Here is a 136,974-nt window from a genome sequence, read left to right as displayed (position 1 = left end):
AGTTTTTTCATATAAAATAAACACATTTGTATTCAGTTTATAAGTTTTGGGGCTTTTTTTTTGGCTCCTGCGCTGCTGAAATCAGGGCGTCCCTTATTTCTATTTCTGAAAGGTGGCAACCCTACCTGCATTCCCAATTGATCAATCGGTAAATCCCCCCAACGCCCCAGTAACTTGTCAATAGATCAGTGTTGTTTAAAGTTTCTCAAATTTAAACAACACTGTCTCAACATGTTTTGCACACATTTTGGCCACAGAAAAAGCACCTTTCACTGAGGAGTATTGAAGTGGGACTTTAATATGCTATAGAGGGACATCTACACACTGCAAAAACTCAAATTCTTAAAAAGAATATTTGTCTTATTTCTAGTTAAAATGTCTCGTTTTTAGTCAAAAAAATCTCATTACACTTAAAACAAGACTCATCCCTGGAAAAAACAACAATTTTCACCTGTTTCAAGTAGATTTTCACTTAAAATAAGTAGAAAAATCTGCCAGTGGAACACGATTTTATAAGAGAAGTTTATAACACAAAGGGGGGGGGGGGGGGTCTTTTCAGTTATTTACTAATTTATAACATGTTTATAACACATTTATTACATGTTTATAACACAAAGGGGGGGGTCTTTTCAGTTATTTACAAATTTATAACATGTTTATAACACATTTATTACATGTTTATAACACAAAGGGGGGATCTTTTCAGTTATTTACTAATTTATAACATGTTATAAAAAATTATTACATGTTTATAACACAAAGGGGGGGTCTTTTCAGTTATTTACTAATTTATAACATGTTTATAAAAAAAATATTACATGTTTATAACACAAGGGGGGGGTCTTTTCAGTTATTTACTAATTTATAACATGTTTATAAAAAAAATATTACATGTTTATAACACAAAGGGGGGGTATTTTGAGTTATTTACTAATTTATAACACATTTATTACATGTTTATTACATGTTTATAACACACGGGGGGGTCTTTTCAGTTATTTAGTAATTTATAACACATTTATTACATGTTTATAACAAAGGGGGGGTCTTTTCAGTTTACTAATTTATAATATTTTCATAACATGTTTATAACACAAAGGGGGGTCTTTTCAGTTATTTACTAATTTATAACACATTTATTACATGTTTATAACACAAAGGGGGGTCTTTTCATCTATTTACTAATTTATAATATTTTCATAACTTGTTTATAACACAAAGGGGGGGGGTCTTTTCAGTTATTTACTAATTTATAATATTTTTATAACATGTTTATAACACAAAGGGGGGGTCTTTTCAGTTATTTACTAATTCTGTAACATGTTTATAACACATTTATTACATGTTTATAACACAAAGGGGGGGTCTTTTCAGTTATTTACTAATTTATAACACATTTATTACATGTTTATTACATGTTTATAACACAAGGGGGGGTCTTTTCAGTTATTTAGTAATTTATAACACATTTATTACATGTTTATAACACAAAGGGGGGGTCTTTTCAGTTATTTACTAATTTATAATATTACACACACATGTTATATGGTAATAATATATATGTATGTTATAATGTAAATATAAATATTACTAAGAATACTATAGAAATATTGATTTAATATAAATACCATGTCATGGCTATCTGTTTCTGGTTATTTTCATATAAAAGTACGTTTTTCAATGTTCATAATTATTCACAAGTATGCAGTGTCATAACTACATCTCTGACGTTCATAACAAACCAAACTGTTTGAAAATCTGTTGAGAATTGAGCAAGTTAAGGTTGTTTACAGTTTTTTTCGATTGCTTACACACTAATATTAAAAGTAGTACACTATTAGCAAAACCTTACACTCAAGAAGCAAAACATCAGCCCATATTTGCACAACTATAAGCACATTGTCAACCTCACACTTGTTGCAAAACTCTACACACAGTGATTTTCAAAACACTAAACACACTAAACGTACATTAGACACAAAAATCTATCATAAAGTAACTTCTTTGCAATACCAAAGCACTGACTGTCAAATTAGCACACCATACAACCAGTTGGTTCAACACAGTCATCAGGTGTGCAAACACTTGTTTGCTTAAATGTAGACACACCAATCAGGTGTATCTACACTATAGAAAGCAGCAGGTGAGCTCATTGGTCTCCAAGCACAAGAGTCAGAGAAAGACTACAGTTTTTCTCGATTGCTTTGACACATTTTGCACATCATGGGTCAACTTTATCTAATGCTCACACCTTCTTTGCACAGCAAGAGTCCTCTCTGGCGAATCGGTTAACTATTTCTCATTGCTTTCACACAATTTTCTTTGACTTTTACTGTAATACACTTTTCAAAACAGTTAACACACTTCTCACAAAGAGACACAAAACATAACTGATTTACCATGGCAACACATTGCAGACACTTTGTAGCAGCCAATTGGAACTGCTCTCTCAATTCTAAAAATTATCAGCACCTGTGTGAACTCTCTTTGCAAAACAAAGCAAGTAGTCCTCAACCTATCAAAGAGGTCAATAGCTTGAAGTTGACACCAAGCATGGATGGAGGAGGACGTGGATGAGGACATGTGGCCTGATCGTAAATCAATGGTGTTGACAGGAACTTCAGCAATACAAAAACAGATCTACAATATTTTACTGTATACACATTTTCTGATTTTACTGTAAATACTCTGTGACAGTATATTTATTTATATATATTTATATTAAGTTATATAACTAAGTTAGAGTGCTCAATACAAAACCCAAATTGTAGTTTGTTGTCAGTTGTAAAATAGTCAATACTATGAGGGTGTTGAACAAAAGTTGATATTGATAGCTGTGGTTTCAATTTTGTTATCCATCGTTACAGTAAATAAATGAGAAAACACACATGTTCAATTGAGAAAAAATTCTAGGTTTTAATGGAAAAGTTTGGTTTTGATGGATGTGTGACAAGTTTTGAGAAAGTGGTGTCATTCTGCAAACATCATAAAGTGTTTTGGTTATTTCAGCTTCTGTTAAGGGCTTTGTGTGAGCTGTTTTGAAAAAGTAAACTGTGAATGGAAAAATGGGCCAAAACGATCAAGGAAAACTGTATATTTGTACTTTGTTGATAGTAGCCTACTCTAATCATAGGGACGTAGAAGTGCTAAAAGTGTTTTAGGTTTATCACAGCAGAGTGTAACTCGTGCAAACAGAGTATAGTAATGTGAAACGTGTTTGTTTCATATGGTAACAAAGTGTGGTTTTTAAAAAGAAGTGTATAGTTTTTACAAGCGTGTTTAATTTTGCAAAGGATCTGTAGTGTTTTGCTAATTTGGTGTGTTGTTGTGCTAATTGTGTGTAGTGTTTTGAAACCACGGGCCCTGTTTTGAAAATCATGCTTAGGCAATCAAGAAAAACTGTAAGCAGTACATGCACCATTAAACACAATGTTATGAGTGAGCGAGTCTCCTGTGGCAAGACGACGTCGCTCTGAATTGGCAGCAGCGCGGACGAGTCATCTAGCCTTTATATATGTCTATGGTTACTCCTGAATATTTGTGTGCACCTCTAATTAAGGCCCCCCTATGCTACAGGTGACAGGGAAATATACAGAATTGTGTGCGCCCGGAATCATTCTCTATGAAATTGTCGTTTTTGTGATAGTAAATAATATTTTTTTTTTTTTTTTTTTTTTATCAGATTTTCAATGTCATCTGGCGGGCCAGATATTATTGGAGACGGGCCAATTTTGGCCCGCGGGCCGCCAGTTGCCGACCACTGCTTTACACCATATTCTAGTTGAATTATTGAAATAAATTCACTTTTACACCATATTCTAGTTGAATTATTGAAATAAATTAACTTTTACACTATATTATAGTAGAATTATTGAAATAAATTAACCTTTACACCATATTCTAGTTGAATTATTGAAATAAATTCACTTTTACACCATATTCTAGTTGAATTATTGAAATAAATTAACTTTTACACCATATTCTAGTTGAATTATTGAAATAAGTTAACATTTACACCATATTCTAGTTGAATTATTGAAATAATTTGACTTTTACACCGTATTCTAGTTGAATTATTGAAATAAGTTAACTTTTACACCATATTCTAGTTGAATTATTGAAGTAAATTAACTTTTAGACCATATTCTAGTTGAATTATTGAAATAAATTAACTTTTACACCATATTCTAGTTGAATTATTGAAATAAATTAACTTTTACACCATATTCTTCACCTGTAGGCTATATTATACATCTGGGCTGATGTGGACATACGTAGCATAGGAGGATATTTCAGTTGCTAGTATGGTTGTCTGTCTCTACAGTCATGAAAGTTCAATGCTATTAAAGCACTTTAAACTTTAAATCAAAGCATTTAGTTTTTTCATATAAAATAATTTTTTTTGGCTCCTGCGCTGCTGAAATCAGGGCGTCCCTTATTTCTATTTCTGAAAGGTGGCAACCCTACCTGCATTCCCAATTGATCAATCGGTAAATCCCCCCAACGCCCCAGTAACTTGTCAATAGATCAGTGTTGTTTAAAGTTTCTCAAATTTAAACAACACTGTCTCAACATGTTTTGCACACATTTTGGCCACAGAAAAAGCACCTTTCACTGAGGAGTATTGAAGTGGGACTTTAATATGCTATAGAGGGACATCTACACACTGCAAAAACTCAAAATCTTAACAAGAATATTTGTCTTATTTCTAGTTAAAATGTCTCGTTTTTAGTCAAAAAAATCTCATTACACTTAAAACAAGACTCATCCCTGGAAAAAACAACAATTTTCACCTGTTTCAAGTAGATTTTCACTTAAAATAAGTAGAAAAATCTGCCAGTGGAACACGATTTTATAAGAGAAGTTTATAACACAAAGGGGGGGGGGGGGTCTTTTCAGTTATTTACTAATTTATAACATGTTTATAACACATTTATTACATGTTTATAACACAAAGGGGGGGTCTTTTCAGTTATTTACAAATTTATAACATGTTTATAACACATTTATTACATGTTTATAACACAAAGGGGGGTCTTTTCAGTTATTTACTAATTTATAACACATTTATTACATGTTTATAACACAAAGGGGGGATCTTTTCAGTTATTTACTAATTTATAATATGTTATAAAAAATGATTACATGTTTATAACACAAAGGGGTGGTCTTTTCAGTTATTTACTAATTTATAACATGTTTATAAAAAAAATATTACATGCTTATAACACAAGGGGGGGGGGTCTTTTCAGTTATTTACTAATTTATAACATGTTTATAAAAAATATTACATGTTTATAACACAAAGGGGAGGGGGTATTTTGAGTTATTTACTAATTTATAACACATTTATTACATGTTTATTACATGTTTATTACATGTTTATAACACAAAGGGGGGTCTTTTCAGTTATTTACTGATTTATAACACATTTATTACATGTTTATAACACAGAAGGGGGTCTTTTCAGTTATTTACTAATTTATAATATTTTCATAACTTGTTTATAACACAAAGGGGGGTCTTTTCAGTTATTTACTAATTTATAACACATTTATTACATGTTTATAACACAAAGGGGGGTCTTTTCAGTTATTTACTAATTTATAATATTTTCATAACTTGTTTATAACACAAAGGGGGGGGGGGGGTCTTTTCAGTTATTTACTAATTTATAATATTTTTATAACATGTTTATAACACAAAGGGGGTTCTTTTCAGTTATTTACTAATTTATAACACATTTATTACATGTTTATAACACAAAGGGGGAATCTTTTCAGTTATTTACTTATTTATAATATTTTCATAACATGTTTATAACACAAAGGGTGGGGGGTCTTTTCAGTTATTTACTAATTTATAATATTTTTATAACATGTTTATAACACAAAGGGGGGGTCTTTTCAGTTATTTACTAATTCTGTAACATGTTTATAACACATTTATTACATGTTTATAACACAAAGGGGGGGTCTTTTCAGTTATTTACTAATTTATAACACATTTATTACATGTTTATAACACAAAGGGGGGTCTTTTCAGTTATTTACTAATTTATAATATTTTTATAACATGTTTATAACACAAAGGGGGGGTCTTTTCAGTTATTTACTAATTCTGTAACATGTTTATAACACATTTATTACATGTTTATAACACAAAGGGGGGTCTTTTCAGTTATTTACTAATTTATAACACATTTATTACATGTTTATAACACAAAGGGGGTCTTTTCAGTTATTTACTAATTTATAATATTTTCATAACTTGTTTATAACACAAAGGGGGGTCTTTTCAGTTATTTACTAATTCTGTAACATGTTTATAACACATTTATTACATGTTTATAACACAAAGCGGGGGTCTTTTCAGTTATTTACTAATTTCTAAAATTTTCACAACATGTTTATAACACTAGAGTTCTGTTCCTCAGAGTTCTGTTCTTCAGAGTTCTGTTTCTAGAGTTCTGTTCCTCAGAGTTCTGTTCCTCAGAGTTCTGTTTCTAGAGTTCTGTTTCTAGAGTTCTGTTCCTCAGAGTTCTGTTTCTAGAGTTCTGTTCTTCAGAGTTCTGCTTCTAGAGTTCTGTTTCTAGAGTTTTGTTCCTCAGAGTTCTGTTTCTAGAGTTCTGTTCTTCAGAGTTCTGTTTTTCAGAGTTCTGTTCTTCAGAGTTCTGTTTCTAGAGTTCTGTTTCTAGAGTTCTGTTCCTCAGAGTTCTGTTCCTAGAGTTCTGTTCTTCAGAGTTCTGTTCCTCAGAGTTCTGTTCTTCAGAGTTCTGTTTCTAGAGTTATGTTTCTCAGAGTTCTGTTCTTCAGAGTTCTGTTCTTCAGAGTTCTGTTTCTCAGAGTTCTGTTCTTCAGAGTTCTGTTTCTAGAGTTCTGTTTCTCAGAGTTCTGTTCTTCAGAGTTCCGTTCTTCAGAGTTCTGTTTCTCAGAGTTCTGTTCTTCAGAGTTCTGTTTCTAGAGTTCTGTTCCTCAGAGTTCTGTTCCTCAGAGTTCTGTTCCTCAGAGTTCTGTTCTTCAGAGTTCTGTTCCTCAGAGTTCTGTTCCTCAGAGTTCTGTTCTTCAGAGTTCTGTTCCTAGAGTTCTGTTCTTCAGAGTTCTGTTTCTAGAGTTCTGTTCCTCAGAGTTCTGTTTCTAGAGTTCTGTTCTTCAGAGTTCTGTTTCTAGAGTTCTGTTTCTAGAGTTCTGTTCTTCAGAGTTCTGTTTCTAGAGTTCTGTTTCTAAGAGTTCTGTTCCTCAGAGTTCTGTTCCTCAGAGTTCTGTTCCTCAGAGTTCTGTTCTTCAGAGTTCTGTTTCTCAGAGTTCTGTTCTTCAGAGTTCTGTTCCTCAGAGTTCTGTTTCTAGAGTTCTGTTTCTAGAGTTCTGTTCCTCAGAGTTCTGTTTCTAGAGTTCTGTTCTTCAGAGTTCTGTTTCTAGAGTTCTGTTTCTAGAGTTCTGTTTCTAGAGTTCTGTTTCTAGAGTTCTGTTTCTAGAGTTCTGTTCCTCAGAGTTCTGTTCCTCAGAGTTCTGTTCCTCAGAGTTCTGTTCTTCAGAGTTCTGTTTCTCAGAGTTCTGTTCTTCAGAGTTCTGTTCTTCAGAGTTCTGTTCTTCAGAGTTCTGTTCCTCAGAGTTCTGTTCCTCAGAGTTCTGTTCTTCAGAGTTCTGTTTCTAGAGTTCTGTTCCTCAGAGTTCTGTTCTTCAGAGTTCTGTTTCTAGAATTCTGTTCCTCAGAGTTCTGTTCTTTAGAGTTCTGTTCTTCAGAGTTCTGTTTCTAGAGTTCTGTTCCTCAGAGTTCTGTTCCTAGAGTTCTGTTCTTCAGAGTTCTGTTTCTAGAGTTCTGTTCCTCAGAGTTCTGTTCCTAGAGTTCTGTTCCTCAGAGTTCTGTTTCTAGAGTTCTGTTCTTCAGAGTTCTGTTTCTAGAGTTCTGTTCTTCAGAGTTCTGTTTCTAGAGTTCTGTTTCTAGAGTTCTGTTCCTCAGAGTTCTGTTCCTCAGAGTTCTGTTCTTCAGAGTTCTGTTCTTCAGAGTTCTGTTTCTAGAGTTCTGTTCTTCAGAGTTCTGTTCCTCAGAGTTCTGTTCCTCAGAGTTCTGTTCTTAAGAGTTCTGTTCTTAAGAGTTCTGTTCCTCAGAGTTCTGTTCTTCAGAGTTCTGTTCCTTAGAGTTCTGTTTCTAGAGTTCTGTTTCTAGAGTTCTGTTCTTCAGAGTTCTGTTTCTAGAGTTCTGTTCCTCAGAGTTCTGTTCTTCAGAGTTCTGTTCCTCAGAGTTCTGTTCCTCAGAGTTCTGTTCCTCAGAGTTCTGTTCCTCAGAGTTCTGTTTCTAGAGTTCTGTTCTTCAGAGTTCTGTTCTTCAGAGTTCTGTTCTTCAGAGTTCTGTTTCTAGAGTTCTGTTCCTCAGAGTTCTGTTCTTCACAGTTCTGTTTCTAGAGTTCTGTTCCTCAGAGTTCTGTTCCTCAGAGTTCTGTTCTTCAGAGTTCTGTTCTTCAGAGTTCTGTTCCTCAGAGTTCTGTTCCTCAGAGTTCTGTTCCTCAGAGTTCTGTTCCTCAGAGTTCTGTTCTTCAGAGTTCTGTTTCTAGAGTTCTGTTTCTAGAGTTCTGTTCTTCAGAGTTCTGTTCCTCAGAGTTCTGTTCTTCAGAGTTCTGTTCTTCAGAGTTCTGTTCCTCAGAGTTCTGTTTCTAGAGTTCTGTTCCTCAGAGTTCTGTTTCTAGAGTTCTGTTCTTCAGAGTTCTGTTCTTCAGAGTTCTGTTCCTCAGAGCTCTGTTCCTCAGTGTTCTGTTTCTAGAGTTCTGTTCCTCAGAGTTCTGTTCTTTAGAGTTCTGTTCTTCAGAGTTCTGTTTCTAGAGTTCTGGTCCTCAGAGTTCTGTTCCTAGAGTTCTGTTCTTCAGAGTCCTGTTTCTAGAGTTCTGTTCTTCAGAGTTCTGTTCTTCAGAGTTCTGTTTCTAGAGTTCTGTTCCTCAGAGTTCTGTTCCTCAGAGTTCTGTTTCTAGAGTTCTGTTCTTCAGAGTTCTGTTCTTCACAGTTCTGTTTCTAGAGTTCTGTTCCTCAGAGTTCTGTTCTTCAGAGTTCTGTTCCTCAGAGTTCTGTTCCTCAGAGTTCTGTTCCTCAGAGTTCTGTTCCTCAGAGTTCTGTTCTTCAGAGTTCTGTTTCTAGAGTTCTGTTCTTCAGAGTTCTGTTTCTAGAATTCTGTTCCTCAGAGTTCTGTTCTTTAGAGTTCTGTTCTTCAGAGTTCTGTTTCTAGAGTTCTGTTTCTAGAGTTCTGTTCTTCAGAGTTCTGTTTCTAGAGTTCTGTTCCTCAGAGTTCTGTTTCTAGAGTTCTGTTCTTCAGAGTTCTGTTTCTAGAGTTCTGTTCCTCAGAGTTCTGTTCCTCAGAGTTCTGTTCCTCAGAGTTCTGTTCTTCAGAGTTCTGTTTCTCAGAGTTCTGTTCTTCAGAGTTCTGTTTCTAGAGTTCTGTTCCTCAGAGTTCTGTTCTTCAGAGTTCTGTTTCTCAGAGTTCTGTTCTTCAGAGTTCTGTTTCTAGAGTTCTGTTCCTCAGAGTTCTGTTTCTCAGAGTTCTGTTCTTCAGAGTTCTGTTCCTCAGAGTTCTGTTCCTCAGAGTTCTGTTCTTAAGAGTTCTGTTCCTCAGAGTTCTGTTCCTCAGAGTTCTGTTCTTCAGAGTTCTGTTCCTTAGAGTTCTGTTTCTAGAGTTCTGTTTCTAGAGTTCTGTTCTTCAGAGTTCTGTTTCTAGAGTTCTGTTCCTCAGAGTTCTGTTCCTCAGAGTTCTGTTCTTCAGAGTTCTGTTCCTCAGAGTTCTGTTCCTCAGAGTTCTGTTCCTCAGAGTTCTGTTCCTCAGAGTTCTGTTCCTCAGAGTTCTGTTTCTAGAGTTCTGTTCCTCAGAGTTCTGTTCTTCAGAGTTCTGTTCTTCAGAGTTCTGTTTCTAGAGTTCTGTTCCTCAGAGTTCTGTTCTTCACAGTTCTGTTTCTAGAGTTCTGTTCCTCAGAGTTCTGTTCCTCAGAGTTCTGTTCCTCAGAGTTCTGTTTTTCAGAGTTCTGTTCTTCAGAGTTCTGTTCCTCAGAGTTCTGTTCCTCAGAGTTCTGTTCCTCAGAGTTCTGTTCTTCAGAGTTCTGTTTCTAGAGTTCTGTTCCTCAGAGTTCTGTTCCTCAGAGTTCTGTTCTTCAGAGTTCTGTTCTTCAGAGTTCTGTTCCTCAGAGTTCTGTTCCTCAGAGTTCTGTTCCTCAGAGTTCTGTTCCTCAGAGTTCTGTTCTTCAGAGTTCTGTTCTTCAGAGTTCTGTTCCTCAGAGTTCTGTTTCTAGAGTTCTGTTCCTCAGAGTTCTGTTTCTAGAGTTCTGTTCTTCAGAGTTCTGTTTCTAGAGTTCTGTTCCTCAGAGTTCTGTTCTTCAGAGTTCTGTTCTTCAGAGTTCTGTTCCTCAGAGCTCTGTTCCTCAGTGTTCTGTTTCTAGAGTTCTGTTTCTAGAGTTCTGTTCTTCAGAGTTCTGTTCTTCAGAGTTCTGTTCTTCAGAGTTCTGTTCCTCAGAGCTCTGTTCCTCAGTTTTCTGTTTCTAGAGTTCTGTTCCTAGATTTCTGTTCCTCAGAGTTCTGTTCCTCAGAGTTCTGTTCTTCAGAGTTCTGTTTTTCAGAGTTCTGTTGCTCAGAGTTCTGTTCTTCAGAGTTCTGTTCTTCAGAGTTCTGTTCCTCAGAGTTCTGTTCCTCAGAGTTCTGTTCTTCAGAGTTCTGTTCTTCAGAGTTCTGTTCCTCAGAGCTCTGTTTCTAGAGTTCTGTTTCTAGAGTTCTGTTCTTCAGAGTTCTGTTTCTAGAGTTCTGTTTCTAGAGTTCTGTTCCTCAGAGTTCTGTTTCTAGAGTTCTGTTTCTAGAGTTCTGTTTTTCAGAGTTCTGTTCCTCAGAGTTCTGTTCCTCAGAGTTCTGTTCCTCAGAGTTCTGTTCCTCAGAGTTCTGTTCCTCAGAGTTCTGTTCCTCAGAGTTCTGTTTCTAGAGTTCTGTTTCTAGAGTTCTGTTGCTAGAGTTCTGTTCTTCAGAGTTCTGTTTCTAGAGTTCTGTTTCTAGAGTTCTGTTTCTAGAGTTCTGTTCCTCAGAGTTCTGTTCTTCAGAGTTCTGTTTCTAGAGTTCTGTTCTTCAGAGTTCTGTTCCTCTGAGTTATGTTCCTCAGAGTTCTGTTCTTCAGAGTTCTGTTCCTCAGAGTTCTGTTCCTCAGAGTTCTGTTCTTCAGAGTTCTGTTTCTAGAGTTCTGTTCCTCAGAGTTCTGTTCTTCAGAGTCCTGTTCCTCAGAGTTCTGTTCTTTAGAGTTCTGTTCTTCAGAGTTCTGTTTCTAGAGTTCTGTTCCTAGAGTTCTGTTCTTCAGAGTTCTGTTTCTAGAGTTCTGTTCCTCAGAGTTCTGTTCCTAGAGTTCTGTTCCTCAGAGTTCTGTTTCTAGAGTTCTGTTCCTCAGAGTTCTGTTTCTAGAGTTCTGTTTCTAGAGTTCTGTTCCTCAGAGTTCTGTTTCTAGAGTTCTGTTTCTAGAGTTCTGTTCTTCAGAGTTCTGTTTCTAGAGTTCTGTTCCTCAGAGTTCTGTTCCTCAGAGTTCTGTTCCTCAGAGTTCTGTTCCTCAGAGTTCTGTTTCTAGAGTTCTGTTCCTCAGAGTTCTGTTCCTCAGAGTTCTGTTCCTCAGAGTTCTGTTCTTCAGAGTTCTGTTCTTCAGAGTTCTGTTCCTAGAGTTCTGTTCTTCAAAGTTCTGTTCCTCAGAGTTCTGTTCCTCAGAGTTCTGTTCTTCAGAGTTCTGTTCTTCAGAGTTCTGTTCCTCAGAGTTCTGTTTCTAGAGTTCTGTTCCTCAGAGTTCTGTTTCTAGAGTTCTGTTTCTAGAGTTCTGTTTCTAGAGTTCTGTTTCTAGAGTTCTGTTCTTCAGAGTTCTGTTCCTCAGAGTTCTGTTCTTCAGTGTTCTGTTCTTCAGAGTTCTGTTTCTCAGAGTTCTGTTCTTCAGAGTTCTGTTTCTAGAGTTCTGTTTCTAGAGTTCTGTTCCTCAGAGTTCTGTTTCTAGAGTTCTGTTCTTCAGAGTTCTGTTCTTCAGAGTTCTGTTTCTCAGAGTTCTGTTCCTCAGAGTTCTCTTCTTCAGAGTTCTGTTCCTCAGAGTTCTGTTTCTAGAGTTCTGTTCTTCAGAGTTCTGTTCCTCAGAGTTCTGTTTCTCAGAGTTCTGTTTCTAGAGTTCTGTTTCTAGAGTTCTGTTTCTAGAGTTCAGTTTCTAGAGTTCTGTTCCTCAGAGTTCTGTTTCTCAGAGTTCTGTTTCTAGAGTTCTGTTCCTCAGATTTCGGTTTCTAGGGTTCTGTTCTTCAGAGTTCTGTTCCTCAGAGTTCTGTTTCTAGAGTTCTGTTCCTCAGAGTTCTGTTCCTCAGAGTTCTGTTCCTCAGAGTTCTGTTTCTAGAGTTCTGTTCTTCAGAGTTCTGTTCCTCAGAGTTCTGTTCTTCAGAGTTCTGTTTCTAGAGTTCTGTTCCTCAGAGTTCTGTTCCTCAGAGTTCTGTTTCTAGAGTTCTGTTTCTAGAGTTCTGTTCCTCAGAGTTCTGTTTCTAGAGTTCTGTTCTTCAGAGTTCTGCTTCTAGAGTTCTGTTTCTAGAGTTCTGTTCCTCAGAGTTCTGTTTCTAGAGTTCTGTTCTTCAGAGTTCTTTTTTTCAGAGTTCTGTTCTTCAGAGTTCTGTTTCTAGAGTTCTGTTTCTAGAGTTCTGTTCCTCAGAGTTCTGTTCCTAGAGTTCTGTTCTTCAGAGTTCTGTTCCTCAGAGTTCTGTTCCTCAGAGTTCTGTTCTTCAGAGTTATGTTTCTCAGAGTTCTGTTCTTCAGAGTTCTGTTCTTCAGAGTTCTGTTTCTCAGAGTTCTGTTCTTCAGAGTTCTGTTTCTAGAGTTCTGTTTCTCAGAGTTCTGTTCTTCAGAGTTCTGTTCTTCAGAGTTCTGTTTCTCAGAGTTCTGTTCTTCAGAGTTCTGTTTCTATAGTTCTGTTCCTCAGAGTTCTGTTCCTCAGAGTTCTGTTCCTCAGAGTTCTGTTCTTCAGAGTTCTGTTCCTCAGAGTTCTGTTCCTCAGAGTTCTGTTCTTCAGAGTTCTGTTCCTAGAGTTCTGTTCTTCAGAGTTCTGTTTCTAGAGTTCTGTTCCTCAGAGTTCTGTTTCTAGAGTTCTGTTCTTCAGAGTTCTGTTTCTAGAGTTCTGTTTCTAGAGTTCTGTTCTTCAGAGTTCTGTTTCTAGAGTTCTGTTTCTAAGAGTTCTGTTCCTCAGAGTTCTGTTCCTCAGAGTTCTGTTCTTCAGAGTTCTGTTTCTCAGAGTTCTGTTCTTCAGAGTTCTGTTCCTCAGAGTTCTGTTTCTAGAGTTCTGTTCCTCAGAGTTCTGTTTCTAGAGTTCTGTTCTTCAGAGTTCTGTTTCTAGAGTTCTGTTTCTAGAGTTCTGTTTCTAGAGTTCTGTTTCTAGAGTTCTGTTTCTAGAGTTCTGTTTCTAGAGTTCTGTTCCTCAGAGTTCTGTTCCTCAGAGTTCTGTTCTTCAGAGTTCTGTTTCTCAGAGTTCTGTTCTTCAGAGTTCTGTTCCTCAGAGTTCTGTTCCTCAGAGTTCTGTTCTTCAGAGTTCTGTTTCTAGAGTTCTGTTCCTCAGAGTTCTGTTCTTCAGAGTTCTGTTTCTAGAATTCTGTTCCTCAGAGTTCTGTTCTTTAGAGTTCTGTTCTTCAGATTTCTGTTTCTAGAGTTCTGTTCCTCAGAGTTCTGTTCCTAGAGTTCTGTTCTTCAGAGTTCTGTTTCTAGAGTTCTGTTCCTCAGAGTTCTGTTCCTAGAGTTCTGTTCCTCAGAGTTCTGTTTCTAGAGTTCTGTTCTTCAGAGTTCTGTTTCTAGAGTTCTGTTCCTCAGAGTTCTGTTCTTCAGAGTTCTGTTTCTCAGAGTTCTGTTCTTCAGAGTTCTGTTTCTAGAGTTCTGTTCTTCAGAGTTCTGTTTCTAGAGTTCTGTTCCTCAGAGTTCTGTTCTTAAGAGTTCTGTTCCTCAGAGTTCTGTTCTTCAGAGTTCTGTTCCTTAGAGTTCTGTTTCTAGAGTTCTGTTTCTAGAGTTCTGTTCTTCAGAGTTCTGTTTCTAGAGTTCATTTCCTCAGAGTTCTGTTCTTCAGAGTTCTGTTCCTCAGAGTTCTGTTCCTCAGAGTTCTGTTCCTCAGAGTTCTGTTTCTAGAGTTCTGTTCCTCAGAGTTCTGTTCTTCAGAGTTCTGTTCTTCAGAGTTCTGTTTCTAGAGTTCTGTTCCTCAGAGTTCTGTTCTTCACAGTTCTGTTCCTCAGAGTTCTGTTCCTCAGAGTTCTGTTCCTCAGAGTTCTGTTCTTCAGAGTTCTGTTCTTCAGAGTTCTGTTCCTCAGAGTTCTGTTCCTCAGAGTTCTGTTCCTCAGAGTTCTGTTCCTCAGAGTTCTGTTCTTCAGAGTTCTGTTTCTAGAGTTCTGTTTCTAGAGTTCTGTTCTTCAGAGTTCTGTTCCTCAGAGTTCTGTTCTTCAGAGTTCTGTTCTTCAGAGTTCTGTTCCTCAGAGTTCTGTTTCTAGAGTTCTGTTCTTCAGAGTTCTGTTCTTCAGAGTTCTGTTCCTCAGAGCTCTGTTCCTCAGTGTTCTGTTTCTAGAGTTCTGTTCCTCAGAGTTCTGTTCTTTAGAGTTCTGTTCTTCAGAGTTCTGTTTCTAGAGTTCTGTTTCTAGAGTTCTGTTCCTCAGAGTTCTGTTCCTAGAGTTCTGTTCTTCAGAGTTCTGTTTCTAGAGTTCTGTTCTTCAGAGTTCTGTTTCTAGAGTTCTGTTCCTCAGAGTTCTGTTCCTCAGAGTTCTGTTTCTAGAGTTCTGTTCTTCAGAGTTCTGTTCTTCACAGTTCTGTTTCTAGAGTTCTGTTCCTCAGAGTTCTGTTCTTCAGAGTTCTGTTCCTCAGAGTTCTGTTCCTCAGAGTTCTGTTCCTCAGAGTTCTGTTCTTCAGAGTTCTGTTTCTAGAGTTCTGTTCTTCAGAGTTCTGTTTCTAGAATTCTGTTCCTCAGAGTTCTGTTCTTTAGAGTTCTGTTCCTTAGAGTTCTGTTCTTCAGAGTTCTGTTTCTAGAGTTCTGTTTCTAGAGTTCTGTTCTTCAGAGTTCTGTTTCTAGAGTTCTGTTCCTCAGAGTTCTGTTTCTAGAGTTCTGTTCTTCAGAGTTCTGTTTCTAGAGTTCTGTTCCTCAGAGTTCTGTTCCTCAGAGTTCTGTTCTTCAGAGTTCTGTTTCTCAGAGTTCTGTTCTTCAGAGTTCTGTTTCTAGAGTTCTGTTCCTCAGAGTTCTGTTCTTCAGAGTTCTGTTTCTCAGAGTTCTGTTCTTCAGAGTTCTGTTTCTAGAGTTCTGTTCCTCAGAGTTCTGTTTCTCAGAGTTCTGTTCTTCAGAGTTCTGTTTCTAGAGTTCTGTTCCTCAGAGTTCTGTTCTTAAGAGTTCTGTTTCTAGAGTTCTGTTCCTCAGAGTTCTGTTCTTCAGAGTTCTGTTCCTTAGAGTTCTGTTCCTTAGAGTTCTGTTTCTAGTGTTCTGTTTCTAGAGTTCTGTTCTTCAGAGTTCTGTTTCTAGAGTTCTGTTCCTCAGAGTTCTGTTCCTCAGAGTTCTGTTCTTCAGAGTTCTGTTCCTCAGAGTTCTGTTCCTCAGAGTTCTGTTCCTCAGAGTTCTGTTCCTCAGAGTTCTGTTCCTCAGAGTTCTGTTCCTCAGAGTTCTGTTCCTCAGAGTTCTGTTCCTCAGAGTTCTGTTCTTCAGAGTTCTGTTCTTCAGAGTTCTGTTTCTAGAGTTCTGTTCCTCAGAGTTCTGTTCTTCACAGTTCTGTTTCTAGAGTTCTGTTCCTCAGAGTTCTGTTCCTCAGAGTTCTGTTTTTCAGAGTTCTGTTCCTCAGAGTTCTGTTTTTCAGAGTTCTGTTCTTCAGAGTTCTGTTTCTAGAGTTCTGTTCCTCAGAGTTCTGTTTCTAGAGTTCTGTTTTTCAGAGTTCTGTTCCTCAGAGTTCTGTTCCTCAGAGTTCTGTTCCTCAGAGTTCTGTTCCTCAGAGTTCTGTTCCTCAGAGTTCTGTTCCTCAGAGTTCTGTTTCTAGAGTTCTGTTTCTAGAGTTCTGTTGCTAGAGTTCTGTTGCTAGAGTTCTGTTCTTCAGAGTTCTGTTCTTCAGAGTTCTGTTTCTAGAGTTCTGTTTCTAGAGTTCTGTTTCTAGAGTTCTGTTCCTCAGAGTTCTGTTCTTCAGAGTTCTGTTTCTAGAGTTCTGTTCTTCAGAGTTCTGTTCCTCTGAGTTATGTTCCTCAGAGTTCTGTTCCTCAGAGTTCTGTTCCTCAGAGTTCTGTTCCTCAGAGTTCTGTTCTTCAGAGTTCTGTTTCTAGAGTTCTGTTCCTCAGAGTTCTGTTCTTCAGAGTCCTGTTCCTCAGAGTTCTGTTCTTTAGAGTTCTGTTCTTCAGAGTTCTGTTTCTAGAGTTCTGTTCCTAGAGTTCTGTTCTTCAGAGTTCTGTTTCTAGAGTTCTGTTCCTCAGAGTTCTGTTCCTAGAGTTCTGTTCCTCAGAGTTCTGTTTCTAGAGTTCTGTTCCTCAGAGTTCTGTTTCTAGAGTTCTGTTCTTCAGAGTTCTTTTTTTCAGAGTTCTGTTCTTCAGAGTTCTGTTTCTAGAGTTCTGTTTCTAGAGTTCTGTTCCTCAGAGTTCTGTTCCTCAGAGCTCTGTTCCTCAGTGTTCTGTTTCTAGAGTTCTGTTCCTCAGAGTTCTGTTCTTTAGAGTTCTGTTCTTCAGAGTTCTGTTTCTAGAGTTCTGTTTCTAGAGTTCTGTTCCTCAGAGTTCTGTTCCTAGAGTTCTGTTCTTCAGAGTTCTGTTTCTAGAGTTCTGTTCTTCAGAGTTCTGTTCCTCAGAGTTCTGTTCCTCAGAGTTCTGTTCCTCAGAGTTCTGTTTCTAGAGTTCTGTTCTTCAGAGTTCTGTTCTTCACAGTTCTGTTTCTAGAGTTCTGTTCCTCAGAGTTCTGTTCTTCAGAGTTCTGTTCCTCAGAGTTCTGTTCCTCAGAGTTCTGTTCCTCAGAGTTCTGTTCTTCAGAGTTCTGTTTCTAGAGTTCTGTTCTTCAGAGTTCTGTTTCTAGAATTCTGTTCCTCAGAGTTCTGTTCTTTAGAGTTCTGTTCTTTAGAGTTCTGTTCTTCAGAGTTCTGTTTCTAGAGTTCTGTTTCTAGAGTTCTGTTCTTCAGAGTTCTGTTTCTAGAGTTCTGTTCCTCAGAGTTCTGTTTCTAGAGTTCTGTTCTTCAGAGTTCTGTTTCTAGAGTTCTGTTCCTCAGAGTTCTGTTCCTCAGAGTTCTGTTCTTCAGAGTTCTGTTTCTCAGAGTTCTGTTCTTCAGAGTTCTGTTTCTAGAGTTCTGTTCCTCAGAGTTCTGTTCTTCAGAGTTCTGTTTCTCAGAGTTCTGTTCTTCAGAGTTCTGTTTCTAGAGTTCTGTTCCTCAGAGTTCTGTTTCTCAGAGTTCTGTTCTTCAGAGTTCTGTTTCTAGAGTTCTGTTCCTCAGAGTTCTGTTCTTAAGAGTTCTGTTTCTAGAGTTCTGTTCCTCAGAGTTCTGTTCTTCAGAGTTCTGTTCCTTAGAGTTCTGTTCCTTAGAGTTCTGTTTCTAGAGTTCTGTTTCTAGAGTTCTGTTCTTCAGAGTTCTGTTCCTCAGAGTTCTGTTCCTCAGAGTTCTGTTCCTCAGAGTTCTGTTCTTCAGAGTTCTGTTCCTCAGAGTTCTGTTCCTCAGAGTTCTGTTCCTCAGAGTTCTGTTCCTCAGAGTTCTGTTCCTCAGAGTTCTGTTCCTCAGAGTTCTGTTCCTCAGAGTTCTGTTCCTCAGAGTTCTGTTCTTCAGAGTTCTGTTCTTCAGAGTTCTGTTTCTAGAGTTCTGTTCCTCAGAGTTCTGTTCTTCACAGTTCTGTTTCTAGAGTTCTGTTCCTCAGAGTTCTGTTCCTCAGAGTTCTGTTTTTCAGAGTTCTGTTCCTCAGAGTTCTGTTTTTCAGAGTTCTGTTCTTCAGAGTTCTGTTTCTAGAGTTCTGTTCCTCAGAGTTCTGTTTCTAGAGTTCTGTTTTTCAGAGTTCTGTTCCTCAGAGTTCTGTTCCTCAGAGTTCTGTTCCTCAGAGTTCTGTTCCTCAGAGTTCTGTTCCTCAGAGTTCTGTTCCTCAGAGTTCTGTTTCTAGAGTTCTGTTTCTAGAGTTCTGTTGCTAGAGTTCTGTTGCTAGAGTTCTGTTCTTCAGAGTTCTGTTCTTCAGAGTTCTGTTTCTAGAGTTCTGTTTCTAGAGTTCTGTTTCTAGAGTTCTGTTCCTCAGAGTTCTGTTCTTCAGAGTTCTGTTTCTAGAGTTCTGTTCTTCAGAGTTCTGTTCCTCTGAGTTATGTTCCTCAGAGTTCTGTTCCTCAGAGTTCTGTTCCTCAGAGTTCTGTTCCTCAGAGTTCTGTTCTTCAGAGTTCTGTTTCTAGAGTTCTGTTCCTCAGAGTTCTGTTCTTCAGAGTCCTGTTCCTCAGAGTTCTGTTCTTTAGAGTTCTGTTCTTCAGAGTTCTGTTTCTAGAGTTCTGTTCCTAGAGTTCTGTTCTTCAGAGTTCTGTTTCTAGAGTTCTGTTCCTCAGAGTTCTGTTCCTAGAGTTCTGTTCCTCAGAGTTCTGTTTCTAGAGTTCTGTTCCTCAGAGTTCTGTTTCTAGAGTTCTGTTTCTAGAGTTCTGTTCCTCAGAGTTCTGTTTCTAGAGTTCTGTTTCTAGAGTTCTGTTCTTCAGAGTTCTGTTTCTAGAGTTCTGTACTTCAGAGTTCTGTTTCTTGAGTTCTGTTCCTCTGAGTTCTGTTCCTCAGAGTTCTGTTCCTCAGAGTTCTGTTCCTCAGAGTTCTGTTCTTCAGAGTTCTGTTTCTAGAGTTCTGTTCCTCAGAGTTCTGTTCTTCAGAGTTCTGTTTCTAGAATTCTGTTCCTCAGAGTTCTGTTCTTCAGAGTTCTGTTCTTCAGAGTTCTGTTCCTAGAGTTCTGTTCTTCAGAGTTCTGTTTCTAGAGTTCTGTTTCTAGAGTTCTGTTTCTAGAGTTCTGTTTCTAGAGTTCTGTTTCTAGAGTTCTGTTTCTAGAGTTCTGTTTCTAGAGTTCTGTTCCTCAGAGTTCTGTTCCTCAGAGTTCTGTTCTTCAGAGTTCTGTTTCTAGAGTTCTGTTCCTAGAGTTCTGTTCTTCAGAGTTCTGTTTCTAGAGTTCTGTTTCTAGAGTTCTGTTTCTAGAGTTCTGTTTCTAGAGTTCTGTTTCTAGAGTTCTGTTTCTAGAGTTCTGTTTCTAGAGTTCTGTTCCTCAGAGTTCTGTTCCTCAGAGTTCTGTTCTTCAGAGTTCTGTTTCTAGAGTTCTGTTCCTAGAGTTCTGTTCTTCAGAGTTCTGTTTCTAGAGTTCTGTTCCTCAGAGTTCTGTTCCTAGAGTTCTGTTCCTCAGAGTTCTGTTTCTAGAGTTCTGTTCCTCAGAGTTCTGTTTCTAGAGTTCTGTTTCTAGAGTTCTGTTCCTCAGAGTTCTGTTTCTAGAGTTCTGTTTCTAGAGTTCTGTTCTTCAGAGTTCTGTTTCTAGAGTTCTGTACTTCAGAGTTCTGTTTCTTGAGTTCTGTTCCTCTGAGTTCTGTTCCTCAGAGTTCTGTTCCTCAGAGTTCTGTTCCTCAGAGTTCTGTTCTTCAGAGTTCTGTTTCTAGAGTTCTGTTCCTCAGAGTTCTGTTCTTCAGAGTTCTGTTTCTAGAATTCTGTTCCTCAGAGTTCTGTTCTTCAGAGTTCTGTTCTTCAGAGTTCTGTTCCTAGAGTTCTGTTCTTCAGAGTTCTGTTTCTAGAGTTCTGTTTCTAGAGTTCTGTTTCTAGAGTTCTGTTTCTAGAGTTCTGTTTCTAGAGTTCTGTTTCTAGAGTTCTGTTTCTAGAGTTCTGTTCCTCAGAGTTCTGTTCCTCAGAGTTCTGTTCCTCAGAGTTCTGTTCTTCAGAGTTCTGTTTCTCAGAGTTCTGTTCTTCAGAGTTCTGTTCCTCAGAGTTCTGTTCCTCAGAGTTCTGTTCTTCAGAGTTCTGTTTCTAGAGTTCTGTTCCTCAGAGTTCTGTTCTTCAGAGTTCTGTTTCTAGAATTCTGTTCCTCAGAGTTCTGTTCTTTAGAGTTCTGTTCTTCAGAGTTCTGTTTCTAGAGTTCTGTTCCTCAGAGTTCTGTTCCTAGAGTTCTGTTCTTCAGAGTTCTGTTTCTAGAGTTCTGTTCCTCAGAGTTCTGTTCCTAGAGTTCTGTTCCTCAGAGTTCTGTTTCTAGAGTTCTGTTCTTCAGAGTTCTGTTTCTAGAGTTCTGTTCTTCAGAGTTCTGTTTCTAGAGTTCTGTTTCTAGAGTTCTGTTCCTCAGAGTTCTGTTCTTCAGAGTTCTGTTTCTCAGAGTTCTGTTCTTCAGAGTTCTGTTTCTAGAGTTCTGTTCTTCAGAGTTCTGTTCCTCAGAGTTCTGTTCCTCAGAGTTCTGTTCTTAAGAGTTCTGTTCTTAAGAGTTCTGTTCCTCAGAGTTCTGTTCTTCAGAGTTCTGTTCCTTAGAGTTCTGTTTCTAGAGTTCTGTTTCTAGAGTTCTGTTCTTCATAGTTCTGTTTCTAGAGTTCTGTTCCTCAGAGTTCTGTTCTTCAGAGTTCTGTTCCTCAGAGTTCTGTTCCTCAGAGTTCTGTTCCTCAGAGTTCTGTTCCTCAGAGTTCTGTTTCTAGAGTTCTGTTCCTCAGAGTTCTGTTCTTCAGAGTTCTGTTCTTCAGAGTTCTGTTTCTAGAGTTCTGTTCCTCAGAGTTCTGTTCTTCACAGTTCTGTTTCTAGAGTTCTGTTCCTCAGAGTTCTGTTCCTCAGAGTTCTGTTCTTCAGAGTTCTGTTCTTCAGAGTTCTGTTCCTCAGAGTTCTGTTCCTCAGAGTTCTGTTCCTCAGAGTTCTGTTCCTCAGAGTTCTGTTTTTCAGAGTTCTGTTTCTAGAGTTCTGTTTCTAGAGTTCTGTTCTTCAGAGTTCTGTTCCTCAGAGTTCTGTTCTTCAGAGTTCTGTTCTTCAGAGTTCTGTTCCTCAGAGTTCTGTTTCTAGAGTTCTGTTCCTCAGAGTTCTGTTTCTAGAGTTCTGTTCTTCAGAGTTCTGTTCTTCAGAGTTCTGTTCCTCAGAGCTCTGTTCCTCAGTGTTCTGTTTCTAGAGTTCTGTTCCTCAGAGTTCTGTTCTTTAGAGTTCTGTTCTTCAGAGTTCTGTTTCTAGAGTTCTGGTCCTCAGAGTTCTGTTCCTAGAGTTCTGTTCTTCAGAGTTCTGTTTCTAGAGTTCTGTTCTTCAGAGTTCTGTTCTTCAGAGTTCTGTTTCTAGAGTTCTGTTCCTCAGAGTTCTGTTCCTCAGAGTTCTGTTTCTAGAGTTCTGTTCTTCAGAGTTCTGTTCTTCACAGTTCTGTTTCTAGAGTTCTGTTCCTCAGAGTTCTGTTCTTCAGAGTTCTGTTCCTCAGAGTTCTGTTCTTCAGAGTTCTGTTCTTCAGAGTTCTGTTCCTCAGAGTTCTGTTCCTCAGAGTTCTGTTCCTCAGAGTTCTGTTCCTCAGAGTTCTGTTCTTCAGAGTTCTGTTTCTAGAGTTCTGTTCTTCAGAGTTCTGTTTCTAGAATTCTGTTCCTCAGAGTTCTGTTCTTTAGAGTTCTGTTCTTCAGAGTTCTGTTTCTAGAGTTCTGTTTCTAGAGTTCTGTTCTTCAGAGTTCTGTTTCTAGAGTTCTGTTCCTCAGAGTTCTGTTTCTAGAGTTCTGTTCTTCAGAGTTCTGTTTCTAGAGTTCTGTTCCTCAGAGTTCTGTTCCTCAGAGTTCTGTTCCTCAGAGTTCTGTTCTTCAGAGTTCTGTTTCTCAGAGTTCTGTTCTTCAGAGTTCTGTTTCTAGAGTTCTGTTCCTCAGAGTTCTGTTTCTAGAGTTCTGTTCCTCAGAGTTCTGTTTCTAGAGTTCTGTTCTTCAGAGTTCTGTTCCTCAGAGTTCTGTTCTTCAGAGTTCTGTTTCTAGAGTTCTGTTCCTCAGAGTTCTGTTTCTCAGAGTTCTGTTCTTCAGAGTTCTGTTCCTCAGAGTTCTGTTCCTCAGAGTTCTGTTCTTAAGAGTTCTGTTTCTAGAGTTCTGTTCCTCAGAGTTCTGTTCTTCAGAGTTCTGTTCCTTAGAGTTCTGTTTCTAGAGTTCTGTTTCTAGAGTTCTGTTCTTCAGAGTTCTGTTTCTAGAGTTCTGTTTCTAGAGTTCTGTTCCTCAGAGTTCTGTTCTTCAGAGTTCTGTTCTTCAGAGTTCTGTTCCTCAGAGTTCTGTTCCTCAGAGTTCTGTTCCTCAGAGTTCTGTTCCTCAGAGTTCTGTTCCTCAGAGTTCTGTTTCTAGAGTTCTGTTCCTCAGAGTTCTGTTCTTCAGAGTTCTGTTCTTCAGAGTTCTGTTTCTAGAGTTCTGTTCCTCAGAGTTCTGTTCTTCACAGTTCTGTTTCTAGAGTTCTGTTCCTCAGAGTTCTGTTCCTCAGAGTTCTGTTCCTCAGAGTTCTGTTTTTCAGAGTTCTGTTCTTCAGAGTTCTGTTCCTCAGAGTTCTGTTCCTCAGAGTTCTGTTCCTCAGAGTTCTGTTCTTCAGAGTTCTGTTCCTCAGAGTTCTGTTCCTCAGAGTTCTGTTCCTCAGAGTTCTGTTCTTCAGAGTTCTGTTTCTAGAGTTCTGTTTCTAGAGTTCTGTTCCTCAGAGTTCTGTTCTTCAGAGTTCTGTTCCTCAGAGTTCTGTTCCTCAGAGTTCTGTTCCTCAGAGTTCTGTTCCTCAGAGTTCTGTTCTTCAGAGTTCTGTTCTTCAGAGTTCTGTTCCTCAGAGTTCTGTTTCTAGAGTTCTGTTCCTCAGAGTTCTGTTTCTAGAGTTCTGTTCTTCAGAGTTCTGTTCTTCAGAGTTCTGTTCCTCAGAGCTCTGTTCCTCAGTGTTCTGTTTCTAGAGTTCTGTTTCTAGAGTTCTGTTCTTCAGAGTTCTGTTCTTCAGAGTTCTGTTCTTCAGAGTTCTGTTCCTCAGAGCTCTGTTCCTCAGTTTTCTGTTTCTAGAGTTCTGTTCCTAGATTTCTGTTCCTCAGAGTTCTGTTCCTCAGAGTTCTGTTCTTCAGAGTTCTGTTTTTCAGAGTTCTGTTGCTCAGAGTTCTGTTCTTCAGAGTTCTGTTCTTCAGAGTTCTGTTCCTCAGAGTTCTGTTCCTCAGAGTTCTGTTCTTCAGAGTTCTGTTCTTCAGAGTTCTGTTCCTCAGAGCTCTGTTTCTAGAGTTCTGTTTCTAGAGTTCTGTTCTTCAGAGTTCTGTTTCTAGAGTTCTGTTTCTAGAGTTCTGTTCCTCAGAGTTCTGTTTCTAGAGTTCTGTTTCTAGAGTTCTGTTTTTCAGAGTTCTGTTCCTCAGAGTTCTGTTCCTCAGAGTTCTGTTCCTCAGAGTTCTGTTCCTCAGAGTTCTGTTCCTCAGAGTTCTGTTCCTCAGAGTTCTGTTTCTAGAGTTCTGTTTCTAGAGTTCTGTTTCTAGAGTTCTGTTGCTAGAGTTCTGTTCTTCAGAGTTCTGTTTCTAGAGTTCTGTTTCTAGAGTTCTGTTTCTAGAGTTCTGTTCCTCAGAGTTCTGTTCTTCAGAGTTCTGTTTCTAGAGTTCTGTTCTTCAGAGTTCTGTTCCTCTGAGTTATGTTCCTCAGAGTTCTGTTCTTCAGAGTTCTGTTCCTCAGAGTTCTGTTCCTCAGAGTTCTGTTCTTCAGAGTTCTGTTTCTAGAGTTCTGTTCCTCAGAGTTCTGTTCTTCAGAGTCCTGTTCCTCAGAGTTCTGTTCTTTAGAGTTCTGTTCTTCAGAGTTCTGTTTCTAGAGTTCTGTTCCTAGAGTTCTGTTCTTCAGAGTTCTGTTTCTAGAGTTCTGTTCCTCAGAGTTCTGTTCCTAGAGTTCTGTTCCTCAGAGTTCTGTTTCTAGAGTTCTGTTCCTCAGAGTTCTGTTTCTAGAGTTCTGTTTCTAGAGTTCTGTTCCTCAGAGTTCTGTTTCTAGAGTTCTGTTTCTAGAGTTCTGTTCCTCAGATTTCGGTTTCTAGGGTTCTGTTCTTCAGAGTTCTGTTCCTCAGAGTTCTGTTCCTCAGAGTTCTGTTCCTCAGAGTTCTGTTCCTCAGAGTTCTGTTCCTCAGAGTTCTGTTTCTAGAGTTCTGTTCTTCAGAGTTCTGTTCCTCAGAGTTCTGTTCTTCAGAGTTCTGTTTCTAGAGTTCTGTTCCTCAGAGTTCTGTTCCTCAGAGTTCTGTTTCTAGAGTTCTGTTTCTAGAGTTCTGTTCCTCAGAGTTCTGTTTCTAGAGTTCTGTTCTTCAGAGTTCTGCTTCTAGAGTTCTGTTTCTAGAGTTCTGTTCCTCAGAGTTCTGTTTCTAGAGTTCTGTTCTTCAGAGTTCTTTTTTTCAGAGTTCTGTTCTTCAGAGTTCTGTTTCTAGAGTTCTGTTTCTAGAGTTCTGTTCCTCAGAGTTCTGTTCCTAGAGTTCTGTTCTTCAGAGTTCTGTTCCTCAGAGTTCTGTTCTTCAGAGTTCTGTTTCTAGAGTTATGTTTCTCAGAGTTCTGTTCTTCAGAGTTCTGTTCTTCAGAGTTCTGTTTCTCAGAGTTCTGTTCTTCAGAGTTCTGTTTCTAGAGTTCTGTTTCTCAGAGTTCTGTTCTTCAGAGTTCTGTTCTTCAGAGTTCTGTTTCTCAGAGTTCTGTTCTTCAGAGTTCTGTTTCTATAGTTCTGTTCCTCAGAGTTCTGTTCCTCAGAGTTCTGTTCCTCAGAGTTCTGTTCTTCAGAGTTCTGTTCCTCAGAGTTCTGTTCCTCAGAGTTCTGTTCTTCAGAGTTCTGTTCCTAGAGTTCTGTTCCTAGAGTTCTGTTCTTCAGAGTTCTGTTTCTAGAGTTCTGTTCCTCAGAGTTCTGTTTCTAGAGTTCTGTTCTTCAGAGTTCTGTTTCTAGAGTTCTGTTTCTAGAGTTCTGTTCTTCAGAGTTCTGTTTCTAGAGTTCTGTTTCTAAGAGTTCTGTTCCTCAGAGTTCTGTTCCTCAGAGTTCTGTTCTTCAGAGTTCTGTTTCTCAGAGTTCTGTTCTTCAGAGTTCTGTTCCTCAGAGTTCTGTTTCTAGAGTTCTGTTCCTCAGAGTTCTGTTTCTAGAGTTCTGTTCTTCAGAGTTCTGTTTCTAGAGTTCTGTTTCTAGAGTTCTGTTTCTAGAGTTCTGTTTCTAGAGTTCTGTTTCTAGAGTTCTGTTTCTAGAGTTCTGTTCCTCAGAGTTCTGTTCCTCAGAGTTCTGTTCCTCAGAGTTCTGTTCTTCAGAGTTCTGTTTCTCAGAGTTCTGTTCTTCAGAGTTCTGTTCCTCAGAGTTCTGTTCCTCAGAGTTCTGTTCTTCAGAGTTCTGTTCCTCAGAGTTCTGTTCTTCAGAGTTCTGTTTCTAGAGTTCTGTTCTTCAGAGTTCTGTTTCTAGAATTCTGTTCCTCAGAGTTCTGTTCTTTAGAGTTCTGTTCTTCAGATTTCTGTTTCTAGAGTTCTGTTCCTCAGAGTTCTGTTCCTAGAGTTCTGTTCTTCAGAGTTCTGTTTCTAGAGTTCTGTTCCTCAGAGTTCTGTTCCTAGAGTTCTGTTCCTCAGAGTTCTGTTTCTAGAGTTCTGTTCTTCAGAGTTCTGTTTCTAGAGTTCTGTTCCTCAGAGTTCTGTTCTTCAGAGTTCTGTTTCTCAGAGTTCTGTTCTTCAGAGTTCTGTTTCTAGAGTTCTGTTCTTCAGAGTTCTGTTTCTAGAGTTCTGTTCCTCAGAGTTCTGTTCTTAAGAGTTCTGTTCTTAAGAGTTCTGTTCCTCAGAGTTCTGTTCTTCAGAGTTCTGTTCCTTAGAGTTCTGTTTCTAGAGTTCTGTTTCTAGAGTTCTGTTCTTCAGAGTTCTGTTTCTAGAGTTCATTTCCTCAGAGTTCTGTTCTTCAGAGTTCTGTTCCTCAGAGTTCTGTTCCTCAGAGTTCTGTTCCTCAGAGTTCTGTTCCTCAGAGTTCTGTTCCTCAGAGTTCTGTTTCTAGAGTTCTGTTCCTCAGAGTTCTGTTCCTCAGAGTTCTGTTCTTCAGAGTTCTGTTCTTCAGAGTTCTGTTTCTAGAGTTCTGTTCCTCAGAGTTCTGTTCTTCACAGTTCTGTTTCTAGAGTTCTGTTCCTCAGAGTTCTGTTCCTCAGAGTTCTGTTCTTCAGAGTTCTGTTCTTCAGAGTTCTGTTCCTCAGAGTTCTGTTCCTCAGAGTTCTGTTCCTCAGAGTTCTGTTCCTCAGAGTTCTGTTCTTCAGAGTTCTGTTTCTAGAGTTCTGTTTCTAGAGTTCTGTTCTTCAGAGTTCTGTTCCTCAGAGTTCTGTTCTTCAGAGTTCTGTTCTTCAGAGTTCTGTTCCTCAGAGTTCTGTTTCTAGAGTTCTGTTCTTCAGAGTTCTGTTCTTCAGAGTTCTGTTCCTCAGAGCTCTGTTCCTCAGTGTTCTGTTTCTAGAGTTCTGTTCCTCAGAGTTCTGTTCTTTAGAGTTCTGTTCTTCAGAGTTCTGTTTCTAGAGTTCTGTTTCTAGAGTTCTGTTCCTCAGAGTTCTGTTCCTAGAGTTCTGTTCTTCAGAGTTCTGTTTCTAGAGTTCTGTTCTTCAGAGTTCTGTTTCTAGAGTTCTGTTTCTAGAGTTCTGTTCCTCAGAGTTCTGTTCCTCAGAGTTCTGTTTCTAGAGTTCTGTTCTTCAGAGTTCTGTTCTTCACAGTTCTGTTTCTAGAGTTCTGTTCCTCAGAGTTCTGTTCTTCAGAGTTCTGTTCCTCAGAGTTCTGTTCCTCAGAGTTCTGTTCCTCAGAGTTCTGTTCCTCAGAGTTCTGTTCTTCAGAGTTCTGTTTCTAGAGTTCTGTTCTTCAGAGTTCTGTTTCTAGAATTCTGTTCCTCAGAGTTCTGTTCTTTAGAGTTCTGTTCTTTAGAGTTCTGTTCTTCAGAGTTCTGTTTCTAGAGTTCTGTTTCTAGAGTTCTGTTCTTCAGAGTTCTGTTTCTAGAGTTCTGTTCCTCAGAGTTCTGTTTCTAGAGTTCTGTTCTTCAGAGTTCTGTTTCTAGAGTTCTGTTCCTCAGAGTTCTGTTCCTCAGAGTTCTGTTCTTCAGAGTTCTGTTTCTCAGAGTTCTGTTCTTCAGAGTTCTGTTTCTAGAGTTCTGTTCCTCAGAGTTCTGTTCTTCAGAGTTCTGTTTCTCAGAGTTCTGTTCTTCAGAGTTCTGTTTCTAGAGTTCTGTTCCTCAGAGTTCTGTTTCTCAGAGTTCTGTTCTTCAGAGTTCTGTTTCTAGAGTTCTGTTCCTCAGAGTTCTGTTCTTAAGAGTTCTGTTTCTAGAGTTCTGTTCCTCAGAGTTCTGTTCTTCAGAGTTCTGTTCCTTAGAGTTCTGTTTCTAGAGTTCTGTTTCTAGAGTTCTGTTCTTCAGAGTTCTGTTTCTAGAGTTCTGTTCCTCAGAGTTCTGTTCCTCAGAGTTCTGTTCTTCAGAGTTCTGTTCCTCAGAGTTCTGTTCCTCAGAGTTCTGTTCCTCAGAGTTCTGTTCCTCAGAGTTCTGTTCCTCAGAGTTCTGTTCCTCAGAGTTCTGTTCCTCAGAGTTCTGTTCTTCAGAGTTCTGTTCTTCAGAGTTCTGTTTCTAGAGTTCTGTTCCTCAGAGTTCTGTTCTTCACAGTTCTGTTTCTAGAGTTCTGTTCCTCAGAGTTCTGTTCCTCAGAGTTCTGTTTTTCAGAGTTCTGTTCCTCAGAGTTCTGTTTTTCAGAGTTCTGTTCTTCAGAGTTCTGTTTCTAGAGTTCTGTTCCTCAGAGTTCTGTTTCTAGAGTTCTGTTTTTCAGAGTTCTGTTCCTCAGAGTTCTGTTCCTCAGAGTTCTGTTCCTCAGAGTTCTGTTCCTCAGAGTTCTGTTCCTCAGAGTTCTGTTCCTCAGAGTTCTGTTTCTAGAGTTCTGTTTCTAGAGTTCTGTTGCTAGAGTTCTGTTGCTAGAGTTCTGTTCTTCAGAGTTCTGTTCTTCAGAGTTCTGTTTCTAGAGTTCTGTTTCTAGAGTTCTGTTTCTAGAGTTCTGTTCCTCAGAGTTCTGTTCTTCAGAGTTCTGTTTCTAGAGTTCTGTTCTTCAGAGTTCTGTTCCTCTGAGTTATGTTCCTCAGAGTTCTGTTCCTCAGAGTTCTGTTCCTCAGAGTTCTGTTCCTCAGAGTTCTGTTCTTCAGAGTTCTGTTTCTAGAGTTCTGTTCCTCAGAGTTCTGTTCTTCAGAGTCCTGTTCCTCAGAGTTCTGTTCTTTAGAGTTCTGTTCTTCAGAGTTCTGTTTCTAGAGTTCTGTTCCTAGAGTTCTGTTCTTCAGAGTTCTGTTTCTAGAGTTCTGTTCCTCAGAGTTCTGTTCCTAGAGTTCTGTTCCTCAGAGTTCTGTTTCTAGAGTTCTGTTCCTCAGAGTTCTGTTTCTAGAGTTCTGTTTCTAGAGTTCTGTTCCTCAGAGTTCTGTTTCTAGAGTTCTGTTTCTAGAGTTCTGTTCTTCAGAGTTCTGTTTCTAGAGTTCTGTACTTCAGAGTTCTGTTTCTTGAGTTCTGTTCCTCTGAGTTCTGTTCCTCAGAGTTCTGTTCTTCAGAGTTCTGTTCCTCAGAGTTCTGTTCCTCAGAGTTCTGTTCTTCAGAGTTCTGTTTCTAGAGTTCTGTTCCTCAGAGTTCTGTTCTTCAGAGTTCTGTTTCTAGAATTCTGTTCCTCAGAGTTCTGTTCTTCAGAGTTCTGTTCTTCAGAGTTCTGTTCCTAGAGTTCTGTTCTTCAGAGTTCTGTTTCTAGAGTTCTGTTCCTCAGAGTTCTGTTCCTAGAGTTCTGTTCTTCAGAGTTCTGTTTCTAGAGTTCTGTTCCTCAGAGTTCTGTTTCTAGAGTTCTGTTTCTAGAGTTCTGTTTCTAAAGTTCTGTTTCTAGAGTTCTGTTCCTCAGAGTTCTGTTCCTCAGAGTTCTGTTCCTCAGAGTTCTGTTCCTCAGAGTTCTGTTCTTCAGAGTTCTGTTCTTCAGAGTTCTGTTTCTAGAGTTCTGTTCCTCAGAGTTCTGTTCCTCAGAGTTCTGTTCTTCAGAGTTCTGTTTCTAGAGTTCTGTTCCTCAGAGTTCTGTTCTTCAGAGTTCTGTTCTTCAGAGTTCTGTTTCTAGAGTTCTGTTCCTCAGAGTTCTGTTCCTCAGAGTTCTGTTCTTCAGAGTTCTGTTTCTAGAGTTCTGTTCCTCAGAGTTCTGTTCCTCAGAGTTCTGTTCCTCAGAGTTCTGTTTGTAGAGTTCTGTTCTTCAGAGTTCTGTTCTTCAGAGTTCTGTTTCTAGAGTTCTGTTCCTCAGAGTTCTGTTCCTCAGAGTTCTGTTCCTCAGAGTTCTGTTTCTCAGAGTTCTGTTCTTCAGAGTTCTGTTTCTAGAGTTCTGTTCCTCAGAGTTCTGTTCTTAAGAGTTCTGTTTCTAGAGTTCTGTTCCTCAGAGTTCTGTTCTTCAGAGTTCTGTTTCTCAGAGTTCTGTTCTTCAGAGTTCTGTTTCTAGAGTTCTGTTCCTCAGAGTTCTGTTTCTCAGAGTTCTGTTCTTCAGAGTTCTGTTTCTAGAGTTCTGTTCCTCAGAGTTCTGTTCTTAAGAGTTCTGTTTCTAGAGTTCTGTTCCTCAGAGTTCTGTTCTTCAGAGTTCTGTTCCTTAGAGTTCTGTTTCTAGAGTTCTGTTTCTAGAGTTCTGTTCTTCAGAGTTCTGTTTCTAGAGTTCTGTTCCTCAGAGTTCTGTTCCTCAGAGTTCTGTTCTTCAGAGTTCTGTTCCTCAGAGTTCTGTTCCTCAGAGTTCTGTTCCTCAGAGTTCTGTTCCTCAGAGTTCTGTTTCTAGAGTTCTGTTCCTCAGAGTTCTGTTCTTCAGAGTTCTGTTCTTCAGAGTTCTGTTTCTAGAGTTCTGTTCCTCAGAGTTCTGTTCTTCACAGTTCTGTTTCTAGAGTTCTGTTCCTCAGAGTTCTGTTCCTCAGAGTTCTGTTCCTCAGAGTTCTGTTTTTCAGAGTTCTGTTCCTCAGAGTTCTGTTTTTCAGAGTTCTGTTCTTCAGAGTTCTGTTTCTAGAGTTCTGTTCCTCAGAGTTCTGTTTCTAGAGTTCTGTTTTTCAGAGTTCTGTTCCTCAGAGTTCTGTTCCTCAGAGTTCTGTTCCTCAGAGTTCTGTTCCTCAGAGTTCTGTTCCTCAGAGTTCTGTTCCTCAGAGTTCTGTTCCTCAGAGTTCTGTTTCTAGAGTTCTGTTTCTAGAGTTCTGTTGCTTGAGTTCTGTTGCTAGAGTTCTGTTCTTCAGAGTTCTGTTCTTCAGAGTTCTGTTCTTCAGAGTTCTGTTTCTAGAGTTCTGTTTCTAGAGTTCTGTTCCTCAGAGTTCTGTTCTTCAGAGTTCTGTTTCTAGAGTTCTGTTCTTCAGAGTTCTGTTCCTCTGAGTTATGTTCCTCAGAGTTCTGTTCCTCAGAGTTCTGTTCCTCAGAGTTCTGTTCCTCAGAGTTCTGTTCTTCAGAGTTCTGTTTCTAGAGTTCTGTTCCTCAGAGTTCTGTTCTTCAGAGTCCTGTTCCTCAGAGTTCTGTTCTTTAGAGTTCTGTTCTTCAGAGTTCTGTTTCTAGAGTTCTGTTCCTAGAGTTCTGTTCTTCAGAGTTCTGTTTCTAGAGTTCTGTTCCTCAGAGTTCTGTTCCTAGAGTTCTGTTCCTCAGAGTTCTGTTTCTAGAGTTCTGTTCCTCAGAGTTCTGTTTCTAGAGTTCTGTTTCTAGAGTTCTGTTCCTCAGAGTTCTGTTTCTAGAGTTCTGTTTCTAGAGTTCTGTTCTTCAGAGTTCTGTTTCTAGAGTTCTGTACTTCAGAGTTCTGTTTCTTGAGTTCTGTTCCTCTGAGTTCTGTTCCTCAGAGTTCTGTTCTTCAGAGTTCTGTTCCTCAGAGTTCTGTTCCTCAGAGTTCTGTTCTTCAGAGTTCTGTTTCTAGAGTTCTGTTCCTCAGAGTTCTGTTCTTCAGAGTTCTGTTTCTAGAATTTTGTTCCTCAGAGTTCTGTTCTTCAGAGTTCTGTTCTTCAGAGTTCTGTTCTTCAGAGTTCTGTTCCTAGAGTTCTGTTCTTCAGAGTTCTGTTTCTAGAGTTCTGTTCCTCAGAGTTCTGTTCCTAGAGTTCTGTTCTTCAGAGTTCTGTTTCTAGAGTTCTGTTCCTCAGAGTTCTGTTTCTAGAGTTCTGTTTCTAAAGTTCTGTTTCTAGAGTTCTGTTCCTCAGAGTTCTGTTCCTCAGAGTTCTGTTCCTCAGAGTTCTGTTCCTCAGAGTTCTGTTCTTCAGAGTTCTGTTCCTCAGAGTTCTGTTCCTCAGAGTTCTGTTCCTCAGAGTTCTGTTTCTAGAGTTCTGTTCTTCAGAGTTCTGTTCTTCAGAGTTCTGTTTCTAGAGTTCTGTTCCTCAGAGTTCTGTTCCTCAGAGTTCTGTTTCTAGAGTTCTGTTCTTCAGAGTTCTGTTTCTAGAGTTCTGTTCTTCAGAGTTCTGTTCTTCAGAGTTCTGTTTCTAGAGTTCTGTTCCTCAGAGTTCTGTTCCTCAGAGTTCTGTTCCTCAGAGTTCTGTTTCTAGAGTTCTGTTCTTCAGAGTTCTGTTCTTCACAGTTCTGTTTCTAGAGTTCTGTTCCTCAGAGTTCTGTTCTTCAGAGTTCTGTTCCTAGAGTTCTGTTCTTCAAAGTTCTGTTCCTCAGAGTTCTGTTCCTCAGAGTTCTGTTCTTCAGAGTTCTGTTCTTCAGAGTTCTGTTCCTCAGAGTTCTGTTTCTAGAGTTCTGTTCCTCAGAGTTCTGTTTCTAGAGTTCTGTTTCTAGAGTTCTGTTTCTAGAGTTCTGTTTCTAGAGTTCTGTTTCTAGAGTTCTGTTTCTAGAGTTCTGTTCTTCAGAGTTCTGTTCCTCAGAGTTCTGTTCTTCAGTGTTCTGTTCTTCAGAGTTCTGTTTCTCAGAGTTCTGTTCTTCAGAGTTCTGTTTCTAGAGTTCTGTTTCTAGAGTTCTGTTCCTCAGAGTTCTGTTTCTAGAGTTCTGTTCTTCAGCGTTCTGTTCTTCAGAGTTCTGTTTCTCAGAGTTCTGTTCCTCAGAGTTCTCTTCTTCAGAGTTCTGTTCCTCAGAGTTCTGTTTCTAGAGTTCTGTTCTTCAGAGTTCTGTTCCTCAGAGTTCTGTTTCTAGAGTTCTGTTTCTAGAGTTCTGTTCTTCAGAGTTCTGTTCCTCAGAGTTCTGTTTCTCAGAGTTCTGTTTCTAGAGTTCTGTTTCTAGAGTTCTGTTTCTAGAGTTCTGTTTCTAGAGTTCTGTTCCTCAGAGTTCTGTTTCTCAGAGTTCTGTTTCTAGAGTTCTGTTCCTCAGATTTCGGTTTCTAGGGTTCTGTTCTTCAGAGTTCTGTTCCTCAGAGTTCTGTTTCTAGAGTTCTGTTCCTCAGAGTTCTGTTCCTCAGAGTTCTGTTCCTCAGAGTTCTGTTTCTAGAGTTCTGTTCCTCAGAGTTCTGTTCCTCAGAGTTCTGTTCCTCAGAGTTCTGTTTCTAGAGTTCTGTTCTTCAGAGTTCTGTTCCTCAGAGTTCTGTTCTTCAGAGTTCTGTTTCTAGAGTTCTGTTCTTCAGAGTTCTGTTACTAGAGTTCTGTTCCTCAGAGTTCTGTTCTTCAGTGTTCTGTTCTTCAGAGTTCTGTTCCTCAGAGTTCTGTTCTTCAGAGTTCTGTTCCTCAGAGTTCTGTTCTTCAGAGTTCTGTTCCTCAGAGTTCTGTTCTTCAGAGTTCTGTTTCTAGAGTTCTGTTCTTCAGAGTTCTGTTACTAGAGTTCTGTTCCTCAGAGTTCTGTTCTTCAGTGTTCTGTTCCTCAGAGTTCTGTCCTCAGAGTTCTGTTCCTCAGAGTTCTGTTCCTCAGAGTTCTGTTTCTAGAGTTCTGTTTCTAGAGTTCTGTTCCTCAGAGTTCTGTTTCTAGAGTTCTGTTCTTCAGAGTTCTGTTCCTCAGAGTTCTGTTTCTAGAGTTCTGTTCCTCAGAGTTCTGTTTCTAGAGTTCTGTTCCTCAGAGTTCTGTTTCTAGAGTTCTGTTCTTCAGAGTTCTGTTACTAGAGTTCTGTTCTTCAGAGTTCTGTTTCTAGAGTTCTGTTTCTAGAGTTCTGTTCTTCAGAGTCCTGTTTCTCAGAGTTCTGTTCCTCAGAGTTCTGTTCCTCAGAGTTCTGTTCCTCAGAGTTCTGTTTCTAGAGTTCTGTTCCACAGAGTTCTGTTCCTCAGAGTTCTGTTCTTCAGAGTTCTGTTCCTCAGAGTTCTGTTCCTCAGAGTTCTGTTCTTCAGAGTTCTGTTTCTAGAGTTCTGTTCCTCAGAGTTCTGTTCTTCAGAGTTCTGTTTCTAGAATTCTGTTCCTCAGAGTTCTGTTCTTCAGAGTTCTGTTCTTCAGAGTTCTGTTCTTCAGAGTTCTGTTCTTCAGAGTTCTGTTCCTAGAGTTCTGTTCTTCAGAGTTCTGTTTCTAGAGTTCTGTTCCTCAGAGTTCTGTTCCTAGAGTTCTGTTCTTCAGAGTTCTGTTTCTAGAGTTCTGTTCCTCAGAGTTCTGTTTCTAGAGTTCTGTTTCTAAAGTTCTGTTTCTAGAGTTCTGTTCCTCAGAGTTCTGTTCCTCAGAGTTCTGTTCCTCAGAGTTCTGTTCCTCAGAGTTCTGTTCCTCAGAGTTCTGTTCTTCAGAGTTCTGTTCCTCAGAGTTCTGTTCCTCAGAGTTCTGTTCCTCAGAGTTCTGTTTCTAGAGTTCTGTTCTTCAGAGTTCTGTTCTTCAGAGTTCTGTTTCTAGAGTTCTGTTCCTCAGAGTTCTGTTCCTCAGAGTTCTGTTTCTAGAGTTCTGTTCTTCAGAGTTCTGTTTCTAGAGTTCTGTTCTTCAGAGTTCTGTTCTTCAGAGTTCTGTTCCTCAGAGTTCTGTTCCTCAGAGTTCTGTTCCTCAGAGTTCTGTTCCTCAGAGTTCTGTTTCTAGAGTTCTGTTCTTCAGAGTTCTGTTCTTCACAGTTCTGTTTCTAGAGTTCTGTTCCTCAGAGTTCTGTTCTTCAGAGTTCTGTTCCTAGAGTTCTGTTCTTCAAAGTTCTGTTCCTCAGAGTTCTGTTCCTCAGAGTTCTGTTCTTCAGAGTTCTGTTCTTCAGAGTTCTGTTCCTCAGAGTTCTGTTTCTAGAGTTCTGTTCCTCAGAGTTCTGTTTCTAGAGTTCTGTTTCTAGAGTTCTGTTTCTAGAGTTCTGTTTCTAGAGTTCTGTTTCTAGAGTTCTGTTCTTCAGAGTTCTGTTCCTCAGAGTTCTGTTCTTCAGTGTTCTGTTCTTCAGAGTTCTGTTTCTCAGAGTTCTGTTCTTCAGAGTTCTGTTTCTAGAGTTCTGTTTCTAGAGTTCTGTTCCTCAGAGTTCTGTTTCTAGAGTTCTGTTCTTCAGCGTTCTGTTCTTCAGAGTTCTGTTTCTCAGAGTTCTGTTCCTCAGAGTTCTCTTCTTCAGAGTTCTGTTCCTCAGAGTTCTGTTTCTAGAGTTCTGTTCTTCAGAGTTCTGTTCTTCAGAGTTCTGTTTCTCAGAGTTCTGTTCCTCAGAGTTCTCTTCTTCAGAGTTCTGTTCCTCAGAGTTCTGTTTCTAGAGTTCTGTTCTTCAGAGTTCTGTTCCTCAGAGTTCTGTTTCTAGAGTTCTGTTTCTAGAGTTCTGTTCTTCAGAGTTCTGTTCCTCAGAGTTCTGTTTCTCAGAGTTCTGTTTCTAGAGTTCTGTTTCTAGAGTTCTGTTTCTAGAGTTCTGTTTCTAGAGTTCTGTTCCTCAGAGTTCTGTTTCTCAGAGTTCTGTTTCTAGAGTTCTGTTCCTCAGATTTCGGTTTCTAGGGTTCTGTTCTTCAGAGTTCTGTTCCTCAGAGTTCTGTTTCTAGAGTTCTGTTCCTCAGAGTTCTGTTCCTCAGAGTTCTGTTCCTCAGAGTTCTGTTTCTAGAGTTCTGTTCCTCAGAGTTCTGTTCCTCAGAGTTCTGTTCCTCAGAGTTCTGTTTCTAGAGTTCTGTTCTTCAGAGTTCTGTTCCTCAGAGTTCTGTTCTTCAGAGTTCTGTTTCTAGAGTTCTGTTCTTCAGAGTTCTGTTACTAGAGTTCTGTTCCTCAGAGTTCTGTTCTTCAGTGTTCTGTTCTTCAGAGTTCTGTTCCTCAGAGTTCTGTTCTTCAGAGTTCTGTTCCTCAGAGTTCTGTTCTTCAGAGTTCTGTTTCTAGAGTTCTGTTCTTCAGAGTTCTGTTCCTCAGAGTTCTGTCCTCAGAGTTCTGTTTCTAGAGTTCTGTTCCTCAGAGTTCTGTTTCTAGAGTTCTGTTTCTAGAGTTCTGTTCCTCAGAGTTCTGTTTCTAGAGTTCTGTTCTTCAGAGTTCTGTTCCTCAGAGTTCTGTTTCTAGAGTTCTGTTCCTCAGAGTTCTGTTTCTAGAGTTCTGTTCCTCAGAGTTCTGTTTCTAGAGTTCTGTTCTTCAGAGTTCTGTTACTAGAGTTCTGTTCTTCAGAGTTCTGTTTCTAGAGTTCTGTTTCTAGAGTTCTGTTCTTCAGAGTCCTGTTTCTCAGAGTTCTGTTCCTCAGAGTTCTGTTCCTCAGAGTTCTGTTCCTCAGAGTTCTGTTTCTAGAGTTCTGTTCCTCAGAGTTCTGTTTCTAGAGTTCTGTTCTTCAGAGTTCTGTTCCTCAGAGTTCTGTTTCTAGAGTTCTGTTCCTCAGAGTTCTGTTTCTAGAGTTCTGTTCCTCAGAGTTCTGTTTCTAGAGTTCTGTTCTTCAGAGTTCTGTTACTAGAGTTCTGTTCTTCAGAGTTCTGTTTCTAGAGTTCTGTTTCTAGAGTTCTGTTCTTCAGAGTCCTGTTTCTCAGAGTTCTGTTCCTCAGAGTTCTGTTCCTCAGAGTTCTGTTCCTCAGAGTTCTGTTTCTAGAGTTCTGTTCCACAGAGTTCTGTTCCTCAGAGTTCTGTTCTTCAGAGTTCTGTTCCTCAGAGTTCTGTTCCTCAGAGTTCTGTTCTTCAGAGTTCTGTTTCTAGAGTTCTGTTCCTCAGAGTTCTGTTCTTCAGAGTTCTGTTTCTAGAATTCTGTTCCTCAGAGTTCTGTTCTTCAGAGTTCTGTTCTTCAGAGTTCTGTTCTTCAGAGTTCTGTTCTTCAGAGTTCTGTTCCTAGAGTTCTGTTCTTCAGAGTTCTGTTTCTAGAGTTCTGTTCCTCAGAGTTCTGTTCCTAGAGTTCTGTTCTTCAGAGTTCTGTTTCTAGAGTTCTGTTCCTCAGAGTTCTGTTTCTAGAGTTCTGTTTCTAAAGTTCTGTTTCTAGAGTTCTGTTCCTCAGAGTTCTGTTCCTCAGAGTTCTGTTCCTCAGAGTTCTGTTCCTCAGAGTTCTGTTCCTCAGAGTTCTGTTCTTCAGAGTTCTGTTCCTCAGAGTTCTGTTCCTCAGAGTTCTGTTCCTCAGAGTTCTGTTCCTCAGAGTTCTGTTTCTAGAGTTCTGTTCTTCAGAGTTCTGTTCTTCAGAGTTCTGTTTCTAGAGTTCTGTTCCTCAGAGTTCTGTTCCTCAGAGTTCTGTTTCTAGAGTTCTGTTCTTCAGAGTTCTGTTTCTAGAGTTCTGTTCTTCAGAGTTCTGTTCTTCAGAGTTCTGTTTCTAGAGTTCTGTTCCTCAGAGTTCTGTTCCTCAGAGTTCTGTTCCTCAGAGTTCTGTTTCTAGAGTTCTGTTCTTCAGAGTTCTGTTCTTCACAGTTCTGTTTCTAGAGTTCTGTTCCTCAGAGTTCTGTTCTTCAGAGTTCTGTTCCTAGAGTTCTGTTCTTCAAAGTTCTGTTCCTCAGAGTTCTGTTCCTCAGAGTTCTGTTCTTCAGAGTTCTGTTCTTCAGAGTTCTGTTCCTCAGAGTTCTGTTTCTAGAGTTCTGTTCCTCAGAGTTCTGTTTCTAGAGTTCTGTTTCTAGAGTTCTGTTTCTAGAGTTCTGTTTCTAGAGTTCTGTTCTTCAGAGTTCTGTTCCTCAGAGTTCTGTTCTTCAGTGTTCTGTTCTTCAGAGTTCTGTTTCTCAGAGTTCTGTTCTTCAGAGTTCTGTTTCTAGAGTTCTGTTTCTAGAGTTCTGTTCCTCAGAGTTCTGTTTCTAGAGTTCTGTTCTTCAGCGTTCTGTTCTTCAGAGTTCTGTTTCTCAGAGTTCTGTTCCTCAGAGTTCTCTTCTTCAGAGTTCTGTTCCTCAGAGTTCTGTTTCTAGAGTTCTGTTCTTCAGAGTTCTGTTCTTCAGAGTTCTGTTTCTCAGAGTTCTGTTCCTCAGAGTTCTCTTCTTCAGAGTTCTGTTCCTCAGAGTTCTGTTTCTAGAGTTCTGTTCTTCAGAGTTCTGTTCCTCAGAGTTCTGTTTCTAGAGTTCTGTTTCTAGAGTTCTGTTCTTCAGAGTTCTGTTCCTCAGAGTTCTGTTTCTCAGAGTTCTGTTTCTAGAGTTCTGTTTCTAGAGTTCTGTTTCTAGAGTTCTGTTTCTAGAGTTCTGTTCCTCAGAGTTCTGTTTCTCAGAGTTCTGTTTCTAGAGTTCTGTTCCTCAGATTTCGGTTTCTAGGGTTCTGTTCTTCAGAGTTCTGTTCCTCAGAGTTCTGTTTCTAGAGTTCTGTTCCTCAGAGTTCTGTTCCTCAGAGTTCTGTTCCTCAGAGTTCTGTTTCTAGAGTTCTGTTCCTCAGAGTTCTGTTCCTCAGAGTTCTGTTCCTCAGAGTTCTGTTTCTAGAGTTCTGTTCTTCAGAGTTCTGTTCCTCAGAGTTCTGTTCTTCAGAGTTCTGTTTCTAGAGTTCTGTTCTTCAGAGTTCTGTTACTAGAGTTCTGTTCCTCAGAGTTCTGTTCTTCAGTGTTCTGTTCTTCAGAGTTCTGTTCCTCAGAGTTCTGTTCTTCAGAGTTCTGTTCCTCAGAGTTCTGTTCTTCAGAGTTCTGTTTCTAGAGTTCTGTTCTTCAGAGTTCTGTTCCTCAGAGTTCTGTCCTCAGAGTTCTGTTTCTAGAGTTCTGTTCCTCAGAGTTCTGTTTCTAGAGTTCTGTTTCTAGAGTTCTGTTCCTCAGAGTTCTGTTTCTAGAGTTCTGTTCTTCAGAGTTCTGTTCCTCAGAGTTCTGTTTCTAGAGTTCTGTTCCTCAGAGTTCTGTTTCTAGAGTTCTGTTCCTCAGAGTTCTGTTTCTAGAGTTCTGTTCTTCAGAGTTCTGTTACTAGAGTTCTGTTCTTCAGAGTTCTGTTTCTAGAGTTCTGTTTCTAGAGTTCTGTTCTTCAGAGTCCTGTTTCTCAGAGTTCTGTTCCTCAGAGTTCTGTTCCTCAGAGTTCTGTTCCTCAGAGTTCTGTTTCTAGAGTTCTGTTCCACAGAGTTCTGTTTCTAGAGTTCTGTTCTTCAGTGTTCTGTTCTTCAGAGTTCTGTTTCTCAGAGTTCTGTTCTTCAGAGTTCTGTTTCTAGAGTTCTGTTCCTCAGAGTTCTGTTTCTAGAGTTCTGTTCTTCAGAGTTCTGTTCTTCAGAGTTCTGTTTCTCAGAGTTCTCTTCTTCAGAGATCTGTTCCTCAGAGTTCTGTTTCTAGAGTTCTGTTCTTCAGAGTTCTGTTCCTCAGAGTTCTGTTCCTCAGAGTTCTGTTTCTCCGAGTTCTGTTTCTCAGAGTTCTGTTTCTAGAGTTCTGTTTCTAGAGTTCTGTTTCTAGAGTTCTGTTCCTCAGAGTTCTGTTCCTCAGAGTTCTGTTTCTCAGAGTTCTGTTTCTAGAGTTCTGTTTCTAGAGTTCTGTTCCTCAGAGTTCTGTTCCTCAGAGTTCTGTTCCTCAGAGTTCTGTTTCTAGAGTTCTGTTCCTCAGAGTTCTGTTTCTAGAGTTCTGTTCTTCAGAGTTCTGTTTCTAGAGTTCTGTTTCTAGAGTTCTGTTTCTAGAGTTCTGTTTCTAGAGTTCTGTTCCTAGAGTTCTGTTTCTAGAGTTCTGTTTCTAGAGTTCTGTTCTTCAGAGTTCTGTTTCTAGAGTTCCGTTCCTCAGAGTTCTGTTCCTCAGAGTTCTGTTCCTCAGAGTTCTGTTCTTCAGAGTTCTGTTTCTAGAGTTCTGTTTCTAGAGTTCTGTTCCTCAGAGTTCTGTTTCTAGAGTTCTGTTCTTCAGAGTTCTGTTCTTCAGAGTTCTGTTTCTAGAGTTCTGTTCGTCAGAGTTCTGTTTCTAGAGTTCTGTTCTTCAGAGTTCTGTTTCTAGAGTTCTGTTCTTCAGAGTTCTGTTCTTCAGAGTTCTGTTTCTAGAGTTCTGTTCTTCAGAGTTCTGTTTCTAGAGTTCTGTTCTTCAGAGTTCTGTGTCTAGAGTTCTGTTCTTCAGAGTTCTGTTTCTAGAGTTCTGTTCTTCAGAGTTCTGTTTCTAGAGTTCTGTTCTTCAGAGTTCTGTTCCTCAGAGTTCTGTTCCTCAGAGTTCTGTTTCTAGAGTTCTGTTCTTCAGAGTTCTGTTCCTCAGAGTTCTGTTTCTAGAGTTCTGTTCTTCAGAGTTCTGTTCCTCAGAGTTCTGTTCCTCAGAGTTCTGTTCCTCAGAGTTCTGTTCTTCAGAGTTCTGTTCCTCAGAGTTCTGTTCTTCAGAGTTCTGTTTCTAGAGTTCTGTTTCTAGAGTTCTGTTTCTAGAGTTCTGTTTCTAGAGTTCTCTTTCTAGAGTTCTGTTCCTAGAGTTCTGTTCTTCAGAGTTCTGTTTCTAGAGTTCTGTTCCTCAGAGTTCTGTTTCTAGAGTTCTGTTCTTCAGAGTTCTGTTCTTCAGAGTTCTGTTTCTAGAGTTCTGTTCTTCAGAGTTCTGTTCGTCAGAGTTCTGTTTCTAGAGTTCTGTTCTTCAGAGTTCTGTTTCTAGAGTTCTGTTCTTCAGAGTTCTGTGTCTAGAGTTCTGTTCTTCAGAGTTCTGTTTCTAGAGTTCTGTTCTTCAGAGTTCTGTTTCTAGAGTTCTGTTCTTCAGAGTTCTGTGTCTAGAGTTCTGTTCTTCAGAGTTCTGTTTCTAGAGTTCTGTTCTTCAGAGTTCTGTTTCTAGAGTTCTGTTCTTCAGAGTTCTGTTTCTAGAGTTCTGTTCCTCAGAGTTCTGTTTCTAGAGTTCTGTTCTTCAGAGTTCTGTTCCTCAGAGTTCTGTTCCTCAGAGTTCTGTTTCTAGAGTTCTGTTCTTCAGAGTTCTGTTCCTCAGAGTTCTGTTCCTCAGAGTTCTGTTCCTCAGAGTTCTGTTCCTCAGAGTTCTGTTCTTCAGAGTTCTGTTCCTCAGAGTTCTGTTCTTCAGAGTTCTGTTTCTAGAGTTCTGTTTCTAGAGTTCTGTTTCTAGAGTTCTCTTTCTAGAGTTCTGTTCCTAGAGTTCTGTTCTTCAGAGTTCTGTTTCTAGAGTTCTGTTCCTCAGAGTTCTGTTTCTAGAGTTCTGTTCTTCAGAGTTCTGTTCTTCAGAGTTCTGTTTCTAGAGTTCTGTTCTTCAGAGTTCTGTTCCTCAGAGTTCTGTTTCTAGAGTTCTGTTCTTCAGAGTTCTGTTTCTAGAGTTCTGTTCCTAGAGTTCTGTTCTTCAGAGTTCTGTTCTTCAGAGTTCTGTTCTTCAGAGTTCTGTTCTTCAGAGTTCTGTTTCTAGAGTTCTGTTCTTCAGAGTTCGGTTCTTCAGAGTTCGGTTCTTCAGAGTTCTGTTCTTCAGAGTTCTGTTTCTAGAGTTCTGTTCCTAGAGTTCTGTTCCTAGAGTTCTGTTCTTCAGAGTTCTGTTCCTAGAGTTCTGTTTCTCAGAGTTCTGTTTCTTTATTTTTATTTATTTTTTATTTAACCTTTATTTAACCAGGAGAGAGTCTCGTTGAGATTAATAATCTCTTTTACAAGAGAGTCCTGGCCAAGACAGGCAGCAACATGGTTACAAAAACAAATAACATAAGAACAATTAAAACAGTTTTAACAAAACAGTAAACAGATCGCAAAAATAGTCAAAATCAACAACAATCAAAGCACCTACAGCTAAATGTACTTGCTTCCAAGTCTTTCAGGAGAACTTTAAAAGCATCAAATGAGACCAGATCTCTTAATTTTAAAATTTTCTGCAACTCATTCCATGCATAAGGAGCAGCATAGCTGAAGGCCCTACTACCTAGTTTAGTGCGGACCCTAGGTACAGACAATAAAAATAAGTCCTGGGAGCGAAGGTTATGACTCCCAGTGCTTTTTTGAAAAACCTAATTTCCTAAGTAGAGTGGAAGTAGGCCAAGAATGGCCTTATAAACAAAGACATGCCAATGATAGAGTCTACGGGTGGACAGAGCAGACCATCCGACCCGAGTGTACAAAGAGCAGTGGTGAGTACGAGATCTAAAATTTGTTATAAATCTCAATGCTCCATGATAGACAGTATCCAATGAGTGAAGACATAGAGCAGATGCATGCATGTATAGGACATCGCCGTAGTCAAGCACAGACATAAAAGTGGTGGCAACAAGTCTCTTTTTGGCTTCGAAGGAAAAGCAAGCCTTATTTCTAAAATAAAAACCCAATTTTAGTTTCAACTTTCTTACAAGATGCTGAATATGAGGCTTAAATGAGAGCGAATCATCAATTATGAATCCAAGATACTTAAATTGCGATACAGATTCAATCTCAGAACCCTGAAAAGTAGTGATGGACGGGAGGTTTCTAGAGTTCTGTTCCTCAGAGTTCTGTTCCTCAGAGTTCTGTTCCTCAGAGTTCTGTTTCTAGAGTTCTGTTCCTAGAGTTCTGTTCCTAGAGTTCTGTTCCTAGAGTTCTGTTCCTCAGAGTTCTGTTCCTCAGAGTTCTGTTTCTAGAGTTCTGTTCTTCAGAGTTCTGTTCTTCAGAGTTCTGTTCTTCAGAGTTCTGTTTCTAGAGTTCTGTTTCTAGGGTTCTGTTCTTCAGAGTTCTGTTCTTCAGAGTTCTGTTCTTCAGAGTTCTGTTCTTCAGAGTTCTGTTCTTCAGAGTTCTGTTTCTTGAGTTCTGTTCTTCAGAGTTCTGTTTCTAGAGTTCTGTTTCTAGAGTTCTGTTTCTAGAGTTCTGTTTCTAGAGTTCTGTTCCTCAGAGTTCTGTTCCTCAGAGTTCTGTTTCTCAGAGTTCTGTTTCTAGAGTTCTGTTTCTAGAGTTCTGTTCCTCAGAGTTCTGTTCCTCAGAGTTCTGTTCCTCAGAGTTCTGTTTCTAGAGTTCTGTTCCTCAGAGTTCTGTTTCTAGAGTTCTGTTCTTCAGAGTTCTGTTTCTAGAGTTCTGTTTCTAGAGTTCTGTTTCTAGAGTTCTGTTTCTAGAGTTCTGTTCCTAGAGTTCTGTTTCTAGAGTTCTGTTTCTAGAGTTCTGTTCTTCAGAGTTCTGTTTCTAGAGTTCCGTTCCTCAGAGTTCTGTTCCTCAGAGTTCTGTTCCTCAGAGTTCTGTTCTTCAGAGTTCTGTTTCTAGAGTTCTGTTTCTAGAGTTCTGTTCCTCAGAGTTCTGTTTCTAGAGTTCTGTTCTTCAGAGTTCTGTTCTTCAGAGTTCTGTTTCTAGAGTTCTGTTCGTCAGAGTTCTGTTTCTAGAGTTCTGTTCTTCAGAGTTCTGTTTCTAGAGTTCTGTTCTTCAGAGTTCTGTTCTTCAGAGTTCTGTTTCTAGAGTTCTGTTCTTCAGAGTTCTGTTTCTAGAGTTCTGTTCTTCAGAGTTCTGTGTCTAGAGTTCTGTTCTTCAGAGTTCTGTTTCTAGAGTTCTGTTCTTCAGAGTTCTGTTTCTAGAGTTCTGTTCTTCAGAGTTCTGTTCCTCAGAGTTCTGTTCCTCAGAGTTCTGTTTCTAGAGTTCTGTTCTTCAGAGTTCTGTTCCTCAGAGTTCTGTTTCTAGAGTTCTGTTCTTCAGAGTTCTGTTCCTCAGAGTTCTGTTCCTCAGAGTTCTGTTCCTCAGAGTTCTGTTCTTCAGAGTTCTGTTCCTCAGAGTTCTGTTCTTCAGAGTTCTGTTTCTAGAGTTCTGTTTCTAGAGTTCTGTTTCTAGAGTTCTGTTTCTAGAGTTCTCTTTCTAGAGTTCTGTTCCTAGAGTTCTGTTCTTCAGAGTTCTGTTTCTAGAGTTCTGTTCCTCAGAGTTCTGTTTCTAGAGTTCTGTTCTTCAGAGTTCTGTTCTTCAGAGTTCTGTTTCTAGAGTTCTGTTCTTCAGAGTTCTGTTCGTCAGAGTTCTGTTTCTAGAGTTCTGTTCTTCAGAGTTCTGTTTCTAGAGTTCTGTTCTTCAGAGTTCTGTGTCTAGAGTTCTGTTCTTCAGAGTTCTGTTTCTAGAGTTCTGTTCTTCAGAGTTCTGTTTCTAGAGTTCTGTTCTTCAGAGTTCTGTGTCTAGAGTTCTGTTCTTCAGAGTTCTGTTTCTAGAGTTCTGTTCTTCAGAGTTCTGTTTCTAGAGTTCTGTTCTTCAGAGTTCTGTTTCTAGAGTTCTGTTCCTCAGAGTTCTGTTTCTAGAGTTCTGTTCTTCAGAGTTCTGTTCCTCAGAGTTCTGTTCCTCAGAGTTCTGTTTCTAGAGTTCTGTTCTTCAGAGTTCTGTTCCTCAGAGTTCTGTTCCTCAGAGTTCTGTTCCTCAGAGTTCTGTTCCTCAGAGTTCTGTTCTTCAGAGTTCTGTTCCTCAGAGTTCTGTTCTTCAGAGTTCTGTTTCTAGAGTTCTGTTTCTAGAGTTCTGTTTCTAGAGTTCTCTTTCTAGAGTTCTGTTCCTAGAGTTCTGTTCTTCAGAGTTCTGTTTCTAGAGTTCTGTTCCTCAGAGTTCTGTTTCTAGAGTTCTGTTCTTCAGAGTTCTGTTCTTCAGAGTTCTGTTTCTAGAGTTCTGTTCTTCAGAGTTCTGTTCCTCAGAGTTCTGTTTCTAGAGTTCTGTTCTTCAGAGTTCTGTTTCTAGAGTTCTGTTCCTAGAGTTCTGTTCTTCAGAGTTCTGTTCTTCAGAGTTCTGTTCTTCAGAGTTCTGTTCTTCAGAGTTCTGTTTCTAGAGTTCTGTTCTTCAGAGTTCGGTTCTTCAGAGTTCGGTTCTTCAGAGTTCTGTTCTTCAGAGTTCTGTTTCTAGAGTTCTGTTCCTAGAGTTCTGTTCCTAGAGTTCTGTTCTTCAGAGTTCTGTTCCTAGAGTTCTGTTTCTCAGAGTTCTGTTTCTTTATTTTTATTTATTTTTTATTTAACCTTTATTTAACCAGGAGAGAGTCTCGTTGAGATTAATAATCTCTTTTACAAGAGAGTCCTGGCCAAGACAGGCAGCAACATGGTTACAAAAACAAATAACATAAGAACAATTAAAACAGTTTTAACAAAACAGTAAACAGATCGCAAAAATAGTCAAAATCAACAACAATCAAAGCACCTACAGCTAAATGTACTTGCTTCCAAGTCTTTCAGGAGAACTTTAAAAGCATCAAATGAGACCAGATCTCTTAATTTTAAAATTTTCTGCAACTCATTCCATGCATAAGGAGCAGCATAGCTGAAGGCCCTACTACCTAGTTTAGTGCGGACCCTAGGTACAGACAATAAAAATAAGTCCTGGGAGCGAAGGTTATGACTCCCAGTGCTTTTTTGAAAAACCTAATTTCCTAAGTAGAGTGGAAGTAGGCCAAGAATGGCCTTATAAACAAAGACATGCCAATGATAGAGTCTACGGGTGGACAGAGCAGACCATCCGACCCGAGTGTACAAAGAGCAGTGGTGAGTACGAGATCTAAAATTTGTTATAAATCTCAATGCTCCATGATAGACAGTATCCAATGAGTGAAGACATAGAGCAGATGCATGCATGTATAGGACATCGCCGTAGTCAAGCACAGACATAAAAGTGGTGGCAACAAGTCTCTTTTTGGCTTCGAAGGAAAAGCAAGCCTTATTTCTAAAATAAAAACCCAATTTTAGTTTCAACTTTCTTACAAGATGCTGAATATGAGGCTTAAATGAGAGCGAATCATCAATTATGAATCCAAGATACTTAAATTGCGATACAGATTCAATCTCAGAACCCTGAAAAGTAGTGATGGACGGGAGGTTTCTAGAGTTCTGTTCCTCAGAGTTCTGTTCCTCAGAGTTCTGTTCCTCAGAGTTCTGTTTCTAGAGTTCTGTTCCTAGAGTTCTGTTCCTAGAGTTCTGTTCCTAGAGTTCTGTTCCTCAGAGTTCTGTTCCTCAGAGTTCTGTTTCTAGAGTTCTGTTCTTCAGAGTTCTGTTCTTCAGAGTTCTGTTCTTCAGAGTTCTGTTTCTAGAGTTCTGTTTCTAGGGTTCTGTTCTTCAGAGTTCTGTTCTTCAGAGTTCTGTTCTTCAGAGTTCTGTTCTTCAGAGTTCTGTTCTTCAGAGTTCTGTTTCTTGAGTTCTGTTCTTCAGAGTTCTGTTTCTAGAGTTCTGTTCCTCAGAGTTCTGTTCCTCAGAGTTCTGTTCTTCAGAGTTCTGTTTCTAGAGTTCTGTTTCTAGGGTTCTGTTCTTCAGAGTTCTGTTCTTCAGAGTTCTGTTCTTCAGAGTTCTGTTCTTCAGAGTTCTGTTTCTTGAGTTCTGTTCTTCAGAGTTCTGTTTCTAGAGTTCTGTTCCTCAGAGTTCTGTTCTTCAGAGTTCTGTTCTTCAGAGTTCTGTTCTTCAGAGTTCTGTTCTTCAGAGTTCTGTTCCTCAGAGTTCTGTTTCTAGAGTTCTGTTCTTCAGAGTTCTGTTCTTCAGAGTTCTGTTTCTAGAGTTCTGTTCTTCAGAGTTCTGTTCCTATGGGTTCTGTTCTTCAGAGTTCTGTTCCTCAGAGTTCTGTTTCTAGAGTTCTGTTCTTCAGAGTTCTGTTCCTCAGAGTTCTGTTTCTAGAGTTCTGTTCTTCAGAGTTCTGTTCCTCAGAGTTCTGTTTCTAGAGTTCTGTTCTTCAGAGTTCTGTTTCTAGAGTTCTGTTCTTCAGAGTTCTGTTCCTCAGAGTTCTGTTCTTCAGAGTTCTGTTCCTCAGAGTTCTGTTTCTAGAGTTCTGTTCTTCAGAGTTCTGTTTCTAGAGTTCTGTTCTTCAGAGTTCTGTTCCTCAGAGTTCTGTTTCTAGAGTTCTGTTCCTCAGAGTTCTGTTCCTAGAGTTCTGTTCTTCAGAGTTCTGTTTCTAGAGTTCTGTTCTTCAGAGTTCTGTTTCTAGAGTTCTGTTCTTCAGAGTTCTGTTTCTGGAGTTCTGTTTCTAGAGTTCTGTTCTTCAGAGTTCAGTTTCTAGAGTTCTGTTCCTAGAGTTCTGTTCTTCAGAGTTCTGTTTCTAGAGTTCTGTTCCTCAGAGTTCTGTTCCTAGAGTTCTGTTCTTCAGAGTTCTGTTTCTAGAGTTCTGTTCTTCAGAGTTCTGTTTCTAGAGTTCTGTTCCTCAGAGTTCTGTTTCTAGAGTTCTGTTCCTCAGAGTTCTGTTCTATAGAGTTCTGTTTCTAGAGTTCTGTTTCTAGAGTTCTGTTCCTCAGAGTTCTGTTCCTCAGAGTTCTGTTTCTAGAGTTCTGTTCCTCAGAGTTCTGTTTCTAGAGTTCTGTTTCTAGAGTTCTGTTCCTCAGAGTTCTGTTCCTCAGAGTTCTGTTCCTCAGAGTTCTGTTCTTCAGAGTTCTGTTCTTCAGAGTTCTGTTTCTAGAGTTCTGTTCTTCAGAGTTCTGTTCCTCAGAGTTCTGTTCCTCAGAGTTCTGTTCCTCAGAGTTCTGTTCCTCAGAGTTCTGTTTCTAGAGTTCTGTTCCTCAGAGTTCTGTTCCTCAGAGTTCTGTTCCTCAGAGTTCTGTTTCTAGAGTTCTGTTCCTCAGAGTTCTGTTCCTCAGAGTTCTGTTCTTCAGAGTTCTGTTTCTAGAGTTCTGTTCCTCAGAGTTCTGTTCTTCAGAGTTCTGTTCTTCAGATTTCTGTTTCTAGAGTTCTGTTCCTCAGAGTTCTGTTCTTCAGAGTTCTGTTCCTAGAGTTCTGTTCTTCAGAGTTCTGTTCTTCAGAGTTCTGTTCCTCAGAGTTCTGTTCTTCAGAGTTCTGTTTCTAGAGTTCTGTTTCTAGAGTTCTGTTCTTCAGAGTTCTGTTCTTCAGAGTTCTGTTCTTCAGAGTTCTGTTTCTAGAGTTCTGTTCTTCAGAGTTCTGTTTCTAGAGTTCTGTTCCTCAGAGTTCTGTTCTTCAGAGTTCTGTTCTTCAGAGTTCTGTTCCTCAGATTTCTGTTTCTAGAGTTCTGTTCCTCAGAGTTCTGTTCCTCAGAGTTCTGTTCTTCAGAGTTCTGTTTCTAGAGTTCTGTTCTTCAGAGTTCTGTTCCTCAGATTTCTGTTTCTAGAGTTCTGTTCCTCAGAGTTCTGTTCCTCAGAGTTCTGTTATTCAGAGTTCTGTTATTCAGAGTTCTGTTATTCAGAGTTCTGTTCCTCAGAGTTCTGTTCCTCAGAGTTCTGTTCCTCAGAGTTCTGTTCCTCAGAGTTCTGTTCCTCAGAGTTCTGTTCCTCAGAGTTCTGTTGCTCAGAGTTCTGTTCCTCAGAGTTCTGTTGCTCAGAGTTCTGTTCCTCAGAGTTCTGTTCCTCAGAGTTCTGTTGCTCAGAGTTCTGTTCCTCAGAGTTCTGTTCCTCAGAGTTCTGTTCCTCAGAGTTCTGTTCCTCAGAGTTCTGTTCCTCAGAGTTCTGTTCCTCAGAGTTCTGTTCCTCAGAGTTCTGTTGCTCAGAGTTCTGTTCCTCAGAGTTCTGTTTCTAGAGTTCTGTTCCTCAGAGTTCTGTTCTATAGAGTTCTGTTTCTAGAGTTCTGTTCCTCAGAGTTCTGTTCCTCAGAGTTCTGTTTCTAGAGTTCTGTTCCTCAGAGTTCTGTTTCTAGAGTTCTGTTTCTAGAGTTCTGTTCTTCAGAGTTCTGTTCCTCAGAGTTCTGTTCCTCAGAGTTCTGTTCCTCAGAGTTCTGTTCCTCAGAGTTCTGTTCTTCAGAGTTCTGTTCTTCAGAGTTCTGTTCTTCAGAGTTCTGTTTCTAGAGTTCTGTTCTTCAGAGTTCTGTTCCTCAGAGTTCTGTTCCTCAGAGTTCTGTTCCTCAGAGTTCTGTTCCTCAGAGTTCTGTTTCTAGAGTTCTGTTCCTCAGAGTTCTGTTCCTCAGAGTTCTGTTCCTCAGAGTTCTGTTTCTAGAGTTCTGTTCCTCAGAGTTCTGTTCCTCAGAGTTCTGTTCTTCAGAGTTCTGTTTCTAGAGTTCTGTTCCTCAGAGTTCTGTTCTTCAGAGTTCTGTTCTTCAGATTTCTGTTTCTAGAGTTCTGTTCCTCAGAGTTCTGTTCTTCAGAGTTCTGTTCCTAGAGTTCTGTTCTTCAGAGTTCTGTTCTTCAGAGTTCTGTTCCTCAGAGTTCTGTTCTTCAGAGTTCTGTTTCTAGAGTTCTGTTTCTAGAGTTCTGTTCTTCAGAGTTCTGTTCTTCAGAGTTCTGTTCTTCAGAGTTCTGTTTCTAGAGTTCTGTTCTTCAGAGTTCTGTTTCTAGAGTTCTGTTCCTCAGAGTTCTGTTCTTCAGAGTTCTGTTCTTCAGAGTTCTGTTCCTCAGATTTCTGTTTCTAGAGTTCTGTTCCTCAGAGTTCTGTTCCTCAGAGTTCTGTTCTTCAGAGTTCTGTTTCTAGAGTTCTGTTCTTCAGAGTTCTGTTCCTCAGATTTCTGTTTCTAGAGTTCTGTTCCTCAGAGTTCTGTTCCTCAGAGTTCTGTTATTCAGAGTTCTGTTATTCAGAGTTCTGTTCCTCAGAGTTCTGTTCCTCAGAGTTCTGTTCCTCAGAGTTCTGTTCCTCAGAGTTCTGTTCCTCAGAGTTCTGTTGCTCAGAGTTCTGTTCCTCAGAGTTCTGTTTCTAGAGTTCTGTTCTTCAGAGTTCTGTTTCTAGAGTTCTGTTCTTCAGAGTTCTGTTCCTCAGAGTTCTGTTCCTCAGAGTTCTGTTCCTCAGAGTTCTGTTTCTAGAGTTCTGTTCCTCAGAGTTCTGTTCTTCAGAGTTCTGTTCCTCAGAGTTTTGTTCTTCAGAGTTCTGTTTCTAGAATTCTGTTCTTCAGAGTTCTGTTTCTAGAGTTCTGTTCCTCAGAGTTCTGTTCTTCAGAGTTCTGTTCCTCAGAGTTCTGTTCCTCATAGTTCTGTTTCTAGAGTTCTGTTCCTCAGAGTTCTGTTCTTCAGAGTTCTGTTCTTCAGAGTTCTGTTCTTCAGAGTTCTGTTCTTCAGAGTTCTGTTCTTCAGAGTTCTGTTCCTCAGAGTTCTGTTCCTCAGAGTTCTGTTCCTCAGAGTTCTGTTCCTCAGAGTTCTGTTTCTAGAGTTCTGTTCTTCAGAGTTCTGTTTCCAGAGTTCTGTTCTTCAGAGTTCTGTTCTTCAGAGTTCTGTTCCTCAGAGTTCTGTTTCTAGAGTTCTGTTCCTCAGAGTTCTGTTTCTAGAGTTCTGTTCTTCAGAGTTCTGTTCCTCAGAGTTCTGTTCCTCAGAGTTCTGTTCCTCAGAGTTCTGTTCCTCAGAGTTCTGTTTCTAGAGTTCTGTTCTTCAGAGTTCTGTTTCCAGAGTTCTGTTCTTCAGAGTTCTGTTCTTCAGAGTTCTGTTCTTCAGAGTTCTGTTCCTCAGAGTTCTGTTTCTAGAGTTCTGTTCCTCAGAGTTCTGTTTCTAGAGTTCTGTTCTTCAGAGTTCTGTTCCTCAGAGTTCTGTTCTTCAGAGTTCTGTTCCTCAGAGTTCTGTTCCTCAGAGTTCTGTTCTTCAGAGTTCTGTTCTTCAGAGTTCTGTTCTTCAGAGTTCTGTTTCTAGAGTTCTGTTCCTCAGAGTTCTGTTCTTCAGAGTTCTGTTTCTAGAGTTCTGTTCTTCAGAGTTCTGTTCCTCAGATTTCTGTTTCTAGAGTTCTGTTCCTCAGAGTTCTGTTCCTCAGAGTTCTGTTCTTCAGAGTTCTGTTTCTAGAGTTCTGTTCTTCAGAGTTCTGTTCCTCAGATTTCTGTTTCTAGAGTTCTGTTCCTCAGAGTTCTGTTCCTCAGAGTTCTGTTCCTCAGAGTTCTGTTCCTCAGAGTTCTGTTCTTCAGAGTTCTGTTCCTCAGAGTTCTGTTCCTCAGAGTTCTGTTCCTCAGAGTTCTGTTCCTCAGAGTTCTGTTGCTCAGAGTTCTGTTCCTCAGAGTTCTGTTTCTAGAGTTCTGTTCTTCAGAGTTCTGTTTCTAGAGTTCTGTTCTTCAGAGTTCTGTTCCTCAGAGTTCTGTTTCTAGAGTTCTGTTCCTCAGAGTTCTGTTTCTAGAGTTCTGTTCTTCAGAGTTCTGTTTCTAGAGTTCTGTTCCTCAGAGTTCTGTTCTTCAGAGTTCTGTTCCTAGAGTTCTGTTCTTCAGAGTTCTGTTCTTCAGAGTTCTGTTTCTAGAGTTCTGTTCCTCAGAGTTCTGTTCCTCAGAGTTCTGTTTCTAGAGTTCTGTTCTTCAGAGTTCTGTTTCTAGAGTTCTGTTCCTCAGAGTTTTGTTCTTCAGAGTTCTGTTTCTAGAGTTCTGTTCTTCAGAGTTCTGTTTCTAGAGTTCTGTTCCTCAGAGTTCTGTTCTTCAGAGTTCTGTTCCTCAGAGTTCTGTTTCTAGAGTTCTGTTCCTCAGAGTTCTGTTCTTCAGAGTTCTGTTCTTCAGAGTTCTGTTCCTCAGAGTTCTGTTCCTCAGAGTTCTGTTCCTCAGAGTTCTGTTTCTAGAGTTCTGTTCTTCAGAGTTCTGTTTCTAGAGTTCTGTTCTTCAGAGTTCTGTTCTTCAGAGTTCTGTTCTTCAGAGTTCTGTTCCTCAGAGTTCTGTTTCTAGAGTTCTGTTCCTCAGAGTTCTGTTTCTAGAGTTCTGTTCTTCAGAATTCTGTTCCTCAGAGTTCTGTTCCTCAGAGTTCTGTTCCTCAGAGTTCTGTTTCTAGAGTTCTGTTCTTCAGAGTTCTGTTCTTCAGAGTTCTGTTTCTAGAGTTCTGTTCCTCAAAGTTCTGTTCTTCAGAGTTCTGTTCTTCAGAGTTCTGTTCCTCAGAGTTTTGTTCTTCAGAGTTCTGTTTCTAGAGTTCTGTTCTTCAGAGTTCTGTTTATAGAGTTCTGTTTCTAGAGTTCTGTTTCTAGAGTTCTGATCTTCAGAGTTCTGTTCCTCAGAGTTCTGTTCTTCAGAGTTCTGTTCTTCAGAGTTCTGTTCTTCAGAGTTCTGTTCTTCAGAGTTCTGTTCTTCAGAGTTCTGTTCCTAGAGTTCTGTTCCTCAGAGTTCTGTTCCTCAGAGTTCTGTTCCTCAGAGTTCTGTTCCTCAGAGTTCTGTTCCTCAGAGTTCTGTTCCTCAGAGTTCTGTTCCTCAGAGTTCTGTTCCTCAGAGTTCTGTTTCTAGAGTTCTGTTCTACAGAGTTCTGTTTCTAGAGTTCTGTTTCTAGAGTTCTGTTCTTCAGAGTTCTGTTTCTAGAGTTCTGTTCCTCAGAGTTCTGTTCCTCAGAGTTCTGTTCCTCAGAGTTCTGTTCCTCAGAGTTCTGTTCCTCAGAGTTCTGTTCCTCAGAGTTCTGTTCCTCAGAGTTCTGTTCCTCAGAGTTCTGTTTCTAGAGTTCTGTTCCTCAGAGTTCTGTTCCTCAGAGTTCTGTTCCTCAGAGTTCTGTTCCTCAGAGTTCTGTTCCTCAGAGTTCTGTTTCTAGAGTTCTGTTTCTAGAGTTCTGTTTCTAGAGTTCTGTTCTTCAGAGTTCTGTTCCTCAGAGTTCTGTTTCTAGAGTTCTGTTCTTCGGAGTTCTGTTCCTCAGAGTTCTGTTTCTAGAGTTCTGTTTCTAGAGTTCTGTTTCTAGAGTTCTGTTTCTAGAGTTCTGTTTCTAGAGTTCTGTTCCTCGGAGTTCTGTTCCTCAGAGTTCTGTTCTTCAGAGTTCTGTTCCTCAGAGTTCTGTTTCTAGAGTTCTGTTCTTCAGAGTTCTGTTTCTAGAGTTCTGTTCTTCAGAGTTCTGTTTCTAGAGTTCTGTTCCTCAGAGTTCTGTTCTTCAGAGTTCTGTTCCTCAGAGTTCTGTTCTTCAGAGTTCTGTTCCTAGAGTTCTGTTCTTCAGAGTTCTGTTTCTAGAGTTCTGTTCCTCAGAGTTCTGTTCTTCAGAGTTCTGTTTCTAGAGTTCTGTTTCTAGAGTTCTGTTCTTCAGAGTTCTGTTTCTAGAGTTCTGTTCTTCAGAGTTCTGTTTCTAGAGTTCTGTTCCTCAGAGTTCTGTTTCTAGAGTTCTGTTCTTCAGAGTTCTGTTCCTCAGAGTTCTGTTCCTCAGAGTTCTGTTCCTCAGAGTTCTGTTCCTCAGAGTTCTGTTTCTAGAGTTCTGTTCTTCAGAGTTCTGTTCCTCAGAGTTCTGTTCTTCAGAGTTCTGTTTCTAGAGTTCTGTTCCTCAGAGTTCTATTCTTCAGAGTTCTGTTTCTAGAGTTCTGTTTCTAGAGTTCTGTTTCTAGAGTTCTGTTCTTCAGAGATCTGTTTCTAGAGTTCTGTTCCTAGAGTTCTGTTCTTCAGAGTTCTGTTTCTAGAGTTCTGTTCCTCAGAGTTCTGTTTCTAGAGTTCTGTTCCTCAGAGTTCTGTTCCTCAGAGTTCTGTTGCTCAGAGTTCTGTTCCTCAGAGTTCTGTTTCTAGAGTTCTGTTCTTCAGAGTTCTGTTTCTAGAGTTCTGTTCTTCAGAGTTCTGTTCCTCAGAGTTCTGTTTCTAGAGTTCTGTTCCTCAGAGTTCTGTTTCTAGAGTTCTGTTCTTCAGAGTTCTGTTTCTAGAGTTCTGTTCCTCAGAGTTCTGTTCTTCAGAGTTCTGTTCCTAGAGTTCTGTTCTTCAGAGTTCTGTTCTTCAGAGTTCTGTTTCTAGAGTTCTGTTCCTCAGAGTTCTGTTCCTCAGAGTTCTGTTTCTAGAGTTCTGTTCTTCAGAGTTCTGTTTCTAGAGTTCTGTTCCTCAGAGTTTTGTTCTTCAGAGTTCTGTTTCTAGAGTTCTGTTCTTCAGAGTTCTGTTTCTAGAGTTCTGTTCCTCAGAGTTCTGTTCTTCAGAGTTCTGTTCCTCAGAGTTCTGTTTCTAGAGTTCTGTTCCTCAGAGTTCTGTTCTTCAGAGTTCTGTTCTTCAGAGTTCTGTTCTTCAGAGTTCTGTTCCTCAGAGTTCTGTTCCTCAGAGTTCTGTTCCTCAGAGTTCTGTTTCTAGAGTTCTGTTCTTCAGAGTTCTGTTTCTAGAGTTCTGTTCTTCAGAGTTCTGTTCTTCAGAGTTCTGTTCTTCAGAGTTCTGTTCCTCAGAGTTCTGTTTCTAGAGTTCTGTTCCTCAGAGTTCTGTTTCTAGAGTTCTGTTCTTCAGAATTCTGTTCCTCAGAGTTCTGTTCCTCAGAGTTCTGTTTCTAGAGTTCTGTTTCTAGAGTTCTGTTCCTCAGAGTTCTGTTTCTAGAGTTCTGTTCTTCAGAGTTCTGTTCCTCAGAGTTCTGTTTCTAGAGTTCTGTTCCTCAGAGTTCTGTTTCTAGAGTTCTGTTCCTCAGAGTTCTGTTTCTAGAGTTCTGTTCTTCAGAGTTCTGTTACTAGAGTTCTGTTCTTCAGAGTTCTGTTTCTAGAGTTCTGTTTCTAGAGTTCTGTTCTTCAGAGTCCTGTTTCTCAGAGTTCTGTTCCTCAGAGTTCTGTTCCTCAGAGTTCTGTTCCTCAGAGTTCTGTTTCTAGAGTTCTGTTCCACAGAGTTCTGTTTCTAGAGTTCTGTTTCTAGAGTTCTGTTCTTCAGTGTTCTGTTCTTCAGAGTTCTGTTCTTCAGAGTTCTGTTTCTAGAGTTCTGTTCCTCAGAGTTCTGTTTCTAGAGTTCTGTTCTTCAGAGTTCTGTTCTTCAGAGTTCTGTTTCTCAGAGTTCTCTTCTTCAGAGATCTGTTCCTCAGAGTTCTGTTTCTAGAGTTCTGTTCTTCAGAGTTCTGTTCCTCAGAGTTCTGTTCCTCAGAGTTCTGTTTCTCCGAGTTCTGTTTCTCAGAGTTCTGTTTCTAGAGTTCTGTTTCTAGAGTTCTGTTTCTAGAGTTCTGTTCCTCAGAGTTCTGTTCCTCAGAGTTCTGTTTCTCAGAGTTCTGTTTCTAGAGTTCTGTTTCTAGAGTTCTGTTCCTCAGAGTTCTGTTCCTCAGAGTTCTGTTCCTCAGAGTTCTGTTTCTAGAGTTCTGTTCCTCAGAGTTCTGTTTCTAGAGTTCTGTTCTTCAGAGTTCTGTTTCTAGAGTTCTGTTTCTAGAGTTCTGTTTCTAGAGTTCTGTTTCTAGAGTTCTGTTCCTAGAGTTCTGTTTCTAGAGTTCTGTTTCTAGAGTTCTGTTCTTCAGAGTTCTGTTTCTAGAGTTCCGTTCCTCAGAGTTCTGTTCCTCAGAGTTCTGTTCCTCAGAGTTCTGTTCTTCAGAGTTCTGTTTCTAGAGTTCTGTTTCTAGAGTTCTGTTCCTCAGAGTTCTGTTTCTAGAGTTCTGTTCTTCAGAGTTCTGTTCTTCAGAGTTCTGTTTCTAGAGTTCTGTTCGTCAGAGTTCTGTTTCTAGAGTTCTGTTCTTCAGAGTTCTGTTTCTAGAGTTCTGTTCTTCAGAGTTCTGTTCTTCAGAGTTCTGTTTCTAGAGTTCTGTTCTTCAGAGTTCTGTTTCTAGAGTTCTGTTCTTCAGAGTTCTGTGTCTAGAGTTCTGTTCTTCAGAGTTCTGTTTCTAGAGTTCTGTTCTTCAGAGTTCTGTTTCTAGAGTTCTGTTCTTCAGAGTTCTGTTCCTCAGAGTTCTGTTCCTCAGAGTTCTGTTTCTAGAGTTCTGTTCTTCAGAGTTCTGTTCCTCAGAGTTCTGTTTCTAGAGTTCTGTTCTTCAGAGTTCTGTTCCTCAGAGTTCTGTTCCTCAGAGTTCTGTTCCTCAGAGTTCTGTTCTTCAGAGTTCTGTTCCTCAGAGTTCTGTTCTTCAGAGTTCTGTTTCTAGAGTTCTGTTTCTAGAGTTCTGTTTCTAGAGTTCTGTTTCTAGAGTTCTCTTTCTAGAGTTCTGTTCCTAGAGTTCTGTTCTTCAGAGTTCTGTTTCTAGAGTTCTGTTCCTCAGAGTTCTGTTTCTAGAGTTCTGTTCTTCAGAGTTCTGTTCTTCAGAGTTCTGTTTCTAGAGTTCTGTTCTTCAGAGTTCTGTTCGTCAGAGTTCTGTTTCTAGAGTTCTGTTCTTCAGAGTTCTGTTTCTAGAGTTCTGTTCTTCAGAGTTCTGTGTCTAGAGTTCTGTTCTTCAGAGTTCTGTTTCTAGAGTTCTGTTCTTCAGAGTTCTGTTTCTAGAGTTCTGTTCTTCAGAGTTCTGTGTCTAGAGTTCTGTTCTTCAGAGTTCTGTTTCTAGAGTTCTGTTCTTCAGAGTTCTGTTTCTAGAGTTCTGTTCTTCAGAGTTCTGTTTCTAGAGTTCTGTTCCTCAGAGTTCTGTTTCTAGAGTTCTGTTCTTCAGAGTTCTGTTCCTCAGAGTTCTGTTCCTCAGAGTTCTGTTTCTAGAGTTCTGTTCTTCAGAGTTCTGTTCCTCAGAGTTCTGTTCCTCAGAGTTCTGTTCCTCAGAGTTCTGTTCCTCAGAGTTCTGTTCTTCAGAGTTCTGTTCCTCAGAGTTCTGTTCTTCAGAGTTCTGTTTCTAGAGTTCTGTTTCTAGAGTTCTGTTTCTAGAGTTCTCTTTCTAGAGTTCTGTTCCTAGAGTTCTGTTCTTCAGAGTTCTGTTTCTAGAGTTCTGTTCCTCAGAGTTCTGTTTCTAGAGTTCTGTTCTTCAGAGTTCTGTTCTTCAGAGTTCTGTTTCTAGAGTTCTGTTCTTCAGAGTTCTGTTCCTCAGAGTTCTGTTTCTAGAGTTCTGTTCTTCAGAGTTCTGTTTCTAGAGTTCTGTTCCTAGAGTTCTGTTCTTCAGAGTTCTGTTCTTCAGAGTTCTGTTCTTCAGAGTTCTGTTCTTCAGAGTTCTGTTCTTCAGAGTTCTGTTTCTAGAGTTCTGTTCTTCAGAGTTCGGTTCTTCAGAGTTCGGTTCTTCAGAGTTCGGTTCTTCAGAGTTCTGTTCTTCAGAGTTCTGTTCCTAGAGTTCTGTTCCTAGAGTTCTGTTCTTCAGAGTTCTGTTCCTAGAGTTCTGTTTCTCAGAGTTCTGTTTCTTTATTTTTATTTATTTTTTATTTAACCTTTATTTAACCAGGAGAGAGTCTCGTTGAGATTAATAATCTCTTTTACAAGAGAGTCCTGGCCAAGACAGGCAGCAACATGGTTACAAAAACAAATAACATAAGAACAATTAAAACAGTTTTAACAAAACAGTAAACAGATCGCAAAAATAGTCAAAATCAACAACAATCAAAGCACCTACAGCTAAATGTACTTGCTTCCAAGTCTTTCAGGAGAACTTTAAAAGCATCAAATGAGACCAGATCTCTTAATTTTAAAATTTTCTGCAACTCATTCCATGCATAAGGAGCAGCATAGCTGAAGGCCCTACTACCTAGTTTAGTGCGGACCCTAGGTACAGACAATAAAAATAAGTCCTGGGAGCGAAGGTTATGACTCCCAGTGCTTTTTTGAAAAACCTAATTTCCTAAGTAGAGTGGAAGTAGGCCAAGAATGGCCTTATAAACAAAGACATGCCAATGATAGAGTCTACGGGTGGACAGAGCAGACCATCCGACCCGAGTGTACAAAGAGCAGTGGTGAGTACGAGATCTAAAATTTGTTATAAATCTCAATGCTCCATGATAGACAGTATCCAATGAGTGAAGACATAGAGCAGATGCATGCATGTATAGGACATCGCCGTAGTCAAGCACAGACATAAAAGTGGTGGCAACAAGTCTCTTTTTGGCTTCGAAGGAAAAGCAAGCCTTATTTCTGAAATAAAAACCCAATTTTAGTTTCAACTTTCTTACAAGATGCTGAATATGAGGCTTAAATGAGAGCGAATCATCAATTATGAATCCAAGATACTTAAATTGCGATACAGATTCAATCTCAGAACCCTGAAAAGTAGTGATGGACGGGAGGTTTCTAGAGTTCTGTTCCTCAGAGTTCTGTTCCTCAGAGTTCTGTTCCTCAGAGTTCTGTTTCTAGAGTTCTGTTCCTAGAGTTCTGTTCCTAGAGTTCTGTTCCTAGAGTTCTGTTCCTCAGAGTTCTGTTCCTCAGAGTTCTGTTTCTAGAGTTCTGTTCTTCAGAGTTCTGTTCTTCAGAGTTCTGTTCTTCAGAGTTCTGTTTCTAGAGTTCTGTTTCTAGGGTTCTGTTCTTCAGAGTTCTGTTCTTCAGAGTTCTGTTCTTCAGAGTTCTGTTCTTCAGAGTTCTGTTCTTCAGAGTTCTGTTTCTTGAGTTCTGTTCTTCAGAGTTCTGTTTCTAGAGTTCTGTTCCTCAGAGTTCTGTTCCTCAGAGTTCTGTTCTTCAGAGTTCTGTTTCTAGAGTTCTGTTTCTAGGGTTCTGTTCTTCAGAGTTCTGTTCTTCAGAGTTCTGTTCTTCAGAGTTCTGTTCTTCAGAGTTCTGTTTCTTGAGTTCTGTTCTTCAGAGTTCTGTTTCTAGAGTTCTGTTCCTCAGAGTTCTGTTCTTCAGAGTTCTGTTCTTCAGAGTTCTGTTCTTCAGAGTTCTGTTCTTCAGAGTTCTGTTCCTCAGAGTTCTGTTTCTAGAGTTCTGTTCTTCAGAGTTCTGTTCTTCAGAGTTCTGTTTCTAGAGTTCTGTTCTTCAGAGTTCTGTTCCTATGGGTTCTGTTCTTCAGAGTTCTGTTCCTCAGAGTTCTGTTTCTAGAGTTCTGTTCTTCAGAGTTCTGTTCCTCAGAGTTCTGTTTCTAGAGTTCTGTTCTTCAGAGTTCTGTTCCTCAGAGTTCTGTTTCTAGAGTTCTGTTCTTCAGAGTTCTGTTTCTAGAGTTCTGTTCTTCAGAGTTCTGTTCCTCAGAGTTCTGTTTCTAGAGTTCTGTTCCTCAGAGTTCTGTTCCTAGAGTTCTGTTCTTCAGAGTTCTGTTTCTAGAGTTCTGTTCTTCAGAGTTCTGTTTCTAGAGTTCTGTTCTTCAGAGTTCTGTTTCTGGAGTTCTGTTTCTAGAGTTCTGTTCTTCAGAGTTCAGTTTCTAGAGTTCTGTTCCTAGAGTTCTGTTCTTCAGAGTTCTGTTTCTAGAGTTCTGTTCCTCAGAGTTCTGTTCCTAGAGTTCTGTTCTTCAGAGTTCTGTTTCTAGAGTTCTGTTCTTCAGAGTTCTGTTTCTAGAGTTCTGTTCCTCAGAGTTCTGTTTCTAGAGTTCTGTTCCTCAGAGTTCTGTTCTATAGAGTTCTGTTTCTAGAGTTCTGTTTCTAGAGTTCTGTTCCTCAGAGTTCTGTTCCTCAGAGTTCTGTTTCTAGAGTTCTGTTCCTCAGAGTTCTGTTTCTAGAGTTCTGTTTCTAGAGTTCTGTTCCTCAGAGTTCTGTTCCTCAGAGTTCTGTTCCTCAGAGTTCTGTTCTTCAGAGTTCTGTTCTTCAGAGTTCTGTTTCTAGAGTTCTGTTCTTCAGAGTTCTGTTCCTCAGAGTTCTGTTCCTCAGAGTTCTGTTCCTCAGAGTTCTGTTCCTCAGAGTTCTGTTTCTAGAGTTCTGTTCCTCAGAGTTCTGTTCCTCAGAGTTCTGTTCCTCAGAGTTCTGTTTCTAGAGTTCTGTTCCTCAGAGTTCTGTTCCTCAGAGTTCTGTTCTTCAGAGTTCTGTTTCTAGAGTTCTGTTCCTCAGAGTTCTGTTCTTCAGAGTTCTGTTCTTCAGATTTCTGTTTCTAGAGTTCTGTTCCTCAGAGTTCTGTTCTTCAGAGTTCTGTTCCTAGAGTTCTGTTCTTCAGAGTTCTGTTCTTCAGAGTTCTGTTCCTCAGAGTTCTGTTCTTCAGAGTTCTGTTTCTAGAGTTCTGTTTCTAGAGTTCTGTTCTTCAGAGTTCTGTTCTTCAGAGTTCTGTTCTTCAGAGTTCTGTTTCTAGAGTTCTGTTCTTCAGAGTTCTGTTTCTAGAGTTCTGTTCCTCAGAGTTCTGTTCTTCAGAGTTCTGTTCTTCAGAGTTCTGTTCCTCAGATTTCTGTTTCTAGAGTTCTGTTCCTCAGAGTTCTGTTCCTCAGAGTTCTGTTCTTCAGAGTTCTGTTTCTAGAGTTCTGTTCTTCAGAGTTCTGTTCCTCAGATTTCTGTTTCTAGAGTTCTGTTCCTCAGAGTTCTGTTCCTCAGAGTTCTGTTATTCAGAGTTCTGTTATTCAGAGTTCTGTTCCTCAGAGTTCTGTTCCTCAGAGTTCTGTTCCTCAGAGTTCTGTTCCTCAGAGTTCTGTTCCTCAGAGTTCTGTTGCTCAGAGTTCTGTTCCTCAGAGTTCTGTTTCTAGAGTTCTGTTCCTCAGAGTTCTGTTCTATAGAGTTCTGTTTCTAGAGTTCTGTTCCTCAGAGTTCTGTTCCTCAGAGTTCTGTTTCTAGAGTTCTGTTCCTCAGAGTTCTGTTTCTAGAGTTCTGTTTCTAGAGTTCTGTTCTTCAGAGTTCTGTTCCTCAGAGTTCTGTTCCTCAGAGTTCTGTTCCTCAGAGTTCTGTTCCTCAGAGTTCTGTTCTTCAGAGTTCTGTTCTTCAGAGTTCTGTTTCTAGAGTTCTGTTCTTCAGAGTTCTGTTCCTCAGAGTTCTGTTCCTCAGAGTTCTGTTCCTCAGAGTTCTGTTCCTCAGAGTTCTGTTTCTAGAGTTCTGTTCCTCAGAGTTCTGTTCCTCAGAGTTCTGTTCCTCAGAGTTCTGTTTCTAGAGTTCTGTTCCTCAGAGTTCTGTTCCTCAGAGTTCTGTTCTTCAGAGTTCTGTTTCTAGAGTTCTGTTCCTCAGAGTTCTGTTCTTCAGAGTTCTGTTCTTCAGATTTCTGTTTCTAGAGTTCTGTTCCTCAGAGTTCTGTTCTTCAGAGTTCTGTTCCTAGAGTTCTGTTCTTCAGAGTTCTGTTCTTCAGAGTTCTGTTCCTCAGAGTTCTGTTCTTCAGAGTTCTGTTTCTAGAGTTCTGTTTCTAGAGTTCTGTTCTTCAGAGTTCTGTTCTTCAGAGTTCTGTTCTTCAGAGTTCTGTTTCTAGTGTTCTGTTCTTCAGAGTTCTGTTTCTAGAGTTCTGTTCCTCAGAGTTCTGTTCTTCAGAGTTCTGTTCTTCAGAGTTCTGTTCCTCAGATTTCTGTTTCTAGAGTTCTGTTCCTCAGAGTTCTGTTCCTCAGAGTTCTGTTCTTCAGAGTTCTGTTTCTAGAGTTCTGTTCTTCAGAGTTCTGTTCCTCAGATTTCTGTTTCTAGAGTTCTGTTCCTCAGAGTTCTGTTCCTCAGAGTTCTGTTATTCAGAGTTCTGTTATTCAGAGTTCTGTTCCTCAGAGTTCTGTTCCTCAGAGTTCTGTTCCTCAGAGTTCTGTTCCTCAGAGTTCTGTTCCTCAGAGTTCTGTTGCTCAGAGTTCTGTTCCTCAGAGTTCTGTTTCTAGAGTTCTGTTCTTCAGAGTTCTGTTTCTAGAGTTCTGTTCTTCAGAGTTCTGTTCCTCAGAGTTCTGTTCCTCAGAGTTCTGTTCCTCAGAGTTCTGTTTCTAGAGTTCTGTTCCTCAGAGTTCTGTTCCTCAGAGTTCTGTTCTTCAGAGTTCTGTTTCTAGAGTTCTGTTCTTCAGAGTTCTGTTCTTCAGAGTTCTGTTCTTCAGAGTTCTGTTCTTCAGAGTTCTGTTCTTCAGAGTTCTGTTCCTCAGAGTTCTGTTCCTCAGAGTTCTGTTCCTCAGAGTTCTGTTCCTCAGAGTTCTGTTTCTAGAGTTCTGTTCTTCAGAGTTCTGTTTCCAGAGTTCTGTTCTTCAGAGTTCTGTTCTTCAGAGTTCTGTCCTCAGAGTTCTGTTTCTAGAGTTCTGTTCCTCAGAGTTCTGTTTCTAGAGTTCTGTTCTTCAGAGTTCTGTTCCTCAGAGTTCTGTTCCTCAGAGTTCTGTTCCTCAGAGTTCTGTTCCTCAGAGTTCTGTTTCTAGAGTTCTGTTCTTCAGAGTTCTGTTTCCAGAGTTCTGTTCTTCAGAGTTCTGTTCTTCAGAGTTCTGTTCTTCAGAGTTCTGTTCCTCAGAGTTCTGTTTCTAGAGTTCTGTTCCTCAGAGTTCTGTTTCTAGAGTTCTGTTCTTCAGAGTTCTGTTCCTCAGAGTTCTGTTCTTCAGAGTTCTGTTCCTCAGAGTTCTGTTCCTCAGAGTTCTGTTCTTCAGAGTTCTGTTCTTCAGAGTTCTGTTCTTCAGAGTTCTGTTTCTAGAGTTCTGTTCCTCAGAGTTCTGTTCTTCAGAGTTCTGTTTCTAGAGTTCTGTTCTTCAGAGTTCTGTTCCTCAGATTTCTGTTTCTAGAGTTCTGTTCCTCAGAGTTCTGTTCCTCAGAGTTCTGTTCTTCAGAGTTCTGTTTCTAGAGTTCTGTTCTTCAGAGTTCTGTTCCTCAGATTTCTGTTTCTAGAGTTCTGTTCCTCAGAGTTCTGTTCCTCAGAGTTCTGTTCCTCAGAGTTCTGTTCCTCAGAGTTCTGTTCTTCAGAGTTCTGTTCCTCAGAGTTCTGTTCCTCAGAGTTCTGTTCCTCAGAGTTCTGTTCCTCAGAGTTCTGTTCCTCAGAGTTCTGTTCCTCAGAGTTCTGTTTCTAGAGTTCTGTTCTTCAGAGTTCTGTTTCTAGAGTTCTGTTCTTCAGAGTTCTGTTCCTCAGAGTTCTGTTTCTAGAGTTCTGTTCCTCAGAGTTCTGTTTCTAGAGTTCTGTTCTTCAGAGTTCTGTTTCTAGAGTTCTGTTCCTCAGAGTTCTGTTCTTCAGAGTTCTGTTCCTAGAGTTCTGTTCTTCAGAGTTCTGTTCTTCAGAGTTCTGTTTCTAGAGTTCTGTTCCTCAGAGTTCTGTTCCTCAGAGTTCTGTTTCTAGAGTTCTGTTCTTCAGAGTTCTGTTTCTAGAGTTCTGTTCCTCAGAGTTCTGTTCCTCAGAGTTCTGTTCCTCAGAGTTCTGTTTCTAGAGTTCTGTTCTACAGAGTTCTGTTTCTAGAGTTCTGTTTCTAGAGTTCTGTTCTTCAGAGTTCTGTTTCTAGAGTTCTGTTCCTCAGAGTTCTGTTCCTCAGAGTTCTGTTTCTAGAGTTCTGTTTCTAGAGTTCTGTTCTTCAGAGTTCTGTTTCTAGAGTTCTGTTCTTCAGAGTTCTGTTTCTAGAGTTCTGTTCCTCAGAGTTCTGTTCTTCAGAGTTCTGTTTCTAGAGTTCTGTTTCTAGAGTTCTGTTCTTCAGAGTTCTGTTTCTAGAGTTCTGTTCTTCAGAGTTCTGTTTCTAGAGTTCTGTTCCTCAGAGTTCTGTTTCTAGAGTTCTGTTCTTCAGAGTTCTGTTCCTCAGAGTTCTGTTTCTAGAGTTCTGTTCCTCAGAGTTCTGTTCCTCAGAGTTCTGTTTCTAGAGTTCTGTTCTTCAGAGTTCTGTTCCTCAGAGTTCTGTTCTTCAGAGTTCTGTTTCTAGAGTTCTGTTCCTCAGAGTTCTATTCTTCAGAGTTCTGTTTCTAGAGTTCTGTTTCTAGAGTTCTGTTTCTAGAGTTCTGTTCTTCAGAGATCTGTTTCTAGAGTTCTGTTCCTAGAGTTCTGTTCTTCAGAGTTCTGTTTCTAGAGTTCTGTTCCTCAGAGTTCTGTTTCTAGAGTTCTGTTCCTCAGAGTTCTGTTCCTCAGAGTTCTGTTGCTCAGAGTTCTGTTCCTCAGAGTTCTGTTTCTAGAGTTCTGTTCTTCAGAGTTCTGTTTCTAGAGTTCTGTTCTTCAGAGTTCTGTTCCTCAGAGTTCTGTTTCTAGAGTTCTGTTCCTCAGAGTTCTGTTTCTAGAGTTCTGTTCTTCAGAGTTCTGTTTCTAGAGTTCTGTTCTTCAGAGTTCTGTTCCTCAGATTTCTGTTTCTAGAGTTCTGTTCCTCAGAGTTCTGTTCCTCAGAGTTCTGTTATTCAGAGTTCTGTTATTCAGAGTTCTGTTCCTCAGAGTTCTGTTCCTCAGAGTTCTGTTCCTCAGAGTTCTGTTCCTCAGAGTTCTGTTCCTCAGAGTTCTGTTGCTCAGAGTTCTGTTCCTCAGAGTTCTGTTTCTAGAGTTCTGTTCTTCAGAGTTCTGTTTCTAGAGTTCTGTTCTTCAGAGTTCTGTTCCTCAGAGTTCTGTTCCTCAGAGTTCTGTTCCTCAGAGTTCTGTTTCTAGAGTTCTGTTCCTCAGAGTTCTGTTCCTCAGAGTTTTGTTCTTCAGAGTTCTGTTTCTAGAATTCTGTTCTTCAGAGTTCTGTTTCTAGAGTTCTGTTCCTCAGAGTTCTGTTCTTCAGAGTTCTGTTCCTCAGAGTTCTGTTCCTCATAGTTCTGTTTCTAGAGTTCTGTTCCTCAGAGTTCTGTTCTTCAGAGTTCTGTTCTTCAGAGTTCTGTTCTTCAGAGTTCTGTTCTTCAGAGTTCTGTTCTTCAGAGTTCTGTTCCTCAGAGTTCTGTTCCTCAGAGTTCTGTTCCTCAGAGTTCTGTTCCTCAGAGTTCTGTTTCTAGAGTTCTGTTCTTCAGAGTTCTGTTTCCAGAGTTCTGTTCTTCAGAGTTCTGTTCTTCAGAGTTCTGTTCCTCAGAGTTCTGTTTCTAGAGTTCTGTTCCTCAGAGTTCTGTTTCTAGAGTTCTGTTCTTCAGAGTTCTGTTCCTCAGAGTTCTGTTCCTCAGAGTTCTGTTCCTCAGAGTTCTGTTCCTCAGAGTTCTGTTTCTAGAGTTCTGTTCTTCAGAGTTCTGTTTCCAGAGTTCTGTTCTTCAGAGTTCTGTTCTTCAGAGTTCTGTTCTTCAGAGTTCTGTTCCTCAGAGTTCTGTTTCTAGAGTTCTGTTCCTCAGAGTTCTGTTTCTAGAGTTCTGTTCTTCAGAGTTCTGTTCCTCAGAGTTCTGTTCTTCAGAGTTCTGTTCCTCAGAGTTCTGTTCCTCAGAGTTCTGTTCTTCAGAGTTCTGTTCTTCAGAGTTCTGTTCTTCAGAGTTCTGTTTCTAGAGTTCTGTTCCTCAGAGTTCTGTTCTTCAGAGTTCTGTTTCTAGAGTTCTGTTCTTCAGAGTTCTGTTCCTCAGATTTCTGTTTCTAGAGTTCTGTTCCTCAGAGTTCTGTTCCTCAGAGTTCTGTTCTTCAGAGTTCTGTTTCTAGAGTTCTGTTCTTCAGAGTTCTGTTCCTCAGATTTCTGTTTCTAGAGTTCTGTTCCTCAGAGTTCTGTTCCTCAGAGTTCTGTTCCTCAGAGTTCTGTTCCTCAGAGTTCTGTTCTTCAGAGTTCTGTTCCTCAGAGTTCTGTTCCTCAGAGTTCTGTTCCTCAGAGTTCTGTTCCTCAGAGTTCTGTTGCTCAGAGTTCTGTTCCTCAGAGTTCTGTTTCTAGAGTTCTGTTCTTCAGAGTTCTGTTTCTAGAGTTCTGTTCTTCAGAGTTCTGTTCCTCAGAGTTCTGTTTCTAGAGTTCTGTTCCTCAGAGTTCTGTTTCTAGAGTTCTGTTCTTCAGAGTTCTGTTTCTAGAGTTCTGTTCCTCAGAGTTCTGTTCTTCAGAGTTCTGTTCCTAGAGTTCTGTTCTTCAGAGTTCTGTTCTTCAGAGTTCTGTTTCTAGAGTTCTGTTCCTCAGAGTTCTGTTCCTCAGAGTTCTGTTTCTAGAGTTCTGTTCTTCAGAGTTCTGTTTCTAGAGTTCTGTTCCTCAGAGTTTTGTTCTTCAGAGTTCTGTTTCTAGAGTTCTGTTCTTCAGAGTTCTGTTTCTAGAGTTCTGTTCCTCAGAGTTCTGTTCTTCAGAGTTCTGTTCCTCAGAGTTCTGTTCTTCAGAGTTCTGTTCCTCAGAGTTCTGTTTCTAGAGTTCTGTTCCTCAGAGTTCTGTTTCTAGAGTTCTGTTCTTCAGAGTTCTGTTCCTCAGAGTTCTGTTCTTCAGAGTTCTGTTCTTCAGAGTTCTGTTCTTCAGAGTTCTGTTCCTCAGAGTTCTGTTTCTAGAGTTCTGTTCCTCAGAGTTCTGTTTCTAGAGTTCTGTTCTTCAGAGTTCTGTTCCTCAGAGTTCTGTTCTTCAGAGTTCTGTTCCTCAGAGTTCTGTTCCTCAGAGTTCTGTTCTTCAGAGTTCTGTTCTTCAGAGTTCTGTTCTTCAGAGTTCTGTTTCTAGAGTTCTGTTCCTCAGAGTTCTGTTCTTCAGAGTTCTGTTTCTAGAGTTCTGTTCTTCAGAGTTCTGTTCCTCAGATTTCTGTTTCTAGAGTTCTGTTCCTCAGAGTTCTGTTCCTCAGAGTTCTGTTCTTCAGAGTTCTGTTTCTAGAGTTCTGTTCTTCAGAGTTCTGTTCCTCAGATTTCTGTTTCTAGAGTTCTGTTCCTCAGAGTTCTGTTCCTCAGAGTTCTGTTCCTCAGAGTTCTGTTCCTCAGAGTTCTGTTCTTCAGAGTTCTGTTCCTCAGAGTTCTGTTCCTCAGAGTTCTGTTCCTCAGAGTTCTGTTCCTCAGAGTTCTGTTGCTCAGAGTTCTGTTCCTCAGAGTTCTGTTTCTAGAGTTCTGTTCTTCAGAGTTCTGTTTCTAGAGTTCTGTTCTTCAGAGTTCTGTTCCTCAGAGTTCTGTTTCTAGAGTTCTGTTCCTCAGAGTTCTGTTTCTAGAGTTCTGTTCTTCAGAGTTCTGTTTCTAGAGTTCTGTTCCTCAGAGTTCTGTTCTTCAGAGTTCTGTTCCTAGAGTTCTGTTCTTCAGAGTTCTGTTCTTCAGAGTTCTGTTTCTAGAGTTCTGTTCCTCAGAGTTCTGTTCCTCAGAGTTCTGTTTCTAGAGTTCTGTTCTTCAGAGTTCTGTTTCTAGAGTTCTGTTCCTCAGAGTTTTGTTCTTCAGAGTTCTGTTTCTAGAGTTCTGTTCTTCAGAGTTCTGTTTCTAGAGTTCTGTTCCTCAGAGTTCTGTTCTTCAGAGTTCTGTTCCTCAGAGTTCTGTTTCTAGAGTTCTGTTCCTCAGAGTTCTGTTCTTCAGAGTTCTGTTCTTCAGAGTTCTGTTCCTCAGAGTTCTGTTCCTCAGGTTCTGTTCCTCAGAGTTCTGTTTCTAGAGTTCTGTTCTTCAGAGTTCTGTTTCTAGAGTTCTGTTCTTCAGAGTTCTGTTCTTCAGAGTTCTGTTCTCAGAGTTCTGTTCCTCAGAGTTCTGTTTCTAGAGTTCTGTTCCTCAGAGTTCTGTTTCTAGAGTTCTGTTCTTCAGAATTCTGTTCCTCAGAGTTCTGTTCCTCAGAGTTCTGTTCCTCAGAGTTCTGTTTCTAGAGTTCTGTTCTTCAGAGTTCTGTTCTTCAGAGTTCTGTTTCTAGAGTTCTGTTCCTCAAAGTTCTGTTCTTCAGAGTTCTGTTCTTCAGAGTTCTGTTCCTCAGAGTTTTGTTCTTCAGAGTTCTGTTTCTAGAGTTCTGTTCTTCAGAGTTCTGTTTATAGAGTTCTGTTTCTAGAGTTCTGTTTCTAGAGTTCTGATCTTCAGAGTTCTGTTCCTCAGAGTTCTGTTCTTCAGAGTTCTGTTCTCAGAGTTCTGTTCTTCAGAGTTCTGTTCTTCAGAGTTCTGTTCTTCAGAGTTCTGTTCCTAGAGTTCTGTTCCTCAGAGTTCTGTTCCTCAGAGTTCTGTTCCTCAGAGTTCTGTTCCTCAGAGTTCTGTTCCTCAGAGTTCTGTTCCTCAGAGTTCTGTTCCTCAGAGTTCTGTTCCTCAGAGTTCTGTTTCTAGAGTTCTGTTCTACAGAGTTCTGTTTCTAGAGTTCTGTTTCTAGAGTTCTGTTCTTCAGAGTTCTGTTTCTAGAGTTCTGTTCCTCAGAGTTCTGTTCCTCAGAGTCTGTCTTTCCTCAGAGTTCTGTTCCTCAGAGTTCTGTTCCTCAGAGTTCTGTTCCTCAGAGTTCTGTTCCTCAGAGTTCTGTTCCTCAGAGTTCTGTTTCTAGAGTTCTGTTCCTCAGAGTTCTGTTCCTCAGAGTTCTGTTCCTCAGAGTTCTGTTCCTCAGAGTTCTGTTCCTCAGAGTTCTGTTTCCTAGAGTTCTGTTCTAGAGTTCTGTTTCTAGAGTTCTGTTCTTCAGAGTTCTGTTCCTCAGAGTTCTGTTTCTAGAGTTCTGTTCTTCGGAGTTCTGTTCCTCAGAGTTCTGTTTCTAGAGTTCTGTTTCTAGAGTTCTGTTTCTAGAGTTCTGTTTCTAGAGTTCTGTTTCTAGAGTTCTGTTCCTCGGAGTTCTGTTCCTCAGAGTTCTGTTCTTCAGAGTTCTGTTCCTCAGAGTTCTGTTTCTAGAGTTCTGTTCTTCAGAGTTCTGTTCTAGAGTTCTGTTCTTCAGAGTTCTGTTTCTAGAGTTCTGTTCCTCAGAGTTCTGTTCTTCAGAGTTCTGTTCCTAGAGTTCTGTTCTTCAGAGTTCTGTTCCTAGAGTTCTGTTCTTCAGAGTTCTGTTCTAGAGTTCTGTTTCTAGAGTTCTGTTCCTCAGAGTTCTGTTCTTCAGAGTTCTGTTTCTAGAGTTCTGTTTCCTAGAGTTCTGTTCTTCAGAGTTCTGTTTCTAGAGTTCTGTTCTTCAGAGTTCTGTTTCTAGAGTTCTGTTCCTCAGAGTTCTGTTTCTAGAGTTCTGTTCTCAGAGTTCTGTTCCTCAGAGTTCTGTTTCTAGAGTTCTGTTCCTCAGAGTTCTGTTCCTCAGAGTTCTGTTTCTAGAGTTCTGTTCTTCAGAGTTCTGTTCCTCAGAGTTCTGTTCTTCAGAGTTCTGTTTCTAGAGTTCTGTTCCTCAGAGTTCTATTCTTCAGAGTTCTGTTTCTAGAGTTCTGTTTCTAGAGTTCTGTTCTTCAGAGATCTGTTTCTAGAGTTCTGTTCCTAGAGTTCTGTTCTTCAGAGTTCTGTTTCTAGAGTTCTGTTCCTCAGAGTTCTGTTTCTAGAGTTCTGTTCCTCAGAGTTCTGTTCCTCAGAGTTCTGTTGCTCAGAGTTCTGTTCCTCAGAGTTCTGTTTCTAGAGTTCTGTTCTTCAGAGTTCTGTTCTAGAGTTCTGTTCTTCAGAGTTCTGTTCCTCAGAGTTCTGTTTCTAGAGTTCTGTTCCTCAGAGTTCTGTTCTTCAGAGTTCTGTTCTTCAGAGTTCTGTTTCTAGAGTTCTGTTCCTCAGAGTTCTGTTCTTCAGAGTTCTGTTCCTAGAGTTCTGTTCTTCAGAGTTCTGTTCTTCAGAGTTCTGTTTCTAGAGTTCTGTTCCTCAGAGTTCTGTTCCTCAGAGTTCTGTTTCTAGAGTTCTGTTCTTCAGAGTTCTGTTTCTAGAGTTCTGTTCCTCAGAGTTTTGTTCTTCAGAGTTCTGTTTCTAGAGTTCTGTTCTTCAGAGTTCTGTTTCTAGAGTTCTGTTCCTCAGAGTTCTGTTCTTCAGAGTTCTGTTCCTCAGAGTTCTGTTTCTAGAGTTCTGTTCCTCAGAGTTCTGTTCTTCAGAGTTCTGTTCTTCAGAGTTCTGTTCTTCAGAGTTCTGTTCCTCAGAGTTCTGTTCCTCAGAGTTCTGTTCCTCAGAGTTCTGTTTCTAGAGTTCTGTTCTTCAGAGTTCTGTTTCTAGAGTTCTGTTCTTCAGAGTTCTGTTCTTCAGAGTTCTGTTCTTCAGAGTTCTGTTCCTCAGAGTTCTGTTCTAGAGTTCTGTTCCTCAGAGTTCTGTTCTAGAGTTCTGTTCTTCAGAATTCTGTTCCTCAGAGTTCTGTTCCTCAGAGTTCTGTTCCTCAGAGTTCTGTTCCTCAGAGTTCTGTTTCTAGAGTTCTGTTCTTCAGAGTTCTGTTCTTCAGAGTTCTGTTTCTAGAGTTCTGTTCCTCAAAGTTCTGTTCTTCAGAGTTCTGTTCTTCAGAGTTCTGTTCCTCAGAGTTTTGTTCTTCAGAGTTCTGTTTCTAGAGTTCTGTTTCTAGAGTTCTGTTCTTCAGAGTTCTGTTTATAGAGTTCTGTTTCTAGAGTTCTGTTCTAGAGTTCTGTTCTTCAGAGTTCTGTTCCTCAGAGTTCTGTTCTTCAGAGTTCTGTTCTTCAGAGTTCTGTTCTCAGAGTTCTGTTCTTCAGAGTTCTGTTCTTCAGAGTTCTGTTCCTAGAGTTCTGTTCCTCAGAGTTCTGTTCCTCAGAGTTCTGTTCCTCAGAGTTCTGTTCCTCAGAGTTCTGTTCCTCAGAGTTCTGTTCCTCAGAGTTCTGTTCCTCAGAGTTCTGTTTCCTCAGAGTTCTGTTCTCAGAGTTCTGTTTCTAGAGTTCTGTTTCTAGAGTTCTGTTCTTCAGAGTTCTGTTCTAGAGTTCTGTTCTCAGAGTTCTGTTCTAGAGTTCTGTTTCTAGAGTTCTGTTCCTAGAGTTCTGTTCCTCAGAGTTCTGTTCCTCAGAGTTCTGTTCCTCAGAGTTCTGTTCTCAGAGTTCTGTTCCTCAGAGTTCTGTTTCTAGAGTTCTGTTCCTCAGAGTTCTGTTCTCAGAGTTCTGTTCTCAGAGTTCTGTTCTTCAGAGTTCTGTTTCTAGAGTTCTGTTCTAGAGTTCTGTTCTCAGAGTTCTGTTCTTCAGAGTTCTGTTCCTCAGAGTTCTGTTTCTAGAGTTCTGTTCTTCGAGTTCTGTTCCTCAGAGTTCTGTTTCTAGAGTTCTGTTCTTCAGAGTTCTGTTTCTAGAGTTCTGTTTCTAGAGTTCTGTTCTCTAGAGTTCTGTTTCTAGAGTTCTGTTCTTCAGAGTTCTGTTCTCAGAGTTCTGTTCTTCAGAGTTCTGTTCCTCAGAGTTCTGTTTCTAGAGTTCTGTTCTTCAGAGTTCTGTTTCTAGAGTTCTGTTCTTCAGAGTTCTGTTTCTAGAGTTCTGTTCCTCAGAGTTCTGTTCTTCAGAGTTCTGTTCCTCAGAGTTCTGTTCTTCAGAGTTCTGTTCCTAGAGTTCTGTTCTTCAGAGTTCTGTTTCTAGAGTTCTGTTCTCAGAGTTCTGTTCTTCAGAGTTCTGTTTCTAGAGTTCTGTTTCTAGAGTTCTGTTCTTCAGAGTTCTGTTTCTAGAGTTCTGTTCTCAGAGTTCTGTTCTAGAGTTCTGTTCTTCAGAGTTCTGTTTCTAGAGTTCTGTTCTCAGAGTTCTGTTCTCAGAGTTCTGTTTCTAGAGTTCTGTTCCTCAGAGTTCTGTTCTCAGAGTTCTGTTCTAGAGTTCTGTTCTCAGAGTTCTGTTCCTCAGAGTTCTGTTCTTCAGAGTTCTGTTTCTAGAGTTCTGTTCCTCAGAGTTCTGTTCTAGAGTTCTGTTTCTAGAGTTCTGTTCTCAGAGTTCTGTTTCTAGAGTTCTGTTTCTAGAGTTCTGTTTCTAGAGTTCTGTTCTTCAGAGTTCTGTTTCTAGAGTTCTGTTCCTAGAGTTCTGTTCTTCAGAGTTCTGTTTCTAGAGTTCTGTTCCTCAGAGTTCTGTTCTCTAGAGTTCTGTTCTTCAGAGTTCTGTTTCTAGAGTTCTGTTCCTCAGAGTTCTGTTCTAGAGTTCTGTTCTTCAGAGTTCTGTTCTAGAGTTCTGTTCTTCAGAGTTCTGTTTCTAGAGTTCTGTTCTTCAGAGTTCTGTTTCTAGAGTTCTGTTCTTCAGAGTTCTGTTCCTAGAGTTCTGTTCTTCAGAGTTCTGTTTCTAGAGTTCTGTTCTAGAGTTCTGTTCCTAGAGTTCTGTTCTTCAGAGTTCTGTTCCTCAGAGTTCTGTTCCTCAGAGTTCTGTTCCTCAGAGTTCTTTTCCTCAGAGTTCTGTTCCTCAGAGTTCTGTTTCTAGAGTTCTGTTCTTCAGAGTTCTGTTTCTAGAGTTCTGTTCCTTCAGAGTTCTGTTTCTAGAGTTCTGTTCTTCAGAGCTTCTGTTTCTAGAGTTCTTCCTCAGAGTTCTGTTTCTAGAGTTCTGTTCTTCAGAGTTCTGTTTCTAGAGTTCTGTTCCTCAGAGTTCGGTTTCTAGAGTTCTGTTCTTCAGAGTTCTGTTTCTAGAGTTCTGTTCTTCAGAGTTCTGTTTCTAGAGTTCTGTTCCTCAGAGTTCTGTTTCTAGAGTTCTGTTCTTCAGAGTTCTGTTCCTAGAGTTCTGTTCTTCAGAGTTCTGTTTCTAGAGTTCTGTTCCTAGAGTTCTGTTCTTCAGAGTTCTGTTTCTAGAGTTCTGTTCCTAGAGTTCTGTTCTTCAGAGTTCTGTTCCTCAGAGTTCTGTTCCTCAGAGTTCTGTTCCTCAGAGTTCTGTTCGTCAGAGTTCTGTTCCTCAGAGTTCTGTTTCTAGAGTTCTGTTCTTCAGAGTTCTGTTTCTAGAGTTCTGTTCTTCAGAGTTCTGTTCCTCAGAGTTCTGTTCCTCAGAGTTCTGTTTCTAGAGTTCTGTTCCTCAGAGTTCTGTTTCTAGAGTTCTGTTCTTCAGAGTTCTGTTTCTAGAGTTCTGTTCCTCAGAGTTCTGTTCTTCAGAGTTCTGTTCTTCAGAGTTCTGTTCTTCAGAGTTCTGTTCTTCAGAGTTCTGTTCTTCAGAGTTCTGTTTCTAGAGTTCTGTTTCTAGAGTTCTGTTCCTCAGAGTTCTGTTCCTCAGAGTTCTGTTCCTCAGAGTTTTGTTCTTCAGAGTTCTGTTTCTAGAGTTCTGTTCTTCAGAGTTCTGTTCGTCAGAGTTCTGTTCCTCAGAGTTCTGTTTCTAGAGTTCTGTTCCTCAGAGTTCTGTTTCTAGAGTTCTGTTTCTAGAGTTCTGTTCTTCAGAGTTCTGTTCTTCAGAGTTCTGTTTCTAGAGTTCTGTTCTTCAGAGTTCTGTTTCTAGAGTTCTGTTCTTCAGAGTTCTGTTTCTCAGAGTTCTGTTTCTAGAGTTCTGTTCTTCAGAGTTCTGTTTCTAGAGTTCTGTTCTTCAGAGTTCTGTTTCTAGAGTTCTGTTCCTCAGAGTTCTGTTTCTAGAGTTCTGTTCTTCAGAGTTCTGTTTCTAGAGTTCTGTTCCTCAGAGTTCTGTTTCTAGAGTTCTGTTCTTCAGAGTTCTGTTTCTAGAGTTCTGTTCTTCAGAGTTCTGTTCTTCAGAGTTCTGTTCTTCAGAGTTCTTTTCCTCAGAGTTCTGTTTCTCAGAGTTCTGTTCCTCAGAGTTCTGTTCTTCAGAGTTCTGTTTCTAGAGTTCTGTTCTTCAGAGTTCTGTTTCTAGAGTTCTGTTCCTCAGAGTTCTGTTTCTCAGAGTTCTGTTCCTCAGAGTTCTGTTTCTAGAGTTCTGTTCTTCAGAGTTCTGTTCCTCAGAGTTCTGTTTCTAGAGTTCTGTTCCTCAGAGTTCTGTTCTTCAGAGTTCTGTTTCTAGAGTTCTGTTCTTCAGAGTTCTGTTTCTAGAGTTCTGTTCTTCAGAGTTCTGTTTCTCAGAGTTCTGTTCTTCAGAGTTCTGTTCCTCAGAGTTCCGTTCCTCAGAGTTCTGTTTCTCAGAGTTCTGTTCCTCAGAGTTCTGTTCCTAGAGTTCTGTTCCTCAGAGTTCTGTTTCTAGAGTTCTGTTCTTCAGAGTTCTGTTTCTAGAGTTCTGTTCTTCAGAGTTTTGTTTCTAGAGTTCTGTTTCTCAGAGTTCTGTTCCTCAGAGTTCTTTTTCTAGAGTTCTGTTCCTAGAGTTCTGTTCTTCAGAGTTCTTTTTCTAGAGTTCTGTTCCTAGAGTTCTTTTCTTCAGAGTTCTGTTTCTAGAGTTCTGTTCCTAGAGTTCTGTTCCTCAGAGTTCTGTTCCTCAGAGTTCTGTTCCTCAGAGTTCTGTTCGTCAGAGTTCTGTTCCTCAGAGTTCTGTTTCTAGAGTTCTGTTCTTCAGAGTTCTGTTTCTAGAGTTCTGTTCTTCAGAGTTCTGTTCCTCAGAGTTCTGTTTCTAGAGTTCTGTTCCTCAGAGTTCTGTTCCTCAGAGTTCTGTTCCTCAGAGTTCTGTTCCTCAGAGTTTTGTTCTTCAGAGTTCTGTTTCTAGAGTTCTGTTCTTCAGAGTTCTGTTCCTCAGAGTTATGTTCCTCAGAGTTCTGTTTCTAGAGTTCTGTTTCTAGAGTTCTGTTTCTAGAGTTCTGTTCTTCAGAGTTCTGTTCTTCAGAGTTCTGTTTCTAGAGTTCTGTTCTTCAGAGTTCTGTTTCTAGAGTTCTGTTCTTCAGAGTTCTGTTTCTCAGAGTTCTGTTTCTAGAGTTCTGTTCTTCAGAGTTCTGTTTCTAGAGTTCTGTTCTTCAGAGTTCTGTTTCTAGAGTTCTGTTCCTCAGAGTTCTGTTTCTAGAGTTCTGTTCTTCAGAGTTCTGTTTCTAGAGTTCTGTTCCTCAGAGTTCTGTTTCTAGAGTTCTCTTCTTCAGAGTTCTGTTCCTCAGAGTTCTGTTTCTAGAGTTCTGTTCTTCAGAGTTCTGTTCTTCAGAGTTCTGTTCCTCAGAGTTCTGTTTCTCAGAGTTCTGTTCCTCAGAGTTCTGTTCTTCAGAGTTCTGTTTCTAGAGTTCTGTTCTTCAGAGTTCTGTTTCTAGAGTTCTGTTCCTCAGAGTTCTGTTTCTCAGAGTTCTGTTCCTCAGAGTTCTGTTTCTAGAGTTCTGTTCTTCAGAGTTCTGTTCCTCAGAGTTCTGTTTCTAGAGTTCTGTTCTTCAGAGTTCTGTTCCTCAGAGTTCCGTTCCTCAGAGTTCTGTTTTGTCAGAGTTCTTTTCCTCAGAGTTCTGTTTCTAGAGTTCTGTTTCTAGAGTTCTGTTCCTCAGAGTTCTGTTCCTCAGAGTTCTGTTTCTAGAGTTCTGTTCTTCAGAGTTCTGTTCTTCAGAGTTCTGTTCCTCAGAGTTCTGTTCTTCAGAGTTCTGTTCTTCAGAGTTCTGTTCTTCAGAGTTCTGTTTCTAGAGTTCTCTTCCTCAGAGTTCTCTTCCTCAGAGTTCTGTTCTTCAGAGTTCTGTTTCTAGAGTTCTGTTCTTCAGAGTTCTGTTCTTCAGAGTTCTGTGTCTAGAGTTCTGTTCTTTAGAGTTCTGTTTCTAGAGTTTTGTTCTTCAGAGTTCTGTTTCTAGAGTTCTGTTCCTCAGAGTTCTGTTCGTCAGAGTTCTGTTCCTCAGAGTTCTGTTTCTAGAGTTCTGTTCTTCAGAGTTCTGTTTCTAGAGTTCTGTTCTTCAGAGTTCTGTTCCTCAGAGTTCTGTTCCTCAGAGTTCTGTTTCTAGAGTTCTGTTCCTCAGAGTTCTGTTTCTAGAGTTCTGTTCTTCAGAGTTCTGTTTCTAGAGTTCTGTTCCTCAGAGTTCTGTTCTTCAGAGTTCTGTTCTTCAGAGTTCTGTTCTTCAGAGTTCTGTTCTTCAGAGTTCTGTTTCTAGAGTTCTGTTTCTAGAGTTCTGTTCCTCAGAGTTCTGTTCCTCAGAGTTCTGTTCCTCAGAGTTTTGTTCTTCAGAGTTCTGTTTCTAGAGTTCTGTTCTTCAGAGTTCTGTTCGTCAGAGTTCTGTTCCTCAGAGTTCTGTTTCTAGAGTTCTGTTCCTCAGAGTTCTGTTTCTAGAGTTCTGTTTCTAGAGTTCTGTTCTTCAGAGTTCTGTTCTTCAGAGTTCTGTTTCTAGAGTTCTGTTCTTCAGAGTTCTGTTTCTAGAGTTCTGTTCTTCAGAGTTCTGTTTCTCAGAGTTCTGTTTCTAGAGTTCTGTTCTTCAGAGTTCTGTTTCTAGAGTTCTGTTCTTCAGAGTTCTGTTTCTAGAGTTCTGTTCCTCAGAGTTCTGTTTCTAGAGTTCTGTTCTTCAGAGTTCTGTTTCTAGAGTTCTGTTCCTCAGAGTTCTGTTTCTAGAGTTCTGTTCTTCAGAGTTCTGTTCCTCAGAGTTCTGTTTCTAGAGTTCTGTTCTTCAGAGTTCTGTTCTTCAGAGTTCTTTTCCTCAGAGTTCTGTTTCTCAGAGTTCTGTTCCTCAGAGTTCTGTTCTTTAGAGTTCTGTTTCTAGAGTTCTGTTCTTCAGAGTTCTGTTTCTAGAGTTCTGTTCCTCAGAGTTCTGTTTCTCAGAGTTCTGTTCCTCAGAGTTCTGTTTCTAGAGTTCTGTTCTTCAGAGTTCTGTTCCTCAGAGTTCTGTTTCTAGAGTTCTGTTCCTCAGAGTTCTGTTCTTCAGAGTTCTGTTTCTAGAGTTCTGTTCTTCAGAGTTCTGTTTCTAGAGTTCTGTTCTTCAGAGTTCTGTTTCTCAGAGTTCTGTTCTTCAGAGTTCTGTTCCTCAGAGTTCCGTTCCTCAGAGTTCTGTTTCTCAGAGTTCTGTTCCTCAGAGTTCTGTTCCTAGAGTTCTGTTCCTCAGAGTTCTGTTCTTCAGAGTTCTTTTTCTAGAGTTCTGTTCCTAGAGTTCTTTTCTTCAGAGTTCTGTTTCTAGAGTTCTGTTCCTAGAGTTCTGTTCCTCAGAGTTCTGTTCCTCAGAGTTCTGTTCCTCAGAGTTCTGTTCGTCAGAGTTCTGTTCCTCAGAGTTCTGTTTCTAGAGTTCTGTTCTTCAGAGTTCTGTTTCTAGAGTTCTGTTCTTCAGAGTTCTGTTCCCCAGAGTTCTGTTTCTAGAGTTCTGTTCCTCAGAGTTCTGTTTCTAGAGTTCTGTTCTTCAGAGTTCTGTTTCTAGAGTTCTGTTCCTCAGAGTTCTGTTCTTCAGAGTTCTGTTCTTCAGAGTTCTGTTCTTCAGAGTTCTGTTTCTAGAGTTCTGTTTCTAGAGTTCTGTTCCTCAGAGTTCTGTTCCTCAGAGTTCTGTTCCTCAGAGTTTTGTTCTTCAGAGTTCTGTTTCTAGAGTTCTGTTCTTCAGAGTTCTGTTCCTCAGAGTTATGTTCCTCAGAGTTCTGTTTCTAGAGTTCTGTTTCTAGAGTTCTGTTTCTAGAGTTCTGTTCTTCAGAGTTCTGTTCTTCAGAGTTCTGTTTCTAGAGTTCTGTTCTTCAGAGTTCTGTTTCTAGAGTTCTGTTCTTCAGAGTTCTGTTTCTCAGAGTTCTGTTTCTAGAGTTCTGTTCTTCAGAGTTCTGTTTCTAGAGTTCTGTTCTTCAGAGTTCTGTTTCTAGAGTTCTGTTCCTCAGAGTTCTGTTTCTAGAGTTCTGTTCTTCAGAGTTCTGTTTCTAGAGTTCTGTTCCTCAGAGTTCTGTTTCTAGAGTTCTCTTCTTCAGAGTTCTGTTCCTCAGAGTTCTGTTTCTAGAGTTCTGTTCTTCAGAGTTCTGTTCTTCAGAGTTCTGTTCCTCAGAGTTCTGTTTCTCAGAGTTCTGTTCCTCAGAGTTCTGTTCTTCAGAGTTCTGTTTCTAGAGTTCTGTTCTTCAGAGTTCTGTTTCTAGAGTTCTGTTCCTCAGAGTTCTGTTTCTCAGAGTTCTGTTCCTCAGAGTTCTGTTTCTAGAGTTCTGTTCTTCAGAGTTCTGTTCCTCAGAGTTCTGTTTCTAGAGTTCTGTTCTTCAGAGTTCTGTTCCTCAGAGTTCCGTTCCTCAGAGTTCTGTTTTGTCAGAGTTCTTTTCCTCAGAGTTCTGTTTTCTAGAGTTCTGTTTCTAGAGTTCTGTTCCTCAGAGTTCTGTTCCTCAGAGTTCTGTTTCTAGAGTTCTGTTCTTCAGAGTTCTGTTCTTCAGAGTTCTGTTCCTCAGAGTTCTGTTCTTCAGAGTTCTGTTCTTCAGAGTTCTGTTCTTCAGAGTTCTGTTTCTAGAGTTCTCTTCCTCAGAGTTCTGTTCTTCAGAGTTCTGTTTCTAGAGTTCTGTTCTTCAGAGTTCTGTTCTTCAGAGTTCTGTGTCTAGAGTTCTGTTCTTTAGAGTTCTGTTTCTAGAGTTTTGTTCTTCAGAGTTCTGTTTCTAGAGTTCTGTTCCTCAGAGTTCTGTTTCTCAGAGTTCTGTTCCTCAGAGTTCTGTTTCTAGAGTTCTGTTCCTAGAGTTCTGTTCTTCAGAGTTCTGTTTCTAGAGTTCTGTTCCTCAGAGTTCTGTTTCTAGAGTTCTGTTCTTCAGAGTTCTGTTTCTAGAGTTCCGTTCCTCAGAGTTCTGTTTCTAGAGTTCTGTTCTTCAGAGTTCTGTTTCTAGAGTTCTGTTCTTCAGAGTTCTGTTTCTAGAGTTCTGTTCTTCAGAGTTCTTTTTCTAGAGTTCTGTTCCTAGAGTTCTTTTCTTCAGAGTTCTGTTTCTAGAGTTCTGTTCCTAGAGTTCTGTTCCTCAGAGTTCTGTTCCTCAGAGTTCTGTTCCTCAGAGTTCTGTTCGTCAGAGTTCTGTTCCTCAGAGTTCTGTTTCTAGAGTTCTGTTCTTCAGAGTTCTGTTTCTAGAGTTCTGTTCTTCAGAGTTCTGTTCCTCAGAGTTCTGTTTCTAGAGTTCTGTTCCTCAGAGTTCTGTTTCTAGAGTTCTGTTCTTCAGAGTTCTGTTTCTAGAGTTCTGTTCCTCAGAGTTCTGTTCTTCAGAGTTCTGTTCTTCAGAGTTCTGTTCTTCAGAGTTCTGTTTCTAGAGTTCTGTTTCTAGAGTTCTGTTCCTCAGAGTTCTGTTCCTCAGAGTTCTGTTCCTCAGAGTTTTGTTCTTCAGAGTTCTGTTTCTAGAGTTCTGTTCTTCAGAGTTCTGTTCCTCAGAGTTATGTTCCTCAGAGTTCTGTTTCTAGAGTTCTGTTTCTAGAGTTCTGTTTCTAGAGTTCTGTTCTTCAGAGTTCTGTTCTTCAGAGTTCTGTTTCTAGAGTTCTGTTCTTCAGAGTTCTGTTTCTAGAGTTCTGTTCTTCAGAGTTCTGTTTCTCAGAGTTCTGTTTCTAGAGTTCTGTTCTTCAGAGTTCTGTTTCTAGAGTTCTGTTCTTCAGAGTTCTGTTTCTAGAGTTCTGTTCCTCAGAGTTCTGTTTCTAGAGTTCTGTTCTTCAGAGTTCTGTTTCTAGAGTTCTGTTCCTCAGAGTTCTGTTTCTAGAGTTCTCTTCTTCAGAGTTCTGTTCCTCAGAGTTCTGTTTCTAGAGTTCTGTTCTTCAGAGTTCTGTTCTTCAGAGTTCTGTTCCTCAGAGTTCTGTTTCTCAGAGTTCTGTTCCTCAGAGTTCTGTTCTTCAGAGTTCTGTTTCTAGAGTTCTGTTCTTCAGAGTTCTGTTTCTAGAGTTCTGTTCCTCAGAGTTCTGTTTCTCAGAGTTCTGTTCCTCAGAGTTCTGTTTCTAGAGTTCTGTTCTTCAGAGTTCTGTTCCTCAGAGTTCTGTTTCTAGAGTTCTGTTCTTCAGAGTTCTGTTCCTCAGAGTTCCGTTCCTCAGAGTTCTGTTTTGTCAGAGTTCTTTTCCTCAGAGTTCTGTTTCTAGAGTTCTGTTTCTAGAGTTCTGTTCCTCAGAGTTCTGTTTCTAGAGTTCTGTTCTTCAGAGTTCTGTTCTTCAGAGTTCTGTTCCTCAGAGTTCTGTTCTTCAGAGTTCTGTTCTTCAGAGTTCTGTTCTTCAGAGTTCTGTTTCTAGAGTTCTCTTCCTCAGAGTTCTGTTCTTCAGAGTTCTGTTTCTAGAGTTCTGTTCTTCAGAGTTCTGTTCTTCAGAGTTCTGTGTCTAGAGTTCTGTTCTTTAGAGTTCTGTTTCTAGAGTTTTGTTCTTCAGAGTTCTGTTTCTAGAGTTCTGTTCCTCAGAGTTCTGTTTCTCAGAGTTCTGTTCCTCAGAGTTCTGTTTCTAGAGTTCTGTTCCTAGAGTTCTGTTCTTCAGAGTTCTGTTTCTAGAGTTCTGTTCCTCAGAGTTCTGTTTCTAGAGTTCTGTTCTTCAGAGTTCTGTTTCTAGAGTTCCGTTCCTCAGAGTTCTGTTTCTAGAGTTCTGTTCTTCAGAGTTCTGTTTCTAGAGTTCTGTTCTTCAGAGTTCTGTTTCTAGAGTTCTGTTCCTCAGAGTTCTGTTCCTCAGAGTTCTGTTTCTAGAGTTCTGTTCCTAGAGTTCTGTTCTTCAGAGTTCTGTTTCTAGAGTTCTGTTCCTAGAGTTCTGTTCTTCAGAGTTCTGTTCCTCAGAGTTCTGTTCCTCAGAGTTCTGTTTCTAGAGTTCTGTTCTTCAGAGTTCTGTTTCTAGAGTTCTGTTCTTCAGAGTTCTGTTTCTAGAGTTCTGTTCTTCAGAGTTCTGTTTCTAGAGTTCTGTTCTTCAGAGTTCTGTTTCTAGAGTTCTGTTCCTCAGAGTTCTGTTTCTAGAGTTCTGTTCTTCAGAGTTTTGTTTCTAGAGTTCTGTTTCTCAGAGTTCTGTTCCTCAGAGTTCTGTTTCTAGAGTTCTGTTCCTAGAGTTCTGTTCTTCAGAGTTCTGTTTCTAGAGTTCTGTTCCTATAGTTCTGTTCTTCAGAGTTCTGTTTCTAGAGTTCTGTTTCTAGAGTTCTGTTCCTAGAGTTCTGTTCTTCAGAGTTCTGTTCCTCAGAGTTCTGTTCCTCAGAGTTCTGTTCCTCAGAGTTCTGTTTCTAGAGTTCTGTTTCTAGAGTTCTGTTTCTAGAGTTCTGTTCTTCAGAGTTCTGTTCTTCAGAGTTCTGTTTCTAGAGTTCTGTTCTTCAGAGTTCTGTTTCTAGAGTTCTGTTCTTCAGAGTTCTGTTTCTCAGAGTTCTGTTTCTAGAGTTCTGTTCTTCAGAGTTCTGTTTCTAGAGTTCTGTTCTTCAGAGTTCTGTTTCTAGAGTTCTGTTCCTCAGAGTTCTGTTTCTAGAGTTCTGTTCTTCAGAGTTCTGTTTCTAGAGTTCTGTTCCTCAGAGTTCTGTTTCTAGAGTTCTCTTCTTCAGAGTTCTGTTCCTCAGAGTTCTGTTTCTAGAGTTCTGTTCTTCAGAGTTCTGTTCTTCAGAGTTCTGTTCCTCAGAGTTCTGTTTCTCAGAGTTCTGTTCCTCAGAGTTCTGTTCTTCAGAGTTCTGTTTCTAGAGTTCTGTTCTTCAGAGTTCTGTTTCTAGAGTTCTGTTCCTCAGAGTTCTGTTTCTCAGAGTTCTGTTCCTCAGAGTTCTGTTTCTAGAGTTCTGTTCTTCAGAGTTCTGTTCCTCAGAGTTCTGTTTCTAGAGTTCTGTTCTTCAGAGTTCTGTTCCTCAGAGTTCCGTTCCTCAGAGTTCTGTTTTGTCAGAGTTCTTTTCCTCAGAGTTCTGTTTCTAGAGTTCTGTTTCTAGAGTTCTGTTCCTCAGAGTTCTGTTCCTCAGAGTTCTGTTTCTAGAGTTCTGTTCTTCAGAGTTCTGTTCTTCAGAGTTCTGTTCCTCAGAGTTCTGTTCTTCAGAGTTCTGTTCTTCAGAGTTCTTTTCTTCAGAGTTCTGTTTCTAGAGTTCTCTTCCTCAGAGTTCTGTTCTTCAGAGTTCTGTTTCTAGAGTTCTGTTCTTCAGAGTTCTGTTCTTCAGAGTTCTGTGTCTAGAGTTCTGTTCTTTAGAGTTCTGTTTCTAGAGTTTTGTTCTTCAGAGTTCTGTTTCTAGAGTTCTGTTCCTCAGAGTTCTGTTTCTCAGAGTTCTGTTCCTCAGAGTTCTGTTTCTAGAGTTCTGTTCCTAGAGTTCTGTTCTTCAGAGTTCTGTTTCTAGAGTTCTGTTCCTCAGAGTTCTGTTTCTAGAGTTCTGTTCTTCAGAGTTCTGTTTCTAGAGTTCTGTTCCTCAGAGTTCTGTTTCTAGAGTTCTGTTCTTCAGAGTTCTGTTTCTAGAGTTCCGTTCCTCAGAGTTCTGTTTCTAGAGTTCTGTTCTTCAGAGTTCTGTTTCTAGAGTTCCGTTCCTCAGAGTTCTGTTTCTAGAGTTCTGTTCTTCAGAGTTCTGTTCTTCAGAGTTCTGTTTCTAGAGTTCTGTTCTTCAGAGTTCTGTTTCTAGAGTTCTGTTCTTCAGAGTTCTGTTCCTCAGAGTTCTGTTTCTAGAGTTCTGTTCCTAGAGTTCTGTTCTTCAGAGTTCTGTTTCTAGAGTTCTGTTCCTAGAGTTCTGTTCTTCAGAGTTCTGTTCCTCAGAGTTCTGTTCCTCAGAGTTCTGTTTCTAGAGTTCTGTTTCTAGAGTTCTGTTCTTCAGAGTTCTGTTTCTAGAGTTCTGTTCTTCAGAGTTCTGTTTCTAGAGTTCTGTTCCTCAGAGTTCTGTTTCTAGAGTTCTGTTCTTCAGAGTTCTGTTTCTAGAGTTCTGTTCTTCAGAGTTTTGTTTCTAGAGTTCTGTTTCTCAGAGTTCTGTTCCTCAGAGTTCTGTTTCTAGAGTTCTGTTCCTAGAGTTCTGTTCTTCAGAGTTCTGTTTCTAGAGTTCTGTTCCTAGAGTTCTGTTCTTCAGAGTTCTGTTTCTAGAGTTCTGTTTCTAGAGTTCTGTTCCTAGAGTTCTGTTCTTCAGAGTTCTGTTCCTCAGAGTTCTGTTCGTCAGAGTTCTGTTCCTCAGAGTTCTGTTTCTAGAGTTCTGTTCTTCAGAGTTCTGTTTCTAGAGTTCTGTTCTTCAGAGTTCTGTTACTCAGAGTTCTGTTTCTAGAGTTCTGTTCCTCAGAGTTCTGTTTCTAGAGTTCTGTTCTTCAGAGTTCTGTTTCTAGAGTTCTGTTCCTCAGAGTTCTGTTCTTCAGAGTTCTGTTCTTCAGAGTTCTTTTCTTCAGAGTTCTGTTTCTAGAGTTCTGTTTCTAGAGTTCTGTTTCTAGAGTTCTGTTCCTCAGAGTTCTGTTCCTCAGAGTTCTGTTCCTCAGAGTTCTGTTCCTCAGAGTTTTGTTCTTCAGAGTTCTGTTTCTAGAGTTCTGTTCTTCAGAGTTCTGTTCTTCAGAGTTCTGTTCCTCAGAGTTCTGTTCCTCAGAGTTCTGTTTCTAGAGTTCTGTTTCTAGAGTTCTGTTCTTCAGAGTTCTGTTCTTCAGAGTTCTGTTCTTCAGAGTTCTGTTTCTAGAGTTCTGTTCTTCAGAGTTCTGTTTCTCAGAGTTCTGTTTCTAGAGTTCTGTTCTTCAGAGTTCTGTTTCTAGAGTTCTGTTCTTCAGAGTTCTGTTTCTAGAGTTCTGTTCCTCAGAGTTCTGTTTCTAGAGTTCTGTTCTTCAGAGTTCTGTTTCTAGAGTTCTGTTCCTCAGAGTTCTGTTTCTAGAGTTCTGTTCTTCAGAGTTCTGTTCCTCAGAGTTCTGTTTCTAGAGTTCTGTTCTTCAGAGTTCTGTTCTTCAGAGTTCTGTTCCTCAGAGTTCTGTTTCTCAGAGTTCTGTTCCTCAGAGTTCTGTTCTTCAGAGTTCTGTTTCTAGAGTTCTGTTCTTCAGAGTTCTGTTTCTAGAGTTCTGTTCCTCAGAGTTCTGTTTCTCAGAGTTCTGTTCCTCAGAGTTCTGTTTCTAGAGTTCTGTTCTTCAGAGTTCTGTTCCTCAGAGTTCTGTTTCTAGAGTTCTGTTCTTCAGAGTTCTGTTCCTCAGAGTTCTGTTCCTCAGAGTTCTGTTCCTCAGAGTTCTGTTCCTCAGAGTTCTGTTTCTCAGAGTTCTGTTCCTCAGAGTTCTTTTCCTCAGAGTTCTGTTTCTAGAGTTCTGTTTCTAGAGTTCTGTTCCTCAGAGTTCTGTTTCTAGAGTTCTGTTCTTCAGAGTTCTGTTCTTCAGAGTTCTGTTCCTCAGAGTTCTGTTCTTCAGAGTTCTGTTCTTCAGAGTTCTGTTCTTCAGAGTTCTGTTCTTCAGAGTTCTGTTCTTCAGAGTTCTGTTCTTCAGAGTTCTGTTCTTCAGAGTTCTGTTTCTAGAGTTCTGTTCCTCAGAGTTCTGTTTCTCAGAGTTCTGTTCTTCAGAGTTCTGTTTCTAGAGTTCTGTTCCTCAGAGTTCTGTTCCTCAGAGTTCTGTTCCTCAGAGTTTTGTTCTTCAGAGTTCTGTTTCTAGAGTTCTGTTCTTCAGAGTTCTGTTCTTCAGAGTTCTGTTCCTCAGAGTTCTGTTTCTAGAGTTCTGTTTCTAGAGTTCTGTTCTTCAGAGTTCTGTTCTTCAGAGTTCTGTTTCTAGAGTTCTGTTCTTCAGAGTTCTGTTTCTAGAGTTCTGTTCCTCAGAGTTCTGTTCTTCAGAGTTCTGTTCTTCAGAGTTCTGTTCTTCAGAGTTCTGTTTCTAGAGTTCTGTTTCTAGAGTTCTGTTCCTCAGAGTTCTGTTCCTCAGAGTTCTGTTCCTCAGAGTTTTGTTCTTCAGAGTTCTGTTCTTCGGAGTTCTGTTTCTAGAGTTCTGTTCTTCAGAGTTCTGTTTCTAGAGTTCTGTTCTTCAGAGTTCTGTTCCTCAGAGTTCTGTTCCTCAGAGTTCTGTTTCTAGAGTTCTGTTCTTCAGAGTTCTGTTCTTCAGAGTTCTGTTTCTAGAGTTCTGTTCTTCAGAGTTCTGTTTCTAGAGTTCTGTTCTTCAGAGTTCTGTTCTTCAGAGTTCTGTTTCTCAGAGTTCTGTTTCTAGAGTTCTGTTCTTCAGAGTTCTGTTTCTAGAGTTCTGTTCCTCAGAGTTCTGTTTCTAGAGTTCTGTTTCTAGAGTTCTGTTCCTCAGAGTTCTGTTTCTAGAGTTCTGTTCTTCAGAGTTCTGTTCCTCAGAGTTCTGTTTCTAGAGTTCTGTTCTTCAGAGTTCTGTTCTTCAGAGTTCTGTTCCTCAGAGTTCTGTTTCTCAGAGTTCTGTTCCTCAGAGTTCTGTTCTTCAGAGTTCTGTTTCTAGAGTTCTGTTCTTCAGAGTTCTGTTTCTAGAGTTCTGTTTCTCAGAGTTCTGTTTCTCAGAGTTCTGTTCCTCAGAGTTCTGTTTCTAGAGTTCTGTTCTTCAGAGTTCTGTTCCTCAGAGTTCTGTTTCTAGAGTTCTGTTCTTCAGAGTTCTGTTCCTCAGAGTTCTGTTTCTAGAGTTCTCTTCTTCAGAGTTCTGTTCCTCAGAGTTCTGTTTCTAGAGTTCTGTTCTTCAGAGTTCTGTTCTTCAGAGTTCTGTTCCTCAGAGTTCTGTTTCTCAGAGTTCTGTTCCTCAGAGTTCTGTTCTTCAGAGTTCTGTTTCTAGAGTTCTGTTCTTCAGAGTTCTGTTTCTAGAGTTCTGTTCCTCAGAGTTCTGTTTCTCAGAGTTCTGTTCCTCAGAGTTCTGTTTCTAGAGTTCTGTTCTTCAGAGTTCTGTTCCTCAGAGTTCTGTTTCTAGAGTTCTGTTCTTCAGAGTTCTGTTCCTCAGAGTTCCGTTCCTCAGAGTTCTGTTTTGTCAGAGTTCTTTTCCTCAGAGTTCTGTTTCTAGAGTTCTGTTTCTAGAGTTCTGTTCCTCAGAGTTCTGTTCCTCAGAGTTCTGTTTCTAGAGTTCTGTTCTTCAGAGTTCTGTTCTTCAGAGTTCTGTTCCTCAGAGTTCTGTTCTTCAGAGTTCTGTTCTTCAGAGTTCTGTTCTTCAGAGTTCTGTTTCTAGAGTTCTCTTCCTCAGAGTTCTGTTCTTCAGAGTTCTGTTTCTAGAGTTCTGTTCTTCAGAGTTCTGTTCTTCAGAGTTCTGTGTCTAGAGTTCTGTTCTTTAGAGTTCTGTTTCTAGAGTTTTGTTCTTCAGAGTTCTGTTTCTAGAGTTCTGTTCCTCAGAGTTCTGTTTCTCAGAGTTCTGTTCCTCAGAGTTCTGTTTCTAGAGTTCTGTTCCTAGAGTTCTGTTCTTCAGAGTTCTGTTTCTAGAGTTCTGTTCCTCAGAGTTCTGTTTCTAGAGTTCTGTTCTTCAGAGTTCTGTTTCTAGAGTTCCGTTCCTCAGAGTTCTGTTTCTAGAGTTCTGTTCTTCAGAGTTCTGTTTCTAGAGTTCTGTTCTTCAGAGTTCTGTTTCTAGAGTTCTGTTCTTCAGAGTTCTGTTCCTCAGAGTTCTGTTTCTAGAGTTCTGTTCCTAGAGTTCTGTTCTTCAGAGTTCTGTTTCTAGAGTTCTGTTCCTAGAGTTCTGTTCTTCAGAGTTCTGTTCCTCAGAGTTCTGTTCCTCAGAGTTCTGTTTCTAGAGTTCTGTTCTTCAGAGTTCTGTTTCTAGAGTTCTGTTCTTCAGAGTTCTGTTTCTAGAGTTCTGTTCTTCAGAGTTCTGTTTCTAGAGTTCTGTTCCTCAGAGTTCTGTTTCTAGAGTTCTGTTCTTCAGAGTTCTGTTTCTAGAGTTCTGTTCTTCAGAGTTTTGTTTCTAGAGTTCTGTTTCTCAGAGTTCTGTTCCTCAGAGTTCTGTTTCTAGAGTTCTGTTCCTAGAGTTCTGTTCTTCAGAGTTCTGTTTCTAGAGTTCTGTTCCTAGAGTTCTGTTCTTCAGAGTTCTGTTTCTAGAGTTCTGTTTCTAGAGTTCTGTTCCTAGAGTTCTGTTCTTCAGAGTTCTGTTCCTCAGAGTTCTTTTCGTCAGAGTTCTGTTCCTCAGAGTTCTGTTTCTAGAGTTCTGTTCTTCAGAGTTCTGTTTCTAGAGTTCTGTTCTTCAGAGTTCTGTTACTCAGAGTTCTGTTTCTAGAGTTCTGTTCCTCAGAGTTCTGTTTCTAGAGTTCTGTTCTTCAGAGTTCTGTTTCTAGAGTTCTGTTCCTCAGAGTTCTGTTCTTCAGAGTTCTGTTCTTCAGAGTTCTTTTCTTCAGAGTTCTGTTTCTAGAGTTCTGTTTCTAGAGTTCTGTTTCTAGAGTTCTGTTCCTCAGAGTTCTGTTCCTCAGAGTTCTGTTCCTCAGAGTTCTGTTCCTCAGAGTTTTGTTCCTCAGAGTTCTGTTTCTAGAGTTCTGTTTCTAGAGTTCTGTTCTTCAGAGTTCTGTTCTTCAGAGTTCTGTTTCTAGAGTTCTGTTCTTCAGAGTTCTGTTTCTAGAGTTCTGTTCTTCAGAGTTCTGTTTCTCAGAGTTCTGTTTCTAGAGTTCTGTTTCTAGAGTTCTGTTCTTCAGAGTTCTGTTCTTCAGAGTTCTGTTTCTAGAGTTCTGTTCTTCAGAGTTCTGTTTCTAGAGTTCTGTTCTTCAGAGTTCTGTTTCTCAGAGTTCTGTTTCTAGAGTTCTGTTCTTCAGAGTTCTGTTTCTAGAGTTCTGTTCTTCAGAGTTCTGTTTCTAGAGTTCTGTTCCTCAGAGTTCTGTTTCTAGAGTTCTGTTCTTCAGAGTTCTGTTTCTAGAGTTCTGTTCCTCAGAGTTCTGTTTCTAGAGTTCTGTTCTTCAGAGTTCTGTTTCTAGAGTTCTGTTTCTAGAGTTCTGTTTCTAGAGTTCTGTTTCTAGAGTTCTGTTCCTCAGAGTTCTGTTCCTCAGAGTTCTGTTCCTCAGAGTTCTGTTCCTCAGAGTTTTGTTCTTCAGAGTTCTGTTTCTAGAGTTCTGTTCTTCAGAGTTCTGTTCTTCAGAGTTCTGTTCCTCAGAGTTCTGTTCCTCAGAGTTCTGTTTCTAGAGTTCTGTTTCTAGAGTTCTGTTCTTCAGAGTTCTGTTCTTCAGAGTTCTGTTTCTAGAGTTCTGTTCTTCAGAGTTCTGTTTCTAGAGTTCTGTTCTTCAGAGTTCTGTTTCTCAGAGTTCTGTTTCTAGAGTTCTGTTCTTCAGAGTTCTGTTTCTAGAGTTCTGTTCTTCAGAGTTCTGTTTCTAGAGTTCTGTTCCTCAGAGTTCTGTTTCTAGAGTTCTGTTCTTCAGAGTTCTGTTTCTAGAGTTCTGTTCCTCAGAGTTCTGTTTCTAGAGTTCTGTTCTTCAGAGTTCTGTTCCTCAGAGTTCTGTTTCTAGAGTTCTGTTCTTCAGAGTTCTGTTCTTCAGAGTTCTGTTCCTCAGAGTTCTGTTTCTCAGAGTTCTGTTCCTCAGAGTTCTGTTCTTCAGAGTTCTGTTTCTAGAGTTCTGTTCTTCAGAGTTCTGTTTCTAGAGTTCTGTTCCTCAGAGTTCTGTTTCTCAGAGTTCTGTTTCTCAGAGTTCTGTTCCTCAGAGTTCTGTTTCTAGAGTTCTGTTCTTCAGAGTTCTGTTCCTCAGAGTTCTGTTTCTAGAGTTCTGTTCTTCAGAGTTCTGTTCCTCAGAGTTCTGTTCCTCAGAGTTCTGTTCCTCAGAGTTCTGTTCCTCAGAGTTCTGTTCCTCAGAGTTCTGTTTCTCAGAGTTCTGTTCCTCAGAGTTCTTTTCCTCAGAGTTCTGTTTCTAGAGTTCTGTTTCTAGAGTTCTGTTCCTCAGAGTTCTGTTTCTAGAGTTCTGTTCTTCAGAGTTCTGTTCTTCAGAGTTCTGTTCCTCAGAGTTCTGTTCTTCAGAGTTCTGTTCTTCAGAGTTCTGTTCTTCAGAGTTCTGTTCTTCAGAGTTCTGTTCTTCAGAGTTCTGTTCTTCAGAGTTCTGTTTCTAGAGTTCTGTTCCTCAGAGTTCTGTTTCTCAGAGTTCTGTTCTTCAGAGTTCTGTTTCTAGAGTTCTGTTCCTCAGAGTTCTGTTCCTCAGAGTTCTGTTCCTCAGAGTTTTGTTCTTCAGAGTTCTGTTTCTAGAGTTCTGTTCTTCAGAGTTCTGTTCTTCAGAGTTCTGTTCCTCAGAGTTCTGTTTCTAGAGTTCTGTTTCTAGAGTTCTGTTCTTCAGAGTTCTGTTCTTCAGAGTTCTGTTCTTCAGAGTTCTGTTTCTAGAGTTCTGTTCTTCAGAGTTCTGTTTCTAGAGTTCTGTTCCTCAGAGTTCTGTTCTTCAGAGTTCTGTTCTTCAGAGTTCTGTTCTTCAGAGTTCTGTTTCTAGAGTTCTGTTTCTAGAGTTCTGTTCCTCAGAGTTCTGTTCCTCAGAGTTCTGTTCCTCAGAGTTCTGTTCCTCAGAGTTCTGTTCCTCAGAGTTTTGTTCTTCAGAGTTCTGTTCTTCGGAGTTCTGTTTCTAGAGTTCTGTTCTTCAGAGTTCTGTTTCTAGAGTTCTGTTCTTCAGAGTTCTGTTTCTCAGAGTTCTGTTCTTCAGAGTTCTGTTTCTAGAGTTCTGTTCTTCAGAGTTCTGTTCCTCAGAGTTCTGTTCCTCAGAGTTCTGTTTCTAGAGTTCTGTTCTTCAGAGTTCTGTTCTTCAGAGTTCTGTTTCTAGAGTTCTGTTCTTCAGAGTTCTGTTTCTAGAGTTCTGTTCTTCAGAGTTCTGTTTCTCAGAGTTCTGTTTCTAGAGTTCTGTTCTTCAGAGTTCTGTTTCTAGAGTTCTGTTCCTCAGAGTTCTGTTTCTAGAGTTCTGTTTCTAGAGTTCTGTTCCTCAGAGTTCTGTTTCTAGAGTTCTGTTCTTCAGAGTTCTGTTCCTCAGAGTTCTGTTTCTAGAGTTCTGTTCTTCAGAGTTCTGTTCTTCAGAGTTCTGTTCCTCAGAGTTCTGTTTCTCAGAGTTCTGTTCCTCAGAGTTCTGTTCTTCAGAGTTCTGTTTCTAGAGTTCTGTTCTTCAGAGTTCTGTTTCTAGAGTTCTGTTTCTCAGAGTTCTGTTTCTCAGAGTTCTGTTTCTCAGAGTTCTGTTCCTCAGAGTTCTGTTTCTAGAGTTCTGTTCTTCAGAGTTCTGTTCCTCAGAGTTCTGTTTCTAGAGTTCTGTTCTTCAGAGTTCTGTTCCTCAGAGTTCTGTTTCTCAGAGTTCTTTTCCTTAGAGTTCTGTTTCTAGAGTTCTGTTTCTAGAGTTCTGTTCCTCAGAGTTCTGTTTCTAGAGTTCTGTTCTTCAGAGTTCTGTTCTTCAGAGTTCTGTTCCTCAGAGTTCTGTTCTTCAGAGTTCTGTTTCTAGAGTTCTGTTCCTCAGAGTTCTGTTCCTAGAGTTCTGTTCTTCAGAGTTCTGTTCCTCAGAGTTCTGTTTCTAGAGTTCTGTTCTTCAGAGTTCTGTTCTTCAGAGTTCTGTTCTTCAGAGTTCTGTTCTTCAGAGTTCTGTTCCTCAGAGTTCTGTTCCTCAGAGTTCTGTTCCTCAGAGTTCTGTTCCTCAGAGTTCTGTTTCTAGAGTTCTGTTCCTCAGAGTTCTGTTTCTCAGAGTTCTGTTTCTAGTGTTCTGTTCTTCAGAGTTCTGTTCCTCAGATTTCTGTTTCTGGAGTTCTGTTCTTCAGAGTTCTGTTCTTCAGAGTTCTGTTTCTCAGAGTTCTGTTTCTCAGAGTTCTGTTCTTCAGAGTTCTGTTCTTCAGAGTTCTGTTTCTAGAGTTCTGTTCTTCAGAGTTCTGTTTCTAGAGTTCTGTTCCTCAGAGTTCTGTTCTTCAGAGTTCTGTTCTTCAGAGTTCTGTTCTTCAGAGTTCTGTTTCTAGAGTTCTGTTTCTAGAGTTCTGTTCCTCAGAGTTCTGTTCCTCAGAGTTCTGTTCCTCAGAGTTCTGTTCCTCAGAGTTCTGTTCCTCAGAGTTTTGTTCTTCAGAGTTCTGTTCTTCGGAGTTCTGTTTCTAGAGTTCTGTTCTTCAGAGTTCTGTTTCTAGAGTTCTGTTCTTCAGAGTTCTGTTTCTCAGAGTTCTGTTCTTCAGAGTTCTGTTTCTAGAGTTCTGTTCTTCAGAGTTCTGTTCCTCAGAGTTCTGTTCCTCAGAGTTCTGTTTCTAGAGTTCTGTTCTTCAGAGTTCTGTTCTTCAGAGTTCTGTTTCTAGAGTTCTGTTCTTCAGAGTTCTGTTTCTAGAGTTCTGTTCTTCAGAGTTCTGTTTCTCAGAGTTCTGTTTCTAGAGTTCTGTTCTTCAGAGTTCTGTTTCTAGAGTTCTGTTCCTCAGAGTTCTGTTTCTAGAGTTCTGTTTCTAGAGTTCTGTTCCTCAGAGTTCTGTTTCTAGAGTTCTGTTCTTCAGAGTTCTGTTCCTCAGAGTTCTGTTTCTAGAGTTCTGTTCTTCAGAGTTCTGTTCTTCAGAGTTCTGTTCCTCAGAGTTCTGTTTCTCAGAGTTCTGTTCCTCAGAGTTCTGTTCTTCAGAGTTCTGTTTCTAGAGTTCTGTTCTTCAGAGTTCTGTTTCTAGAGTTCTGTTTCTCAGAGTTCTGTTTCTCAGAGTTCTGTTTCTCAGAGTTCTGTTCCTCAGAGTTCTGTTTCTAGAGTTCTGTTCTTCAGAGTTCTGTTCCTCAGAGTTCTGTTTCTAGAGTTCTGTTCTTCAGAGTTCTGTTCCTCAGAGTTCTGTTTCTCAGAGTTCTTTTCCTTAGAGTTCTGTTTCTAGAGTTCTGTTTCTAGAGTTCTGTTCCTCAGAGTTCTGTTTCTAGAGTTCTGTTCTTCAGAGTTCTGTTCTTCAGAGTTCTGTTCCTCAGAGTTCTGTTCTTCAGAGTTCTGTTTCTAGAGTTCTGTTCCTCAGAGTTCTGTTCCTAGAGTTCTGTTCTTCAGAGTTCTGTTCCTCAGAGTTCTGTTTCTAGAGTTCTGTTCTTCAGAGTTCTGTTCTTCAGAGTTCTGTTCTTCAGAGTTCTGTTCTTCAGAGTTCTGTTCCTCAGAGTTCTGTTCTTCAGAGTTCTGTTCTTCAGAGTTCTGTTCCTCAGAGTTCTGTTCTTCAGAGTTCTGTTCCTCAGAGTTCTGTTTCTAGAGTTCTGTTCCTCAGAGTTCTGTTCCTCAGAGTTCTGTTTCTAGAGTTCTGTTCTTCAGAGTTCTGTTTCTAGAGTTCTGTTCTTCAGAGTTCTGTTCCTCAGAGTTCTGTTCCTCAGAGTTCTGTTTCTCAGAGTTCTGTTCCTCAGAGTTCTGTTTCTAGAGTTCTGTTCCTCAGAGTTCTGTTCTTCAGAGTTCTGTTTCTAGAGTTCTGTTTCTAGAGTTCTGTTCTTCAGAGTTCTGTTTCTAGAGTTCTGTTCTTCAGAGTTCTGTTTCTAGAGTTCTGTTCCTCAGAGTTCTGTTTCTAGAGTTCCGTTCCTCAGAGTTCCGTTCCTCAGAGTTCTGTTTCTAGAGTTCTGTTCTTCAGAGTTCTGTTTCTAGAGTTCTGTTCTTCAGAGTTCTGTTTCTAGAGGTCTGTTTCTCAGAGTTCTGTTCCTCAGAGTTCTGTTTCTAGAGTTCTGTTCCTAGAGTTCTGTTCTTCAGAGTTCTGTTTCTAGAGTTCTGTTCTTCAGAGTTCTGTTCCTAGAGTTCTGTTCCTAGAGTTCTGTTCTTCAGAGTTCTGTTCCTCAGAGTTCTGTTCCTCAGAGTTCTGTTTCTAGAGTTCTGTTTCTAGAGTTCTGTTCTTCAGAGTTCTGTTTCTAGAGTTCTGTTCTTCAGAGTTCTGTTCTTCAGAGTTCTGTTCCTCAGACTTCTGTTTCTAGAGTTCTGTTCTTCAGAGTTCTGTTCCTCAGAGTTCTGTTCTTCAGATTTCTGTTCCTCGAGTTCTGTTCCTCAGAGTTCTGTTCTTCAGAGTTCTGTTTCTAGAGTTCTGTTTCTAGAGTTCTGTTCTTCAGAGTTCTGTTTCTAGAGTTCTGTTCTTCAGAGTTCTGTTTCTAGACTTCTGTTCCTCAGAGTTCTGTTTCTAGAGTTCTGTTCTTCAGAGTTCTGTTTCTAGACTTCTGTTCCTCAGAGTTCTGTTTCTCAGAGTTCTGTTCCTCAGAGTTCTGTTTCTAGAGTTCTGTTTCTAGAGTTCTGTTCCTAGAGTTCTGTTCTTCAGAGTTCTGTTTCTAGAGTTCCGTTCCTCAGAGTTCTGTTTCTAGAGTTCTGTTCTTCAGAGTTCTGTTTCTAGAGTTCTGTTCTTCAGAGTTCTGTTTCTAGAGGTCTGTTTCTCAGAGTTCTGTTCCTCAGAGTTCTGTTTCTAGAATTCTGTTTCTAGAGTTCTGTTCCTAGAGTTCTGTTCTTCAGAGTTCTGTTTCTAGAGTTCTGTTCTTCAGAGTTCTGTTCCTAGAGTTCTGTTCCTAGAGTTCTGTTCTTCAGAGTTCTGTTCCTCAGAGTTCTGTTCCTCAGAGTTCTGTTCCTCAGAGTTCTGTTCCTCAGAGTTCTGTTTCTAGAGTTCTGTTTCTAGAGTTCTGTTCTTCAGAGTTCTGTTTCTAGAGTTCTGTTCTTCAGAGTTCTGTTTCTAGACTTCTGTTCCTCAGAGTTCTGTTTCTCAGAGTTCTGTTCCTCAGAGTTCTGTTTCTAGAGTTCTGTTCCTAGAGTTCTGTTCTTCAGAGTTCTGTTTCTAGAGTTCTGTTTCTAGAGTTCTGTTCTTCAGAGTTCTGTTCCTCAGAGTTCTGTTTCTAGAGTTCTGTTCCTAGAGTTCTGTTCTTCAGAGTTCTGTTTCTAGAGTTCTGTTCCTAGAGTTCTGTTCTTCAGAGTTCTGTTTCTAGAGTTCTGTTCCTAGAGTTCTGTTCTTCAGAGTTCTGTTCCTCAGAGTTCTGTTCCTCAGAGTTCTGTTCCTCAGAGTTCTGTTCCTCAGAGTTTGTTTCTAGAGTTCTGTTCTTCAGAGTTCTGTTCCTCAGAGTTCTGTTTCTACAGTTCTGTTCTTCAGAGTTCTGTTTCTAGAGTTCTGTTCTTCAGAGTTTTGTTTCTAGAGTTCTGTTTCTCAGAGTTCTGTTCCTCAGAGTTCTGTTCCTAGAGTTCTGTTCTTCAGAGTTCTGTTTCTAGAGTTCTGTTCCTAGAGTTCTGTTCTTCAGAGTTCTGTTTCTAGAGTTCTGTTCCTATAGTTCTGTTCTTCAGAGTTCTGTTTCTAGAGTTCTGTTTCTAGAGTTCTGTTCCTCAGAGTTCTGTTCCTCAGAGTTCTGTTCCTCAGAGTTCTGAGCCTCAGAGTTCTGTTCGTCAGAGTTCTGTTCCTCAGAGTTCTGAGCCTCAGAGTTCTGTTCGTCAGAGTTCTGTTCCTCAGAGTTCTGTTCTTCAGAGTTCTGTTTCTAGAGTTCTGTTCTTCAGAGTTCTGTTTTTCAGAGTTCTGTTCTTCAGAGTTCTGTTTCTAGAGTTCTGTTCCTCAGAGTTCTGTTCCTCAGAGTTCTGTTTCTAGAGTTCTGTTTCTAGAGTTTTGTTCTTCAGAGTTCTGTTCCTCAGAGTTCTGTTTCTAGAGTTCTGTTCTTCAGAGTTCTGTTCCTCAGAGTTCTGTTCTTCAGAGTTCTGTTCCTCAGAGTTCTGTTCCTCAGAGTTCTGTTTCTAGAGTTCTGTTCTTCAGAGTTCTGTTTCTAGAGTTCTGTTCCTCAGAGTTCTGTTTCTCAGAGTTCTGTTCCTCAGAGTTCTGTTTCTAGAGTTCTGTTCCTAGAGTTCTGTTCTTCAGAGTTCTGTTTCTAGAGTTCTGTTCCTAGAGTTCTGTTCCTCAGAGTTCTGTTCCTCAGAGTTCTGTTCCTCAGAGTTCTGTTCTTCAGAGTTCTGTTCCTCAGAGTTCTGTTTCTAGAGTTCTGTTCTTCAGAGTTCTGTTCTTCAGAGTTCTGTTCCTCAGAGTTCTGTTCTTCAGAGTTCTGTTCTTCAGAGTTCTGTTCCTCAGAGTTCTGTTCTTCAGAGTTCTGTTCCTCAGAGTTCTGTTTCTAGAGTTCTGTTCCTCAGAGTTCTGTTTCTAGAGTTCTGTTCCTCAGAGTTCTGTTCTTCAGAGTTCTGTTTCTAGAGTTCTGTTTCTAGAGTTCTGTTCTTCAGAGTTCTGTTTCTAGAGTTCTGTTCTTCAGAGTTCTGTTTCTAGAGTTCTGTTCCTCAGAGTTCTGTTTCTCAGAGTTCTGTTCCTCAGAGTTCTGTTTCTCAGAGTTCTGTTCCTCAGAGTTCTGTTTCTAGAGTTCTGTTCTTCAGAGTTCTGTTTCTAGAGTTCCGTTCCTCAGAGTTCTGTTTCTAGAGTTCTGTTCTTCAGAGTTCTGTTTCTAGAGTTCTGTTCTTCAGAGTTCTGTTTCTAGAGGTCTGTTTCTCAGAGTTCTGTTCCTCAGAGTTCTGTTTCTAGAGTTCTGTTTCTAGAGTTCTGTTTCTAGAGTTCTGTTCCTAGAGTTCTGTTCTTCAGAGTTCTGTTTCTAGAGTTCCGTTCCTCAGAGTTCTGTTTCTAGAGTTCTGTTCTTCAGAGTTCTGTTTCTAGAGTTCTGTTCTTCAGAGTTCTGTTTCTAGAGGTCTGTTTCTCAGAGTTCTGTTCCTCAGAGTTCTGTTTCTAGAATTCTGTTTCTAGAGTTCTGTTCCTAGAGTTCTGTTCTTCAGAGTTCTGTTTCTAGAGTTCTGTTCTTCAGAGTTCTGTTCCTAGAGTTCTGTTCCTAGAGTTCTGTTCTTCAGAGTTCTGTTCCTCAGAGTTCTGTTCCTCAGAGTTCTGTTCCTCAGAGTTCTGTTCCTCAGAGTTCTGTTCCTCAGAGTTCTGTTTCTAGAGTTCTGTTTCTAGAGTTCTGTTCTTCAGAGTTCTGTTTCTAGAGTTCTGTTCTTCAGAGTTCTGTTTCTAGACTTCTGTTCCTCAGAGTTCTGTTTCTCAGAGTTCTGTTCCTCAGAGTTCTGTTTCTAGAGTTCTGTTCCTAGAGTTCTGTTCTTCAGAGTTCTGTTTCTAGAGTTCTGTTTCTAGAGTTCTGTTCTTCAGAGTTCTGTTCCTCAGAGTTCTGTTTCTAGAGTTCTGTTCCTAGAGTTCTGTTCTTCAGAGTTCTGTTTCTAGAGTTCTGTTCCTAGAGTTCTGTTCTTCGGAGTTCTGTTTCTAGAGTTCTGTTCCTAGAGTTCTGTTCTTCAGAGTTCTGTTCCTCAGAGTTCTGTTCCTCAGAGTTCTGTTCCTCAGAGTTCTGTTCCTCAGAGTTTGTTTCTAGAGTTCTGTTCTTCAGAGTTCTGTTCCTCAGAGTTCTGTTTCTACAGTTCTGTTCTTCAGAGTTCTGTTTCTAGAGTTCTGTTCTTCAGAGTTTTGTTTCTAGAGTTCTGTTTCTCAGAGTTCTGTTCCTCAGAGTTCTGTTCCTAGAGTTCTGTTCTTCAGAGTTCTGTTTCTAGAGTTCTGTTCCTAGAGTTCTGTTCTTCAGAGTTCTGTTTCTAGAGTTCTGTTCCTATAGTTCTGTTCTTCAGAGTTCTGTTTCTAGAGTTCTGTTTCTAGAGTTCTGTTCCTAGAGTTCTGTTCCTCAGAGTTCTGTTCCTCAGAGTTCTGAGCCTCAGAGTTCTGTTCGTCAGAGTTCTGTTCCTCAGAGTTCTGAGCCTCAGAGTTCTGTTCGTCAGAGTTCTGTTCCTCAGAGTTCTGTTCTTCAGAGTTCTGTTTCTAGAGTTCTGTTCTTCAGAGTTCTGTTTCTAGAGTTCTGTTCGTCAGAGTTCTGTTCCTCAGAGTTCTGTTCTTCAGAGTTCTGTTTTTCAGAGTTCTGTTCTTCAGAGTTCTGTTTCTAGAGTTCTGTTCCTCAGAGTTCTGTTCCTCAGAGTTCTGTTTCTAGAGTTCTGTTTCTAGAGTTCTGTTCTTCAGAGTTCTGTTCCTCAGAGTTCTGTTTCTAGAGTTCTGTTCTTCAGAGTTCTGTTCCTCAGAGTTCTGTTCTTCAGAGTTCTGTTCCTCAGAGTTCTGTTCCTCAGAGTTCTGTTTCTAGAGTTCTGTTCTTCAGAGTTCTGTTTCTAGAGTTCTGTTCCTCAGAGTTCTGTTTCTCAGAGTTCTGTTCCTCAGAGTTCTGTTTCTAGAGTTCTGTTCCTAGAGTTCTGTTCTTCAGAGTTCTGTTTCTAGAGTTCTGTTCCTAGAGTTCTGTTCCTCAGAGTTCTGTTCCTCAGAGTTCTGTTCCTCAGAGTTCTGTTCTTCAGAGTTCTGTTCCTCAGAGTTCTGTTTCTAGAGTTCTGTTCTTCAGAGTTCTGTTCTTCAGAGTTCTGTTCCTCAGAGTTCTGTTCTTCAGAGTTCTGTTCTTCAGAGTTCTGTTCCTCAGAGTTCTGTTCTTCAGAGTTCTGTTCCTCAGAGTTCTGTTTCTAGAGTTCTGTTCCTCAGAGTTCTGTTTCTAGAGTTCTGTTCCTCAGAGTTCTGTTCTTCAGAGTTCTGTTTCTAGAGTTCTGTTTCTAGAGTTCTGTTCTTCAGAGTTCTGTTTCTAGAGTTCTGTTCTTCAGAGTTCTGTTTCTAGAGTTCTGTTCCTCAGAGTTCTGTTTCTCAGAGTTCTGTTCCTCAGAGTTCTGTTTCTCAGAGTTCTGTTCCTCAGAGTTCTGTTTCTAGAGTTCTGTTCTTCAGAGTTCTGTTTCTAGAGTTCCGTTCCTCAGAGTTCTGTTTCTAGAGTTCTGTTCTTCAGAGTTCTGTTTCTAGAGTTCTGTTCTTCAGAGTTCTGTTTCTAGAGGTCTGTTTCTCAGAGTTCTGTTCCTCAGAGTTCTGTTTCTAGAGTTCTGTTCCTAGAGTTCTGTTCTTCAGAGTTCTGTTTCTAGAGTTCTGTTCTTCAGAGTTCTGTTCCTAGAGTTCTGTTCCTAGAGTTCTGTTCTTCAGAGTTCTGTTCCTCAGAGTTCTGTTCCTCAGAGTTCTGTTCCTCAGAGTTCTGTTCCTCAGAGTTCTGTTTCTAGAGTTCTGTTTCTAGAGTTCTGTTCTTCAGAGTTCTGTTTCTAGAGTTCTGTTCTTCAGAGTTCTGTTCTTCAGAGTTCTGTTCCTCAGACTTCTGTTTCTAGAGTTCTGTTCTTCAGAGTTCTTTTCCTCAGAGTTCTGTTCTTCAGATTTCTGTTCCTCGAGTTCTGTTCCTCAGAGTTCTGTTCTTCAGAGTTCTGTTTCTAGAGTTCTGTTCTTCAGAGTTCTGTTTCTAGACTTCTGTTCCTCAGAGTTCTGTTTCTCAGAGTTCTGTTCCTCAGAGTTCTGTTTCTAGAGTTCTGTTCCTAGAGTTCTGTTCTTCAGAGTTCTGTTTCTCAGAGTTCTGTTCCTCAGAGTTCTGTTTCTCAGAGTTCTGTTCCTCAGAGTTCTGTTTCTAGAGTTCTGTTCTTCAGAGTTCTGTTTCTAGAGTTCCGTTCCTCAGAGTTCTGTTTCTAGAGTTCTGTTCTTCAGAGTTCTGTTTCTAGAGTTCTGTTCTTCAAAGTTCTGTTCCTCAGAGTTCTGTTTCTAGAGTTCTGTTCCTAGAGTTCTGTTCTTCAGAGTTCTGTTTCTAGAGTTCTGTTCTTCAGAGTTCTGTTCCTAGAGTTCTGTTCTTCAGAGTTCTGTTTCTAGAGTTCTGTTCTTCAGAGTTCTGTTCCTAGAGTTCTGTTCCTAGAGTTCTGTTCTTCAGAGTTCTGTTTCTAGAGTTCTGTTTCTAGAGTTCTGTTCTTCAGAGTTCTGTTTCTAGAGTTCTGTTCTTCAGAGTTCTGTTTCTAGAGTTCTGTTCTTCAGAGTTCTGTTTCTAGACTTCTGTTCCTCAGAGTTCTGTTTCTCAGAGTTCTGTTCCTCAGAGTTCTGTTTCTAGAGTTCTGTTCCTAGAGTTCTGTTCTTCAGAGTTTTGTTTCTAGAGTTCTGTTTCTAGAGTTCTGTTCTTCAGAGTTCTGTTCCTCAGAGTTCTGTTTCTAGAGTTCTGTTCCTAGAGTTCTGTTCTTCAGAGTTCTGTTTCTAGAGTTCTGTTCCTAGAGTTCTGTTCTTCAGAGTTCTGTTTCTAGAGTTCTGTTTCTAGAGTTCTGTTCTTCAGAGTTCTGTTCCTCAGAGTTCTGTTTCTAGAGTTCTGTTCCTAGAGTTCTGTTCTTCAGAGTTCTGTTTCTAGAGTTCTGTTCCTAGAGTTCTGTTCTTCAGAGTTCTGTTTCTAGAGTTCTGTTTCTAGAGTTCTGTTCCTAGAGTTCTGTTCTTCAGAGTTCTGTTCTTCAGAGTTCTGTTCCTCAGAGTTCTGTTTCTAGAGTTCTGTTCCTAGAGTTCTGTTCTTCAGAGTTCTGTTTCTAGAGTTCTGTTCCTAGAGTTCTGTTCTTCAGAGTTCTGTTCCTCAGAGTTTGTTTCTAGAGTTCTGTTCTTCAGAGTTCTGTTCCTCAGAGTTCTGTTTCTACAGTTCTGTTCTTCAGAGTTCTGTTTCTAGAGTTCTGTTCTTCAGAGTTTTGTTTCTAGAGTTCTGTTTCTCAGAGTTCTGTTCCTCAGAGTTCTGTTCCTCAGAGTTCTGTTCCTAGAGTTCTGTTCTTCAGAGTTCTGTTTCTAGAGTTCTGTTCCTATAGTTCTGTTCTTCAGAGTTCTGTTTCTAGAGTTCTGTTTCTAGAGTTCTGTTCCTAGAGTTCTGTTCTTCAGAGTTCTGTTCCTCAGAGTTCTGTTCCTCAGAGTTCTGTTCCTCAGAGTTCTGAGCCTCAGAGTTCTGTTCGTCAGAGTTCTGTTCCTCAGAGTTCTGAGCCTCAGAGTTCTGTTCGTCAGAGTTCTGTTCGTCAGAGTTCTGTTCTTCAGAGTTCTGTTTCTAGAGTTCTGTTCTTCAGAGTTCTGTTTCTAGAGTTCTGTTCCTCAGAGTTCTGTTCTTCAGAACTCTGTTTCTAGAGTTCTGTTTCTAGAGTTCTGTTCTTCAGAGTTCTGTTCCTCAGAGTTCTGTTTCTAGAGTTCTGTTCTTCAGAGTTCTGTTCCTCAGAGTTCTGTTCTTCAGAGTTCTGTTTCTAGAGTTCTGTTCCTCAGAGTTCTGTTCTTCAGAGTTCTGTTTCTAGAGTTCTGTTTCTAGAGTTCTGTTCTTCAGAGTTCTGTTTCTAGAGTTCTGTTCCTAGAGTTCTGTTCCTCAGAGTTCTGTTCCTCAGAGTTCTGTTCCTCAGAGTTCTGTTCCTCAGAGTTCTGTTTCTAGAGTTCTGTTCTTCAGAGTTCTGTTTTCTAGAGTTCTGTTCTTCAGAGTTCTGTTCCTCAGAGTTCTGTTTCTACAGTTCTGTTCTTCAGAGTTCTGTTTCTAGAGTTCTGTTCTTCAGAGTTTTGTTTCTAGAGTTCTGTTTCTAGAGTTCTGTTCTTCAGAGTTTTGTTTCTAGAGTTCTGTTTCTAGAGTTCTGTTCTTCAGAGTTTTGTTTCTAGAGTTCTGTTTCTAGAGTTCTGTTCTTCAGAGTTCTGTTCCTCAGAGTTCTGTTCCTAGAGTTCTGTTCTTCAGAGTTCTGTTTCTAGAGTTCTGTTCCTAGAGTTCTGTTCTTCAGAGTTCTGTTTCTAGAGTTCTGTTCCTATAGTTCTGTTCTTCAGAGTTCTGTTTCTAGAGTTCTGTTTCTAGAGTTCTGTTCCTAGAGTTCTGTTCTTCAGAGTTCTGTTCTTCAGAGTTCTGTTCCTCAGAGTTCTGTTCCTCAGAGTTCTGAGCCTCAGAGTTCTGAGCCTCAGAGTTCTGTTCGTCAGAGTTCTGTTCCTCAGAGTTCTGAGCCTCAGAGTTCTGTTCGTCAGAGTTCTGTTCCTCAGAGTTCTGTTCTTCAGAGTTCTGTTTCTAGAGTTCTGTTCTTCAGAGTTCTGTTTCTAGAGTTCTGTTCCTCAGAGTTCTGTTCTTCAGAACTCTGTTCCTAGAGTTCTGTTCTTCAGAGTTCTGTTTTTCAGAGTTCTGTTCTTCAGAGTTCTGTTTCTAGAGTTCTGTTCCTCAGAGTTCTGTTCTTCAGAGTTCTGTTCCTCAGAGTTTTGTTCTTCAGAGTTCTGTTCTTCAGAGTTCTGTTCCTCAGAGTTCTGTTCCTCAGAGTTCTGTTTCTAGAGCTCTGTTTCTAGAGTTCTGTTCTTCAGAGTTCTATTCTTCAGAGTTCTGTTCCTCAGAGTTCTGTTCTTCAGAGTTCTGTTTCTAGAGTTCTGTTCTTCAGAGTTCTGTTCCTCAGAGTTCTGTTTCTAGAGTTCTGTTCTTCAGAGTTCTGTTCTTCAGAGTTCTGTTTCTAGAGTTCTGTTCCTCAGAGTTCTGTTCTTCAGAGTTCTGTTTCTAGAGTTCTGTTCTTCAGAGTTCTGTTCCTCAGAGTTCTGTTTCTAGAGTTCTGTTCTTCAGAGTTCTGTTCTTCAGAGTTCTGTTCTTCAGAGTTCTGTTTCTAGAGTTCTGTTCCTCAGAGTTCTGTTCTTCAGAGTTCTGTTTCTAGAGTTCTGTTCTTCAGAGTTCTGTTTCTAGAGTTCTGTTTCTAGAGTTCTGTTCTTCAGAGTTCTGTTTCTAGAGTTCTGTTCTTCAGAGTTCTGTTTCTAGAGTTCTGTTCCTCAGAGTTCTGTTTCTCAGAGTTCTGTTCCTCAGAGTTCTGTTTCTAGAGTTCTGTTCCTAGAGTTCTGTTCTTCAGAGTTCTTTTTCTAGAGTTCTGTTCTTCAGAGTTCTGTTTCTAGAGTTCCGTTCCTCAGAGTTCTGTTTCTAGAGTTCTGTTCTTCAGAGTTCTGTTTCTAGGGCTACGTTCACACTGCAGTTCCCAAGTGACCCAAATCCGATTTTTTGCTCATATGTGACTCAGATCCGATTTGTTTATGACAGTGTGAACAGCACAAGTCACATGGAATCTGATCTTTTCAAATCAGATTCAGGTCGCTTCCATATGTGGTTCTAAATCGGATACAGGTCTGATGTTTTACAATGCGACCTCAGTGTGAACAGGCAGGTCGGAATTAATGCGACTTTGACGTCACACGCAGAGCCCCGAGCCGCGGGGGAGACACGGGAGACGGCGGGGGTCCCTCCGGGCCGCCGCCGCCTCCGCCTCTCCTCCTCCCTCCCCTGCTCTCACCTCTTTTTCCCCTTACGACAGATCAGACGAGACAACCTGCTGAATTTAAGCATATTACTAAATAAAGAAGCTAAGGATTCAAAATCAGCGAAGCGGTCGTGGTCGCATAACCTGCCCGTTTTACAACGAGCTGGACCGTGTGTTAGGTGATAAACCCAGCTGAACGCCGGAGAGCAGAGCTGACACTCCGGGGAGCGGAGCTAGAGCCCTGCTATAGCGGGACTGTTTTCTTCATCCCGCTCCCGCTGCATTTCTGACCATTACCGCCCGCACCCGCAACGTGTGTGTTCCACTCCCGCCCGCGCCCGCAGTGTTTTCATCCGCTCCCGCAAAACTCTGAGAATTCATGCCCGCACAATGATAGAGATGCAAGAGAAACGTCCTTGACAAATCTATCTGATTTAATGTTAACATGACAATTGTGGAGCTTGATGGATAATTGGCAGTTCATAGGCACCTGTTGGATGCAAATCCATCATTGTCATCATCCCACCCCTCTGCGCATGCGGGTCAGTTCAGGGCCGCGATGCGTTCACACTCGAGTCGGATATAGGACACATTTTAAAAGGTAATGTGAACAGCCACACAAAAAAATCGGATATGGGAAAAAATCGGAATTGAGCATTAAGGACTGCAGTGTGAACGTAGCCTAGAGGTCTGTTTCTCAGAGTTCTGTTCCTCAGAGTTCTGTTTCTAGAGTTCTGTTCCTAGAGTTCTGTTCTTCAGAGTTCTGTTTCTAGAGTTCTGTTCCTAGAGTTCTGTTCTTCAGAGTTCTGTTTCTAGAGTTCTGTTCCTAGAGTTCTGTTCTTCAGAGTTCTGTTCCTCAGAGTTCTGTTCCTCAGAGTTCTGTTTCTAGAGTTCTGTTTCTAGAGTTCTGTTCTTCAGAGTTCTGTTTCTAGAGTTCTGTTCTTCAGAGTTCTGTTCCTCAGACTTCTGTTTCTAGAGTTCTGTTCTTCAGAGTTCTGTTCCTCAGACTTCTGTTTCTAGAGTTCTGTTCTTCAGAGTTCTGTTCCTCAGACTTCTGTTTCTAGAGTTCTGTTCTTCAGAGTTCTGTTTTTCAGAGTTCTGTTCTTCAGATTTCTGTTCCTCGAGTTCTGTTCTTCAGAGTTCTGTTTCTAGAGTTCTGTTCTTCAGAGTTCTGTTTCTAGAGTTCTGTTTCTAGAGTTCTGTTCTTCAGAGTTCTGTTTCTAGACTTCTGTTCCTCAGAGTTCTGTTTCTCAGAGTTCTGTTCTTCAGAGTTCTGTTTCTAGACTTCTGTTCCTCAGAGTTCTGTTCCTCAGAGTTCTGTTCTTCAGAGTTCTGTTTCTAGAGTTCTGTTCTTCAGAGTTCTGTTTCTAGAGTTCTGTTTCTAGAGTTCTGTTCTTCAGAGTTCTGTTTCTAGACTTCTGTTCCTCAGAGTTCTGTTCCTCAGAGTTCTGTTCTTCAGAGTTCTGTTTCTAGAGTTCTGTTCTTCAGAGTTCTGTTTCTAGAGTTCTGTTTCTAGAGTTCTGTTCTTCAGAGTTCTGTTTCTAGACTTCTGTTCCTCAGAGTTCTGTTTCTAGAGTTCTGTTCCTAGAGTTCTGTTCTTCAGAGTTCTGTTTCTAGAGTTCTGTTCCTCAGAGTTCTGTTTCTAGAGTTCTGTTCTTCAGAGTTCTGTTTCTAGAGTTCTGTTTCTCAGAGTTCTGTTCCTCAGAGTTCTGTTTCTAGAGTTCTGTTCCTAGAGTTCTGTTCTTCAGAGTTCTGTTTCTAGAGTTCTGTTCCTAGAGTTCTGTTCTTCAGAGTTCTGTTTCTAGAGTTCTGTTCCTAGAGTTCTGTTCTTCAGAGTTCTGTTCCTCAGAGTTCTGTTCCTCAGAGTTCTGTTTCTAGAGTTCTGTTCTTCAGAGTTCTGTTTCTAGAGTTCTGTTCTTCAGAGTTCTGTTCCTCAGAGTTCTGTTTCTACAGTTCTGTTCTTCAGAGTTCTGTTTCTAGAGTTCTGTTCCTATAGTTCTGTTCCTATAGTTCTGTTCTTCAGAGTTCTGTTTCTAGAGTTCTGTTTCTAGAGTTCTGTTCTTCAGAGTTCTGTTCGTCAGAGTTCTGTTCCTCAGATTTCTGTTTCTAGAGTTCTGTTTCTAGAGTTCTGTTCTTCAGAGTTCTGTTTCTAGAGTTCTGTTCTTCAGAGTTTTCAGTTATTTACTAATTTCTAAAATTTTCATAACATGTTTATAACACAAAGTGGGTGGTCTTTTCAGTTATTTACTAATTCTGTAACATGTTTATAACACATGTATTACATGTTTATAACACAAAGGTGGGGGTCTTTTCAGTTATTTATTAATTTATAATATTTTTATAACATGTTTATAACACAAAGGGGGGGGGGTCTTTTCAGTTATTTACTAATTTCTAAAATTTTCATAACATGTTTATAACACAAAGGGGGGGGGTCTTTTCAGTTATTTACTAATTTATGATATTTTTATAACATGTTTATAACACAAAGGGGGGGGGTCTTTTCAGTTATTTACTAATTTCTAAAAATTTCACATTTATAACACAAAGGGGCGGGGGGTCTTTTCAGTTATTTACTCATTTCTAAAATTTTCACAACATGTTTATAACACAGAGGGGGGGTCTTTTCAGTTATTTACTAATTTATAAAATTTTCATAACATGTTTATAACACAAAGGTGGGGGTCTTTTCAGTTATTTACTAATTTATAATATTTTTATAACATGTTTATAACACAAAGGGGGGGGGGGTCTTTTCAGTTATTTACTAATTTATAACATTTTCATAACATGTTTATAACACAAAGGGGGGGGGGTCTTTTCAGTTATTTACTAATTTATGATATTTTTATAACATGTTTATAACACAAAGCTGGGGGTCTTTTCAGTTATTTACTAATTTATAAAATTTTCATAACATGTTTATAACACAAAGGGGGGGGGGGTCTTTTCAGTTATTTACTAATTTCTAAAATTTTCACAACATGTTTATAACACAAAGGGGGGGGGTCTTCAGTTATTTACTAATTTATAAAATTTTCATAACATGTTTATAACACAAAGGGGGGGGTCTTTTCAGTTATTTACTAATTTCTAAAATTTTCATAACATGTTTATAACACAAAGGGGGGTGTCTTTTCAGTTATTTACTAATTTATAATATTTTCACAACATGTTTACAACACAAAGGGGGGGGGTCTTTTCAGTTATTTACTAATTTATAACATTTTCATAACATGTTTAGGGTCTTTTCAGTTATTTACTAATTTATATTTTTATAACATGTTTATAACACAAAGGGGGGGGTCTTTTCAGTTATTTACTAATTTATAAAATTTTCATAACATGTTTATAACACAAAGGGGGGGGGTCTTTTCAGTTATTTACTAATTTATATTTTTATAACATGTTTATAACACAAAGGGGGGGTCTTTTCAGTTATTTACTAATTTATAACATTTTCATAACATGTTTATAACACAAAGGGGGGGTCTTTTCAGTTATTTACTAATTTATAACATTTTCATAACATGTTTATAACACAAAGGGGGGGTCTTTTCAGTTATTTACTAATTTATGATATTTTTATAACATGTTTATAACACAAAGGGGGGAGTCTTTTCAGTTATTTACTAATTTATTATATTTTTATAACATGTTTATCACACAAGGGGGGGGGTCTTTTCAGTTATTTACTAATTCTGTAACATGTTTATAACATGTTTATGACACAAAGGGGGGGTCTTTTCAGTTATTTACTAATTTCTAAAATTTTCACAACATGTTTATAACACAAAGGGGGGTCTTTTCAGTTATTTACTAATTTATAATATTTTATAACATGTTTATAACACTAAGGGGGGGGGTCTTTTCAGTTATTTACTAATTTCTAAAATTTTCACAACATGTTTATAACACAAAGGGGGGGGGGGTCTTTTCAGTTATTTACTAGTTTCTAAAATTTTTATAACACATTTATTACATGTTTATAACACAAAGGGGGGGTCTCTTCAGTTATTTACTAATTTATAATATTTTCATAACATGTTTATAACACAAAGGGGGGGTCTTTTCAGTTATCTACTAATTTATAATATTTTATAACATGTTTATAACACTAAGGGGGGGGTCTTTTCAGTTATTTACTAATTTCTAAAATTTTCACAACATGTTTATAACACAAAGGGGGGGGGTCTTTTCAGTTATTTACTAATTCTGTAACATGTTTATAACACATGTATTACATGTTTATAACACAAAGGGGGGGGGTCTTTTCAGTTATTTACTGATTTCTAAAATTCTCACAACATGTTTATAACACAAAGCGGGGGTCTTTTCAGTTATTTACTAATTTATAAAATTTTCATAACATGTTTATAACACAAAGGGGGGGGGGTCTTTTCAGTTATTTACTAATTTCTAAAATTTTCACAACATGTTTATAACACAAAGGGGGGGGGTCTTTTCATTTACTTACTAATTTATAACACATTTATTACATGTTTATAACACAAAGGGGGGGGTCTTTTCAGTTATTTACTAATTTATAAAATTTTCATAACATGTTTATAACACAAGGGGGGGTCTTTTCAGTTATTTACTAATTTATAATATTTTCAAAACATGTTTATAACACAAAGGGGGGGTCTTTTCAGTTATTTACTAATTTATAATATTTTCATAACATGTTTATAACACAAAGGGGGGGGGTCTTTTCAGTTATTTACTAATTTCTAAAAGTTTCATAACATGTTTATAACACTAAGGGGGGGGTCTTTTCAGTTATTTACTAATTTCTAAAAGTTTCATAACATGTTTATAACACTAAGGGGGGGGTCTTTTCAGTTATTCACTAATTTATAATATTTTCATAACATGTTTATAACACAAAGGGGGGGGGTCTTTTCAGTTATTTACTAATTTATAAAATTTTCATAACTTGTTTATAACACAAAGGGGGGGGGGTCTTTTCAGTTATTTACTAATTTCTAAAAGTTTCATAACATGTTTATAACACTAAGGGGGGGGTCTTTTCAGTTATTTACTAATTTATGATATTTTTATAACATGTTTATCACACAAGGGGGGGGGGTCTTTTCAGTTATTTACTAATTCTGTAACATGTTTATACCATGTTTATGACACAAAGGGGGGGTCTTTTCAGTTATTTACTAATTTATAAAATTTTCACAACATGTTTATAACACAAAGGGGGGGGGGGTCTTTTCAGTTATTTACTAATTTATAATATTTTTATAACATGTTTATAACACAAAGAGGGGGGTCTTTTCAGTTATTTATTAATTTATAATATTTTATAACATGTTTATAACACAAAGGGGGGGGGGGTCTTTTCAGTTATTTACTAATTTCTAAAATTTTCACAACATGTTTATAACAAAAAGGGGGGGGTCTTTTCAGTTATTTACTAATTCTGTAACATGTTTATAACACATTTATTACATGTTTATAACACAAAGGGGGGGTCTTTTCAGTTATTTACTAATTTATAAAATTTTCACAACATGTTTAACACAAAGGGGGGGGGGGGTCTTTTCAGTTATTTACTAATTTATAATATTTTTATAACATGTTTATAACACAAAGAGGGGGGTCTTTTCAGTTATTTATTAATTTATAATATTTTATAACATGTTTATAACACAAAGGGGGGGGGGTCTTTTCAGTTATTTACTAATTTCTAAAATTTTCACAACATGTTTATAACACAAAGGGGGGGGTCTTTTCAGTTATTTACTAATTTCTAAAATTTTTATAAGACATTTATTACATGTTTATAACACAAAGGGGGGTCTTTTCAGTTATTTACTAATTTATAATATTTTCATAACATGTTTATAACACAAAGGGCGGGGTCTTTTCAGTTATTTACTAATTTCAAACATTTTCACAACATGTTTATAACACAAAGGGGGGGGGGGTCTTTTCAGTTATTTACTAATTCTGTAACATGTTTATAACACATTTATTACATATTTATAACACAAAGGGGGGGGGGTCTTTTCAGTTATTTACTAATTTATAAAATTTTTATAACACATTTATTACATGTTTAAAACACAAAGGGGGGGTCTTTTCAGTTATTTACTAATTTATAATATTTTCATAACATGTTTATAACACAAAGGGGGGGGGGGTCTTTTCAGTTATTTACTAATTTCTAAAATTTTCACAACATGTTTATAACAAAAAGGGGGGGGTCTTTTCAGTTATTTACTAATTTATAATATTTTTATAACATGTTTATAACACAAAGAGGGGGGTCTTTTCAGTTATTTATTAATTTATAATATTTTATAACATGTTTATAACACAAAGGGGGGGGGTCTTTTCAGTTATTTACTAATTTCTAAAATTTTTATAACACATTTATTACATGTTTATAACACAAAGGGGGGTCTTTTCAGTTATTTACTAATTTATAATATTTTCATAACATGTTTATAACACAAAGGGCGGGGTCTTTTCAGTTATTTACTAATTTCAAACATTTTCACAACATGTTTATAACACAAAGGGGGGGGGGGTCTTTTCAGTTATTTACTAATTCTGTAACATGTTTATAACACATTTATTACATATTTATAACACAAAGGGGGGGGGGGGTCTTTTCAGTTATTTACTAATTTATAAAATTTTTATAACACATTTATTACATGTTTAAAACACAAAGGGGGGGTCTTTTCAGTTATTTACTAATTTATAATATTTTCATAACATGTTTATAACACAAGGGGGGGGGGGTCTTTTCAGTTATTTACTAATTTATAAAATTTTCACAACATGTTTATAACACAAAGGGGGGGGGGGGTCTTTTCAGTTATTTACTAATTTATAATATTTTTATAACATGTTTATAACACAAAGAGGGGGGTCTTTTCAGTTATTTATTAATTTATAATATTTTATAACATGTTTATAACACAAAGGGGGGGGGGTCTTTTCAGTTATTTACTAATTTCTAAAATTTTCACAACATGTTTATAACACAAAGGGGGGGGGGGTCTTTTCAGTTATTTACTAATTTCTAAAATTTTTATAACACATTTATTACATGTTTATAACACAAAGGGGGGTCTTTTCAGTTATTTACTAATTTATAATATTTTCATAACATGTTTATAACACAAAGGGCGGGGTCTTTTCAGTTATTTACTAATTTCAAACATTTTCACAACATGTTTATAACACAAAGGGGGGGGGGGTCTTTTCAGTTATTTACTAATTCTGTAACATGTTTATAACACATTTATTACATATTTATAACACAAAGGGGGGGGTCTTTTCAGTTATTTACTAATTTATAAAATTTTTATAACACATTTATTACATGTTTAAAACACAAAGGGGGGGTCTTTTCAGTTATTTACTAATTTATAATATTTTCATAACATGTTTATAACACAAAGGGGGGGTCTTTTAAGTTATTTACTAATTTCTAAAATTTTCACAACATGTTTATAACAAAAAGGGGGGGGGTCTTTTCAGTTATTTACTAATTCTGTAACATGTTTATAACACATTTATTACATGTTTATAACACAAAGGGGGGGTCTTTTCAGTTATTTACTAATTTATAAAATTTTCACAACATGTTTATAACACAAAGGGGGGGGGGTCTTTTCAGTTATTAACTAATTTATAATATTTTTATAACATGTTTATAACACAAAGAGGGGGGTCTTTTCAGTTATTTATTAATTTATAATATTTTATAACATGTTTATAACACAAAGGGGGGGGGGTCTTTTCAGTTATTTACTAATTTCTAAAATTTTCACAACATGTTTATAACACAAAGGGGGGGGTCTTTTCAGTTATTTACTAATTTCTAAAATTTTTATAAGACATTTATTACATGTTTATAACACAAAGGGGGGTCTTTTCAGTTATTTACTAATTTATAATATTTTCATAACATGTTTATAACACAAAGGGCGGGGTCTTTTCAGTTATTTACTAATTTCAAACATTTTCACAACATGTTTATAACACAAAGGGGGGGGGGTCTTTTCAGTTATTTACTAATTCTGTAACATGTTTATAACACATTTATTACATATTTATAACACAAAGGGGGGGGGTCTTTTCAGTTATTTACTAATTTATAAAATTTTTATAACACATTAATTACATGTTTAAAACACAAAGGGGGGGTCTTTTCAGTTATTTACTAATTTCTAAAATTTTTATAACACATTTATTACATGTTTAAAACACAAAGGGGGGGTCTTTTCAGTTATTTACTAATTTATAATATTTTCATAACATGTTTATAACACAAAGGGGGGGTCTTTTAAGTTATTTACTAATTTCTAAAATTTTCACAACATGTTTATAACAAAAAGGGGGGGGTCTTTTCAGTTATTTACTAATTCTGTAACATGTTTATAACACATTTATTACATGTTTATAACACAAAGGGGGGGTCTTTTCAGTTATTTACTAATTTATAAAATTTTCACAACATGTTTATAACACAAAGGGGGGGGGGGGTCTTTTCAGTTATTAACTAATTTATAATATTTTTATAACATGTTTATAACACAAAGAGGGGGGTCTTTTCAGTTATTTATTAATTTATAATATTTTATAACATGTTTATAACACAAAGGGGGGGGGGTCTTTTCAGTTATTTACTAATTTCTAAAATTTTCACAACATGTTTATAACACAAAGGGGGGGGTCTTTTCAGTTATTTACTAATTTCTAAAATTTTTATAAGACATTTATTACATGTTTATAACACAAAGGGGGGTCTTTTCAGTTATTTACTAATTTATAATATTTTCATAACATGTTTATAACACAAAGGGCGGGGTCTTTTCAGTTATTTACTAATTTCAAACATTTTCACAACATGTTTATAACACAAAGGGGGGGGGGTCTTTTCAGTTATTTACTAATTCTGTAACATGTTTATAACACATTTATTACATATTTATAACACAAAGGGGGGGGGTCTTTTCAGTTATTTACTAATTTATAAAATTTTTATAACACATTAATTACATGTTTAAAACACAAAGGGGGGGTCTTTTCAGTTATTTACTAATTTCTAAAATTTTCACAACATGTTTATAACAAAAAGGGGGGGGTCTTTTCAGTTATTTACTAATTCTGTAACATGTTTATAACACATTTATTACATGTTTATAACACAAAGGGGGGGTCTTTTCAGTTATTTACTAATTTATAACATTTTCATAACATGTTTATAACACAAAGGGGGGTCTTTTCAGTTATTTACGAATTTATAATATTTTCATAACTTGTTTTTAACACTAAGGGGGGGTCTTTTCAGTTATTTACTAATTTCTAAAATTTTCATAACATGTTTTTAACACTAAGGGGGGGTCTTTTCAGTTATTTACTAATTTCTAAAATTTTTATAACACATTTATTACATGTTTAAAACACAAAGGGGGGGGTCTTTTCAGTTATTTACTAATTTATAATATTTTCATAACATGTTTATAACACTAAGGGGGGGGGTCTTTTCAGTTATTTACTAATTTCTAAAATTTTCACAACATGTTTATAACACAAAGGGGGGGGTCTTTTCAGTTATTTACTAATTCTGTAACATGTTTATAACACATTTATTACATGTTTATAACACAAAGGGGGGGTCTTTTCAGTTATTTACTAATTTATAAAATTTTCACGTGTTTATAACACAAGGGGGGGTCTTTTCAGTTGTTTACTAATTTCTAAAATTTTCACAACATGTTTATAACAAAGGGGGGGGTCTTTTCAGTTATTTACTAATTTCTAAAATTTTCATAACATGTTTATAACACAAAGGGGGGGTCTTTTCAGTTATTTACTGATTTTTAAAATTTTCACAACATGTTTATAACACAAAGGGGGGGTCTTTTCAGTTATTTACTAATTCTGTAACATGTTTATAACACATTTATTACATGTTTATAACACAAAGGGGGGTCTTTTCAGTTATTTACTAATTTATAAAATTTTCACATGTTTATAACACAAGGGGGGGGTCTTTTCAGTTGTTTACTAATTTCTAAAATTTTCACAACATGTTTATAACACAAAGGGGGGGTCTTTTCAGTTATTTACTAATTTCTAAAATTTTCACAACATGTTTATAACACAAAGGGGGGGGTCTTTTCAGTTATTTACTAATTTATAATATTTTCATAACATGTTTATAACACAAAGGGGGGGTCTTTTCAGTTATTTACTAATTTATAATATTTTCATAACATGTTTATAACACAAAGGGGGGGGGGTTTCAGTTATTTACTAATTTCTAAAATTTTCATAACATGTTTATAACACAAGGGGGGGGGGGTCTTTTCAGTTATTTACTAATTTATAAAATTTTCACAACATGTTTATAACACAAAGCGGGGGGTCTTTTCAGTTATTTACTAATTTATAAAATTTTCACAACATGTTTATAACACAAAGGGGGGGTCTTTTCAGTTATTTACTGATTTTTAAAATTTTCACAACATGTTTATAACACAAAGGGGGGGTCTTTTCAGTTATTTACTAATTCTGTAACATGTTTATAACACATTTATTACATGTTTATAACACAAAGGGGGGTCTTTTCAGTTATTTACTAATTTATAAAATGTTCACATGTTTATAACACAAGGGGGGGGTCTTTTCAGTTGTTTACTAATTTCTAAAATTTTCACAACATGTTTATAACACAAAGGGGGGGTCTTTTCAGTTATTTACTAATTTATAATATTTTCATAACATGTTTATAACACAAAGGGGGGGTCTTTTCAGTTATTTACTAATTTATAATATTTTCATAACATGTTTATAACACAAAGGGGGGGGGGTTTCAGTTATTTACTAATTTATAATATTTTCATAACATGTTTATAACACAAAGGGGGGGTCTTTTCAGTTATTTACTAATTTATAATATTTTCATAACATGTTTATAACACAAAGGGGGGGTCTTTTCAGTTATTTACTAATTTATAATATTTTCATAACATGTTTATAACACAAAGGGGGGGTCTTTTCAGTTATTTACTAATTTATAATATTTTCATAACATGTTTATAACACAAAGGGGGGGGGTTTCAGTTATTTTCTAATTTCTAAAATTTTCATAACATGTTTATAACACAAAGGGGGGGGGGGTCTTTTCAGTTATTTACTAATTTCTAAAATTTTCACAACATGTTTATAACACAAAGCGGGGGGTCTTTTCAGTTATTTACTAATTTATAAAATTTTCACAACATGTTTATAACACAAAGCGGGGGGTCTTTTCAGTTATTTACTAATTTATTAAATTTTCACAACATGTTTATAACACAAAGGGGGGGGGGGTCTTTTCAGTTATTTACTAATTTATAATATTTTCATAACATGTTTATAACACAAAGGGGGGGGTCTTTTCAGTTATTTACTAATTTCTAAAATTTTCACAACATGTTTATAACACAAAGGGGGGTCTTTTCAGTTATTTACTAATTCTGTAACATGTTTATAACACATTTATTACATGTTTATAACACAAAGGGGGGGTCGTTTCAGTTATTTACTAATTTATAAAATTTTCACATGTTTATAACACAAGGGGGGGTCTTTTCAGTTGTTTACGAATTTATAAAATTTTCATAACATGTTTATAACACAAAGGGGGGGGGTCTTTTCAGTTATTTACTAATTTCTAAAATTTTCACAACATGTTTATAACACAAAGGGGGGGTCTTTTCAGTTATTTACTAATTTCTAAATTTTTTATAACACATTTATTACATGTTTATAACACAAAGGGGGGGTCTTTTCAGTTATTTACTAATTCTGTAACATGTTTATAACACATTTATTACATGTTTATAACACAAAGGGGGGGTCTTTTCAGTTATTTACTAATTTATAAAATTTTCACAACATGTTTATAACACAAAGGGGGGGGGGGTCTTTTCAGTTATTTACTAATTTATAAAATTTTCATAACTTGTTTATAACACAAAGGGGGGGTCTTTTCAGTTATTTACTAATTTCTAAAATTTTCATAACATGTTTATAACACAAAGGGGGGGGGTCTTTTCAGTTATTTACTAATTTCTAAAATTTTCATAACATGTTTATAACACAAAGGGGGGGTCTTTTCAGTTATTTACTAATTTCTAAAATTTTCATAACATGTTTATAACACAAAGGGGGGGTCTTTTCAGTTATTTACTAATTTATAAAATTTTCACATGTTTATAACACAAAGGGGGGGTCTTTTCAGTTATTTACTAATTTATAAAATTTTCTCATGTTTATAACACAAGGGGGGGGGGTCTTTTCAGTTGTTTACTAATTTCTAAAATTTTCACAACATGTTTATAACACAAAGGGGGGGGGTCTTTTCAGTTATTTACTAATTTCTAAAATGTTCACAACATGTTTATAACACAAAGGGGGGGGGGGTCTTTTCAGTTATTTACTAATTTCTGAATTTTTTATAACACATTTATTACATGTTTAAAACACAAAGGGGGGGGGGTCTTTTCAGTTATTTACTAATTTCTAATATTTTCATAAAATGTTTATAACAGAAAGGGGGGGTCTTTTCAGTTATTTACTGATTCATAATATTTTCATAACATGTTTATAACACAAAGGGGGGGTCTTTTCAGTTATTTACTAATTTCTAAAATTTTCACAACATGTTTATAACACAAAGGGGGGGGGTCTTTTCAGTTATTTACTAATTTCTAAAATTTTCATAACATGTTTATAACACAAAGGGGGGGTCTTTTCAGTTATTTACTGATTTCTAAAATTTTCACAACATGTTTATAACACAAAGGGGGGGTCTTTTCAGTTATTTACTGATTTTTAAAATTTTCACAACATGTTTATAACACAAGGGGGGGGGTCTTTTCAGTTATTTACTAATTCTGTAACATGTTTATAACACATTTATTACATGTTTATAACACAAAGGGGAGTCTTTTCAGTTATTTACTAATTTATAAAATTTTCACATGTTTATAACACAAGGGGGGGGTCTTTTCAGTTGTTTACTAATTTATAAAATTTTCACAACATGTTTATAACACAAAGGGGGGGTCTTTTCAGTTATTTACTAATTTCTAAAATTTTCACAACATGTTTATAACACAAAGGGGGGGGTCTTTTCAGTTATTTACTAATTTATAATATTTTCATAACATGTTTATAACACAAAGGGGGGGTCTTTTCAGTTATTTACTAATTTATAATATTTTCATAACATGTTTATAACACAAAGGGGGGGGGGTCTTTTCAGTTATTTACTAATTTCTAAAATTTTCATAACATGTTTATAACACAAAGGGGGGGGGGTCTTTTCAGTTATTTACTAATTTCTAAAATTTTCACAACATGTTTATAACACAAAGCGGGGGGTCTTTTCAGTTATTTACTAATTTATAAAATTTTCACAACATGTTTATAACACAAAGCGGGGGGTCTTTTCAGTTATTTACTAATTTCTAAAATTTTCACAACATGTTTATAACAAAAAGGGGGGGGTCTTTTCAGTTATTTACTAATTCTGTAACATGTTTATAACACATTTATTACATGTTTATAACACAAAGGGGGGGTCTTTTCAGTTATTTACTAATTTATAAAATTTTCACAACATGTTTATAACACAAAGGGGGGGGGGTCTTTTCAGTTATTAACTAATTTATAATATTTTTATAACATGTTTATAACACAAAGAGGGGGGTCTTTTCAGTTATTTATTAATTTATAATATTTTATAACATGTTTATAACACAAAGGGGGGGGGGTCTTTTCAGTTATTTACTAATTTCTAAAATTTTCACAACATGTTTATAACACAAAGGGGGGGGTCTTTTCAGTTATTTACTAATTTCTAAAATTTTTATAAGACATTTATTACATGTTTATAACACAAAGGGGGGTCTTTTCAGTTATTTACTAATTTATAATATTTTCATAACATGTTTATAACACAAAGGGCGGGGTCTTTTCAGTTATTTACTAATTTCAAACATTTTCACAACATGTTTATAACACAAAGGGGGGGGTCTTTTCAGTTATTTACTAATTCTGTAACATGTTTATAACACATTTATTACATATTTATAACACAAAGGGGGGGGGTCTTTTCAGTTATTTACTAATTTATAAAATTTTTATAACACATTAATTACATGTTTAAAACACAAAGGGGGGGTCTTTTCAGTTATTTACTAATTTCTAAAATTTTCACAACATGTTTATAACAAAAAGGGGGGGGTCTTTTCAGTTATTTACTAATTCTGTAACATGTTTATAACACATTTATTACATGTTTATAACACAAAGGGGGGGTCTTTTCAGTTATTTACTAATTTATAATATTTTCACAACATGTTTACAACACAAATTGGGGGGGTCTTTTCAGTTATTTACTAATTTATAACATTTTCATAACATGTTTATAACACAAAGGGGGGTCTTTTCAGTTATTTACGAATTTATAATATTTTCATAACTTGTTTTTAACACTAAGGGGGGGTCTTTTCAGTTATTTACTAATTTCTAAAATTTTCATAACATGTTTTTAACACTAAGGGGGGGTCTTTTCAGTTATTTACTAATTTCTAAAATTTTTATAACACATTTATTACATGTTTAAAACACAAAGGGGGGGGTCTTTTCAGTTATTTACTAATTTATAATATTTTCATAACATGTTTATAACACTAAGGGGGGGGGTCTTTTCAGTTATTTACTAATTTCTAAAATTTTCACAACATGTTTATAACACAAAGGGGGGGGTCTTTTCAGTTATTTACTAATTCTGTAACATGTTTATAACACATTTATTACATGTTTATAACACAAAGGGGGGGTCTTTTCAGTTATTTACTAATTTATAAAATTTTCACGTGTTTATAACACAAGGGGGGGGTCTTTTCAGTTGTTTACTAATTTCTAAAATTTTCACAACATGTTTATAACAAAGGGGGGGGTCTTTTCAGTTATTTACTAATTTCTAAAATTTTCATAACATGTTTATAACACAAAGGGGGGGTCTTTTCAGTTATTTACTGATTTTTAAAATTTTCACAACATGTTTATAACACAAAGGGGGGGTCTTTTCAGTTATTTACTAATTCTGTAACATGTTTATAACACATTTATTACATGTTTATAACACAAAGGGGGGTCTTTTCAGTTATTTACTAATTTATAAAATTTTCACATGTTTATAACACAAGGGGGGGGTCTTTTCAGTTGTTTACTAATTTCTAAAATTTTCACAACATGTTTATAACACAAAGGGGGGGTCTTTTCAGTTATTTACTAATTTCTAAAATTTTCACAACATGTTTATAACACAAAGGGGGGGGTCTTTTCAGTTATTTACTAATTTATAATATTTTCATAACATGTTTATAACACAAAGGGGGGGTCTTTTCAGTTATTTACTAATTTATAATATTTTCATAACATGTTTATAACACAAAGGGGGGGGGGTTTCAGTTATTTACTAATTTCTAAAATTTTCATAACATGTTTATAACACAAAGGGGGGGGGTCTTTTCAGTTATTTACTAATTTATAAAATTTTCACAACATGTTTATAACACAAAGCGGGGGGTCTTTTCAGTTATTTACTAATTTATAAAATTTTCACAACATGTTTATAACACAAAGGGGGGGGGTCTTTTCAGTTATTTACTAATTCTGTAACATGTTTATAACACATTTATTACATGTTTATAACACAAAGGGGGGGTCTTTTCAGTTATTTACTAATTTATAAAATTTTCACGTGTTTATAACACAAGGGGGGGGTCTTTTCAGTTGTTTACTAATTTCTAAAATTTTCACAACATGTTTATAACAAAGGGGGGGGTCTTTTCAGTTATTTACTAATTTCTAAAATTTTCATAACATGTTTATAACACAAAGGGGGGGTCTTTTCAGTTATTTACTGATTTTTAAAATTTTCACAACATGTTTATAACACAAAGGGGGGGTCTTTTCAGTTATTTACTAATTCTGTAACATGTTTATAACACATTTATTACATGTTTATAACACAAAGGGGGGTCTTTTCAGTTATTTACTAATTTATAAAATGTTCACATGTTTATAACACAAGGGGGGGGTCTTTTCAGTTGTTTACTAATTTCTAAAATTTTCACAACATGTTTATAACACAAAGGGGGGGTCTTTTCAGTTATTTACTAATTTATAATATTTTCATAACATGTTTATAACACAAAGGGGGGGTCTTTTCAGTTATTTACTAATTTATAATATTTTCATAACATGTTTATAACACAAAGGGGGGGGGGGTTTCAGTTATTTACTAATTTATAATATTTTCATAACATGTTTATAACACAAAGGGGGGGTCTTTTCAGTTATTTACTAATTTATAATATTTTCATAACATGTTTATAACACAAAGGGGGGGTCTTTTCAGTTATTTACTAATTTATAATATTTTCATAACATGTTTATAACACAAAGGGGGGGTCTTTTCAGTTATTTACTAATTTATAATATTTTCATAACATGTTTATAACACAAAGGGGGGGGGTTTCAGTTATTTTCTAATTTCTAAAATTTTCATAACATGTTTATAACACAAAGGGGGGGGGGGTCTTTTCAGTTATTTACTAATTTCTAAAATTTTCACAACATGTTTATAACACAAAGCGGGGGGTCTTTTCAGTTATTTACTAATTTATAAAATTTTCACAACATGTTTATAACACAAAGCGGGGGGTCTTTTCAGTTATTTACTAATTTATTAAATTTTCACAACATGTTTATAACACAAAGGGGGGGGGGGGTCTTTTCAGTTATTTACTAATTTATAATATTTTCATAACATGTTTATAACACAAAGGGGGGGGTCTTTTCAGTTATTTACTAATTTCTAAAATTTTCACAACATGTTTATAACACAAAGGGGGGTCTTTTCAGTTATTTACTAATTCTGTAACATGTTTATAACACATTTATTACATGTTTATAACACAAAGGGGGGGTCGTTTCAGTTATTTACTAATTTATAAAATTTTCACATGTTTATAACACAAGGGGGGGTCTTTTCAGTTGTTTACGAATTTATAAAATTTTCATAACATGTTTATAACACAAAGGGGGGGGGTCTTTTCAGTTATTTACTAATTTCTAAAATTTTCACAACATGTTTATAACACAAAGGGGGGGTCTTTTCAGTTATTTACTAATTTCTAAATTTTTTATAACACATTTATTACATGTTTATAACACAAAGGGGGGGTCTTTTCAGTTATTTACTAATTCTGTAACATGTTTATAACACATTTATTACATGTTTATAACACAAAGGGGGGGTCTTTTCAGTTATTTACTAATTTATAAAATTTTCACAACATGTTTATAACACAAAGGGGGGGGGGGGTCTTTTCAGTTATTTACTAATTTATAAAATTTTCATAACTTGTTTATAACACAAAGGGGGGGTCTTTTCAGTTATTTACTAATTTCTAAAATTTTCATAACATGTTTATAACACAAAGGGGGGGGGTCTTTTCAGTTATTTACTAATTTCTAAAATTTTCATAACATGTTTATAACACAAAGGGGGGGTCTTTTCAGTTATTTACTAATTTCTAAAATGTTCACAACATGTTTATAACACAAAGGGGGGGGGGGGTCTTTTCAGTTATTTACTAATTTCTGAATTTTTTATAACACATTTATTACATGTTTAAAACACAAAGGGGGGGGGGTCTTTTCAGTTATTTACTAATTTCTAATATTTTCATAAAATGTTTATAACAGAAAGGGGGGGTCTTTTCAGTTATTTACTGATTCATAATATTTTCATAACATGTTTATAACACAAAGGGGGGGTCTTTTCAGTTATTTACTAATTTCTAAAATTTTCACAACATGTTTATAACACAAAGGGGGGGGGTCTTTTCAGTTATTTACTAATTTCTAAAATTTTCATAACATGTTTATAACACAAAGGGGGGGTCTTTTCAGTTATTTACTGATTTCTAAAATTTTCACAACATGTTTATAACACAAAGGGGGGGTCTTTTCAGTTATTTACTGATTTTTAAAATTTTCACAACATGTTTATAACACAAGGGGGGGGGTCTTTTCAGTTATTTACTAATTCTGTAACATGTTTATAACACATTTATTACATGTTTATAACACAAAGGGGAGTCTTTTCAGTTATTTACTAATTTATAAAATTTTCACATGTTTATAACACAAGGGCGGGGTCTTTTCAGTTGTTTACTAATTTATAAAATTTTCACAACATGTTTATAACACAAAGGGGGGGTCTTTTCAGTTATTTACTAATTTCTAAAATTTTCACAACATGTTTATAACACAAAGGGGGGGGTCTTTTCAGTTATTTACTAATTTATAATATTTTCATAACATGTTTATAACACAAAGGGGGGGTCTTTTCAGTTATTTACTAATTTATAATATTTTCATAACATGTTTATAACACAAAGGGGGGGGGGTCTTTTCAGTTATTTACTAATTTCTAAAATTTTCATAACATGTTTATAACACAAAGGGGGGGGGGTCTTTTCAGTTATTTACTAATTTCTAAAATTTTCACAACATGTTTATAACACAAAGCGGGGGGTCTTTTCAGTTATTTACTAATTTATAAAATTTTCACAACATGTTTATAACACAAAGCGGGGGGTCTTTTCAGTTATTTACTAATTTATAAAATTTTCACAACATGTTTATAACACAAAGGGGGGGGGGTCTTTTCAGTTATTTACTAATTTATAATATTTTCATAACATGTTTATAACACAAAGGGGGGGGTCTTTTCAGTTATTTACTAATTTCTAAAATTTTCACAACATGTTTATAACACAAAGGGGGGTCTTTTCAGTTATTTACTAATTCTGTAACATGTTTATAACACATTTATTACATGTTTATAACACAAAGGGGGGGTCTTTTCAGTTATTTACTAATTTATAAAATTTTCACATGTTTATAACACAAGGGGGGGTCTTTTCAGTTGTTTACGAATTCATAAAATTTTCATAACATGTTTATAACACAAAGGGGGGGGTCTTTTCAGTTATTTACTAATTTCTAAAATTTTCACAACATGTTTATAACACAAAGGGGGGGTCTTTTCAGTTATTTACTAATTTCTACATTTTTTATAACACATTTATTACATGTTTATAACACAAAGGGGGGGTCTTTTCAGTTATTTACTAATTCTGTAACATGTTTATAACACATTTATTACATGTTTATAACACAAAGGGGGGGTCTTTTCAGTTATTTACTAATTTATAAAATTTTCACAACATGTTTATAACACAAAGGGGGGGGGGATCTTTTCAGTTATTTACTAATTTATAAAATTTTCATATCTTGTTTATAACACAAAGGGGGGGTCTTTTCAGTTATTTACTAATTCTGTAACATGTTTATAACACATTTATTACATGTTTATAACACAAAGGGGGGGTCTTTTCAGTTATTTACTAATTTATAAAATTTTCACAACATGTTTATAACACAAAGGGGGGGGGGTCTTTTCAGTTATTTACTAATTTATAACATTTTCATAACTTGTTTATAACACAAAGGGGGGGTCTTTTCAGTTATTTACTAATTTCTAAAATTTTCATAACATGTTTATAACACAAAGGGGGGGTCTTTTCAGTTATTTACTAATTTCTAAAATGTTCACAACATGTTTATAACACAAAGGGGGGGGTCTTTTCAGTTATTTACTAATTTCTAAATTTTTTATAACACATTTATTACATGTTTAAAACACAAAGGGGGGGGGTCTTTTCAGTTATTTACTAATTTCTAATATTTTCATAAAATGTTTATAACAGAAAGGGGGGGTCTTTTCAGTTATTTACTAATTCTATAACATGTTTATAACACAAAGCGGGGGGTCTTTTCAGTTATTTACTAATTTCTAAAATTTTCACAACATGTTTATAACACAAAGGGGGGGGGGGGTCTTTTCAGTTATTTAGTAATTTATAAAATTTTCACAACATGTTTATAACACAAAGGGGGGGGGGTCTTTTCAGTTATTTACTAATTCTGTAACATGTTTATAACACATCTATTACATGTTTATAACACAAAGGGGGGGTCTTTTCAGTTATTTACTAATTTCTAAAATTTTTATAACACATTTATTACATGTTTAAAACACAAAGGGGGGGTCTTTTCAGTTATTTACTATTTTATAATATTTTCATAACATGTTTATAACACAAAGGGGGGGTCTTTTCAGTTATTTACTAATTTCTAAAATTTTCACAACATGTTTATAACACAAAGGGGGGGGGGTCTTTTCAGTTATTTACTAATTCTGTAACATGTTTATAACACATCTATTACATGTTTATAACACAAAGGGGGGGTCTTTTCAGTTATTTACTAATTTCTAAAATTTTTATAACACATTTATTACATGTTTAAAACACAAAGGGGGGGTCTTTTCAGTTATTTACTAATTTCTAAAATTTTTATAACACATTTATTACATGTTTAAAACACAAAGGGGGGGGTCTTTTCAGTTATTTACTAATTTATAATATTTTCATAACATGTTTATAACACTAAGGGGGGGGGTCTTTTCAGTTATTTACTAATTTCTAAAATTTTCACAACATGTTTATAACACAAAGGGGGGGGTCTTTTCAGTTATTTACTAATTCTGTAACATGTTTATAACACATTTATTACATGTTTATAACACAAAGGGGGGGTCTTTTCAGTTATTTACTAATTTATAAAATTTTCACGTGTTTATAACACAAGGGGGGGGTCTTTTCAGTTGTTTACTAATTTCTAAAATTTTCACAACATGTTTATAACAAAGGGGGGGGTCTTTTCAGTTATTTACTAATTTCTAAAATTTTCATAACATGTTTATAACACAAAGGGGGGGTCTTTTCAGTTATTTACTGATTTTTAAAATTTTCACAACATGTTTATAACACAAAGGGGGGGTCTTTTCAGTTATTTACTAATTCTGTAACATGTTTATAACACATTTATTACATGTTTATAACACAAAGGGGGGTCTTTTCAGTTATTTACTAATTTATAATATTTTCATAACATGTTTATAACACAAAGGGGGGGGGGTTTCAGTTATTTACTAATTTCTAAAATTTTCATAACATGTTTATAACACAAAGGGGGGGGGGTCTTTTCAGTTATTTACTAATTTATAAAATTTTCACAACATGTTTATAACACAAAGCGGGGGGTCTTTTCAGTTATTTACTAATTTATAAAATTTTCACAACATGTTTATAACACAAAGGGGGGGGGTCTTTTCAGTTATTTACTAATTCTGTAACATGTTTATAACACATTTATTACATGTTTATAACACAAAGGGGGGGTCTTTTCAGTTATTTACTAATTTATAAAATTTTCACGTGTTTATAACACAAGGGGGGGGTCTTTTCAGTTGTTTACTAATTTCTAAAATTTTCACAACATGTTTATAACAAAGGGGGGGGTCTTTTCAGTTATTTACTAATTTCTAAAATTTTCATAACATGTTTATAACACAAAGGGGGGGTCTTTTCAGTTATTTACTGATTTTTAAAATTTTCACAACATGTTTATAACACAAAGGGGGGGTCTTTTCAGTTATTTACTAATTCTGTAACATGTTTATAACACATTTATTACATGTTTATAACACAAAGGGGGGTCTTTTCAGTTATTTACTAATTTATAAAATGTTCACATGTTTATAACACAAGGGGGGGGTCTTTTCAGTTGTTTACTAATTTCTAAAATTTTCACAACATGTTTATAACACAAAGGGGGGGTCTTTTCAGTTATTTACTAATTTATAATATTTTCATAACATGTTTATAACACAAAGGGGGGGTCTTTTCAGTTATTTACTAATTTATAATATTTTCATAACATGTTTATAACACAAAGGGGGGGGGGGTTTCAGTTATTTACTAATTTATAATATTTTCATAACATGTTTATAACACAAAGGGGGGGTCTTTTCAGTTATTTACTAATTTATAATATTTTCATAACATGTTTATAACACAAAGGGGGGGTCTTTTCAGTTATTTACTAATTTATAATATTTTCATAACATGTTTATAACACAAAGGGGGGGGGTTTCAGTTATTTTCTAATTTCTAAAATTTTCATAACATGTTTATAACACAAAGGGGGGGGGGGTCTTTTCAGTTATTTACTAATTTCTAAAATTTTCACAACATGTTTATAACACAAAGCGGGGGGTCTTTTCAGTTATTTACTAATTTATAAAATTTTCACAACATGTTTATAACACAAAGCGGGGGGTCTTTTCAGTTATTTACTAATTTATTAAATTTTCACAACATGTTTATAACACAAAGGGGGGGGGGGGTCTTTTCAGTTATTTACTAATTTATAATATTTTCATAACATGTTTATAACACAAAGGGGGGGGTCTTTTCAGTTATTTACTAATTTCTAAAATTTTCACAACATGTTTATAACACAAAGGGGGGTCTTTTCAGTTATTTACTAATTCTGTAACATGTTTATAACACATTTATTACATGTTTATAACACAAAGGGGGGGTCGTTTCAGTTATTTACTAATTTATAAAATTTTCACATGTTTTTAACACAAGGGGGGGTCTTTTCAGTTGTTTACGAATTTATAAAATTTTCATAACATGTTTATAACACAAAGGGGGGGGGTCTTTTCAGTTATTTACTAATTTCTAAAATTTTCACAACATGTTTATAACACAAAGGGGGGGTCTTTTCAGTTATTTACTAATTTCTAAATTTTTTATAACACATTTATTACATGTTTATAACACAAAGGGGGGGTCTTTTCAGTTATTTACTAATTCTGTAACATGTTTATAACACATTTATTACATGTTTATAACACAAAGGGGGGGTCTTTTCAGTTATTTACTAATTTATAAAATTTTCACAACATGTTTATAACACAAAGGGGGGGGGGGTCTTTTCAGTTATTTACTAATTTATAAAATTTTCATAACTTGTTTATAACACAAAGGGGGGGTCTTTTCAGTTATTTACTAATTTCTAAAATTTTCATAACATGTTTATAACACAAAGGGGGGGGGTCTTTTCAGTTATTTACTAATTTCTAAAATTTTCATAACATGTTTATAACACAAAGGGGGGGTCTTTTCAGTTATTTACTAATTTCTAAAATGTTCACAACATGTTTATAACACAAAGGGGGGGGGGGGGTCTTTTCAGTTATTTACTAATTTCTGAATTTTTTATAACACATTTATTACATGTTTAAAACACAAAGGGGGGGGGGTCTTTTCAGTTATTTACTAATTTCTAATATTTTCATAAAATGTTTATAACAGAAAGGGGGGGTCTTTTCAGTTATTTACTGATTCATAATATTTTCATAACATGTTTATAACACAAAGGGGGGGTCTTTTCAGTTATTTACTAATTTCTAAAATTTTCACAACATGTTTATAACACAAAGGGGGGGGGTCTTTTCAGTTATTTACTAATTTCTAAAATTTTCATAACATGTTTATAACACAAAGGGGGGGTCTTTTCAGTTATTTACTGATTTCTAAAATTTTCACAACATGTTTATAACACAAAGGGGGGGTCTTTTCAGTTATTTACTGATTTTTAAAATTTTCACAACATGTTTATAACACAAGGGGGGGGGTCTTTTCAGTTATTTACTAATTCTGTAACATGTTTATAACACATTTATTACATGTTTATAACACAAAGGGGAGTCTTTTCAGTTATTTACTAATTTATAAAATTTTCACATGTTTATAACACAAGGGGGGGGTCTTTTCAGTTGTTTACTAATTTATAAAATTTTCACAACATGTTTATAACACAAAGGGGGGGTCTTTTCAGTTATTTACTAATTTCTAAAATTTTCACAACATGTTTATAACACAAAGGGGGGGGTCTTTTCAGTTATTTACTAATTTATAATATTTTCATAACATGTTTATAACACAAAGGGGGGGTCTTTTCAGTTATTTACTAATTTATAATATTTTCATAACATGTTTATAACACAAAGGGGGGGGGGTCTTTTCAGTTATTTACTAATTTCTAAAATTTTCATAACATGTTTATAACACAAAGGGGGGGGGGTCTTTTCAGTTATTTACTAATTTCTAAAATTTTCACAACATGTTTATAACACAAAGCGGGGGGTCTTTTCAGTTATTTACTAATTTATAAAATTTTCACAACATGTTTATAACACAAAGCGGGGGGTCTTTTCAGTTATTTACTAATTTATAAAATTTTCACAACATGTTTATAACACAAAGGGGGGGGGGTCTTTTCAGTTATTTACTAATTTATAATATTTTCATAACATGTTTATAACACAAAGGGGGGGGTCTTTTCAGTTATTTACTAATTTCTAAAATTTTCACAACATGTTTATAACACAAAGGGGGGTCTTTTCAGTTATTTACTAATTCTGTAACATGTTTATAACACATTTATTACATGTTTATAACACAAAGGGGGGGTCTTTTCAGTTATTTACTAATTTATAAAATTTTCACATGTTTATAACACAAGGGGGGGTCTTTTCAGTTGTTTACGAATTCATAAAATTTTCATAACATGTTTATAACACAAAGGGGGGGGTCTTTTCAGTTATTTACTAATTTCTAAAATTTTCACAACATGTTTATAACACAAAGGGGGGGTCTTTTCAGTTATTTACTAATTTCTACATTTTTTATAACACATTTATTACATGTTTATAACACAAAGGGGGGGTCTTTTCAGTTATTTACTAATTCTGTAACATGTTTATAACACATTTATTACATGTTTATAACACAAAGGGGGGGTCTTTTCAGTTATTTACTAATTTATAAAATTTTCACAACATGTTTATAACACAAAGGGGGGGGGGATCTTTTCAGTTATTTACTAATTTATAAAATTTTCATATCTTGTTTATAACACAAAGGGGGGGTCTTTTCAGTTATTTACTAATTCTGTAACATGTTTATAACACATTTATTACATGTTTATAACACAAAGGGGGGGTCTTTTCAGTTATTTACTAATTTATAAAATTTTCACAACATGTTTATAACACAAAGGGGGGGGGGTCTTTTCAGTTATTTACTAATTTATAACATTTTCATAACTTGTTTATAACACAAAGGGGGGGTCTTTTCAGTTATTTACTAATTTCTAAAATTTTCATAACATGTTTATAACACAAAGGGGGGGTCTTTTCAGTTATTTACTAATTTCTAAAATGTTCACAACATGTTTATAACACAAAGGGGGGGGGTCTTTTCAGTTATTTACTAATTTCTAAATTTTTTATAACACATTTATTACATGTTTAAAACACAAAGGGGGGGGGTCTTTTCAGTTATTTACTAATTTCTAATATTTTCATAAAATGTTTATAACAGAAAGGGGGGGTCTTTTCAGTTATTTACTAATTCTATAACATGTTTATAACACAAAGCGGGGGGTCTTTTCAGTTATTTACTAATTTCTAAAATTTTCACAACATGTTTATAACACAAAGGGGGGGGGGGTCTTTTCAGTTATTTAGTAATTTATAAAATTTTCACAACATGTTTATAACACAAAGGGGGGGGGGGTCTTTTCAGTTATTTACTATTTTATAATATTTTCATAACATGTTTATAACACAAAGGGGGGGTCTTTTCAGTTATTTACTAATTTCTAAAATTTTCACAACATGTTTATAACACAAAGGGGGGGGGGTCTTTTCAGTTATTTACTAATTCTGTAACATGTTTATAACACATCTATTACATGTTTATAACACAAAGGGGGGGTCTTTTCAGTTATTTACTAATTTCTAAAATTTTTATAACACATTTATTACATGTTTAAAACACAAAGGGGGGGTCTTTTCAGTTATTTACTAATTTCTAAAATTTTCACAACATGTTTATAACACAAAGGGGGGGTCTTTTCAGTTATTTACTAATTTCTAAAATTTTCACAACATGTTTATAACACAAAGGGGGGGTCTTTTCAGTTATTTACTAATTTATAAAATGTTCATAACATGTTTATAACACAAAGGGGGGGGGTCTTTTCAGTTATTTACTAATTTCTAAAATTTTCACAACATGTTTATAACACAAAGGGGGGGGTCTTTTCAGTTATTTACTAATTTCTAAATTTTTTATAACACATTTATTGCATGTTTAAAACAAAGGGGGGGGTTTTCACTTATTTACTAATTTCTAAAATTTTCACAACATGTTTATAACACAAAGGGGGGGTCTTTTCAGTTATTTACTAATTTATAAAATTTTCATAACTTGTTTATAACACAAAGGGGGGGTCTTTTCAGTTATTTACTAATTCTGTAACATGTTTATAACACATTTATTACATGTTTATAACACAAAGGGGGGGTCTTTTCAGTTATTTACTAATTTATAAAATTTTCACAACATGTTTATAACACAAAGGGGGGGGGTCTTTTCAGTTATTTACTAATTTATAAAATTTTCATAACTTGTTTATAACACAAAGGGGGAGTCTTTTCAGTTATTTACTAATTTCTAAAATTTTCATAACATGTTTATAACACAAAGGGGGGGGTCTTTTCAGTTATTTACTAATTTCTAAAATTTTCACAACATGTTTATAACACAAAGGGGGGGGGTCTTTTCAGTTATTTACTGATTTCTAAAATGTTCACAACATGTTTATAACACAAAGGGGGGGGTCTTTTCAGTTATTTACTAATTTCTAAAATTTTCATAACATGTTTATAACACAAAGCGGGGGGTCTTTTCAGTTATTTACTAATTTATAATATTTTCATAACACGTTTATAACACAAAGGGGGGGGTCTTTTCAGTTATTTACTAATTTCTAAAATTTTCACAACATGTTTATAACACAAAGGGGGGGGTCTTTTCAGTTATTTACTAATTTCTAAAATTTTTATAACATTTATTACATGTTTAAAACACAAAGGGGGGGGTCTTTTCAGTTATTTACTAATTCTGTAACATGTTTATAACACATTTATTACATGTTTATAACACAAAGGGGGGGTCTTTTCAGTTATTTACTAATTTATAAAATTTTCACATGTTTATAACACAAAGGGGGGGTCTTTTCAGTTATTTACTAATTTATAAAATTTTCACATGTTTATAACACAAGGGGGGGGGGTCTTTTCAGTTGTTTACTAATTTCTAAAATTTTCACAACATGTTTATAACACAAAGGGGGGGGGTCTTTTCAGTTATTTACTAATTTCTAAAATGTTCACAACATGTTTATAACACAAAGGGGGGGGGGGTCTTTTCAGTTATTTACTAATTTCTAAAATTTTCACAACATGTTTATAACACAAAGGGGGGGGGGGGTCTTTTCAGTTATTTACTAATTTCTAAAATTTTCACAACTTGTTTATAACACAAAGGGGGGGTCTTTTCAGTTATTTACTAATTCTGTAACATGTTTATAACACATTTATTACATGTTTATAACACAAAGGGGGGGTCTTTTCAGTTATTTACTAATTTATAAAATTTTCACAACATGTTTATAACGCAAAGGGGGGGGGGTCTTTTCAGTTATTTACTAATTTATAAAATTTTCATAACTTGTTTATAACACAAAGGGGGAGTCTTTTCAGTTATTTACTAATTTCTAAAATTTTCATAACATGTTTATAACACAAAGGGGGGGGTCTTTTCAGTTATTTACTAATTTCTAAAATTTTCACAACATGTTTATAACACAAAGGGGGGGGTCTTTTCAGTTATTTACTAATTTCTAAAATGTTCACAACATGTTTATAACACAAAGGGGGGGGGTCTTTTCAGTTATTTACTTATTTCTAAAATTTTCATAACATGTTTATAACACAAAGCGGGGGGTCTTTTCAGTTATTTACTAATTTATAATATTTTCATAACACGTTTATAACACAAAGGGGGGGTCTTTTCAGTTATTTACTAATTTCTAAAATTTTCACAACATGTTTATAACACAAAGGGGGGGGGGTCTTTTCAGTTATTTACTAATTTCTAAAATTTTTATAACATTTATTACATGTTTAAAACACAAAGGGGGGGGTCTTTTCAGTTATTTACTAATTCTGTAACATGTTTATAACACATTTATTACATGTTTATAACACAAAGGGGGGGTCTTTTCAGTTATTTACTAATTTATAAAATTTTCACATGTTTATAACACAAAGGGGGGGGTCTTTTCAGTTATTTACTAATTTCTAAAATTTTCACAACATGTTTATAACATAAGGGGGGGGGGTCTTTTCAGTTATTTACTAATTTCTAAAATGTTCACAACATGTTTATAACACAAAGGGGGGGGTCTTTTCAGTTATTTACTAATTTCTAAAATTTTCACAACATGTTTATAACACAAAGGGGGGGGGGGGGTCTTTTCAGTTATTTACTAATTTCTAAAATTTTCACAACATGTTTATAACACAAAGCGGGGGGTCTTTTCAGTTATTTACTAATTTATAAAATTTTTATAACATGTTTATAACACAAAGGGGGGGGTCTTTTCAGTTATTTACTAATTTCTAAAATTTTCACAACATGTTTATAACACAAAGGGGGGGGGTCTTTTCAGTTATTTACTAATTTCTAAATTTTTTATAACACATTTATTACATGTTTAAAACACAAAGGGGGGGGGGGTTTCAGTTATTTACTAATTTCTAAAATTTTCACAACATGTTTATAACACAAAGGGGGGGGGGTCTTTTCAGTTATAACACATTTATTACATGTTTAAAACACAAAGGGGGGGTTTTTCAGTTATTTACTAATTTCTAATATTTTCATAACATGTTTATAACACAAAGGGGGGGTCTTTTCAGTTATTTACTAATTTATAATATTTTCATAACATGTTTATAACACAAAGGGGGGGGGGTCTTTTCAGTTATTCACTAATTTATAATATTTTCATAACATGTTTACTAATTTATATTTTCATAACATGTTTATAACACAAAGGGGGGGGTCTTTTCAGTTATTTACTAATTTATAATATTTTCATAACATGTTTATAATACAAAGGGGGGGGTCTTTTCAGTTATTTACTCATTTATAATATTTTATAACATGTTTATAACACAAAGCGGGGGGTCTTTTCAGTTATTTACTAATTTCTAATTTTTTTATAACACATTTATTACATGTTTAAAACACAAAGGGGGGGTTTTTTCAGTTATTTACTAATTTCTAAAATTTTCACAACATGTTTATAACACAAAGGGGGGGGTCTTTTCAGTTATTTACTAATATCTAAATTTTTTATAACACATTTATTACATGTTTAAAACACAAAGGGGCGGTTTTTTCAGTTATTTACTAATTTCTAAAATTTTCACAACATGTTTATAACACAAAGGGGGGGGTCTTTTCAGTTATTTACTAATTTATAATATTTTCATAACACAAAGGGGGGGTCTTTTCGGTTATTTTCTAATTTATAACACATTTATTACATGTTTATAACACAAAGGGGAGGGGCTTTTCAGTTATTCACTAATTTATAATATTTTCATAACATGCTTATAACACAAAGGGGGGGTCTTTTCAGTTATTTACTAATTTATAATATTTTCATAACATGTTTATAACACAAAGGGGGGGGTCTTTTCAGTTATTCACTAATTTATAATATTTTCATAACATGTTTACTAATTTATAAAAGTTTCATAACATGTTTATAACACAAAGGGGGGGTCTTTTCAGTTATTTACTAATTTATAATATTTTCATAACATGCTTATAACACAAAGGGGGGGTCTTTTCAGTTATTTACTAATTTACAATATTTTCATAACATGTTTATAACACAAAGGGGGGGTCTTTTCAGTTATTCACTAATTTATAATATTTTCATAACATGCTTATAACACAAAGGGGGGGGGGGGTCTTTTCAGTCATTTACTAATTTATAACACATTTATTACATGTTTATAACACAAAGGGGGGGGGGTCTTTTCAGTTATTCACTAATTTATAATATTTTCATAACATGTTCATAACACAAAGGGGGCGGTCTTTTCAGTCATTTACTAATTTATAACACATTTATTACATGTTTATAACACAAAGGGGGGGGGTCTTTTCAGTTATTTACTAATTTCTAACATGTTTACAAAAAATGTATTACATGTTTATAACACAAAGGGGGGGGTCTTTTCAGTTATTTTCTAATTTATAACATGTTTATAACATATTTATTACATGTTTATAACAAAGGGGGGGTCTTTTCAGTTATTTACTAATTTATAACACGTTTATTACATGTTTATAACACAAAGGGGGGTCTTTTCAGTTATTTACTAATTTATAACATGTTTATAACGTATTTATTACATGTTTATAACACAAAGGGGGGTCTTTTCAGTTATTTACTAATTTATAACATGTTTATAACATATTTATTACATGTTTATAACACAAAGGGGGGGTCTTTTCAGTTATTTACTAATTTATAACACGTTTATTACATGTTTATAACACAAAGGGGGGTCTTTTCAGTTATTTACTAATTTATAACACATTTATTACATGTTTATAACACAAATGGGGGGGGGGTCTTTTGTATTGTTTTGTATTGTTTTAAGAACTGTGTTGTGGTCTCATGATAAATTCATAGACCACGTCATCATCCAGCTTTTGCTGTGTTTATCAACTCAATGTTCAATAAAGTTATTTGTATACATTTCAACAATGTTTGTATCTTTTTTGTGCGGGAAAAACTTGCGTTTGTACCGTAAACCATCGGGAGGTCTTTGTTCTTTAGCTCTAAAATATTCAAATAGTTTTTAAATTGTTCTCAAAACCCTGATCTAATATCTGCACCTGGACAGAGTCGGAGGGCTGCGGTGACGTCATCGTGTCATAAACCGGTTATATCTTCAAAACTAAAGCAGCACAAACGACATTTCTTTCTGCACAAGCCAGCACTGAAGGCTGAATTAGGCTTCTGCGTCACAGCAACGCAGAGCACACGCCGCAGCCGTGACGCCGTCGTGAATCCTTCGGACTTCTCCGTCTCTCCATTTGGTCGCGGTGCAGTACCCCCCGCGACCGCTAGTTAGCGATCTTTTTCTGAATGGTTTATCCGACTTTTTCCAGTCACAGTAAATCAAAGAGATAAGGACAACTATCGTGCAAAAAACCAAAACAAAAAAAATCACATATAAACGAAGAAAAGAGCCCTGAAAGTTCACTACTGATTCAAACTGGAAACCGGAAATGCGTTGCTTCCAAGTGAACCAATCACAGCCCTCTCTGTCTGCGTTTGGTCTGCGTCTCCTCGACGCGTAGTTACAATTTTCGGGAGGTGCACGTCACTGACGCCGCAGGTGACGGCGTGTGGTCTGCGTCGACCCAAACCACACGCCGTAGGCACGTGCCATTTTGACGCAGAAGCATAATTCAGCCTTAACGCAGCACAAACGATTGCGAATATTTTCACTGAGTTTTGCGTGGGGTGGGGGGCCAGCTTCACAGGGAGCTGCGGTGATGTCATTGTGTCATAAACCGGTTATATCTTCAAAACTAAAGCAGCACAAACGATGTTTTTCTCTGCACAAACCAGCACTAACGCAGCACAAACAAACTAGACCAATTTGGTTAATTTTGGACAAAGTCGGGGGGCTGCGTGAACTTTGAATGACCTTTGAAAAATAACGTGATATCTTCAAAACTAAAGCAGCACAAACAATTTCTTTCTGCACAAACCAGCACTAACGCAGCACAAACGATTGCGAATATTTTCACTGAATTTTGCGTGGGGTGGGGGGCCAGCTTCACGCAGGTGAAAAATCTGCCAGTGGGACAAGATTTATCTTCTCATTACAAGCAAAAAAATCGTGTTCCACTGGCAGATTTTTCTACTTATTTTAAGTGAAGATCTACTTGAAACAGGTGAAATTTGTTGTTTTTTCCAGACTAAAAACAAGACATTTTAACTAGAAATAAGACAAATATTTTTGTTAAGATTTTGAGTTTTTGCAGTGTGTAGATGTCCCTCTATAGCATATCAAAGTCCCACTTCAATACTCCTCAGTGAAAGGTGCTTTTTTTGGCCAAAATGTGTGCAAAACATGTTGAGACGGTGTTGTTTAAAGTTGAGAAACTTTAAACAAGTCTGATCTATTGACAAGTTACTGGGGCGGAGGGGGGATTTACCGATTGATCAATTGGGAATGCAGGAGACAGGTGACCGGAGCAGCCGGCTGGATGAGAACGAGGGAGAAGAGGAAGCTTCTGAATTATCCTCATTTAGGGGTAAATTACTCTCAACGAGAGCTATCACTTTCTCAATGACATTTAAATGTCTGTGAATGTCACATATTCTCTCTCCCGCTGTGCCGAAAACTGGAAAACAAACAGAATTTAAGGTAGTATTCAAGGTAATTAATCGCTGCCCCTTGTGGTTGGTAGCTGTACTGCTACAGACAGAAACAACATACTGCCATACAATTAATGGTTGGATTAACCATAGAAAATGTTGTTGTCGTTGTTTCTCTCGTAAATACATCTCAACGAGTGTATTATTTCAAACACGTGGGTATTACAGAAGGGCTTTTATATATTTATATTTCTACTTATTTCAAGTGAAAATGTACTTGAAACAGGTGAAAATTGTCAAATAACAAGTTATTTTTCTGGTAATGACTCTTATTTTAAGTGTAATGAGATTTTTTGACTAAAAATGAGACATTCTAACTAGAAATTAGACAAATATTCCTGGTAAGATTTTGAGTTTTTGCAGTGAATATCTAAAAATAGATAGTCAGTGGGGGATCTCTCATCTCACTCTCACCCCCATCTCATTCATAGATGACAATATTCAGGATCAATACTGTTCATGTACTGCAGGGTACAATTAAATTAATTTACAGGTCTCTGTTGACAACGAGGTCCTGTGTCTCTATGAGACTGACCCGTATAAACAAATAAAGAAAAGTTGTAAAGATATTGTACCGCTAGCCTCCTAACACTATTTAAAGTGGATCTGGTGCTTGTGGCTGAATAATCTGAGATAAACTTAAATCACAGCGTTAGTAGTTATAAAAGCTAGCCGGTTGTAGCGTGAGCTCGATAACTAATCAGAAGTAAAGACCATGTTGCTACATAATTGTAATTAAATAACTTTAGGTCACGTTAGCAGAGTTATATAAGTGTTGTTTTGATTTATCTTAAAACAAATGTAGATCATTATTGATCTTCTGGAGCTGGCGCCTTTATACATTTAGGAAATGAAAAGAAATGAACTTCATTGCAAACCCTGTTGGGGCTTTACAAGTACCCCAGACTCATTGTTTATTTATTGATTTTTTTCTTTTTCCATAAACTCCACAAAAGAGATGGTGGGTCAGGATGTTACCAGAGGACCCTGAGGGTACTGGCCTTTTATTCATTCCAAAAGTTAATACCCACGGTGAGGCGGCCTTCTGCCTCTACGCCCCACGACTGTGGAGTAGCCTGCCGGTGGACCTGAGGGCCGCGGAGAATGGTGATATTTATTAAAAATAGACCCACTTTTTTGGCCTTGCTTTTAATTAATATCATTTTATCTCCTATTTCAGTTTTATCTCAACTTTTTTTATGTGTTTATTATTATTTTATTTATTTTATTTATTTTATTTATTTCATTCTAATTATTATTATTATTATTAGTAGTAGTAGTAGTAGTAGTAGTATTAGTATTATTATTATTATTACATTTATCCTTTTATGGTAGATTTTGTTTTAGTTCTTAATTCCAGTGTATCCTCAATGGGAGCCTCTGTATCTGTGCTACTCCTTTTTTTATAATGTTATAATGTTATATTATATATTATAATGTTTATTGTTATAATGTTATGTGTATGTGGGGGAGTGGGGTTTGTGTGAGGGGTGGGGAGGGGTTGGGCCCTATTTGAACTTTTTAAATTGTACAATTTTTGAACATGTAAAGCACTTTGTGCTACATATAATGTATGAAAAGTTTTAATTGATGGATTGATTGATTGATTCATGTTTTTCTATGAAGCTGAAATCTACAGATGTCCGCGCTTCGGTCCCTGTGTGGCTGTTACTCAACAGCCATTGGCTCTTCTGTGTTTAAAGGGGACATATTATGGCATTTAACGTATATTTTAAACAGGCCTTGAATGTCTTAAAAACAATCTAAAGCTTGTTTTTTCTACATAAATCAGAAATCCAGCCTGTGGGCCATGTCACTAGTTTTACTGCTTGTAACCTCTTTTTCTGTGCTCCATTCTTAGGGAAGGGGGGGGTATGATAATGAGGCTCTGTGCTGATTGGCTCCCTGAATGACGTGTAGCAGGGGAGGAGGATAAACCTCGCTCCGCCAGAGCAGCCCGAGCCTGTAAATTATCACAACACTGAATTTTCACATGGCAACTTTATTGTTAAAAAAATAAAATATGAGTTGTATATAAATAACATTTATGCACTATTTAAGCCGGATCCACCCGGCGGATGCTGAACGCTGGCCGCGGAGCCGCGCCGGGCACCCGGCGTGGCTCCGCGGCGCATCGCCCGTTAACGGTGATCAAACCGACAGATTTCGCTGAAAATCTCGGAGGGTGAAGCTGGTCCAGCCTGGGACGTACCCCAGAAATCCCAAAGCGGCTGGGAACCTGGACAATTTAGTCGGACGGACCGCGCTTTGGAAACCAGGAAGTAGGCTGGAGCCGCGCGCATCACCGCTGCTTTAACCGGGGAATCTGACCGGTTCCGACCGGCCGGGACCGCAGGAACCCGCCTGGACTGGAAGCAGGGACTCCCGGGGACCGACCAGCGGAATTTCAGCCGGATCTGCCCGGCGGATGCTGCGCGCTGGCCCCGCAACCCCACGGCGGGCGCACAGATCGGCTCCGGGGCGCATCCGCGGCGCATCGCCCGTTACCGGGGATCAAACTGACAGATTTGCCTGAAAATCTCGGAGGGTGAAGCTGGTCCAGCCTGGGACAGACCCCCGAGGACCCAGCTCCCAAACTACCCGGGAACCTGGATGATTTAACTCGGATCCGCGGCGCCGCGGCGCAGCGTCCGACTGGCTGAAGGAAGCACCGCTCCAGCAGCGGAGAGAGCTGGTTGTGGGCGTGGTTTCAGCAGCGGAGGCTGAACCTATGGAAATCTGCTCCCGTCGTGATGTCACGACGGGAGCAGATTCTAATCGGCTCAAAAAAAACCACGTGACACTGGGGGACTCTGTCCGGCGGGGGTCAGAGAGCTTGCAGAAATTCATGGTATTTTGTCTCCCCTGTGCTGGCAGGGTGAGGGGAGACCACTTTATATATGTTAAAACAAGAAAAAACATGTTTTTCATAATAGGTCCCCTTTAAGCAGGTCTTAGTGCTGGTTGATTCAAAATGGATCGATATACAACCAATTTAAGACACAAAGCATGTGACGAAGGCAGAGCAGACTAGTTTGAGCAAAACACCTCCAAAATGGCACGTACTGTTATCAGTTTTGCAGTAGTCCAAGGCGGCGTTTGCCATTCTGCAGTCATCTTAGCTGTTTTGAATAGCGGCTCTTGGAAGATCGTGGTCCGTTCTGTTTGGTTTGGCCCTTGTTATAATGGTGAAAGTGTCTAGGCGGTGTACGGGTGACCGGGCTTAGGTGGTGGGTGCTTGTTCCAAGCGCCAACCATGGAACACCATGGAACACCCTGTTCAAAACACTGTCTTGGTCTCTATTGTTTGATTTTACATCCTTGACAACTGAGGAGGGGAATTTTTTAATACCATGTCTGGGTGTTTAATTTGAAGCATTACATTCATTTCTAATATGATTTATTGACAAGTGTTTCAGCCGTTATCACTTGCTCATCAGCAATTGTCTGGCTACGAAGCTAAGTGAAATAATCGACAGTTGTACGAAATTCAATTGTATTTTTTGATCTAACCGTCGAGCCAACATGTCAGACTGGGTATTCTGCTATAAACGTCTGCATATATTTTGTCGGGGATCAGCTAACTGAACTGGTAGCCAGCCTAACTTTGACAGCCATATGGTGGCCGTGCTCCCGTCATCTTCCCGGATCATTAGAAAAAATTACATTTTTCATTTACAAGTAATAAAATCAAGGAAGCTCATTTTAAATTCATCCACAAATTCTACTTAACTCCAATAAAAATGCATAAAATATCAAAGGATATTTAGTCAAAGATGTAAAAAGATGGAGGGGACATTCATGCATATGTTCCGGGAATGCGACCGATTACAAAATGATTGGAATTCAATTCATTCCCTTACACAATCAGTCCTGGACAAAAAAATTGATTTAAGCAGTAGTTTATATTTATTAAATGACACATATAATTTACAAGTAGATAAAAAAAATGCAGGATATTAATTTTGATCACTTACTTTGCAAAGAAATGTATACTTTTATTTTGGAAGAACGATTCCCCTCCATCTTATAAGACTTTTGTAGATCAACTCACAGCATTTCTACCATTAGAAAAACTAACCTTGGAAAAATATAATCGTGGCCATCTTTTTCAAGAATTTTGGTTCCCATTATTTTCTGGTTTAGAGAAATTCATTGTCCGCTGATTGCTGTTTTATTGCTGTCATTTACTTTATGTATCTCTTATGTATCTATAGGTATTTGAGTTTTGATGCCCCTATTGTTACTCATTGATGTTATTTTCCATATTTTTATTCACTATTTTTTTTCCCCCAGTTTATTTATTTTTTGTGTGTGTTTTTGTGCTTTTTTTTGTGTGAGAAAAAAAAAAAAGTCTGCAGATATTTCGTCGGGGATCAGCTAACTGAGTAGCCAGCCAGCCCTAACTTTGACAGCCATATGGTGGCCGTGCTCCCGTCATCTTCCCGGGGCAACATTGTACAGCAACAACAACAAATCTGACATTTGAAAATGTTGTAGAATGCATTTTAAAGGCATGAATCTGAGAGCTGCAGTTAGTTAACACATGTGACCTGAGAAAGGGGACTCAACTCTATTCTAGCTTTTAATTTCATACAAAAGATCAATGTTTTTTTTCTCCATAAAGTCATAATTTACGCCATCCTACGCTGTTTTCTAATAATATCCATTAAGAAGAGCTAAAGGTTATGCTAGAGGACTATTTCTCCCGAGGCGATGTTGCTCCCTTCTGTAAAGAGGGCACGTACTCAGCCTCTAATAAAGATTTCTCCGTTTATCTCTCGTGCATATTACTTAGTGGAGCATCATTACTGTTTAAGACTCTGCCATCCCGTTGATGTGTTGGAGCTGTGGGTGAGGGATACCGGCAGACCTGCTCATCACAGGGTCACAGGGATCCTCACGTGGGCAAGTAAACAGAGAGGAGCATCAGATAAAGGCTTAGCAGAAGGTAAATACAGCCTCGAAATATCCCTGAGGAAGAGGAGCGAGCAGAGAATCTCACTCTCCTCCTCCTCCTGAAGAAAGGAACAGAAACTGGCAAGGTGCATTAGCCAGATGCCAATCAATAACATCAGGCCCAGAGCTATTTCTCTTTATGCCTTTGCCACTTCACTGGGAGGTTATTGAAGCAGGAAGCATTGTCAGGAGACAAGCTTCCATGAGTGTAAGGTCACCAGTCTGACTTCAAATAAAAGTGATCAATCTGAGACCACCACAAAGGACAATAATGCATTTAAGATCGGCTCAAGGGGCTGGACTCAGGGGACGAAGGTAATCTGCAAAGCAATGTGAGGACGAATAAGAGAGTTAGGAGGCTAAATTTTTAAAGAGCTGCAGTCTCAGAGCAGGAAAAGAAACAATTGGGGGAAAAAAAACCTGTTTTCATTGTTGGGATTCAGCTGAAAGCGTTAAACTGTCTGCACAACAATGCAGCCGAGAAGAGCCAGAGCAGTGCTGCTCTTATTTCACGTGTGACATGATGCATGTGTTGTTCTCAGCCTCTTTGGCCCCGTTCGTCATCGGAATTGCACACATACAACAAAGGATGGACAATTTATTCTGGCTTTCAGTCATGGTTTTCCAGTGTGCTCTCTGTCACTGCTGGTAAAAAGACCAAAAGAAGAGACGTTTTGTGAAGCGTGAACCTTATAAACCCACTTTTAAAAATAGTAACACTTGTTGAATAATAACAGAAATTTAAAAACTAAGTATTTTATTAAATAACAACAAAAAATGACTAG

This window comes from Cololabis saira, chromosome 22, assembly GCF_033807715.1.
Source record: "Cololabis saira isolate AMF1-May2022 chromosome 22, fColSai1.1, whole genome shotgun sequence".
Lineage (NCBI taxonomy): Eukaryota > Metazoa > Chordata > Actinopteri > Beloniformes > Belonidae > Cololabis > Cololabis saira.
The sequence above is the reverse complement of the archived record's forward strand: the minus strand, read 5'-3'. Positions refer to the sequence as shown.